At 34.7% G+C, this 144,179-nt stretch overlaps 5 protein-coding genes across 5 annotated transcripts; 4 read left to right on the forward strand and 1 right to left on the reverse strand.

The window, feature by feature from the left end:
- The first annotated feature begins 27,485 nt into the window (after positions 1-27,485).
- On the forward strand, positions 27,486-27,916 carry LOC149963251 (uncharacterized). Its single transcript, XM_090165577.1, has 2 exons — positions 27,486-27,640; positions 27,700-27,916. The coding sequence occupies exons 1-2, from the start codon at positions 27,486-27,488 to the stop codon at positions 27,914-27,916; spliced, it is 372 nt and encodes a 123-aa protein (XP_090021703.1).
- A 305-nt stretch (positions 27,917-28,221) lies between these two features.
- On the reverse strand, positions 28,222-29,093 carry LOC149963252 (uncharacterized). Its single transcript, XM_090170526.1, has 3 exons — positions 28,746-29,093; positions 28,539-28,687; positions 28,222-28,483 (listed from the first exon to the last, which is right to left on the reverse strand). Exons 1-3 carry the CDS (start codon positions 28,754-28,756, stop codon positions 28,317-28,319), a joined length of 327 nt encoding a protein of 108 aa, XP_090026652.1. The 5' UTR covers positions 28,757-29,093; the 3' UTR covers positions 28,222-28,316.
- Positions 29,094-37,969: 8,876 nt separating this feature from the next.
- On the forward strand, positions 37,970-45,991 carry LOC149963253 (ionotropic receptor 25a-like). The gene is made up of 8 exons (XM_090165592.1): positions 37,970-37,976; positions 38,084-38,215; positions 38,891-39,193; positions 41,002-41,177; positions 41,384-41,437; positions 43,001-43,123; positions 43,534-43,713; positions 45,842-45,991. Exons 1-8 carry the CDS (start codon positions 37,970-37,972, stop codon positions 45,989-45,991), a joined length of 1,125 nt encoding a protein of 374 aa, XP_090021718.1.
- Positions 45,992-46,386: 395 nt separating this feature from the next.
- On the forward strand, positions 46,387-75,502 carry LOC149963254 (ionotropic receptor coreceptor Ir25a-like). The gene is made up of 9 exons (XM_090170527.1): positions 46,387-46,476; positions 54,473-54,682; positions 56,539-56,738; positions 57,365-57,504; positions 63,838-64,087; positions 67,422-67,618; positions 68,320-68,452; positions 70,855-70,982; positions 75,288-75,502. Exons 1-9 carry the CDS (start codon positions 46,453-46,455, stop codon positions 75,452-75,454), a joined length of 1,449 nt encoding a protein of 482 aa, XP_090026653.1. The 5' UTR covers positions 46,387-46,452; the 3' UTR covers positions 75,455-75,502.
- A 14,729-nt stretch (positions 75,503-90,231) lies between these two features.
- LOC149963255 (uncharacterized) lies at positions 90,232-90,892 on the forward strand. Its single transcript, XM_090165604.1, has 2 exons — positions 90,232-90,575; positions 90,637-90,892. The coding sequence occupies exons 1-2, from the start codon at positions 90,232-90,234 to the stop codon at positions 90,890-90,892; spliced, it is 600 nt and encodes a 199-aa protein (XP_090021730.1).
- The last annotated feature ends 53,287 nt before the right edge of the window (positions 90,893-144,179 follow it).

Consider the following 144,179-nt stretch of genomic DNA (forward strand, 5'->3'; position numbering starts at 1 on the left):
CTCCAATATAGGACAGTAAGCGTCCTGTATTTCGTAGGAATGGCCTCTGTCGTAGAACACCTCCTATATGAAAACGGTGCCTACGCGCCTACGGCGCGCCCGGCTAACCTAACCGTTAAAAAATATTCTTTCTGACCCCTAGGAAACATGCAGTGCAATTAAAAAGGTGCATTTTTGGTGGAAGGCACTAAATTTAAATAGCAGCCAATATACTGTCCTCAGTGGTACAGCTAAGAAGCTATGCTTCGCTTGTCGACCGAAGATTTATTCCCAACAAAATAATTCAACAACCGATATGTTAACTTCAAACAACTTTAAATTATTCGTATGGACAGCGCGACCGGTAATTAAAAATACACCAGCAGCACAGTTGGATGGTAAACAAGGTTACGTTAAAAATAAACTACCTGAAAAAATCTTATTTCAAGGAAAATTGCTTAATATAGACTATTCAGGTCGTGAGAAGCCGCGGAATCGAAAAACCTGCGCAAATGGAAAACAGCCCCATTGGGAAACCGCGCAAATGGAAAATCTCCGCAAGTGGTAAACCACGCAAATGAGAAACCTGCGCAAATGAGAAACCTGCGCAAATGAAAAACCGCGCAAATGAAAAACCTGCGCAAATGATAAACCGCGCAAATGGAAAATATCTGCGCAAGTGGAAAACTGCGCTTACGGAAAAAGCGCAAATGAAAAACGCGCTAATGGAAAACTGCGGAAATGGGATACTGCGCAAATGAAAACTGCGCAAATGGAAAACCGCGAAATTGCATTTGCGGAAATGGGAACTGCGCTAATGGGAACTGCGCAATTGGCCCATTACCGTGTCAACTGGGACATATTTCGAATTTTGTGTTTGGTTTACTTCATAAGTTAGAAATGTCCAAAACTCAAAAATATGTGTGATATGGCTTTTAAAACTAGTATTTAGTTATGATAATTAACTTCAAAATATTTATGCGATTTACATCACTGCCGACTTTCAACATTTCCTACCCTACGAAACCATACTAGTTTTTGGTAAGAAAAATAGAGCCTTTTAATTACAACCGAATGCTCAAGCCAATGATATCTATAAAGTTAAGTTATCAAATATCCCACCTTTCACAGTTTTAATTTATATTTTAATTGGGCCTATCAATTTTTGAAACTATCAATTAAAATGGTCTTCTCTAATTTACCTATTAATAATATAACGTTTTGCAACAATACCAAAAATATATATTTTTTTTAGTTTTGTCTAACAGCAAGCCAACTTTTTTTACATAACAGCTGTCAAGAGTCAAAGTTATGAAATTGGTTTAGAATTTACTACTCTGACAATGTTTTACTGTCATATTCTATAAATAATTTAACATCTAAGTATTTCAATTTTAATATGAAAATGATTTAATTAAAAAGGTTCAATTATAGTTTTCAGTTTCCATGGCGTCACGTTGCGGAGCACACGAGAAGCTCTCAAACTGCTGGATTTTCGTCACGTAAGTTTTTAATTTTAAAAATTGTCTGCTTAAAATCCGGCAGTTTGAGCTTCTCGCGTTGACTGCGAAGCTTCTATTAGTTAACTGAAAAGGCTAATTAGAAGTTGTTTTATTCTTTGTGCATAGCTTTCCATTTCTTTTTCCATTTTTGATGACTATAACAAGTCTCTGCGAAGTATACCAATGAAGAAAAAATTTACTTGGACCGAGTTTGTTATGTCAATAATGTTTGATATTTACCAGAAAGATCTCAAGCTTAGTAAGAGACTCGTTTAGGTTAGATTTATGGACGAACAAGAAAAAGATTTAGGGGGGGGGGTGACTAAAGAAACTTTCATAATTTTCTGGAATAAATGCCAAAAAAGTTATTTCAATGGATATGAGGTCAAAGTACCGAATATCCAAACTCATTGTGCAAATGATATCGATGTTTCTATCTATCATTGGGCTTATTTTATGCAGTTGCGTAAACAAAAACATTATCCCATTTCATTCGCCCTTCAACATTATCGTCAGCTCTTAAAGGAAGATTTTTTGAAATTCCTGATTCTTGGTGAGACAAGATAAGTTGTTGAAGCTTTAATCTCTAATACCTTTTCAGATAAACAACTTTCTGATCCCATGGATATTTTTGAACATCACGAAATAAACTATCTTTCCCAAAAAAGAGACATTCAGACATCGGCTAGTCAATATTGCTCAAAAGCATTTAATTATGAACCCTATGTACCTAAAGAGCACCATCATCTCAGCTATGAAAACTGCATTTCATGTGTTTCATCTCCCGCTTCGCTCTTCAGCTGATAAAGTTGCTGAATTGTTTTCGACTGAAACTCTTTCTGGAGAGTTAAAGAAAATGAAGAAAATGCGTTACAACAAAAAATTTATGTTAAAGAACTAACACCTTGTTTAATTTATGCATATCATATTTTTCATGTATAATATAACAGATGTTAGAAAACATGTTATAAATAAAACTAAAAGTTTAAAAAAAATGCATTAGATTGCACAATAAAAGTTTTAACTAAGATTTGTGTGTAGTTGCCATTTACTTAACAAGCTACTATTACTGTCAACATAATATATGTTTATCATCATCAACATTTAAAATTCCCTAAGATTCAAGATAGTAGAAAATGAGTGAAAGTGGTTAGTACAAGCATCAAACCCATCCATAACCTTTCAATACGTTGGCTATGGACACTTCTTCCAAAAATGTTACTCAGTCTATTCTCTCCTCTTGTTTGAAACATAATTTATCTAACTAGTGTGCTTTCTCCTCCCCTGTCACATCTCACACGGCTGGGGATTCTAAATCTTTCAACAGCTTTTGAGAAAAAACTCAAAACTGTTTCCACAGTGTATTTTGTTACGCACCTATCAGCTCCTCCATAAATAACAAAAGCAGTAAGAAAAATGAGAGAATGAGGACCGGGGTATCAGTTCCCATAGGGTATCGTGGGGTTTTACTTATTCTACGCTGTATGAGAGAAAAAGGACCGGAGGTGTATCACGGGGCATCGTTGGGTATCGAAATGAGAGAATGAAGACCGATAAGTTTTGTGGGGTTACAGCAACATAAACGGGTTTTCTTTCTATTGAGAATATAATGAGGTTACAGTTGACAGAAACCTATCCAATCAGACTAAAACCACCCGGATTTAGCCAGATAAAGCCCCGTAAAATCCACGTACGTGGTAAAAGGTTTCTGCCTCAAATGGACTTTCAAGGGATAGTTGAAGTCAGTTTAAAATACGTCATTCAGTCACCGTTCGTCGCATTTACAAAGTTTCACTCTAATGGAATTTAAGTGTCGTTTTTTGAACCGACTTCTGACCTCTCACACCTCCCTTGAAAGTCCCTCCAATATATATTAATAATATTTCAATGGAAAATTTGTTTGAAATTTTATTTCATTGCAACCGTTTTGAAATCTTTATGTATAACCTTGAGATTATTGTCAATTTTTACGAATTTTCTCCAACTTTTCATAATTAAGTTGTTTACGCATTATGATCCAAACTAGCCCATAAGTTGATAATATATTTCTTGGCTAGCCAAGTTTCCAACAGGGCCGTATTTAGGCATGGGCAAATGTAACCTCTATAGCTGTTAAAGCGGGACATGTTGAGTGTAGGAAACGCAATTCCAAAACTTTTCCCTTAGTTGGAACCCTTTCTGTTTGAGTGCTAATACACAGGTTATGGTGGCACTTGAACACATGTTCGGAAAACTTGCAGGAGGGTAGATGTAGCCGTATTGTTCACAAACTACTCTAATACAAATTTCCCTTACACGATTTGAAGGATAAGTTTACCTGTATAATATTCGTCATAAAAGACCAAATTACAGACAATACACCACAAAGAAATATATAATTTGATTGGAACATAAAACGGGTCGGATAAAACCAATAATTACCGTATATAACCCAATTAATTAACTTGGGTCTGGACACGTTTCAAAAAATCCAGATTTAAAAACACTAGTATCCATTAAAATTAGTTGTTTTTTATATTATCGCACAAATTTTAATTTTAAATTATTTCATCGATAACCATTTATTTATGATTTCAAAAATATTTACATCTAAAATATCGAATGTTGGAATTTTTTACTTTCAAAATAACATTTTTACATCTAACATTCGGTGTACTTGTTGAATATAGAAACTTACCCATACCTACCTAACGATGGTAGTGCTTGTTTCTGTTATGCTGTTGTGGTAACAACAATATAATCGTTATTCAAAACTCTAAATAATAAAGACGATAAACTGGTAATAAGTTTAATGGTTATTCATGGGTTTATAACAATGACATGACGCGACTGTTTGAGTTTAATGAAGCATAAAGGGTGACCGAGTCGCCGAAACAGTTGTTCACAGTCGGAGCTACCATTGCAACTGATTACAAAAAGGGGGTGATAGGATACAGAGCGTGTGAAGCCCCCGAAGCTTCAAGGTCCAGGTCAAAGACTAAGAAATTTAGGAAGTTGACCATGGGTCCCGCATTAGAACGACATATACACGCCTGCAGAAGAGCAGCGTAGATGGGTTACCACCCTAAAACTTTCTACCATTTCTCCGAATCGTCCATGGCCCTAATCACCCAAAAAAATCTGCGGGGTACAGAAAATGAGTTCGTTTATGGGGTAAAATTTAAAAGGTCAAAGGATAACAATTCATATTAAAGAAAGGAAGTAAACTTTATAAGAAAATTTGTCAATCAGTAATGTATTTACCAAATAAATGCATAATTCGATTAAATTAAGCAAACGATAAAAATAGTGTGGTTAATTTTCCGGAAAACAGGTCTTGGTCATTTTCCGGAAAATTTTCCGACTTACAACACTAGAGAGAAAAAAATATTGTTGAAGATTCAACACATGGGTCTTTACCTTCTGTCAGAGCACTGCGCCCAAACCCCAATGGAGATACCCTCTTTTTCTTAAACAAATCGGGATAATTCTAATAGTTCCAATTAATAAAAGATCAAGTGAGTTTCTATTAAAGTGTTGGTTGCACGAAATTTTAGCTATGGCTAGTTAATGATTCATTAGAAAGAGCAAACATTTTATAGCAAGTACTAAAAATTTCATCAAAATTGGTTAAGTGGTCTTTGAATTATTATAAAAATGGTCGAAATGGTGGAAATTGAGTTTTTCGGCAAATTTCCAGACTTCTAAAATTCTTCTCGTCCAAAAATACTAAGCTCATCATTGGCGAATTGTCTGTAATACATTTCTTTACATCTGGGATTAAAAGCAGGTTGATATAACACCCAGGAAAAAGTCCTACGCAGTAGTAATTGAAATAGGCAAAAACAAGCAAAAACGATACACAAGCAACAACGATATGAAACCTTCCTTGTAACGACGGGTCGCGCGCGCGTAATTTTTTATTTTTATTTCGATAATAAGCCTAAAATTATGATTAAAAACCTCTGGTTTGAAAACTTCTACAAGTAAACAGAATCCCTCCACTTCAGTTCCTTCTATTTGCCCCAAATTGCTCGTGCTACGGAGGAGATAAATTCGCCGAAATTTTTAGGATTTTGGGGAGCGAAAAAGGTCAGTTTCGGACTCAAAGTTAATAAACTTAGGCTTGGAAATTTGTTTCGACAATGACATTTTTGGAAAGAGAACGTCCTGGGCTTCCAAACAAGCCCGCATTCATTCGTTTTAATTACTATCGATTTTTCGTGCAACCAACACTTAAAGTTATATCGTACGACAATGTAAGTCATAATTCATAAGTGCAACCTAAGATAGCCAAAAGTATCGAATTAGATAGCTACGACTGGATAACCCCTTCGGAAAACACTGACGAAAACTCATAAAATAATTTTATAAAAAATTTCAAGAAAATATTTTAAATTTAAGTTTATATTGCCAAAACGCAAATTTGGCCGTACAAAAATTTTTTTTTTTTTTAGAAGCTCGTTATGAGCCATTGTGACGGGTGGGACAATACAGTCCGCTCGTCCATTTGATTAATCAGGTGCGAGATATGTGTTACGGCCACGCCAACGGTGGGATACTTAGGGATAGGCTTGGGACACCCGTGGCGGAAGTATGACAACCACCCGTTGTGGGATTAGTGGTCGTCCTCACACGGCCTTCCACAAACTCTGCCTCCCGGACGCCTGGGATTACAGGAGTGAGCCACTTCTCCCGGCTACAAAAATTATTTCTTTTTATAATCGTAAAATTAATGTCAAACTTTTGTTAAATTTATAAAAAAAAATCCATTGCGTACTTCTTGGACAATTTCCCAAATTTTGACAATTAATGAAATAATGAAAATAACTGTCAATTATTAATTCTTACACAATGCAATTTTGATGTTGCCTACAAAGGCAGCGCATTTACATTTGAATGATATCGAAATCGCTTAGCTTTGTTTGTTTTAAAGCCTTAGCCAATAGCCTAGAAAATAAAGTTTACTGAACCAACCCATCACCCTTACTGTTTTCTAAACAAATAATTTCATTTTCTCGCGTCTTACCATCTCCCAAACGTTGGAAATATTAGGAAAACGACGTACGCATTATAAACTAATTAGCATGATGGACTAATCAGAATTTATATATTCTATTTTTAACTTGTGGCAAATAAATTTTTCATACATATTTATTAAAGGGGAACGGCCAAGCTTTTCCAAATATGGCCTTATTTCCGTATCAAAAGATTAACAAGACGTTCAATATACTAACACGTACCTTTTTTTGTCTTGAAAAAATAGCTTTTGGCCCAAAAGGTTGAAATGAAAAATAACGCCAAGTGTTTGGGTTTGAATTTTCGCCGCCATCTTAGAGGCTGCCGCCTGCGCCCCTAACCCCATATGAGCGATTTGCGAACTATCCTAACTTTTAAAATCGCGCAATTTAGGCTTAGGTCTCTTATAACTGAAACGCGCCGCGCGTGAAAAACATATTTTTTGCGTCTTCAGCAGCGCGCGCTTTTACGTTGTTTTTCTGTCTCACCGATTTCTCACCTGGTGTCGCGGCGGACGCGCGCTTTTGGAATTCCCGAAATTTCTTTATTTTATTAAAAATTAACCACTCAATATTTTTTGAAACGGTTTTCGCCACAAAATGTACTTTTTAATGGGCTATAGGGCTATCTAACTGGTTAAAGCTTGACCATTCCCCTTTAAAATGGTCAGCGTCCTCAAATTATCCCATAGTACGTTGCTTTCTTAGCACATACACAATGTTTGCCGTGCTCTCACTTGGTGTAATTGCTTTGCTTAATCAATTTTTCTCTGAATTTTTATTTAAAATAAATAACAAACTTTGCACCCTTTAAAATTTAGAAGCAAATTATTCGTTTTATAAATATAAAAATACAACCCTGATCAGATGATACTTTTAAATCCTGCTGTGTGGGTTTTTTCGGTCATTTTAAAGGTAAATAATAACGATATTTTAGTCGAAGAGGTAAAAAACACCAAAACCGTTTGGGGAAACTAAAATATATGTATTTACTAAATACATTGCATTTGCTATTGAGATCGACAAATAGTAAACAAACACTTTGTAATAATTGTGAGTCTTTAGTGCTGATTGCTGGTGCTTAGTCTTAGCGTCGTGATTGGTCTTCTAGAGCGTGATCAATAACCCCAGCTAAGACTAATATTCAATGTGTAGAAAAATAAAGTACTTCATCGCCAATTTGTTTATTTTCGAAGAGAGATGTCAGCGAGTCTGATGGTTATTCACCTTTGCCTTTTGACGGACCGTGAGAGCATCGTTCATATTACGGGTTGGATAGTGTGCTTCAGAATGATTCCGGCTATTGCCAGGGACGTTTTTATCTGATGGCTCAAAATTATTGAAGTGGGGGGTGGCAAATTTATTTTTGGAGTTGACGCGATATTTCATCAGAAAATACGTCCTTGTGTTTCCTGCACAGCACCTCAGTTTTCTTTTAAAAATCTAAGATTAATGGTTAGGGAATTTTTTGATAAATCAAAGAGGAATGGTTTGGGAATTCTTTGGAAAATCTAAGATAAATGCGTTGAGAGTTCATTGGAAAACATTTAAAAAATGGTTTGGGATATCTTTGGAAAATCATTAATAAAATGGTTTGGAAATTCTTTGAAAAATCTTTAAGAAAATGGTTTGGAAATTCTTTGAAAAATCTTTAGGAAAATGGTTTGGTTATTATTAAAAATGTATCTTTAAATATTCTTTAGAAACTCTAAAAGTGCCTAAATTCCCATTATTATCCAAGGGAATTTCTCAAGAAGTTCTTAGAAATTTGTTTAGAAATCTTAATAACTTTTTTTCCAATCGTAAAAATTAAATTAAGAAATCTTAAAATAAATATTCCTAAATATCCCGTAGCTATTTTAATTAAGGCTCCCCTTCGGCTTTCTAAACAGTTTTTAAGAAATTTATCCCATAGTTAGAGCGATTTTTATTTTTTAATTGTTTTTTTTTAATGTTGTTGGAAAAAAACATTTTTTCTTTTGAGATACGCTTAACCTAAAGGATATTTTGTTTCCATCACTACGAAAACCGTATTTTAGGCCGTGCTAACTTGTTTTATTTCAGTCAAACAAAAACCACTTCTTGAACGAAGTTTCATAAAGTTTAATTAAGATTATATAATTTGATAAGCAAATGATTCGGTTGGAAAAGGTTAACTTTCCATCTTTTTTAAATAGTTTTTATTGTTACTCTAATATTAACTTTGTAAGCTAATCCCCAATTTTTACCTATACTACTATTTAAGTGTATGAGTTTTTCTTATTAGCGATACACAATACAGAGAAATGTAATATGATTAGAAGCTTAAGGTTGCTTGATTTTTAATATTTTTAAGGCACCATTAAAAGATACAAGCTACGTCTGAAAGCCTGAATTCTACTTTTACGGAAATGAAGAATATATTTCATACAATAGTAATATGCTTTATTTGACGCAGAGTTCCTCAAAAATTGCACCGATTAAACATTGATCCAATAAAGATAAGGGTTTAATCAAATTCTGATTCAGTCTGAAATGTTAATAAACATATAACTTAAAATTAAGTAAAAATACTAATGAAAATAACACTTAGTTTTAAAGTAAATATTAATTTACATTGCAGACTGAATCAGAATTGAATTTAAACTTTATCCATGTTTGATCTGTGCATATTTTTGAGGAAATGTTGGTCAAATATGGCTTATTAATTTTATATCAAATATATTGTACATTTTCCGTAAATGTATAACTCGTGTTTTCAAACGTAGCTTTAAAATATTATAATCAGAAATGACCCTTAAGTATTTAATCAAAATGTGTTTAACTCTAGTGTGTTTCACTAACAAAACACTTTCATAGTTATATATGTTAAAATTGATGCCTTGCATAAAAACGTTAAGATAATAGAACAATAGAAATAATTTAAAACGGAAGATATAACTTTTCCAACCGCATCATGATATAATCTAAATTAAAATATATTGTTCTAAAAGAGGTTTTTTGGCTGAATTTAAAACCAGTACGCACTACTTAAAATACTGTTTTCGTAGTGTCAAAAATAAAATGTCTGTAATGTATGTCTGTTCGCTAGGTTAAGTCTTCCTCAGAAGAAAAAATGCTTTTTGCCATCAAAAATCAAACAAAGTAACTAAGAAATGACCGAAAACATCACAGAACACTTTTTAAGGATATCATCAGATCCAGTATGTATTTTCAGTCGCATCCTGTCATTCTTATAAACCCAAGAACAACCATTACACTAATTATCACTTTATCGTCTTTATTATTTCTAACGCGTTCTTATTTAGTAGCGAACCCACATACACCCTCATACAGACCTTTAGAGTTTTGAATAAAGTTTTAGCTTGTTCTTACCACAACAGCATGACAGAAACAAACACTTACGTCGTTAGGGAGATTTATGTACATTTCTATATTCAACAATTACACCGAATTTTAAATGTAAAAATGTATTTCTAAAAGTAACAATTGCTAACTTAAATGAAAATATTTTTTAAATAACAAAAAAATGTTTAACGACGGAATAATTTATGATTAAAAATGAAATTCCCAAATAACAAAATAGGTGCAATAATATCAAAAAAACAATTATTTTTAATGGATACTAGTGTTTTTAAAACCAAAAAATAGCATACTCGCTCCGAATTGATTATTCCTGAACTGATTAAGAAACTTTTACATTTAAATCGTAGAAGTATTTTATTTTAAACTTGGGAGGACCAGAATTTTTTTTCTTTCGTGTTAAGCCCCATTTGATTTTTCCAGTTTTGAACCAAATCATTTATATTTATTTCTTTAAACATGTTTAAGACCGCTTTCGAAGGTACTCATTTAAAAAAGTTTTTAAACTAAAAAGCTCACTTAATTGTAAATCTAAAAAGTAGAGATATTTCTATGAAATTCCCGTCCTTTTACAAAACATTGTATTAAACGGTATTTTAACAATAATTTTATTGTAAAGTTCCAGGATGATCAAATTATGTGAGAACAACAGAGGGGATCAAAATGGGGGGAGAAATTACAATTCCTCAAGAAGGTTGGTTTTGAAAACCACCACACTCATTTTCACCAAAATTCGGTGGTTTTAATTAAATAGTGTTTCACCCCTATTTAAATTCAAACTATTATTTTATAAAACGGTGCTTTCGTTAGAATTCTAGCATACCTTCCAGCTTTTTAACTTTCAGTTACGTTTTCCGAGTGCTTATTTAATTTTAGTCAAATAGTTTTAACGTGTCAATATTTGCTATGGCCTACTTAAAAGTCAAACCTAAATTTCGTTAACGATTGTGTTTTAAAATACAATTTGTTTAAGAATAGCAAAGGGATATCGCATCGAAATTTACAAATATGAAATCATTTGCATATAGTCTCTGAATAATCTCTTTTTCCAATTAATGAGACATTGTTAAAATTATTGATATGCTTCAAATGAAATCCGTTTTAAGCAGTAATACAGATCTCTCAGGGCAATCATAAGTTCCTACAATCTGTCACGTATGTCCGGTTTAAAATAAGAGAGATTTGATAAATACCTACAGACATAAATAATCTGATATAGGTCAAGATATTTTATTATACTAATTGTTAATCAGCAAAAATCATAATTGTATCATTGTTAAGGACATTTGAACTGACTTAATAGAAACTTCTTCTTTTCAATCAATTCAAAACTAGCGTCGGGTAATCTCTAAATATAATGCCCTAATTTCCTAATACAAAAACCATACAATATCGGTATTTGTCTCCTTAAATAATAAACGATTCATTTCTTAATTTGACTTTGATTTTGAAAAATGCAACTGTACGAATGTAGTTCTATCATCCAAGATTAAATAGATCTTTAAGATTAAATTGTTAAATTTAAAAACGTACTAAAGAATATATATTTTTTTCAAATGAAGACAATAGAAGATTTCGTTGTAAGCCAAGTTTTGACGAATAACATAAAGAGTTATTATTATGAAACTAGTGTTTTGTTTGCCTACATTCTTTTGAATTAAGGCAACACGACGTAAGTAAGAATTTATTTCGCATATCGTGCTGTATTATTAGAATCAAATTAATAATTGAGGATGCCACCATGTCCTTCATGCCACACGGTCCTACAGCTCCCTCAACTTACTGGCGTTTTACTTTACTACTATTAAACTTTAATTAATATTATTTAAAACTTTGCACTTTCACTTATTACCATTTCTACTTAAAACTTAAACATTAGCATTTTCTGTTTTATACGAACTCTACATCAAAATTGTCTCTAATATTTACCTAAATAATCTGGCCCAAATCTAAAATTAAAATAATAATATTATTTTATTCAGTAATCATAACCATACATATGGAAAAGGCCAAGTCGTTCGCGACTTCCAGCTTATTGGTTCAGATTTTTAAATAAAATTTTTATAATGATTAGTTTGAACAAAAAAATTAAAACCAGTTAAATAATGTTAAATAAAAATAAATGAACAAGTTCTTATTAGCTGAATTATAAAATAAAGCAGTAAGACTCTTCGTAACAATATAATAATTTAGCGATTAATTTGAAAATTTCTATTTGCTCGTTTTTTTTAATATTTCAATCTGATATCTGAAGGTTCCTTAAAATCTTTGAAGATATTTGGTGCTCTGATTTGAATGCAATTAAGCTTTAATATTTCCTGTTTACTTAAACACATTAATTAAAGAGGATTAAGCCAAGATTTTCCTTATTTAACTGACTGATTACTTAGAGTTTAGAAACTAACTAGACTTAAAAAGCAATAAAAAGTTGCTGAATTTGTATAGTTCTTTTCTTAAAATGGTTTTAAGCCGTTAAACCTTTGTTTCTACAATTTAAAATAAACTATTTATTTTTCTGAATTTCTTTTCGAACAGTAAAATATACATATAAAATATATTGGTTGAGTTAATAACCTTTTTAATTAATGATTCACTTAAGCGCAATTAGATTAGTGATCTTTAATTGTTTTATGTGATATATCTAAACTCACATCAAAAGTCAAAATTTTAGCCAGAGATTGCAACAGTAGACCGGTTTCGCCCTTTTGGGGCTCATCAGTATTGTGCAGGAACTCTGGTTTTACTCGGAGATCTGCCGATATCAATTAAACTAATAAACATTCAGAGTGCTCTATCGGCAGATCTGCGAGTAAAGCCAGAGTTCCTACACAGTACTGATGAGCCCCGAAAGGGCGAAACCGGTCTACTGTTGGAATCTCTGGCTAAAATTTTGACTTTTCATATAATTATCTTAACGTTGAAATTCAACGGAAGCCCGAGCGTAAAAGATGTCTGCTGAATAGCGACCGGAATGCAATAATCGGTGAAGAATTTCATTATAAATTGCAATGGACTGCTCACATATAGGGCACTCTGAATGTTAAACTAAACTCACCATAATTTTAATTTAAAAATGTTCGAGAAATTTAGTTACTAGGGAAAATTGTTAACTTAAAGGAACTTTAAAATACATCAGTTGGTCGCCGTTCATTGCGTTTACTCTGATGACGTTTCAGTGACGTTTTTTGAATCGAATTCCGACCCCTCACACCTCCCTAGAAAATCCCTTTAATGTTAAAATCAGTGTAAATGGTTTCTAAAGCAGTTGTATTAGAAATAATTTAAACATCAAAAACATATAATCTTAAATGTTGATACTAGTAATCAGAAACACTGGCCTCGTAATAACTTTAAAATTAATTCTTCATCCCCCCACAACACATTCGCTATCATTATTAAGTCGACACTTAATTTCCCAAAAGTTAGCTTAGATTTACTTCCATATCACTCCGTAATCGCGGTAGAAGGATAGATTCCAAATTTATTAAACAATTCTGTTTTTGAATTTAAAATCAACGCTAACTATGCATTGTAGTTAAAATTTGGATTAAGTTAATTAAGTATGACGAAGTAGAAGTTAATCTTCGCGAGAGAAAATTACCAGTTGAAAAAATAATTCAATGGAACTTAGCGACTGCAGTGAAAAATGGGGTAAGAGAATTTTAGAATAAAAAGTGGGTCCTACAATGTATAATCATAAAGGTGTTTTGGATAAGTCTGTCATGAATTATAGCCTTTATAGGGCGTGTTCTAAGGCTTAAACTGAACCAAATAATATCCAAGCCAAACAGTTAAAAAAATTACAGTTTTCGTGATATACGACACTTTAAATAACTGTTCAGAAAACGTTAAAATATATCAAAATTTACTTAGAGCAACGAGTCGAATATTGGCTTTGCTTTTTTTGAAAATTAAAATAACCATTTAAAAACCTAAAAAATAAACTGAAAATTAAGGTTAATCTGGTAAAAAAATGGTTTTACCCAAGCGGGAACGAATTGATTTGCTTATATCATTACATTTTAACGTCGACTTCCAACGAGATGGCGAATAAAATATGTTTTTTTTTTAAATTGACTATAATCCTAAGAGAGGAAAAGTGTTATTTTACTTCATTGGCTCTTTACTCGTCTCTTTAACGCCATTTGTTCGATGGAAATGAACCCAACTTTTTCTCGGAAATTTTTTAAACCACAAAGTATTTTAACAAAATAATAAGTCAAATTGTCAGGTCTAATTAAGTGGTTGCCAGTTATGCTGCACGTTTAAACTAAACTGTTTTAAATGTAATTGCACACTGGCCACGTTTGAGATTTCTTGGTCAACTTGGTTAAGAGCTTGAACCTTATAAGGAAATGATATAGATGACATTGATGCTTACAAAGTGTTCCCCAGACCATATACGCGATGGACAGCCGACTTGCCTCATGTTTGTTTGAAGATTGATATCGAAAACAGTAAGTACTTGTTTCTGAATATCAATTAGAATATCTTCTTCTCTTTCTCGAGATTTTGCTTGTTGAATTCTCTTACTTATCTTAGGCATTTGTAAACAGCACTGAAACTTTACCGCCAAATGTTTGCGGTAAATGTGCGTTGTAAAATCATCAAAGGTCGGTGAAGCATTCCCCCACGCTCGTCCATACATAAGCTGCATATTAGCGTTCTTAGAATTAGTCAATTCAAAACGTCATCCATTGCTATTGTCAATTGACTTATAAACAAAATATGTAATTTATTAAATTAGCACGATTATTTACATTTCTAAATATTGTTTGTTAAAAATTAGGGTTCACACTCCAAAACGAAAAAATAAATACAAATAAATGTCTAAAACCTGCTTTCATATACAAAAAAGCTGAGACGCAAAGCGGAACTGGAGAAATTTATTATATTGATTATATTTTTTTAATAAATATGTTTTTATCGAAAATGTTTTAGTTTAACAAATTCGTTGTGTTCAATTTAATGACAAACTAACCACTTTTGATTTTGTTTAATTAAAACATTGATTATTATTATTTGTTATAATTTCGTTTTTTTATCTAGATGCCATATCTCGAAAAGGTTTTTTAGTTCAGATTCACACAGAGGATAAAAACTTTAAATATTGACAGACTTATCCCAAACACCGTGTATTTTAATCAAAAACGAGGTTTTCAGCAAAAGGAAATGTTATTGTTTTTTTTAAGATCCTTGACGTAAATAACCTTTTTATCTAATCGTAACTTGAGGGCTAGGACACTTGGTGTTTTTCGTTCCAAAAGGTTTAGATTTCTACCTAACGGGGCCTTATAAATCAGCCTGTTGCGCCTATGCCTCAAATAGTGACTTTTGTTTTCTAGTGCCACACATCGTTGAAGATTGATTTATAATAAAGTTCCATATACTTTCAGTGAATGATTTAACGAAAACAAACATTCCTAGGATATTAATAGGCACTTGGCTACTCGGCACATCAATGTTTATAATTTGGTACTCGAGTAATTTGAAGGAAGAATTCATTATTTCAAATTCTGTCTACATTGAGGACGAACGTGACCTTGCAAGACATACAGAAATATTTCCGATAATACTTAAAAACTCAAAAGTGGATTTCAGCTTAGATGTACGTTATTCGTTGGAATTGAAATTTCACTATAGCTAATATCATGGTCAAAAATCTTAAACGAATCTGTCTTAGAATTTTATCGCTAGAGTAGGTGTTTTTGAAAATAAGAAACGGTGTCCCTGGTTGGTTCTTAACAATTAATGCCCACTTCGAATAAATTTTTGTTTTTCTGAGACTAATAAGAGTTTGTTCAATTTTTTCTGGCTACACGCTTAACTTATTTTTAAATATATTAATAAAAGCATTCTGTTAAGCGAAAATATTCCTGGAACCACTATCATTGAGGGCAAAGAGAGTCATGTAGTAGCTTCACTTTATGAAAATATTTATAGTAGGCGAGGATGGAACATAATTTGGGTAAAAATGGGCTTTGGAAATTCTACCCATAGGTCGCTAGTTTGACTTCTGCTTGAGCTACTGAGCTTCAGGGTGGTTTTAAATTAAAGGTTGCGTTACAGTTTATTCGAATTCCTCACGCGCAATATAAAAAATTAAATTTTGTTTACCTTTTAGTTGGTGTTTCGTTTTTTTTTTCAGAACTTTTCTTCAAAATGGAACAAGCCATTCTTGGAAAAATAGATCTTTATTTGCTGGTAGTGTATGCAGTGGGTTTTAACTAATGAGTCAGTAAGGACATGGTGAATTGGTTCAGTGTATCAAAGATCTTAAGCTATCAACCAGCGTTTATACCAATTTATTTTCCGAGCAGAATATCCACGGTTTTAGAATTGGTAGTTTTTGAACGCTAGGTGGTAGATGATAAGTTTCAATAAGTAAGTTGTAGAGCATACTGTGACGTCAGAGTTCGTTTACATGTTATTTATTAACAATTCAATATGTACACGGGAATAGCTAGGCGTGACTCTACGGCGGTTCAAGTAACGACTCCGTCGGCGGCGGCTACTCGGCTGCTTGATCGGCGGGTGGCAGAATCCTCTCTCCGTTTGCGGATCTGGATGGTTGAACTGTGTTTCTTTGGGGGACGTTAAAATACTCTAAAACCTTTAATGGAGTTGGTAAAGTCAAAATCATACATTTTGTCACTGAAATAATAGGTCATGAAAAATAACAAGTTGGTATTACCCAAATGTTTTTACGCCTCATGTTATTGTAATGATTGTCTGTGAAAAATGAACATGTTTTGAGCCAAATCATTGTTTTACTTTTACAAATAAAGTGTTAGAACAAGTGCAATTATTATAATAAGGAATTAAAGAAAGTTTTTTACAAATGCGGTTCAATAAGGCCACCGTCCGCAATGAAGCATATTCAGGAACGAACCAAGGACCATATCTGAAGTAACGAGTTGGAACGCTGCAATGATTTTCTGGCGCAAGTCGTCTTCACTAGTGACTGTCATCTTGTATACTTCCTCCTTGATGAATCCCTACCGAAAAGGTTCAGTGTTGTCAAATCTTGTTACCTAGGAAGCCATTGCACTGGACCATTCTTCCCAATCCAACGCTCAGGGAGCTCGGTGTTGAGGTATTGCACCACATGTCGTTCCTGGTGACGAGGTGCACCGTCATGCAAGAACCAAGGGTGTGGCAGAACGACTAAAGGGACATCTTCCAATGAAATAAGGACACTCCAGACATAATATTTTGACAAGTCCAAATCGAAGCATGCCATTCTTATACTTTGTTCAAGGGTAAGCGACAATGTAGGCGATGACCGTGTCTTCCATGACGTCCAAGTCCGCGGAATCTGGGATTCGTATTGCCGTCTCCTTCGAAGTCAGCAACAGCTCGGACAATAGTGTGGTGATTTGGTTGACTGTCAGGATATAACATTTGAAACAACCGACTTGTTAAACGTGCGTTTCGATGACCATCACCGTAGTATAACTAAACCATCCACGAGTATAACGATTCATACTTTTTTTCACCGGACTACGTAGAGATAATGTTTTTCAAATAAAAGCGGTGGCACTTTAAATACTAAAATGAACCCACATTTTAAACGAATCAGAAGTGCAAAAAAAGCTTTCGGAAATTCAGTTGGCATAAAATAGACATTTTGTAGATCCTAAAATCTACTTTTTCTTGTTTAATAAAAAACACCAACTTTTTGTCCATAGAAAACAAACGTGTACGGGGTCCTACTGTAATTCCTTATAAAATTTCACTTGTTCTAACACTTAATTTGTAAAGGTAAAACAATGATTTCGCTCAAAACATGTTCATTTTTCACATACAATCATTACAATAACATGAGGCGTAGTTCAAAAACTACAAATTCTAAAACCGTGAAAAATTTTACGATTTTTCTGAAATTCACATTTCTAGAAGGTATAGTTTTTGAGAAAAATGTCTGGGCCGATCAAATGAAGAACCTTGTATAAGTATTTTTAATAAAATAACAGATTTAACTATAAAAATTCTAAAACCTAATAATAAAATTAGAGTTAGAAAATTATTTATTAGAAAAGCCAGGCTTTCATCGTCAAAATGCAAGCCAACCATAACCACGTGATAGCTTTTTTCGTTAAAAATCGAGCTCTCCTATTGGTCGGTGACTTTGGTATAAAAATTGGGAAAAATAACAGCGTCGCCGATTAACAGGAATCGCTAAAACGTTTCTGCACCGCGATATCGATTGCGAGGATCGCAAAATAAACAGCTCGCTAAATCTGAATCGCTAAATTGCATTCCTTTTAAAATTAACAGGAATCGCAAAACGTCTCTGCACCAGGCCCTAGCTCTACCGAAATTAGATAATCATTAAGGCTCAAGTAATTAGACGACTTTTATTCCAAAATCGGGCTAGTATTCTATTTATATTTGATAATAATTACGGCTTAATTGGACGACTTTTATTCCAAATTAGGGCTAATTTTTACGAAACTTGTACGAAGGTTCAGCAATTGTTGTCTGATTTAAACCGAAAGAGCTGTTGAATTCCCAAATTAGACGACCTTTGTACTAAAAGAGTATGGAACATCGTGCATTTTGGTCCAAATATTTAAACAATTTAAGAATATTTTCTGTCAAATTATAGTTAAATAATACGCTGCAAATGGAGAACAATTTTTTCTAAATGGTTAAGTATTTAAACAATTGCGCGAATGTTTGGCTTTATTTTTCCAAATTTTCCACCAACTTTGCAACTAAGTTTGATCAATTTTGGAAATTTATTTTACAAGTATTAGTGGAATATACCATCAAAATTGGGCCAATATATTTCAAACAATGGCCGAATATCCTTCCAAAATGGAAAAAAATGATCCAAATTTGTAGGCGTAAAACATTTCAGAAATGAACTAAACATGGTGCATTCTCAGAGTCAACGATTTTGAAGGCATTTTGTCCAATTTTGCCCAAATGTTTCTAAGAGGGTGGTTACTAATGCTAATAACAACGATCCCTAATTTATCCGCAACGTTTTGTTAATAGATGAATATCATTTTCAAGATATGAACCCTTCAATCATCAAAATAAGTTTTCACAGCGTAAAAGTGGTTTTTATGTTATACCTTAGGTTAGTATCCTCGATTTTAGGCATCAAAATAATCACCTTTGGCAGGACGAAAACCTGCACTATGTATGTCCACACTATCACCAATTGAAGTTTGAAAGCTTAAATCTATGGGTTAAACTCGTGGGAAATCGCATTGCAAAACTGTAGACACTCAGAAATAATAAATAATTATAAGCAACTTACGTTAGGCCCTTTTCTTAGTAGCCCGTTTTTGATCGCGGAGTATTTGGCTCGCTTTCCAACGGTATTGGAAACAAGTTCCGATATCGTGATTGGTGCTCTTAGAAGTCATATGGAGAAATCTGATTCACCTTTTTTGCAAAGCGCGCACAAAAAAGTTTGTTAAGACGGGGCTTCTCGAAAAACACATGGTTTTAATATTTACTAGCTGAGAAGCGTGGCTTCCGGCCGTGCTTTCAGCTAGTTGAGTAAATTGGGGTTTTGAAAACTAGAACAAAATGGACTTTGCTTTAAATATGCAAATTAAATAATTTTTAAATAATAAATCGGCATTTTTAAAATTGAAAACGTTTAATAGTGCAAAATATCATATCTTGTAATATTAACATATGTTTGATTTCTTTGATTACTATAAGATGTAAGTATGATAAAGCGTTTTTGTACACAATATTTTTAGGTTATCCGTTTGGAGTAAGTATGCACAGGTTATTTGCAGCTCTAACTCTTGAGCACGCCACATAAAGCATGGGTTTCCCACAGTTTTAAATGACTGTCCTTGCGCTTTATTAATTGTCATTGCGAAGCTAAAATTGATTGGAAATTGCAGGTGTTTAAAATCAAATGGCATATCGGTTGGTATTATGGGTATGCGTGGAATGAATACGGCCCGGGCAGAGGTGTCTTCGTGACACAGATAGATAGGGGAGGGGGTGCGCTGAGAAAAGAGAACGAACGGAAGCGAAAAGGGTCGAAGGTCGTGCCATGGAGCAGCTAAGTGAGGCAATTAGAGCCAGAGAGATAAACTCCCGATTCTCTGGCTCTTAATACCCGCGTCTCTTGACAGCGTGAGGTCAGGGGTTTCGGTCTTGCGGTTACCGGTTATTGGTCCCGTGGTCAAAAACTACGAGGGTCAGCAATCTCAAGTCGCTCCTATAACTTGACGGCCGGGGCCACAATGCCACCGGCCAAATTTGAACTGCAAAATGAAGAATTTGATGAAAACTATCAACTTCAAAAAGAAGAATGTGATGAAAACTATTTTCTTTAACTGATCAAGATAACCGTGACGAAAATATCGCGTTGGATATCTCTACGCCTATGATTATATTAGTGGACGAGGAGGTGAAAAATACTGGTTGTATATTTTAGCAAAAAATCCAGACTGTCAAGGAATTAACAAATAATGAACTTTATAAATAAAACTTTTTTGGCGGATGAACCAAATTCTGTTTTTTTTTTTTATATTTAAAAGCAAATTAAAAACACTCAATCGTTTCCTCTAGAGAAGTGCAAATGAAATTGAAAACATTAAGTTTTAATTTAAATACGTTTGAATTTCATATAGTTTCGGACATTAAAATACCATCTCGTCATCAATGGTAACGGGGAAGACGCACTATCCAGGTTAGCCGTAGTTGGTCTTGTATCATGTTCCCTTCGTCCGACAAGGGTGCTTGGTGAATGGTGTGAAGTAATTATTAGGTGTGCTTGCATAAAAGCAAGTGCTCTTGCTATGTCGTCATCAGTCACCGAATTTCGCTTTGAAATCGGTCAATTTTTTCAAATTAGGGTACCCAAAAACATTCCCGCGGGAAATGGTTATAATTTGTTAAATTTTATCTTTCACATTTGGTTAAGAAAGATGGTATATCTATTTTCAACCATGGTTTCTTTTTTAGTAGCAATGATAAAAACGCATTAAATAAAAAATTAAATTTCTAAATTATTTTTATTACAAAACTTACGTTCGTGAAAGGTGCTACCATAAGCCCTTAAATTAAACTGAAATAAGTTCTTAAAAAATTGTTTCTCATAAAATGATAAAATTACCATTTTACATTTCGAGATAAAATTCCACCAAATATCAGAAACAAAATATTTTCGAAAAACTTAAACATAGTAACGATAGTTGCTGCCTGGCGCTAAAGTCAAACATTATACAGGGTGTTTATTTGCTCGGAAAAGTGATTTTTTTCAAAAACTATGTTTTCTAGGAAAATGAAATTTTAACTGTACATTAAACGTGCCAGGCGACACTTTCTACCAAAATTGCATCTAAATCAAAAAATATTTTCACGTTTTTAAAAATTTAAATTTTAACCGCTAGGTGCTATAAGAAAATTGTAGAACGTAACCGAAAACGTACAAATAGCGTTAACGCGAAAAAAATAGACTTATTTTTCACTGAAAAAATACAACTTGAAAAAGTGACAAGTTGGGAAAGCTAAAATAACTTTTTTGAATTCCATTGGGAGAGTAGTATAACTTTATGAAAGTCAGAAATTTGTTAATCTGGTGTTTAATGCAATAAACACCGCTGGAAAATCGAGGAGACAATGGCGAAGAAGGTATTACACGATTTAATTTCGTAGGATGAAAAATGCGAATCTATTGAAAAAACAAAGAGACATTTTATTTATCTACTTACACACAAAATTTATAAGTACGTTCCAAAAATACCACCTCAAGTAGAAGTCGGCTTGAATCATTTTCGGGGTTACTTCCCGGCAAGCGCTTACAATTCGTTGACGCAGCTCTTCAAGGGTCTCAACCGGAGTGGCGTACACCTTGTCCTTGACGAAGCCCCAACGAAAGAAATCCAACGGAGTCAGATCGGGCGACCTTGCTGGCCAGTGTACGGGACCGTTTCTCCCTATCCATCGTTGTGGAAATTCGTTGTTGTGGTAATCTCTCACGGCTTTGTGGTAATGAGGCGGAGCACCGTCTTGCTGAAACCACAGTCTTGCTCGTTGCGCCAACGTCAGTACGTCAAGTTGTTGTTCTAGCTCATTTCTCAAGAACTCTAAATAACTCTGGCCATATAGATTTTGCGGTAAGAATACTTAACCAATTAACCGGTTTCCAACAAGACCAATCCAAACATTCAAGCGCCCAAATTGAAATTGGTGACGGTGTTCATATCCCCAGTGTGGATTTGTATCTTCCCAAACATGATTATTTTGTTGATTCTAAGCGCCGTCTCTTGCAAACGAGGATTCATCCGAGAATAGCATGTTGCGGAGGAATTGTCGATCGTCGTGCACGGAATTTAGCAGCCAGTTGCAAAAATCCAGCCGTTATTGAGCGTCTCCATCTCGTAAACCGTGGTGAAGCGTTGCTCTGTAAGGATGGTACTTATTCCTATGTAAAATTTCCCAAATGTGAGTTTTACTGCAAGCCAAATACTTACACGCCGCGGCACAACTACTGAATCCAAATCCCGCTGACCAGGCCCATGAAATCGAGGTTGTACGATACCATACTGGTGAAAGTCATTTACAGCTCGCCTTACAGTAGTTTGGGGTGGTCTTCTATCTGGATGTCGTTGCTCAAAGATCTCACTCACTCGTCGTAGGTTTCTTCCACCTTTCGCGTAGTAATTGGCCACTAGTACGATCAGATCTGGAATATTGAGTCATGAATTTTAAGGTTGATTACGACAATAAGGTTACACAGTATGTATTACAGTTATTTAAATACTAAATAAATTTAGGGTTTTTACTGAACTTTAAACCTGTGGTCTTTTTATCTTCTCACCTATCAGGGTTAAAATAGGTTTCGAATACGACTAGATGCAAACACAGGCCTATTAGATTAAAAAACTTATAGGAAAAGTCAATAGCTAAATGAGCCAGATTGTGGTTTCAAAAAGAGTGCCACGCCTCATGACCCCCGAAATGTGAAATACTGTATTTCAAAACGATGAATAGGGTGAAACGGTTCGGCCATTGGCCAGCAAGGTCGCCAGATCTTACGTAATTTAAATCGCCATTACTAATTTAATTAATTAATTTTATTTCTTGGTTATTGTCTCCTCGATTTTTCATCGGTGTTTATTGCATTAAACACCAGATTAAGAAATTTCTGCTTTCATAAAGTTACACTACTCTCCCAATGGAATTCAAAAAAAGTTATTTTAGCTTGCCCAACTTGTCACTTTTTCAAGTCGTATTTTTTCAGTGAAAAAGACGTCTATTTGGGTCGCGACAACGCTATTTGTACGTTTTCGGTGACGCTCTACAATTTTCTCATTGACAATTTTCTTGTAGCACCTAGCGGCTAAAATTTAAATTTTCAAAAAACGTGCAAATATTTTTCGATTTAGATGCAATTTTGGTAGAAAGTGTCCTCCTGTATGTATAATGTACAGTTCAAATTTCAACTTTCTAGAAAACATAGTTTTGGGAAACAAAATTCCGTTTTTCGAGCAAACAAACACCCTTTATATTTGTCAAGTATTCTAGTGATATATACGAAATTAAAAAATGATAACCAACGAAATCATTTCTAATAGCCCTTTAAGCTAAATAACTCCGAAGAAAGAAGTTTGAAACGAAACACTAATTACTTTGAAACGTTCGCGTTTTTAATTTCCGTCTAATAATCAATGGACACTCTACTGGGGTCACGTTTTCGTATTTCAAAGACAACAAGGGCTAATTTCCATTTCGAATGCTTTTATAAATGGTTATTTTGGAAACTTTTATTCTGTTTTTCCTGATCAAGTGAACTTTACATACCTTTTAATTAAATGTCGAGGCGAGTCGGCCGCTTTTAGGGCCGCAGTGCGTTGAAATGTAATGAATTCGGAGACAGCTCGCTATACTGCGTCGTTTTCAGATCGAAACTGCGCAACACGACGAACCAAACAAATAGAAGCTACTCAATCGAGCATTTTCAAAGCTTAAAGGTAGGATTTTTGTTGATTTTTCAAACAATTTCTTAGGATCAGTAAACATAAAAGTAGATTTTTTGTACAATATTTTTGGGTCAGTTAACATTATAGAGTTATTAATTTGTTTGTTTAACTATTATTTAAAATTTGGCTTAAACTTTTGTCATTTGGAATAAATTTTATTCGATGGACTTATCATATGGATTTTGCCATTATATCGATTAAGTGATTTCCGTAGATTTCGTCGATACGTACTCGTCACGAGAATGGCGTACAGCGATTAGGCAGAGTGATCAAGCCCATCGATTTAATATCATAATATGAACGAATTGCGAATAAGAGATAATTTATAATTAATGACTTCATTAAATAAGCGCTTGTTTGATGTAGTCTCACTTTAAGACAGCAGATAAGTTTGAAGGTGTCATCCTTTCTCCGTTAATGATTTTTTTAAATTGCCTTAAATTATAGGTATCCATATTAATTCGATATTATATAATACTTTAATTAAATGTTTTTATAAGGACCCTAAATATGAAATACGTTATGTTACGTAAAATATTTCAAAAAATCGAAATATTGTTTTATGAAGCAGCATCAAAGCTTATAGAAACTAACGCCAGATGATGCTTAATTTATTTATGTTCTCCACGTTTCGAAAAAATTAAAGAATTAAAAAATGAGTTTGGTTGAATGTAATGGCTCTTTTTATAAATTCAGTTACGCTGGCTGAAACTGTTTTTAAGTTGATCTTACGTCGCAATGCCCTAGCTTTATTAAAATAGTTTTGACTAGCGCGGTTTTCATGCACACGTGAAAATTCGATGTTTCTCAAGCCCTAAGCGCGCGTTCCTAATATTACTGAAGATAAAGTTGTGAGGAAGTAGCTACAATCAAACAAGCGGCGTAGACAAAGACAAGGGGGGGGGGGTTCAGGTCCAACCCCCCCCCCTTGCACCTTCCTTCAACTGTACTAAATTTAAACCCCCTTCTCAACCCCCCTCTTAACATTCACATACTTCGACCCCCCCTTGGCGAATTTCTCGCTACGCAACTGAAACAAGAAGGTCACGTTAATTTATAAACACACCTATAGATGTAAGATGTAAAGTTCAAAAATATAGAGTAATATGCTTGTCAAGAATATCATAAGAAGTCGAAGTATTTTATTAAATATCTATATTTAAAAGTGATTTTTTTTTAATTTTATAGTTCAAATAATATCGCGCAGGTTTTAAATTGTTTATTTGGGGGTCAGCAAGCAAAATTTATTATATTTAAATGTCTTGGAACTCAATTATATTTACAAAAATCAATTACGCGTACAAATTAGCTGACTTAAATAGTTTTGAAACAACCGCAAGAAATTATTTTTCAAATTGATATTAATCACCGGGATATGGCCTTTTTACGTTTCATTCAACATTATTTTAAACCTTTTATGTAGTTGAAAATAGCTTCTGGCGCGCGATAACATTAAATTTAATTCGAACGACCAAATATTGGCATTTATAATTAAAGTTGCGCAAATATTTGTTTTTATAAAGAAATATCATAATGTATCACTGCACCTCTATAAGCCATAAATGGCATATATTGCGTCAAAAATATACCGCACATATGAGATGATCTATTGCCCATTACTTAACCACCATGTTAATTATATTATTTGATATATTCACAAAATTTTAAAATAAATAAAAAACGATGAAACTCTAAAGCGTTAAAGGTTATTTTTCTATTATTTGTTTGTTAAAAATAAGAGTTATATAAGCTATCGGCTGACGAAGGGCAGTCATCAGAAACTAAGACACCTGGACTACAATGCCAACGCTATACTTCCGATTTCAGAGTGTCCGCTACAAAACACCACCAAGTGGAGAAAATCCGCAATATTAACGCCCAAACACACACTTTTTTGACCCCCTCCTTTAGGAGCCGAACGTTTCGCGCTCTACCTCTGCAAAAGCGCCAAGCAAACCAGTTTTTTTCGCACGAATTTTCATGGGGACGACAGTTGCCGCTAAATGAGGATTGTGGCGTTGGTTTAGTTGCGACACTAGCCTTACAACACCGCCTATCTTCATTCCAGTCCAGGTGTAAATGGTCTTAGTAAGAAAGCTCTTTTAAATAGCTATATTAAATTTCGGTGCAATAGTAGTATTCAAGAATATTTTAACTTTCATCATGAATAAAATGGACCAGGGTAAAAATTACATATTTGATCAACTATTTTATCATTTCTGATATCAAGATTAAAAAAGGATCTTGTAAATGGCGATAGTTACTTTAAAAATAAATGGCATAGTATGATAGAAGATTATTTTTCTTTAACAGTATTGATTCTGCTTTAATAAGGCCAATATTTTTTATTTTCCTTTACGAAAAATGTGAATTAATGCTGATCTATATCCAGAAATGTGGAGGTGAAATAAAATTAAGTTAAAAATATTCACCAAGTGACAGTATTATTTTAATATAATGAAGTTAATCATGGTTTTAAAGAAACATTTGATTTAGACTAAGTTGTTAATTAACTAGGGTTCTCTTAAAAAGCGATTATCTAAAACCACCTTAGCCAGGGGTCGAATTCCAGGGTTAGAAAGCTTTATTTTTCCCAACCTATCCTTGGGTAAATACTTTATGATATTTTAAAATTGGTTTACTTAATTTTAAATTTCTAACGTGTATAACAAAAACATCGGGTTTGTCTACACTTGGTGAACCTTTAGGTGCAATGCATTTTTGCAAAATAATTGGAAAAATATATTTACATAAAATGAATAGCAATTAATGAACAGTGAAGATGTTCTAATTTTATTAGCGCGCGTAATAATATCGTTTTTGATATAATCACATAAATTATCATAACAGTTTTGTTATATATAGTCTTTTCGCTAAATTACTCGAAACGATCTGCATGTACTGCAAAAAATTAACGTAATTTCCAATGTACATTTCTAAGTTAGAAAAGCTGGTTTCCGACTAATTGCAACAAACGACAGAAAAGTAGAAAAACGGTTCAAAATTCACAAATAGCATGGTTGTCGGGCGAGGCTACATCTTTTTCATTCTAATGAAATTGGGTTCGTTCAGAGATAACGTAACAGTACAAAACAATGAAAAGTTTATGCAAGCGTTAATAAAGCTACCGGGAGAAGTGGTCACTCAAAATAACGTTACATATCATTGTTTTACAACGGAAATTTATTTATCATCTATTTTGATTTGAAATCGCAATTAAGTACTGGTTTTTCTCCTTATAATAAGGTGAAAATTAAATACAATTCAGAAATTTAGATTTCATTAAAGGGATAATGCAAAGCCGAACCAACCTATTTTTTATCGATTCGCATACCTAAAACTTGTACAAAAATCATACTCACCCTAAAAATGGTTTGAAATTAAATTTAAATTAATTTTTAACTTCGAGAAAATCGGGCCTTGGCACTTCCGATGGCCTCTCAACTGTATTTGCCGCGCATCCGACGCGTCGTCTGAAATAAGGTCCCCGACCAATCAAAGCGAGGAGAACCCTTTAATCCAACATCCAATGATTTATCTCTTTTCGCACGTAATCGCTCGAAGCTTCCGGGAAAAAATCAATCGATTCAAGAGCTCGCTAAGCCTCGGTCGTTCCTAGTTCGTTGTTTGTAATATTTATTACGTTATAAATTTTGTGAGGAGTTAAATATCTCTTTAGTTTAAACCTAGATACTATGGAGGATCAAAACTTAGGCGCTCAACCATATTTGTTTGAACCGAGATTGGCTCAATATCAACCAATTAATGCTAACAATGATAGTGATAGTGAAAACGAAGCATTAGATGTAGGCCTAAATCTTAATAATGAACGAATTGGCAATACGAACTGGTAAGTACTCTTATCTAAACTCTAATAATAACTTTTAATAATAATGTAAAATTAAATAGGTGTCATTGTAACAATTGCAAAGAAATGCCAACAGTTATCGAAAGTTTATGTTGCCAAGAGGTTCGCCAAATAAGAGAAAAGGTTTTTGGTCATTCCTGCATTCAAACGTATCAGAGATTCATCAAAAATTGTACTGATATTGATGTGTTAGAAATTCACTACAGAATGTACGTCCAGAACACAAATGATAGGAATGACTTTAATATCCACGAGTAAGTTAAAAGGGTGCAGGATACATGTTTCTGTGCATGAAATTGATCATTTTGTGAATTCTATAGAAAATATCGGTATGCTGCTTATCGAAATTATATATACGTTGTGCATGGAAAAATGGGAAGGCATCGTAGGACACCCATACCAAGTTGTGTGGTATCGAAGATAAGTGAGTTGTTCCCAGCGGAATCTGAAGAGTATACGGGATTTAAATACCCAAGATTTTAAGATGTTTGATATATAAATAATTGACTATATTGTTTTTGTTAAAATAATTTATTAATTAAATCAGCTGTATTTTATGGAAATGTTCGTTTCATTGCATCAGTTGTATTATTTAAAAATATTTCTTCTACTGGTAGTAAAAGGGCCCCCGATAGGTGTTAATCTAGCACTGAATTTATCAATCAAATCGGCTTTGTTTCTTTGCTAGGATGATGCTCTTATCTACCCCTTCTGAATACTTTGACGCTAGCGTTTCAGCTGTACAAGCAGAAGCCATTAACTTAACCCCTATGGGAGTTTCCAAGGCTTTTTCATATGCCATTTGTAATAATTTTTCCACATACTCTAAAAAAAAATAATTTAAAAGTTTCACAAAAATATTTTCTAATTTACCACTCACCGTAAGTGTTTTCCTCAAGAATAGCTTTTACAGTTGGTTCTCCAGCTTTGGCTTTTGGATATGCCAAGTAATACTCTTCTTCACCTTGTTGGTTTATTTGTTTCGCTTTCTGTCCATTTTCATTAAAATGAAGGGCCGCTAAACATGTTCTAGAAGAACGCAATGATGTAAATATTAAATAGAAGCAATTGCCTATTTGAACTATACCTGGAGACCATAGAATCTTTGTGAAAATGAATCCTCTTTGGCGTAAAAGAATTTAGTACAGAATGAAACACTTCTAATGTAAAAGTTTGATACTTTTGTGAGAGCTGGGCTACTGCGGCCAAAGTGTGAGGGGCGTGAATTATTGGTGAAATTTTTTCGTAAACAACGGACTCTATTCAATTTAAAAAAAAGTTATTTCAACTGATTTGGTTTAAAAGAATTCTTCGCATTTTCCTTTTACGTTCTCAGATTGATCTTTGAGTGCTCGATTTCCAATTTCAGCGAGTCTGCGATCTCCGAGTGAACCAAAGGATAACGTTATAAGTACTTCACCAGTAGCGTAGCCAGGATTTGGTTTCGGGGAGGGCACACAATGAAAAAAAGTAAAACAAAAAATAAAATAATTGTGCATACAACCATACGTTTCGGGGGGCGCGTGCCCTCTGTGCCCCCCCTGGCTACGACACTGTACTTCACCTCTGTGTAACCAAAATCGCTCTTCTTCCTTGGAAATCTCATCATGGAGGCAATTCGGAAAGGCTTTGCTGTGACCCTGGTGTATGTTGCATATGTGGTTTAGCAATGATGTCCATTTTCCGATACGTTCTTCTTTAGTGGTTGATGAGCGAGCTACCCAATATAAGTAATTAATAATGGATTGCATCCAAACTTCGAGATCTTCACAACCCTTTGTGTTAGCTACAGCTCTTAATTTTTTCTTTATATCTAAAAATTTTAAGAAAATCAGTAACTAAATTATTGACAGAGTTGGCACATTTTTTCCAGGGTTGAAAAAAACAATGGTTTTTCACAAGAAAAGACTGGATGACAAATTTTAAGCTGTTTTTTCCACTTAGTTTTTCCTGGTAAAAAGTGGGACGTAAAAATGAACTTTTCCTTGGTTTTTTCACTTCCAATGGCCAAAATTGAAAAAAAAATTAATTTAAATTAATTAGAGTAACAAAAACAAACTTTTTCTCAAAGAGATGAACTAATTGATTTTGATTGGAAATTTGGAATATAGTAGCTGTTTTATTATCTACTAAGCCTATATTTAAATCTGAATACATCAGTAACAATTTAATTATTTTAAAGTCATATCAAATCTTAATATCCCTTAATTGTTTTTCTCCAATTTTTCTCGTTTTTTCCTCTTTTCCAACCCTGATTATTGAACAATTATATCCTACTTTTAGCTACATGCCAGTTGTCGAATTCGTGGTTTATTTCTGGATGTTTTTTCCTCAAATGAGCTGTGATTGCGATATGACGGTCAGATACGAGAGTACCAATTTTTACTCCTTTATCATAGAAAAATTTTAAGCCTCTAATAAGGCCTTCCATTTCCATTTGATTAGATGATTTAACTTCAGTTGACTGTCAAATTTTAAGTTTAAAATTAGTTTAAAGAGGTTTTTAGTTAAAATATTTATTTAAATTACCTGCACAAGCTCGAAATGTATTATTTTTTGGATTCTCCCGTCATAAAGTTGTACAGTCCGTATTTAGCTGAGTAACCTAAATGAATAAATGTAATAATATTTTTCTGAAAATTTACATAAAGCGCAGTTAAAATTATTTAAATTAAAATGAAATTTCACCGGGACTATCTGCTCTGCTATCTCCACACACATTTAGGGGTGAAGCTTTCATTTCATTCAAAAGTTTATCCTGTTCGCTTAACCAAAGCTAAAATATATATGTCCAAATATTAAAGAAAACCGAAATGTAAAGCAAAAACAAAATGATTATACTTTTTCTATTACTGGATGAAACATCCTTTGGTAGTAGAAATACATCCGTGGGCCAAAGCATCAAAGTTTGAACTGTTTACAAACCAGCAAAAATTTTGTGGGTAAAACTTCGGAAAAATACATGCAAGCGGCAAGCAAATAGTTCCCCCAAGAGGTTGACCAAACTGTGGGTGGCTTTGCCATTTAAAAATATGACCTTTGGTACATTCTGTAGTAACACACAAACAAGAGCCAATAACTCTACGTTTAATGTCTATGACAGGGCTATTATGGAAAGTTTTACAGATTCTTAAGAGAGTCAAGAGACATGATGAGAAAACAATAAATTTATCCTCCAGATGGGGCTCAAGTCTAGATGGAAAAGTCTCCCTACAAATAAAAAGGATTGTTAAAAACCAAATCAAGTCAATAATAATTAAACCATACTCGTCTGATTCAAATTCCTCGCTTTCTGGGCTAACAATAGTTTCACTACTAGGTTCGTATGTGACTTCACTAGGGTGGTCCTCGCTTTTAGCTGATTCAGTTTCATGACTAAAATTAATTGCCTTTGGTGTTGGCTCTTCCACCGAATCTTCATACTCAGATTCAGAATCGGTGTCATAAGACGTTGTTCCACTTGCAACAATTGGGGAAGAAAACATCAATGGAGAAGCGAAAGGCTCTTTAATTCCTAGATCTATAATGCAATTTTAAAAATAGTTTTAAAATTTACATACACTGTATTTTTTACTCTTACCAACAGGTCGCACAAGAGTTCCTTTAGATTTTGTTTTACTTAGTGAAACAGAGGTTTGTACACTCTTGGATGAAATACTTCTCTAAAATAATTAAATTTTTTAATCCTTAACTTTTGAATAGGAGTAAAAAAAAATTATCTAACTCTAGATGCATAAGAATGAAATGTCAAAGCTTGGGCTGAATCCACAGGCTTGCAAGAACTGGTGTCCCCAGCTTCGTGAGAACGGGTGTCCCCAGCTTCGTGAGAACAGGTGTCCCCAGCTTCGTGAGAACGGGTGTTCCCAGCTTTGTGAGAGCTGATGTCCCCAGCTTCGTGAGAACAGGTGTCCCCAGCTTCGTGAGAAGAGGTGTCTGAAACTGATGTTGCTAATGGCGGAAGGGCAGAAACAGTAGCAACGCTTGTTTCTCCAGAATCGACACTGGGCCCACTTAATCTTAATCTTTTAGGTTGAGTTAAATCAAATACATTAGGTACTACTCCAGATTTAAGATGTTGTTTTACACCGTTGCTATCGCAGTTATAACAATTATCAGAGAAATGATTGGAGCATACAGCTAAACTAGAGGTCGGTATCCAGTCTTCCGATCGTCCAAGAATTCTTATCCATTTGATTCTAAGTTTAGGATCCTTCGGGAAGTAATGGAATTTAATGTCTTTCCCTTTTGTATTTTAGCGAGTATTATCACAGTTGAAAGCTGCACATTTACAATCTCCAGGCATCTTTCTTAACCTAAAATAAACATTATTATATTTTTATCAAAGATAATTTACGATTATTTCAAATATTCTTACCGAAATATTTCCAAAAACAATCAACACTACACCTTAGTACTGACCAGGTGTTTAGAGAATACTGATAGTCCTCACGAAATGGCTGGGTTTATTATTATAAGATATATTTAACCACTCACGAAATTGTTAGTTTTATCATGGACACTGTATCTCTAACCGGACGGGAAAAGCTGTAGCTTCCACCATACAAAATCACCTGCCGCCGCCACCGTCTCTCTGTAAAGGGGGGGGGGGGGGTTCAAGAATCTTTAAAGTTTCGGGGCTGTCAAGGCCATATAATTCGTCACGTGGTCGAAAAAACGTTCTTTATCGTTTGAATACGACACCTGGCGAAATAAATTCAAATTATTCTGAGAATTATGGGAAATCGAATTTTCCCAACAATTCTTTGAAATTTTTTTCAGAAATATCGTCTGCTTAGGAAGTTAGGAATAGTTTTTTTAAATCGTTCCTGCATTATCTTCGTAATTTAAAGGGTTATTTAATGATAATGAAAAAGTTGAATACTTTAAACAGGTAAGCAATTTATTCCTAAACTATTCTTTATAGTTTTCGAACATAAAATTATACAAAATATTAAATTTTTATAGTTAAAGTTAGGCCTAAGGTGGTGCATTGGGTATTAGCCTAGCCTAGCTGATTATTATTTAAGCCAAGGTGGTAATGTGAGGAATAGAAATCTCTTTTACATATTTCAAACATGGAAAACCAAAACAAGTAAGTTGCATTTACAGTGTAAACAGAGTCTATAGTGGATAGACTGTGGTGTAAATATAGTTACCGTTGCTATTGCTATGTAGTTTTTAATATGACAATGTTTTTATTTGTAGATTAGTGGTTACGCTGAATGACTTATTAGTGGCGTTGGAAACCTTAAATTGCATCTCAAGATTTATTAATTGTTTACATTTATTCGTTAATTCATTTAAGGTGTCTTCGTTATTTTTTTCTAGGGTTGAAGACTTCTCTTTAAGCTCCTTATTTTCAAATATCAACTGGTTAATCAGAGCATCCTTTTCATTAATAATTGATGAGTAATGGTATTTTATTATACACGAATGTTCACAGTGGCTGATGGTAAACTCATTCTTCATGCTCATTTGTGGTACTGGTAACGTACTTTCCTCGTTGTTAATAACAACATCTGCTCTTAGCGACAACGTTTCATCCGGAGGAAGAACCAGATAGTTATAACCTAACCGTACTGTGAATAAAAACAAGGTAAAAATGTTATAATTTGTTATAAATAAATAAATAAATAATTATAAGTTAATTTCCAACCTTTGAAAGGCTTTAAAACAATATGTTCAAAAGATTTCCAAGAAAAGTAACAAGGGAGAAGATCATTGTAACGTTTGACTCCAGCTGGGTTGAAATGGTATCTGCAGATTTTGCTAGTTGCTGAAGGAATCCAGTTTCAAAATTTGCTTTTGAACTTGTGCATGGTTTAGAAATCATGAGGAGCTGATTGAATCCTACTAATCCATTCCTCTTTCAAAGTCTTGTCCCTTGGAAACAAATGAAAGCTAGCTTTACTCTTGTAGCTGTTTTTCCCACAACCGATAACACAACATCTTGTTCCTCCCCTTTTGGGAGTTTCTGAAGAACTGTAAATAATATACTATCATTAAAAATTGAACATTCAATAAAATAGGCGAAATTATTTATTATAAATTACCGGTTTTGTCTCTCGATCTCGTTTGAAAATCGTATTTTACACCTAAACTTACTAAGCCTTACCGATAACTTAAGTAGCAGACGATTTATACAGTCCTAGCAAAGCAGACAGAAATCGCGAAAATGTTGATACCCATAATACCTAGCGAATCCCCAGTAGATGGCGCATTTCAAACGATAAAGAAATAAGGTTTACATTCTTTCGAATGACCTTGACGGCCCTGCAAATCGAGTACGGCCGACTATTTCAGCTAATACGAAGTAGGCCGCAAACGGACAGTGAGGGGGTACCTCTTTTAGGCTGCTTTTCCCGTCCGGTTAGAGATACAGTGTCCATGGTTTTATAACACAAGTATATTTATAAAATAAAAGCGAATAAAAATGCTTGAAAATCTCCTACAATATATTAAATAATACAAACAGCGAACTAGGAACGACCGAGGCTTAGCGAGCTCTAGAATCGATTGATTTTTTCCCGGAAGCTTCGAGCGATTACGTGCGAAAAGAGATAAATCATTGGATGTTGGATTAAAGGGTGCTCCTCGCTTTGATTGGTCGGGGACCTTATTTCAGACGACGCGTCGGATGCGCGGCAAATACAGTTGAGAGGCCATCGGAAGCGCCAAGGCCTGATTTTCGCGAAGTTAAAAATTAATTTAAATTTAATTTCAAACCATTTTTTAAGGTGAGTATGATTTTTGTACAAGTTTTAGGTATGCGAATCGATAAAAAATAGGCTGGTTCGGCTTTGCATTATCTCTTTAAAGAATTATAAGATTCCCGGTGTTATAATTATAAAAGGAGTTGTAATATTAACTACGTACATTTACTACATGTATAGGGGTCTTAGTTATTGTTTTAATATACGAGATCAAGGCTACTTCTGTCCGTGATTTCCAGACCCGATGATAAAATCTGAAATCACCTCTGTTATGGTGCGAACTCTAATAACATCTACGATAACAATCTTTATGTGTATTAGCGAAACAAATTTAATATACGAAATAAAAATTTTAAAATGTAGATTTATCGAAGTGATTATAAATATATTTAAAATTGTCAATGGAAAGGCACCACTTTAACATACTGAACTTTTGCGAGACCATAAAAGCATTATTTATTTAAATTAGGCACACCATTCAAAAGTTATCACCCCTTATAGTTACCGAAAACCATAGCAATAACGTCTGTCCATTAAAGAATTACTCTGCATCAACTTTTTCGATTTAAAAAAAAATCGCTTTATCGCTTTGGATTTTCATCTGATCGGCAAAGATTTACAAATCTTAAGCCTGGAGTTAAAATTGATGTTTTTCACCAACTGCTAAATTGATATTGAGTTTTGCTAAATTACTTAACGATATTTTAATTTAATCTATCTGCAATTAATTTTTAGGCCAAGGTTCATGAACGCGTGTCGAACTAAGTTTCAAACATTTGTTTCCTTCCCCTTCGTTATCCCCTTTTGAAGCGACTTTCCAGAATCTTTTAGTTTCGATAGCGAGTACAATTCAGGGTTGAAGTTTTCAAAACCGCAAGGTCAGGAGAGCGAGCTTTGACTTTTTGTTGAGGACTTTTGAGGGGGAGGAATCAAATATCTTAACACATTTTCGAGAATAATGTAAACGTAAATATGTTTTATTTATATATTCAATAACTTACTAACAAAGTCATTTATAAAAATGCAATAGCCATATCCAAGTGTTTGAAAAAACACAGAGAAATGGACAGTTTTAAATTGATATCTCACAAATGTTGGTTGATGATAAAAGTAGATTAAATATTGGAATTTTTAAATTTTTATAATTTCTACGTATTTTATGTAGTTCTATTTTTAGCGATTCGGGTATCTGTTTTAAAGGTCAAATATCTTATTCACGTTATTTATTTTTCTTTAAGGATTAAAAATGAAGTTTCTTTAAAGCGTTAGAAGAATCAAAATGCATTTGAAGTGGATTTTTACAAATTTTTGTTTGTTTTGTATTAGTGCAGTGAATGTTCGTGCAGCTACACTCAATATTCGTAAGTATCTATTGATATATAAACATACATATATACAGGGTCTTTTTTTTTGCTCGGAAAAGTGTTTTTTTTTCAAAAACTATTTATAGTACCGATTTCAAATTTGGAAGGTCAATTCTCTATACCGGGGGACATCAGTTTGAGAAATTTGAGCGTTTTCGGTAATGTTTTTCACCAATTTTGAAAAATTATTTTTCGACCACTAGGCGCGAGATAAAAAGTTTCTATTATAAAGTTGTAGGCCGTCATCGAAAACCCTTAAAAATTGTTCACTCGACGAAAAACAATTTATTTATCAGTGAAAATTCGAGCTTGAAAAATTTACAAGTTGGTGAAGCCAAATTACGATTGTTTGAAACGATAATTGAAACCGAATTACCTAATCCAGTTGAAACTTTGGTTAAAAAAACGACCGGATTTAAAAAACACGAGGCTATAGGTCAATCCTAAACATGCATTGGGTATTTAAAGGAAAACTTTGGGAGATTATTATCAGTGTTTGATAATATTTCGAACAATGCCTCGTTATTCAGTAGCTGAGCGTACCGAGATAGTTGCCATTTACTATGGAGAAGCAGCGCAAAACCTTAGAAGAGTGACTGAAATCTTCGCAGAAAGACATCCAAATGGAGCACCATCTGTAAATACAGTAAGACGAGCAATTCACGATTTCAATCAATTTGGTAACTTGCAACCTAGGTTTCGCGGATTGGGTCAACCGGATTTAGACTTCGAGAACTATGTACTCGCGTTCTTTGTGGCATATCCTCGTCACAGTTGCGCTAACGCCGCTGCTAATTTGGGTTGTTCTGCAAATCGTGTGTGGAAAATTCTTCGTAAGAATCGCTATCACCCATACAGAGCTACGCTCCACCAAGGACTAATTGACGGAGACCATCAAAGACGTTATGAATTTAGCAACTGGTTACTAAATGCTGTCCAAGAAGATAGACAATTTTTGCGCCATGTTTTGTTCTCCGACGAAGCGTCATTTTCTAGAGATGGGCCCTTTAATCATCAAAACAGCCATCTTTGGTCTGACATCAACCCACATTGGGGTTTTGAATATCATCACCAGGTTCAATTTGAACGGGTCAATGTTTGGGTTGGACTTGTTGGAAACCGTTTGATTGGTCCCTTTTTCCTGCCGACGAACCTCAACGGCCAAAGGTATTTACATTTTCTACAGAACGAACTGAGTGACGCAATCGACGACCTTCCATTGGCTGAAAGACGTCAGTTGTGGTTTCAGCAAGATGGCGCCCCTCCGCATTTTTCCCGGCAAGTAACTGAGCACCTCAACAACGAGTTTCCTGAAAGGTGGATAGGGAGAAATGGTCCAGTGCATTGGCCAGCAAGGTCACCTGACCTAACACCGCTGGATTATTTTCTCTGGGGATTCGTTAAAGCAAAGGTATACGCCACGCCCATTGAAACTAGGGAGGAACTCATTAGACGAATAATCAGTGCTTGCCGAGACGTCACACCAGAAATGGTAGAGAAAGCGTTTGAGAACTTAATTGTCCGCGCACAAACCTGTGTTGCAGCCAATGGTGATATTATTGAAAATGTTTTGTAAAAATTTATGTGAATAAAATATCTGCATTTAAAAACCAAACGTGTACATTTTTTCAAGTGTGAAAACTCTACTACGTTTGTATTAGACTTGTTCCCTTTTCAATTATCGTTTCAAACAATCGTAATTTGGCTTCACCAACTTGTAAATTTTTCAAGCTCGAATTTTCACTGATAAATAAGTTGTTTTTCGTCGAGTGAACAATTTTTAAGGGTTTTCGATGACGGCCTACAACTTTATAATAGAAATTTTTTTATCTCGCACCTAGTGGTCGAAAAATAATTTTTCAAAATTGGTGAAAAACATTACCGAAAACGCTCAAATTTCTCAAACTGATGTCCCCCGGTATAGAGAATTGACCTTCCAAATTTGAAATCGGTACTATAAATAGTTTTTGAAAAAAAACACTTTTCCGAGCAAAAAAAAAAGACCCTGTGTATATATATATATATATATATATATATATAAATATAAAGTTAATAACACCACTCCTAAACGAAAGAGAAACCATTGACTTAAAAGGGCGACGTTGGCCAAAGTCATGGTGCTGCAATAATCATAAACAATGATCTCGCCAAATTACTTTATTTTTTTATGCGCAAAGGTACTAAGAAATATACGCGAGAAGAATCAGAACAATGGGAAGTGCAACAGTTGCACAATGAACAGTTATTTTCCACGTTTTTGGAAATAAGAAATCATTTTCTCTCTTAAAATATGATTTGTTTATCGACAAGTATAAAATAATATTATGGTTTGTTTTAAAATCTTTCAGTTTTGATTACTGAGAAATATGATTCACTCCCCAAAGTGGCCATCCGAATGGGACTGGAAGCTGTGAAAATGGGTGAACACAAATATAACCTTGAAGTGGTGGACATTGACCCAATGCTCAATGAAGCCAAACGTATGTTTTATATTTATAAGAGAACGCAACTTGTCTAGGGTGTTAGGCCTACCCACTTAACATGGGAGCGGCCTATCTTACCCTTACACACGCAACTTCAACCAGATATATGTCTGTAAAGTTTTCTTGTCTTTTAATTGTAAATATTTCTATTGGTAGCATTTCTAATCTTGCTGTTCTTGTAAAATACAATCACACTTTATAAGCCTTGATTTTTTTGGTATAGAAAATAACACACAAAATAATAAAAATAAATTCTGTTGGTATTCTTCAGTGAGGAAAAGTCTTTATTTAATTTCACAACTGCACATAAGCTCATGAGATAAAAAACACCATTAAATTTTAGAAAAATATAATATCAATTTTCGTTCTAATTAAAAAGTTATTCTTAGATGAAAATTTAAAAAAATGATAACTAAGGTAGCAAAATTTCATGTTTTTAGATGAATTTTAACAATTATCTCGGAATATTCATTGTATTTTATTAGAAAATAATTACCATTAGTTTCTTCAGATATTTTCTTTGAGTTTGTTAAATAATATTTAGTAATATTGGCACGATATATACATCCGAGTTATGTAATGAATACTCTACAACAGTCTATGCAGTAGTTATTTAATCTTTTCTTTGGGTTGCTCCAACAGTGTATTGTTGTTTTTAATTTATTTATATAGTTTGCGAAGAGCTTATCAAAAATATGAAAAATTTCACTTTGGCCATTGACGTCACGAAGCAAGGGGAAGCTTTCGAAGGCCGAGTGGGTGAAGACGCAAAGACCATTCTGAGGAAAATGGGGATACCAACAATCAGCGTAACGCCGACTTACTCACCGTGGCCAGGAGCGCCATTATCGGAAGTTGAAGAGCAATACCTGATCAAGATATTGCCTCCGGAGATCACCATCACCCAAGTGGTCAAAAGCGTCGCTGACCTTATCGCGATGCCAAAGTTCGCGGTCGTCTACGATGACACCTTCGGTAAGTTGATCATTGCTTATCACTTAGTCACACATTAAGTTATAAGTTTCTTACTATCAAACCGGCGCTTTAAATGAGCTTAAAAGTAAATTACTTTAAATTAAATTCGAGATTTTACTTTTGATATTAGTTCTTCATCCATTATTTACTAGAGATCCAGCTACAGCATTTCACTTGCTGTTGGCATAAAATATTAATATTTTCATATTAACATAAACGACAACTTAAAAATATTTGCTATTAAAATAGGTTATCCTAAAATTTTAAATGAAAAAATAATTAATTTTTTTTTGATTGAGTATGTTGATTTCAATAAAAAAATTATCTTATTCACGTTCTACACAAAAAATTTAAGATTAATATCTATTGACTGACTACGTTAGGAATCTTCTGAGTTGACCCGACGTTGATTTTAAAACTAGATTATGAACTAAAGGTCAAACCTCGTTAAAGTTACACTTACAGTTAAGCTTAAAACCACGTTGAACACTCGGTTTCCACACTTGGGGCGATTTTCTTTGCTTATATAATCTCGCAAAAAGAGCGGAAAACGTAAAATCCGTTTAAAAAAATTTGTTTTTCGCTTGTGAGTTTTCACTGGGTGAAACGAATGTTTTTTTAATTTCGAATACGGAACCGGAACAGAACTGACTCGTGTTAAAATTTGTTTTTCGCTTGTGAGTTTTCACTGGGTGAAACGAATGTTTTTTTAATTTCGAATACGGAACCGGAACAGAACTGACTCGTGTTAAAATTTGTTTTTCGCTTTTGAGTTTTCACTGGGTGAAACGAATGTTTTTTTAATTTCGAATACGGAACCGGAACAGAACTGACTCGTGTTAAAATTTGTTTTTCGCTTTTGAGTTTTCACTGGGTGAAACGAATGTTTTTTTAATTTCGAATACGGAACCGGAACAGAACTGACTCGTGTTAAAAAATAAATAAAAAGGATCTCGTCTGTAAACAAACATGGAGGACGACGTAGTTGTCGAAGTTATTATTACCCTTAAAGTTTACTTATTGTAACGAAGTTGAGAAAGAACCAACACATTAGACATTTTAACATTGTTGCGATAGATTTCATCCTATTGTCTTTCATGATTACATCTTTGTAGCTCGAGTTTTTCTTATCTCAAAGATATGGGTATTTTCTAATCTCTTCTACAATAGCTTCAGAATGAATTTTTGTCATTTTAACTTAATACACTGCAGAGTGCAGACCGCTGATGATGCACTATATCAGATCGAAGAGCTAAGCCTATAGGTCTTATTCTTATTTCGAAATTTCAAGATGGCGACTTGAAAAATGTAAACACACGCGCCCCCTCGGTTTCCTAAATCACGAGACTAAAAGACTGGCTATGATTGGTCTATGTCTACGGGGAAAAAACCGCACCAAAATATATATCGCAAAAATATAAATAGGACCCGCGAAGCAAAAACACGAATTTTGCCAAAATAACAGGAAAGGTTTTTCTTTTCCGCAAAGAAATACGAAAATCGCACAAAATCGCCCAGTGAAAACCGGGTGTTAGCCGGTTAAATTACTAGTTTTGACCAATATGAATTCGAGAAACTCATCATGATAACTAGTTTCAAGTAAAAGTGTGAACGCGGCTTTTGTTTATTGAAATATTAAAATTAATATACTGAATCCATGTCAATTCAGGTAAAGTGTTGTAAAGCCGACGCTTTGAAAAAAGCCAATGGTTAAAACTAAACGATTTTAAAAAAGAACGTTCTCTAGTTCATAAAAGTTTACAAATGCAATACAAATTTTTATCGAACTCGATGTTTCTTTCCGACAGCACTCAAAGCCAAAGCAGGGCTGCTCTTTGACAACATACGGACTGGTATCGCGATGGAACAAATAAATATAGAAGCCAAAGACTTTGACAAGAAGATGAACAAACTAAGCGAATCCGATATCGGCAACTTTTTCATCTTCGGTTCGAGCAAAACCTTAAAGCAAGTCTTTGAAACGGTGGGTTCAATATGTTTGAAACACCTCCCGTCGAAAGAAATAGCAAATTAAACCCAAAAACGTAAATTTAAAGACATATCGAAGCATGAGTTAGGGCTATGGTGGTGCCTTGTGTATTAGCCTAGCTGGTTATAATAATAATTGTTATTATTATGTAAACGATTTCTTGTGTAATAAGGTGTTTTAAAAATGTTTTTATATTTCAGGCTTTTAAAAAAAACATGTTTAAACCTCAATTTTCTTGGTTTGCTATAACAAAGGTAAGCTATTTCTTAGGCTTAACAGTAGTTTTAAGGGCATGCAGAAATAGACCCGTAGTTTACAAATCTTTAATGTTGCAGCGTTATCTAGTCATTTTTAAACTGATGCCCTTTATGGATGACGTTATATCACAACGTAACGTTATGCCATACAAGACATTTTAATTACTTCTACACTCCTCTACGGTCCACCAACACGTTTTATAGAACGGTCTAAAAGCGTTTTCCACTGCTTTAGTGCTCCGAACAAAAAAAATGTATTCCATTGGGTCAAAAAGAGGGACTCCGAAAAGGGAGACACGTCTTCCATTGACCCTTTTGCCCCTCGGGGAGTGCTCCGAGCTGCCTTAGCTCTTCGGACGAAGGCACCAAAAATGTGCACGTTATAGAAGCTTTAAAAATGGCCACAAATGAAATGAGAGCTCCGTTTCTGATAAAGTGTGCTCCTTTAAAGTTTTGTATTCCATTGGGAGGGTCCGACTACGAATCCACCAAGAAACACCGAGGTACGGTGATGACGTAAGAAGCAAAATCAGAGGATTCTCCGAGGAAGTTCCGAGCAATCCCAATGGAAAACGCTATAAGCCTCTTTCTTAATAACGTATCGAAATAGACCTTTCCATAAAATGTTCGTTACGGTAAGAGGGGGAAGGTAAACTGTTTTTGCAAGGATTCTTGAGCACGGTATGTCGTCTGCTAAGTAGTTACAAAACGGATTAAAATTAATCCAAGTTATATTGTTAAATTTGTTATATCAAATGTTTAAAGTATAAAAGTATTTCGTTTACTTAACTAGTCATTAGATTAGAGGAGTAAAAACGCGAACAAGTAAAGAGACCAATAAGTAGGGGAGAAAACTAAGCTTTAATGGGGAAAAATATGCGGTACTTCGGCCGATAGGCCTTCAAGGCGAAAAACTTAAATACGACGTATTAAAGTTTTTCGCCTTGAAGGCCTATCGGCCGAAGTACCGCATATTTTTCCCCATTAAAGCTTAGTTTTCTCCCCTACTTATTGGTCTCTTTACTTGTTCGCGTTTTTACTCCTCACTCTCTAGACCATTGGTGGTTCTCGTGTTTTTGCTCTAGCCATTAGAGAAGAGGATTTAAATATTTAAAATAACTAAAAAAAATTGTACGGTTTTGATAATGTTAAACAGTTTATAGCCTTGTGAACTAAGGCTTAACATTTCATTGACGGTCACAGTAGTGTATCATGTAAAAACTATTTTTTATCATAAAATACTAGCTAATAACAATACAATATTCTCACAGAGTTGATATGTATTGCAATAATAACTCATTTAATTAGTATCGAAAATAAATTAAAATTAGTTTGAACTCCGATGTCACTAAGCCTAGCCCGAGCTCTGTGTAAAATGTTTGGGGAAATCTTACCGGAAAGTACAAAAAGTACAGCCAACTGATGGTTTAGTTTTAGTGAAATTGGTGGTGTGTGTGACGAAGAAAAAACAGTGAAAGCACGTAGAAATATTTTAAGGAAAGGCCTTTTACTTTCTGTTCTCTTATCGCCAAAATATAAACCTTGGTTTTCTTTGTGAAGGATGATTCCGGCGTCGTATGCGATGTTTGCCAAGACAACAGCATAGTTTTCATTAAACCGAGTGTGGTCAATAGTGCAGAGGCTGCCCTATTTGCTAACGCTGCGATTCCCGTTGACGGTAAAGTAAGTATTTATAAAAAGTGGGCATTTCCCTTATCATTTGAAATAAACACTTTCCCGTCATGACGAATTTTTTTGGTACAACGGAAACCTAAGGTCATTTGGAAATTCAAATACAAATATTCAGATGTACTGTTGTAATTTTGTACGGTTCTAACATTTAAATTTCGTCACTGCGTCGCTCGTACCTTTGAATTCCAATTTCAAACTTTTCAGTTTCAATGGACATGAAGCCACAAGTTTTGGAAATTATTTAGTTTTAGATTCATATTATGACGGAAACTACAAAGTTTTTTAAATCAATGGTTAATTTCCAAAATTAATTTGGTTTAAACGACTGTCTGTGTAACAATTTGTCGTTGTATTTCAGACACGTACGATAAATTAAATATTTTTTTTTGAAAATATGATAGGTTGAGAGCGCTTTTTTCTTCGACCTAATACGACTGGTAGCTCAAATAACGTTGGACAATCTGGGCAAAACTGAAGAGTGGCCCGAGGAGTTGACTTACCCGGAATCGTGTGGAACTGGCCTCGCGGAAGAAGCAAAGGTGCAAAGAGCAGGAGTCAAACTTCGCTCAGCTCTAGAAAAGGTATGCAAGATACATTTTAACTTGTTAAAGTATTAAACAGCTTACACTCCAACAAAATGCGTTAGCAATAATCGAAAGAAAGGGAAAAGATGACCGTTGTAAGAGAAATTGCAAATGTTTAACTCTAATTTTGCACGCAACGAAAACTTTGAACACCTAGAAGCGAATAGATCCTTTGGACTTAGGGTATAATTTTTATGTTTAGAAAATTAATATGAAATTTAAGCACGTTTTAATCATTTCAATTACAACTAAATAATTTCAATTACGATTAAATCATTTAAATTACGACTAAATAATTTCAATTACGATTAAATCATTTCAATTACGATTAAATCATTTCAATTACGATTAAATCATTTCAATTACGATTACATCATTTCAATTACCATTACATCATTTCAATTACCATTACATAATTTCAATTACCATTACATCATTTCAATTACCATTACATCATTTCAATTACGAATACATCATTACAATTACGAATACATAATTTCAATTACGATTAAATCATTTCAATTACGAATACATCATTTCAATTACCATTACATCATTTCAATTACGAATACATAATTTCAATTACGATTACATCATTTCAATTACGATTACAACATTTCAATAACGAATACATAATTGCAATTACAATTACATCATTTCAATTACGATTACATCATTTCAATTACCATTACATCATTTCAATTACCATTACATCATTTCAATTACGAATACATAATTTCAATTACCATTACAACATTTCAATTACGAATACATAATTTCAATTACAATTATATCATTTCAATTACGATTACATCATATCAATTACCATTACATCATTTCAATTACGAATACATAATTTCAATTACCATTACATCATTTCAATTACGAATACATAATTTCAATTACGATTACATCATTTCAATTACCATTACATCATTTCATTTACGATTACATCATTTCAATTACCATTACATCATTTCAATTACGAATACATCATTTCAATTACCATTACATCATTTCAATTACGAATACACCATTTCAATTACGAATACACCATTTCAATTACCATTACATCATTTCATTTACGATTACATCATTTCAATTACCATTACATCATTTCAATTACGAATACATAATTTCAATTACGAATACATCCATTTCAATTACGAATACATCCATTTCAATTACCATTACATCATTTCAATTACGATTACATCATTTCAATTACGATTACATCATTTCAATTACCATTACATCATTTCAATTATCATTACATCATTTCAATTACGAATACATCATTTCAATTACGAATACATAATTTCAATTACAATTAAATCATTTCAATTACAATTAAATCATTTCAATTACGAATACATAATTTCAATTACGATTACATCATTTCAATTACGATTAAATCATTTCAATTACCATTACATCATTTCAATTACGATTAAATCATTCCCATTAAGAATACATCATTTCAATTACGATAAAATCATTTCAATAACGAATGAATCATTTCAATTACGAATACATAATTTCAATTACGATTACATCACTTCAATTACGAATACATAATTTCAATAACGATTAAATCATTTCAATTACGATAAAATCATTTCAATTACGATAACATCATTTAATTTCGATTAAATAATTTCAATTACAATAACATCATTTAATTTCGATTAAATAATTTCAATTACGATTACAAAAGTTTAATTATTATTCATTATAAATTTATTTTACTTCATTTTTTTTCAATCACGTTTTGATCATTTCAATTACATTTAAATCCAATTAATGGTGGTTTTTCTAATTAATTATGATATAATCAATTTCAATTATACTTAAATACAATCAATGTTGATTTTTTTAATCATGACTTAATCAATTGAATCTAGATTTAACTATTTCATTTTAATTTTATAGAACCTTTTGACTAGTGACGATGGTGACTTTCCCCTTGAATATAAACTTAATCCCTTTTCTAATTGGTTAACAAAACCGACTAAAAATACATATCAGAAGATTAAAGCACCATTTGGCTTATTTAGAGGTCAAACTTTGTAGTTTTTCAATTTAAAATTGAACCCAAAATTACACTAAAAACATTATTTTTCAGAAGGAAAGTTTAAAAGGTGCCTATGGTGATTTTAAGATCAAAAGTGACAGTAAGACCAGAACCATTTCTTACCAGTCTTTAAAACTGGACATTTTCAAGGCAACCCTGGGAAACCAGAAGACAATCGGGTCAGATAAAGTAAATATTTAAAAAAAAAAGTTTTATATGTATTGTCTAAGAATATTATTTATACTTTTCCTGATATTTTTATTTCTATTTTCACACATGCGAAGAAAATGTTTAAAAAATATGTTAAAACGGTTTTAATGCTTTTGAGCTTCCTATTTCCAAGATGACGCTCAAAGCTTAATTAGATATACCAATATATTGATCCCCTAAAATCAAATCCATATTTTGGAATTGGTTCAAGGTTACGCCCTTTTTATATTAAAATGAACTGACACGAATATTTTTTTGAGGGTTTGTTTTCATACCAGTACAACCATTGATTTAAATATTAATATTATGGATATATGGGTCATTCACCTAAAAAGCTTAATCTTCGATCATTTAATTAGGCCGATGTTTCTTGGCAATACAAACCCGATGTTCCTGGAAAACAGGCATTAACTGGTGCTACAGATGCAATATCGAACCACAAAGCCGTAACGATGTTAAGAATTACCACTATAGTCGTAAGTAAAACAATTATATTTTCACAATTTCCTGTTTACTAGAAAATGTTCTTATAAAATAGTTAAAATAAGGTGTCACGGTTCATATTTAAATTTTAATAAAGCAAGTTACATAGATTCTAATCTACGAATGGCCAGGCAAAACAATACATCATCTAATTTATTTTCGGAGTTACGAGGTTATGCAGTACTGCCTTCGTGTTGTCAGTAGAACGTTTTTGAGGCCAACGTTTCCGCCAAAGGTCACTTTTCATAAGCTACAAGATGTGATAGTTCATCTGCCTTATAACATTATTGTTGAAATTAACAAGTTGGCAAGCCAAAATATATCTCTCCTCGGAAGAGTTTTTAATTTTCATTGAAGCGTAACTGTATCCGTGGTTCTGCGGTAGAACGCTCACCTGTCGTGCAAGAGGGCTCGGGTTGGAATCCCGGCTGATTAAAAAATTATACTACACCCAATGACAAAAAGAGGGCGCTTTAGGAAAAACCTTTTCCCTGATTCTAAGAAACTGCGTACGCAGTGATTACCCTTTGCCCCGAAAATGCGAACGCGTTCGCAGTCCTGACAGACAGACAGACCCACAGACAGACACGGTGGTGGTATAACCCCTCCTAGGGTACAAAGTCCCCTCGGAGAGGTAAAAAGACGAAAAATTAAGAGTAAAACGAGTCTATCTGTACTTTTGTCCGATTAGTTTATTGCGTCATCGTGTATTTTCCTTTACTATAAAAGAAAGAAGTCAACTAATATGCCACCTATAGCTTTCATACAAGCAGGCAACCCATCTTTATATCCTTTAATCCTAAGAAGTTGGTCAATTCTAACATTTTCGGAATTTGGTTTGCTCAAAGACCTCAATTTTAAAATTCGAGCCACCATTACGGGCCCTTCCTTTAAAACTTGTAGGCCCCTTCTCAACGGTGTCATCCAGTCTGTTTCTCAATGTTAAAAAAGGAAAAGCTGCCGTCATAAACGGTTATGAATTTAATAAAATTAGAGAGGTTAAGCAAAGCGCTCTAGAACTTTTAACAACAACTTCGGGAGTACAGAAATATTCCTGGAAATCGGATAAGCGCGCTAACAGTTCTCTGGCTAACGCTAATTAAGTGCGTTTGCAAACGAATTTTAACAATTTGCACTCCTTTCGCTAACACAGGGCACAAGAAGAATTAAAAACGTCGTTTGAACAATACTAAAACAGGCATTATATTTTGGTGTGAAAATTGTCGAACTACAATAGTTTCTTCGTGTGTCCGGGTTTACCGAAAATATATATCTTTGTATACTCGTTCGTATTTGTCCAAATTCGTCTTTATTATACAAGGTCTAAGCGTATTTCAATTCAAAGAAGTATTTACGCTTTCAAATCAATTTTATTTTAAGTTTCAAATAATACATATTACAAGGTGGTAAGGGGCTAAGTCAGTAAGCAACTTGTGCCCCACCGCGACAATCAAAGATAAATTTTATAATGAAGGGTTACAAAATCTCTAAAAATATATATAACTAGAGTATAAGCAATTAAATAAAACAATAACCAAAGGGTAAGAAAAAACCAAAATAATAATTTATTCTAGTAGCTGAAAATTCTCTTTTTAATTTCGGATTTTTAAAAGATAGAATAAAAGTTAGTTTTTTCGAGGTTTTACATTTCGGCGTTATTAAATGATAGTAATTACGGGTGACAGAAGTCTTTAAATTTTTTATAAAGTTAAAACTTAATCCAGGGTACAAATTTATTTCATTAAAAATGACGATGAGGCAATTAAAATGAAAAATTTGGTAGACTGACGTTATGTTATTTTTGAAGAAAGCGTCTTTTGTATAAGCTAGAAACGGCAGATTAAAACCCGACCTATTAGCTTTCTTTTGGAGCCTATGAATTCTGACTAAATTATTCCTGGAGGTATTTCCATAGAGTGTGATTCCATATGACAGGGTTGAGTTAAATAGAGCGTAATGTAAGTCTAACAAGTGTCTGGGGATATGTAAGCGGTTATAGTAGATGGCGCCACTCACACGCCAGAGTTTTACACACGTGGTCCACCTGCGTATTAAAGGTAAGCTGGCTATCCAGTCAAACTCCCAGGTACTTATAAGAACAGACTCTCCTTATTACCACATTGTGTATACTTACATTAAGGTCAGCTAGATGGTTACTTTGCCTAGATTGTGAAAAATGATAAATTCAGTTTTATCTATATTAAGAGTCAACTCATTAATGGACTGCCAGGAGTGAATAGAGGCTAAAAGAGAATATATACGAGCTATAAGGGAATTAATACAACATCCACATTTCAAGAGAATCGCGTCATCAGCGAAGAGGAATAGATCATCTTCGGGGGTTGCCTGGATCAGATCTTTCAGATAACAGTTATCTGACCCCCGGGGAACACCCACGGTCCATATTTTGGGAGCTGAAACAGAGTTGTTAACTTTAGTACTTCACGATCTGCTTGGAAGGCCTCTGATACGCAAACGATGGAGTTTTTTAATAAGTCTTGTATGAGGGACCGAGTCAAATGCTTTCCTCGGGTCAAGAAAGACTCCGATGGCCATATTGCTTGAGTCTAATGCCGAAATGATTTTGTTATAGACAGTCGTTAGAGCATTAATGGTACCCCTTGATAGTCTGACAGTAATTTATTTTTTTCACAGAAATCCAGGAGCCTTATATAAAATGCCTTATCAAATATTTTAGCGATAAAAGATAACAATGAAGGACATTGGTCTGCAATTTTTAGGTTCGGAGGGATCACCTTTTCTATAGGAAATATTAACGTACGTTTTCGTTTTTCGGGGTAAAAGAGAGGCAAATTAAGAATAGTAAAGGGGATATTAACATATTGGCTGCAAATTTAATGGCTTTGGGGTTAAGATCATCCAAACCGGGGGCAGAAGTAGGTAATTTCTTAATTATATTTTGAAGTCTATTTCATCTTAAGGGAAAAGTACCATCGAGCTTCGATTAGCGGTTACTTGAGAGACATCCTCGCCGATTTGTGAAATACGAATTAAGTGTGTTACATTCCAAGGGAATAGCCGAAGTTTGTTTTTGGTGTTTCGATTTCGAAGGTCATTCATCGTTCTCCATTTTTTTTGGGGATTAGTTGCCTCACGTAGCTTATTCATAAAATTAGCATTTCTCGCGTTTCTTTTACTATTATGACACACATTTCGATGTTTTCTATTAAAGCGATTAAACGGGTTATTATATTCTTTTAATACAAGATTTCCAAGCGGTCATAAGCTAAGTTAACATCAGAAATAATATATAATTCTACCCAGGAGATATTAACGAGACCGGTGGCATATTTTTCAAGGTTTTTATTACTAAAGCAACGTGTAGAGAAGGCGCTAGGAATAGGTATTTGCAAACCTGTTTTGACTAAAATTGGGTAATGATCGGATTTACTTATAGAGGACAGGTTTTGATATGATAGTCCATTTTTAAATGACATAATCTATACACGATTTCGAATTACCCTGCACTCTGGTAACCTCCGCAATTCCCATTTTAAGGTTTTAACTTGTAAATACGACAATTAAAGTGACTCTACACAGGGACTTTTTGTTAGAACATTTATGTTTAAGTCACCCAGGATTAACTCGGGCGTTTTAGGAGTGTCGAGTGTGGAGGCTATGTTATCACTATGAGCCAAGAAAGAGTCTATATTCGTTTTGTGTGGGCGGTATATGACCGATACTGATAGATTTAGATCCGAGATATTTATAGCCATGACAATATCTTGATTAAAAAATATAGATCAATAAACGGGAAAACCTTAAGGTATTTTTTATAATAGAATCCAACTCCTCCGTCAAACGATCACCAGTTCCATAGTAGGTATAATTAGGGATATATTTTATTAAATCATTTCTGAACCATATTTTGGTGAGGGCTATTATGTCTGGCTCAATGTCCAAGGTTAATAATTCATATATTAGATTGCCATGATTACAGTTATTGCTTTTAATGTTAGCGTTAATTATATTCATAGTGAAATTAATCGAGTAAAATTAAGGATTTAGCAAAATACTTTTTAATGACTTCTTTAGATAAGTCGTCATACATAAAATTGGTACCTTCAAATTGGACGACAAAGCTAGAGAACAAATTTCCTGTGCCGTTTGTTTTATGTTTATTAAATTGTCGCGGGTGAAAGCGAGCGGTTCCTTGACGGGGGGTGAAGTCAGAACTTATGAATATATTACACCCTTTTAATTTGTACGCGTTTTTTAAGATTTCGTTTTTCGCAGTAGCGTTATCTAGTTTTAATACAATTCTTCGGGATGTGTGAGCTTCAGAAATCACTCCTCGCTTATAAACTTGATAGGGGTTGATAGTCCCTGTCCACCCTAGTAGCTCCATTAAGATATTACTAACTTCATGTGCAAGAGAACTACGCTCTTCTCCCGGTTTTTCCGGGATACCAATTATTGTAAGGTTATTACGTCTGCTTTCAAGTTCAAGGTGGTCATTTTAGTTTTTAGCTTAAGGATAATTCTATCTTAGGATTCCACATTAAAATTAACTGTTTCAACCAAGGAGAGCTAGTTTGAGCTTTCATTTCTTCTATGTCAGTTTTATATGATTCGAGACTATTGAGTACGCTGCTAGATAAATAAAAAGATGCCATAAATATATCTCGATTTAATGAGTTCCTAAATTATCATTATCAGAATTTTATTTTAATTTTAACACTTTAAATACAGGGTGGCCCAATTTGCTCTGACCAGGCATTTTTCTCAACAACTATTTGAGAAATAGTCTTGAAACTTCCAGGGTGTGAGAATTGCGTTGGGAACGTTTCAAATTGTAAATTTGAAGACAATCGAATAACTTTCCCCTTTTTTTCAAAATTTATTTTTTGACCGATAGGTGGTAGGAAAAACTTTTCAATGAGAAAGTTGAAGAGCCTACCTGGAAACCTACAAATAGCGTTGGTTGCCGGGAGTAGTGGCTCACTCCTGTAATCCCAAGCGTCTGGCAGGCAGAGTTTGTGGATGGCCGTGTGAGGACGACCACCAATCCCCCAACGTGTGGTCGGAATACTTCCGCCGCGGGTGTCCCCACGTATCCCCCCGTTGGCGCGGCCGTTACACATATCTCGCCCTGATTAATCAGGTGGACGAGAGGACTGAACTGTCCCACACGTTACAATCGAATAAAAAAATTAAAAATAGCGTCGGTTTGATCGAAATAGACCTATTTTATTCTTAGATAATGAGGTCAGAAAAAAATAGGTTGGCCATAGCAGGCCAAAGGGTTGTATAACAAATGAGAGAACGATAAACAAGTTCTATCCAATCAAACAAAAGCATTTTAGTCACTTCTAACGAAGTAAAGTTTGAGACATTACAAGAATGGTTCAATAATTCCTCCGTCTGCCGCGATACATGTTTCAGCGCGATGAAGTATACATCGGAATGCACGATGGATCATGTGGGCGTGATCAACTTAAAGGCATCGATGATAGGCTGAAGTAATTCGGCAACGCTCGTAACAGGCGTCGCATAGACATGAGCTTTAATGAAACACCACAGGAAGAAGTCCATCGGTGTGAGGTCATGCGACTTAGCAGGCCATTGGACGGATCCATTGCGGCCTATCCATCGATGTTCGAATTCAGCGGAAAGGTAGTCTACCACTGCTCTAGGTTGATGTGGAGGTGCACCGTCGTGCTGGAACCATAGTCGTCTGTAGTTGGCTGAAGGAATGTCTTCTAATGCGCCCGCGACGACATTCTGTAACAAAGCTAAGTAGCTCTTCCCATTTAGACGGTGTGGCAAAAAAAGGACCGATGACTCGATCTCCGACCAGACCCGCCCACACGTTGTTGTTGGTGGTGGTTAGGAAATCCTCATCGTGGATTCACATCACTCCAAGTGTAATTGTTTTGGTGATTAAACGGCCCGTCTCTCCCGAACGAACATTCATCGGACCCCAAAAGAAAGTAAAAAAATTCCAGTGATTTGCGCTCCATATTGCACAACCAGTTACAAAATTCAAACCTACGAACCATATCCCCGTCATTAAAAGCTCGATGAACGCTTAGTTTTGCCCGATAAGGATAGAAAATATGCGCGTCGAGGATTCTCCAAATGCGGGCTCTGGGAACACCCAACTCTACGTTTGCACCTCGAGTGCTTGCATGAGGATATGCCGAGATGAACGCTAAAACGAGCCCTTCTTTGACGACCAGCTCCTCGGTATCTTGGCTTGACATCACCATGGTTCCGGAAATCTCAAACAGCGCTGAGAACAGTGTTGTGACTGGGAAATCTGTCTGGAAACCGCATTCTGAAAAGTTGACATACCCTACGAGCGTTTTGATGGGCTTCACCATAAAATAATTCAACCATGAAAGCGCGATGTTCAGCAGAATACACAGGCATTGCGAACATGCAACACTAAGACTGATCGTTATTGCGGGTTAATTTGGTTTAAATACTAAATGAAACTTTGTAAAAATCAACTTTGAAAAAACATGTTTTGTTGATTTACTAGGTCTAATTAGACCAGTTTATCGTTCTCTCATTTTTAAAACAACACTTGGGCTTGCTATGGCCAACCTGTGTTTTTTTCTGACCTAATTATCTAGGGATGAAATAGGTAGATTTTGATCAAACCAACGCTATTTGTAGGTTTTCATTGGAAAGTTTTTCCTACCACCTATCAGTCAAAAAATAAATTTTGAAAAAAACGGAAAAGTTATTTGAAACGTACCCAACGCAATTCTCATACCCTGAAAGTTTCAAGATTATATCTCAAATAGTTGTTGAGAAAAATGCCTGGTCAGAGCAAATTGGGCTGTATATTACGATGTGCCCACGTTAGCTCGACAGAAAATATGGCGTCGTATTAAAGTCGACTCCAAAGTAACACGGCCAACTTTTAGTTCTTTAGTTCTTTTATTGCTCAACAAGAGGTCTAAGACCCATCACGTTCGCGAGAGATCAAAGTTGGCCGTGAAAGTACAAACGGGAAAAGAAAAACGTTAAACTTTGAACGTGTTTCACGACGTTGTTGTTCAAACTTCTAGAGTGCTCTGCTTAAACTCTCATTTATCAAGTTTTATTTATTTAGATTATATCACATCGAAACCAATTTGGATTTCAAAATTATTTGAACAAAGAATTCGGTACCGAACCATGAAATAACCAACTAAGTAATCTCAACATCTAAAAAACTTATGACGTGACTATTTAAAGATTGAATTTCACTAACATAAAATCTATTACAAATTATTAATATATGTAAGAAACGATTTCCCATAGACTCGCATGTTATTGACTTTTAAATCAAATATATCGGATAGTAAATACAATTTCTAAATCCATGCCTAACTATCGCCAACATTTCATTCAAATTAATTAACAATTGTAACTTAGTAAATAACTAACAAGCCAACGAACATTATACCATTTGAGTCGTTGATTAGGACGCTTCGCTAAAAAAAACCATTATTGGAAATAAACCCCTGGAAGATAACAAGGATGGGGTGTTGTGTAACAGTGCGCTTTTTTTAAAGTTTTCGTTCTTCTCTATGTTGTATATATTTGTATTTAAGGAAGAATGAAAATAATACTACCATTCCAGCAATCACTATTGGAAGGAAAAACCTTAAGAGGGACACTTTTGTTCGTGGTTAACGTGGTGTACAACAAAATTAAATCTCAAAGAAAATTTTCTTTTATAATTTTGGTATCGTGATTGATGCCCAGAACTATATCATACAACGACTCAAGCAGTACGCGTTTGAGGCATTATTGGGTAGCATTGGGTACCAATTATTTGTAACTTGTATAGAGCTATCATGTATACTTTGTATTTTCGCCGGAGAAACGCTTCTAAACTTTATAACTTCAATATCGTTCACAACCAATCGTTCTGTAAGGTGTTGATTTTTATTGAATTATTATCGAGCAAGTTATAATTGGGTAGTCAGTATGTGTTGTATATAACGTGTTTAATCATTTTCGTTTAAGGATAAGCCTTTCGTTTACAAGATTCAAAACCCCGATGGAAGTGTCAAATGGGACGGATTTTGCATTGATCTCCTCGAGTTAATTAAACAGAATAGTGCTCTGAAGTTTGAATACCGGATTTTCGAAAGTGCAGGCATGGATCACGGCGCGTACAAAAGTGATGCTCCACCACTGAAGTGGAGCGGGCTCATTGGGGACATCGTCTCTGGAGTACGCATGCCTTTAATCAAACTCAAAAATTAATTATTTAAGTTTTATTTTTTTATTTGGGATATATTAGAATCTATTTCAATTTTTTTGCAATTTGAATAAACCAGGATATCTTTACTACCACTAGTAAATGTTTATTATCTCGCCCATAAATGACACTCACTTAAAGTGTGCGAGTTTTCCCTATGCTGAGTGACGGAATTAGGGGTCATTTTTGTAGTCCCTGTTTCGTGAGAGGCCCAAAAATATGAGTTTCTTTAAAGGACCCCGCACACCGTCTATGGGAAAATGGCTTTCGGCCAATATTCATGAAATTTGGATATGTTTTCCTCCTGATCATGCTGAACAAAAGTGTCAATAGGCCCAAAGTCGCCAAATCAATATCTTGGCCGCTACTGACCCTCAAAGATCGAAATAACCATAGTAATTCTCTAAATATGGTTTTTCTAATAAACTTTTTGTAGAAGTGAATGATTTGAAGAAAATAAGCTCATTTAGTAACAACGACATTGATGTTATTGTACTCTGCTTGCTATCCAGATTCATTAGCTGCCTGTCACCTCTTCTGTACTAGAAATCAGGTATAAGTTGCCATTCGCGTGTTTCATGCGGGTAGGGTTCTACAGTCGAGACTGGCCTGATTGATATTCTCTTCCCATAGACCATGTGCGGGGTTCTTTCATTGAACAAATAACGATTTTCTATATTTTGCTTCTTTAATATTGGCTCGTGTTTTGCTCTTGTCTCACATTTGTGACATTTACTAGTTTTTTCATTGTTTAACAAATATTTGAAATATTAACGTTGATGTGGTGTCCGGTGACCAAAATGTTTCTTATATATATTCGACTGATAACGATGGATTTGAAAGCCATCAAGCTCCCAAGTTAGTTTTTGTGTTTTGTGAGTAATGCGATCTACGGCAGAAAAACTGTAATAAAAGTGTAACTTGAAAATTCTACAAACAGTTATTTTGCATTTTAGAAAGATTTGTAAAAATATGCATCCAAAATTTCTATAACAGATTTACCTTTTTAAAATTATTTTCGGTTGCAAAGCATTGCCTGACAAATATCATAGTTAAATGTTAAATATTATCCTTTGTTCTTTAAGACAAAGTTTGTGCCTAAACAAGTTCCAATACAATTAATCATTATTTTGTAAGATAAAGGAAGATAATATATTTTCTTAAAAGGTATTCCGATCTTTTGATACTTTATAATAATGAATAGCGCGTTAAAAATCGCAGTGTTTTTGTAAAAGCCTCAACTTTTGAGCCATATATTGCATGAATCCCGTTCATCCAAGGGTCCTAAATGCTATTTATGCAAAAAGATATAAGCTTCATTCTAAGATTGACATCAAAGTGATCAGTAAGAAAGAAATCGTGTAAGCTGAATTTTTAATGATTATCTCCACTATTTATAAGATGGTGGAAATTGAACTAAGGCGAAATGTGGGTGACTTCAATAGGTTAATAAACTCATTAGGATATGTAAAATAATACGTTTGACTTCCATAGAGATATTTCCTTTACCGCAATGCTTTAAAAGTCTAAAACACTTAGATCGAAACATAACAACTAAGAAGAGCTACAATATTGAGGTCTATTAGGGGTGATTATCTACTTATTTATAATATTCCTCCTATTAAACAGTCTTTGGCGACCCTTATGGTATAAATTTTTTTGAATTATAAATTAGATTTCTTGGGACGGAAGCTTTAAAGCTTATACTGATCGTATTATATTTATTACTAGTTTAAAACTTACCCCCATTAAAATATTATTATGACTTGATAACTATTTATGCGAAATTGTTTTAGCAATACCACTAACTATAGTTATTAACTTCCAGCGAGCAGATTTAGCTTTGGCTCCAATGGCGGTGATGGCTGAAAGAGAGAGTGCCGTCGACTTTACCATTCCTATTTACGATATGGTGGGAATCTCAATTTTAATGAAAAGGATATCCAAGGAATCATCTTTTTTTAAGTTTTTAACCGTGCTTGAAGCGAACGTCTGGGGCTGCATTCTGGCTGCGTATTTTTTCACAAGGTTCGTAACGTACTTTTCCTTATAACCCAGCGTTAAGTAACAAGTCTTTACAATTTTTTATAAAATTAAAATGATAAAATCCAGGGTAACAATAATCTTGAAAATACTACTTAAAGGCTTGTGGTCGTCAGAAATGCAAAAGCAATATATATATTTTAGTTTTTCCTTTTAATTTGGAACGTAGCAACGTAAAAATGTTACTTTTGCATATTAAGGTAAAAGTACTGTAAATACGGACGCAAACAAGAACTGAAAAGTTTGGAGTTTTCCGCCGTAAATTGTTCAACCCTCATCGATAGCCAATATTCAATAGTCAGTTACTATTGAATTTACACGAAATATTCAATTTGCGGTGGGATTTCTAATGAAAGAAAATAGTTTCGTTTTTATGTTAGTGTCAGGACATAAATTGTTAATTAATATTTCCTTTTTGGTTTCACAATAGAGTAAATTCACTTCGTAGCGTAGGCTAGGCCACCATTTTGTGCGGGCTTTTTCTCTTTGCAAAAAGCATGAATGACGTCCTTTCATCTGAGACTGAAATCACTGAATGCAATTCCGTTACGTTTAACGTCCATGGTGTCTGTATTTTTTTACTAATATTATTATGAAAAATATTTTCGCAGCTTTCTGCTGTTTCTTTTTGATCGTCTGAGCCCGTACAGTTTCCACAACAACCAAGAGAAGTTCAAGGACGACGACGAAACCCGCGACTTCAGCTTGAAAGAGTCTCTTTGGTTTTGCATCACTTCTTTGACTCCACAAGGTAGAATAAAAACTTCGTATTGGCTTCATTGACCATGTAACTTGTCCATCGGTTTTTCACTTAAGATATTTCTTTTCATTTAAATTTATAAATTTTTAAATTTAAACAAGATTGGTGTAGTGTCATCAGAGATCGAGTTGTATTTAAAACACTGAGATTAGCCCTAGATAAATCAAAATAATATTGTGTTTTTGAAGAGGGGGTTTTCAGAGAACTAATTTAAATAAACCAAATTTCTTCACGCACAGTCAAAATCTCGTAACAGAAGCCTCCGTTAATTACTTGCCAAATATACATGTATTAAAATTTACAATATCACCGCAAAGCACCTTAACAGCGTGAAAACAAAACCCTCGGAAGAATTTGCCTAAAAGTAAATAAAACCAACGTAACCACATTAATGAAAATGTATCACACATTTAAAGCCGATAACAAAACACGTAAAATAAATTACAAAGTTACGAGTTAAGGAAGCAAAACAAAACAAGAAGCAACAAGTTGGCAAGCTTGTCAAAATATGTATCTCCTCGGAAGAATTTGCCTAGAATAAATAAAACCAACGTAACCACATTAATGAAAATGTATCACACATTTAAAGCCGATAAGAAAACACTTAAAATAAATTACAAAGTTACGAGTTAAGTAAGCAAAACAAAACAAGAAGCAACAAGTTGGCAAGCTTGCCAAAATATACCTCTCCTTGGAAGAATTTGCCTCAAAATAAATAAAACCAACGTAACCCCATTAATGAAAATGTATCACACATTTAAAGCCGATAAGAAAACACGTAAATGAAATTATGAAGTTACGAGATAAGTAAGCAAAACAAAACAAGAAGCAAAAACCTTACCAATATCAAAGCACATAAAGCCACTTGACTAAACGCCAGCTCGTATATCAATAAACGTTAAACCAACGCCACCACATTAAGAAAACTTGTAAATAAATAAATTACAAAAACTAACTTAGTGGAACATCCACGGGTTCTACCCTTTAACCATCTTATCTCTGCTGACTGCGCTAAAACAATATTTGACCTTTAAAATTTCATACGTAAAAAAATGTAGACTTTAAAAAGTATTAATATACTCTTCCGCTAAGCTGAGTTTATAATTTTCAATGAAGTGTAACATGTATCGGTGGTTCTGTGGCAGAACGTCTGCCTGTCATACAGGAGGACTCTGGTTTGAGTTTCGCTCGATGCAATCGCAATTTGATACTAAGACGAATACCGTGAACAATTGGTGGAAACTCTGCCATTTGGACGTTGAGACGTTTACCGTAACTCTCAGCACTCGGTCCGTCCCATAAGTCAATAAGAAGAAGTTGGAGAGAAAATATCCATACATACATACATACAAACCAACTCATCACCCACAACCGCCATAACACAAACTCAAAACCCACACTACACATAAACATTACAATAACAAACTTTCCAATAAAACAGAATTTAAATCGTCGCGACCGTGAGAGTTAGCGGTATTTTATTATTTTTCGTTAAAGAAACGCGGCATGTTTAGAAAAAGGAAGATTATAAAAAAAATGGTATATTTAATTAAAAAGGGACTGAGCAGTTTCATTTCGTTTTGGTAAGAACAAATTGAAATTTAAAACTTGCTGCCCGAAACCTATTTAGAATTTTCGATTTTAGCCCTTGAGTTGAAAAAGTTGGCCACCCCTGGGAGGCTATTCTGTAATTTTCATTTGGATCTAGTCTGTCCAAATCATTTGGAATTTGGACAGTTGGCACCCCAAATGACAAAAATGCTTATTCTGTAAGTCTAAATCCCAAATCATTTGGCTCGAAGCAAGCCAAATGATTTAGCCATACAAGTAGCTGGCCAAATGGGGGTTATTTCTAATTTAGGTAGTTTACCCCCCTGATTTTCACTCACGTTTCCTTCCTTTTTGGTCGCCATTGATTCCGTGTAGAAGGGGGTTCTTTTTCGCTGCGATTTTGATATTTTTCGTGGTATTTTACAACTTTGAATTTTTGATATTACTTCAAGTAAGTTTAAAGCTTTATTGCGAGGCAAAATTTATATTTTATAAACTTTAAACTACTTCTTAAATTGGGATTCTTTTTTGGTGGTGGGATATACTAAGCCTTTGCTTTTTCGTTTAAAATGGCTGCTTTGTTTTTCCGACTTGAGCTTTTTCGTTTGATGTATGAATATCGTGATTGCGTTGAACGTCGCGATCTACGAATTCGAAGGGTTTATAGAGATGTAAATCAAGTGTGGGAGTTAGATGACCTTCGTTTCCGAAGAAATTTTCGCTTAACGCGTGAAAAGGCCTAAGACCGAGCCTCTACAAGGAAATAGAACCACCGCTTTGCCAGTAGATTTGAAGGTAAGAAATATCACAAATCTATTTTAAATAATACGAATAGAATTACACGTTCTTTTTCAAGGTGCTTATCGCTTTGAGGTTTTATTCGAAAGGGTCATACCAACTGGATGTAGGCAAAAACCTTTTTCTTGGAGTCAGCCAACCTAGTGTAAGCCGTTGTCTTAGAGACGTTACAAAGGCTTTCAACCGGCATCTAGTACCATTGTACATACGTTTCCTGTGACTGAAGTGCACGAGGCTGCCGTTAAATTGAGGTAGCAAGAAGAGTGCAACTTTCCCGGAACAATTGGAGCGATAGATTGTACACATGTAGCAATCGTGCCACCGGCGAACATTGACCCAGACTTTACGGAGAACCTATTTGGCAACCGCAAGTCGTATCATTCTTTGAATGTTCGGCTGGTAAAGTATATAAATAATTATTTGCACTACCAAGAAAAATGTATTAATAAGTTCTTCTCTTAGGTGTGCGATAACGATTTGATTATTCTTTCAGCAAATGCAAAGTATCCCGGTTCATCCCATGATTCCTTCATCTACCAGAGTTCACAAGTGTCAACTCACTTAGAAGAATCTTACTACAATGGGACATTAAATGATTCTTGGCTAATTGGTTTAACTCGGAAAACTATTTTGCATATATCTAATTTCAATACTTAACGATATTTTTATTTTTGTATTAGAAAGTGGCTATTCATTAACTCCGTGGCTAATGGTTCCAATAATAGGTGCTGAAAAAGGAACCCCGGAGTTCCATTTTATGGAGGCTTTTTTCAAAGCTCGATGCGCCATTGAAAGATGTAACTGATGTAATGGGTGCTTAAAGCAACACTTTCGTTGCTTGTTGAAAGCTAGGGCTCTCCATTACCATCCCGAATTTGCAGCAGAAATTATCATGGCATGTTGAATTTTGCACAGCATGTGCGTGTTAAATGGCTTTGGTGAAGATGTCAGGGAAGAAGAAGACGATGATGTGCCATTCGCCGCTGATGACCGCCCACATCCACACATTCCACCACCACGTAATGGAAATTGGAATCCCTTTGGACCAAGGTTGAGGAAAAGAGTGGTTCGTCGCTTTCGTTAAGCTGAGGGTCAGTAGAAAAACGGCCCTTTTAAGGGCCATTAGACAGTTAGATATCATCACAATAAAGAGTTTCCCTTTAATGTGTATTTCATAGTCGGATACCCTGCGACTAAGAGCTTATTTAAAATTGGGAAACTCTATTTTGGAGGTATTACTATTTATTGTCTAATGACACTTGAAGTTGCGATTTATTCTCTAAAATAGACAAATATCGTTGAAAATTTGCGGAGTATGTTGCCTTCTCGTGGCAAGTGTTGAAAACTTGCTTTTACAAGGCCAAAACATGCACGCTTTCTTTACTCTCAAAGATAAACTTAAAATATATTTTGGACCTTATTTACTACCTTTTCTTGTGAATTTTCATTTGTACTTTTTTAATTTTGATTTTTTAAATATAGTACCTATTGAATTTATTTCTTTGTTTTAAATTCAACCTATTCATAATTAACTAGGGTTTAAAATTTTATAAGCATTTCAATAAAAACATGTTTTTTATATAAAAGTAATCAACTAGGCTATTACCCAAGGCACCATCTTAGGCCTAAGTAATTTAGTGACTTTTAGTGCTTTTATCGTTGGCGGCCGGGTTACAATGTGTAGGAGGGTGGTGGCAAGCTCTAGGGCGGTGCGATTAGTGGTTTTAAGCAATCGAGTCGGTTAAAAAGGAGTATAAAGTAGCTTTCAATGCTGAAAAATATTCCTTAATTTTAAATGAACCACAGTTTCCACAACTTTGTAGGTACCGTTTTATTGCTCCCAAAAAGTTGTAAAAACCACTCTTTGAAATTATTAATAATAATCGGGTACTCTGTAATTGAGGAGTATTCTCCAATTACTTATTCAAGGTCAAGTTTGATGATGTTCGTGGGGATATAACTAGCAAACTTAACGCTGAAGAAGTAGCTTAGAGTTTTCACCCAGTGACATATAAATATTCATCATCCCCCCCCCCAATTCATTACAACCACTAATTTTGCGTTTTTCATGTATACTATTGCCAGTTGCTTTCAGTGCTTAATTACCATATTTTTAAATTTGTACCTTGTTATTTCTAAGTGTATTTTTACCGATGTACTGATAGAAGTCCAGTTGTGGCTTATATATCCATTAAATAAATAAGATTTACACGATAAATTTTGCTTTAAAATTATATGAGTAATAATATATATATTGTAGGAAAGCGTGTATGTTTCGGCCTTGCACAAGCAAGTTTTCAACACTTGCTACGAGAAGGCAACATACTCCGCACATGTTGAACGAAATTAGTCTATTTACGAATATAAATCGCCAGTTCAGTGCCATTAGACAGTAAATACCTCGAAAATAGAGAGTTTACAAATTTTTAATAAGCTAGTCATCACAGGGTATCCGACAATTAAGTCTTCATGCGTGACGATTTATTTTGATGATATCTAACTGTCTAATGGCCCTTAAAAGGGTCGTTTGTCTTCACTCAACCTATTTCTTCGATAAAGGTTGGCTATTTTTTCGAAAGCCACAGCCATGCTGTGAACGGGTTAAATCTTCAAAGGATGTAGCAATTTTGTCCAGCGCTATTTTTATGCCACCAATCTCATCATTTTGCGTCTTTTGGGAAGCATCAAATGAATCTGATGCTCTTTCGTAGGAGGTCCTCCTGTTTGCAGCCTTATTGGCTTTTCTCGCTTCAGTTTATTCTATGAATTTGTGAAAGGTTACTGTAAATGGTTTTGCCAAAATAATTATTTAAAAATTACTTTTTGCAGATTTAACGACTGTCTGCGAAATGTTCCCAACAAGGTCTTCATTTTCGCTGGACCCCATTGGCTCTTCAACAACCATGGATTGTTCCACCTCAACCTCAAAACAAGCATCCAATTGGATATAAGACGGTGCTGGCTCCTCCCGCGGTGGGATACTAATTGTTGATGTTGGTGCAACGGGCGTCCCAAATCCCGTTTCAACCACTGAACCAAGTCCAGTCACGGGCCCTTTCCTAATAACGGAAAGAAACCTTTCTTACAAATCCGTTAAAGGCTCGGATTGTGGTCCAACACCAGTTTTTTCCTTTAAGGCCTTTGATGCCTTAGCTCGAATGTTCGAAAGCCATGCTGAAAACGACTAGCGAAGCAAATAGTTAATTTCATCGAAATTATCGCTAAAATTTTATTTCAATTGAAACTTACCTTCCATTTTTCAACAGCTTTGGATGGTCCCAAGCCACAACTATTGAGCTGACCGGTCAATTGAATCCACATTGCATCATATTTTGCCTTCGTGAAATTCATGTTGAATTTCATGTGCACAAAATTAGTATTTGCTTCTTAAAACTCAATGTAAATAAGCTGTTGCTTTGAATGTACTTTAACACCCATTGTACTATTCAGTAAAGTAAAATAAATAATTCTAAATACAAAATTTTCTCAAGACCTCTAAAAATATCACTAGCTTTGAAGGGTACAAGCCTAAGAATAGAATTTTCTATTATGAGTATTGTTGTGGAATAATGCGAAGTTCTTGGAAATAAATTCTTTGACAGTGTGGAAAACCACATTTCGATTGGGAAAACCCTTTTGAAAAACCCGCCAAATGAAAAAACCAATAAAAAAGAACGTTTCAAAAAACACATGACTTAGTGTGAGCGGAAATGACGTTTATTTAGATTTGGAAAGGGAAATCGAGCGATCCAAATGAAGATGTGGATTTGGGTTAGAGAATACGGTTTTTCGCGCCCTTTCCAAATGAAGCCGATCCAAATCATTTAGATTTGGAATTGTCTAAACGATTTGGATTGTTTACAGAATTGCCTACCTGGTCTAGGTTGTTGTTACTCCTTCGATATTTTCTGGGTGCTCTACTATTCGGAAATTTTATGCCTTTAAAGCTTTGATTAAAGATTTTTTTTTAAAAAGGTGGCGGAGAGGCGCCAAGAAATCTGTCAGGTCGTCTGGTGGCTGCCACCTGGTGGCTGTTTGGGTTCATTATCATTGCCTCTTACACAGCTAATTTAGCCGCTTTTCTGACCGTCTCGAGATTGGAGTCAACCATCGAAAATTTGGAAGATTTGTCGCGTCAGTACAAGATAAAATACGCTGCTGTTAAAGATACGCCTCCGTACATGTATTTTCAAAGAATGGCTGAAATTGAAGAACGTTTTTACGAGTATGTTAAAAAAAACATTTTTATTTTTAAAATTTTATTTAGATCAATTAAAACCTTCAGTACCTACTTTTATACACAGGGTGTTAGGGCGCGATCTTTGGGTACTTATTAGTTAAAAATATCCGATGAACATGGGTCCTACAGTGTTTTATTCCGTAGACATAGGCCCCAAAAAGTACCAAATTGTTTGTATTATATACTTATATGTTTTTTATTAGTGAAATGATCGACCTATTAAAAAGTACGAAAAATTCCTGGTAGACGTTTTAGATAAAAAATCTAATGGGTTTTAATCTGTAAATCGGGTCAGCTGATTTGAGTCCCGATTTTAGGCATTACCTGGAAACTAGGTTCCCCTTGAGGTGGATTGCGTGGCCGACCATATCTCCACATAAAACTTGTGCAAATTTTCCCTGAATTTATTTAAACAAGGAAACAAAAATTAATTTTTGTTTTATGAATCGTGTGTAGGTGCTGGTTTGCTCAGATTGTTTATTGTTAGTAGTTATTTTAGTTTAAATAGTGTAATTTAATATTTTTAACAATATCTTTGGAAATACTACTGAAATTAAATACTATTATAAATAATTATAAGTGAAAAATACAGCAATTTCAAAATTCTTAGTTCTTTTTTTTTGTAAAAAGATGGCGTTGGGAGCCCAAAATGAATTAAAATGACAAGATAATGAATTCGAGGAATTTAAGTAATATTTTTCGAGCAATTTAAGTAATATTATTCGAGGAATTTTAGTAAAATAAATTATTTGATATAAAAAAGCAGATAAAATTTTCAAACTGAAAGTAAAATTAAAATGAAAAATTTTAATGAAAAATATTTGCGGGAGCGAGAAACGAACGCACGCCCATAAGTTTCAATGCGCGATTAGTTAACCAAAAAGCGTTCAAAAAGCAAAATACGTATATATACAAAAGCATCCAAGTCTTAACGATGAATTGAGAACGAAATAGCCAGAAATAACAAAATTACAATTACATACAGGTGAAACACTAATCATTTTATTGCACAAACTCAATTTGCAACTAGATCTTGTATTATTTATAAATTATCTTTAAAATTGACTAGAAATTAAACCCGTTTTGCCTGAATGCTCGTATTTTCTCGACGTCGTTCGGCCATATTTTTACATATCATTTCTAGCCGGGAAGCCGAAAAACGCATGCGCGCAGTCGTGAAACGAATTTACTTCAACCTGTTTGGCCACATCAATTTGCCGTTGTATAGCGCTCTTGATGATCTACACAACGCAGACGAAGAGGAATTTCCCCCGCTTGGCTACGTTTTTTCGCGTTCCGAATCATACCCGATCACACACACACACACATGGACTACACCAGCCTATAATGTCTCGTATAGGCCTACTTAAGTGCACGATTCATAAAAATGAGAGTTTAAGGATCATAGACAAAGCATAATTGAAGTTTGTGAGGCAAATTAAAACACGGCTCAAGATTTTGTCAGTTCTTGCGGCATTCGTTTGAAGGATTTAAGCTTGTATTCTAATCGGTGGTGGTCATTTTGAACAATTCTCCCAATTGTTTTTAATTTTAATTGTATCTTAATATCTAATTAATAGATAACAAAAGAATGTTGGGCAAAAATAATTTTTTGGAACGGTATCCATACATTTGGGGGTGGGGTTTACTAAATTCCATATTTAACAAAGCTTATTTTTAACAACCCACTCATCAACATTTGATACTTGTTAATAACTGGATCATTTCACCAATAATACAAAATGATTATTGAATACAAATATTTTGGTTCAGGGCAAAATATCGTTCGGTACGTTTTGGGGGACCATATCACTGAAACGGAGCACTGTTCATTAGAAATGTGCACTTATTAGGACCTAAAGAACATTGCTTTGTGTTTATGACGTACTTTTCCGAAATACCTCTTTTTGGAATATTTTTCTAATAATTTAGATAATTCCTCAAAATGTCTCAAGAATTAACCAATAGCTCATTCTTAAATAAAATGTCGACTAATACATTTTTAAAAGAGTTAATTCTTTAGGCGCACGCGCTTTTGCCATATAAGTAGATTGTGGCTCACGCGATTTCGCATGCATTGAAAATGAAAAAAGAACCCTCTAAACCACACGACCGAAAGTAACCAAATCCTGGGACCACCGATCTTTTTCAGAATCGCCTATTCATTTTCAAACTATTTTTTTTTCAAAGTTAACTGGCAATAGTATAAAAAGTAACACACCTCAGAGTTAGTTTTGTTTAAGCAGTTTAAAAAATATTAGGGATTTACTTAAGATATTAAGGCTTCTTGTAAATAAAATGATTTGTTTGAAATATTTAGTTCAAACAAATTTAAAGATAAACGTTCGCTGCAAAATATTACCTTTTGTCATAATTTTTTAGAGTTTTTTTTTACCTAAGAAACACGCTGAATTTTACATTTAATACCATTAAGCATAAGTTGATAATAAACATAAGTCAGCAAACCACGTGCCAACACGGCACTGAGACTCAATTCTTTTTCCCATTCTGTTATTAACGATTGGAATAAACTTCCGCAGTCTATTGTTTTAATAAAGGACCATCATAAATTCCGCTCATCTGTAACTGATCACTTTATTGTCACCCCGTAATTCCTACACTGAGCTGTTCTGTCCCCTTAAATATTCTTGCCTTTTCAACGGTATAAAGGGGTTTTCCCCTGAGATCTTCGGTTTCCCCTTCCATAAAACTTGTGGAGGTTAACGGTAATAGTGAGTGTAGGGAGCTGTTGGCTCGCGTGGCTTGCAGGACTTGCCACCACCCTCCTACGCATTGTAACCCGGTCACCTGAACTAATGGCTTTAAAAGTCGCTCGATGACTTAGGCCTAGGGTGGTGCCTTGGGTATTAGCTTAGCTGATTATGATTGTGTCAATGTTGTTTTGTATTATTATTAATATTATTTCTTTTGTACTCTGTATATTCGCTTCATGCGAGTGTTTTTTTCTGTAAGTGCCTGCTCAAAAGCCGTTTCGGCTTGGTAGGCCAAGTTCCTATTAGTGAAATAAATAAATTGCTAAAAAATTACACTTCACCCAATGCAAATTTTTTAATGATAGTCTGTTTCGCCAATGACAAAGTAAACCATTACGTTTCGACGGATCAAGCCTCGCTTTCACTCTTAAATTATTTATTTTGAGGAGCCTCGTGAAAGTGGTTCATAAGCCCCAAGATAAATAAACGGACGATAAAACCTACTTCTTTCGGAACCCCTATTATCACGGATAAACGTTATTTCGAAACTTTGTTCTTCATTTTGCCAATGGTGAGCAAAATGTGTAGATTTTTTCTTTTTTCAGAATATGGAAGAACATGTCTTTGGACGACACGCTGAATGAAACCGAACGTGCAAAACTGGCCGTTTGGGATTATCCCGTTTCAGACAAGTACACGAAGATCTGGTGGACGATGAAAGAATCATCTCACTACAGCACATTCGAAGTCGGACTGGAGAAAACTTTGCAATCAGCTAAAGATAGTGGTCACGCCATGTTAGGTACGACTTTTATTATATTTACTTTACTTTTCTTTATTCATCAAATGTACAAATGTCGACGATAATTAAATATCGAACGTTTAAGGTGTAAATTAGTACAAAAGAACAGCTGTCTAAAACCTCAAACTTAGAAACGTTAACATTTCCGGAAATCTATTCAGAAACAATAAAGGAAACACAAAGTTGTTTTATATTTTATTACAAAATCGACATAAGACCCAAAAGTGTGTCAGTTTGGTATAATGTTTAATGAGAGTTTGTCGCGAAGTAAAAAGAGGGAGTGGGAGAGGGGGTGGAAAATACGTCATCAAAATTTTAAATTTTATCCACTCCAGTGCCACCGAGTGGGGCGTTTTAGAACTAGTAGTACTATTCCAACTAGTAGTTTATGTAGTCTATTGTGAGACTAGCTCTCAGTAAATATTTTGACGGGCGCGAAGGTATGTCACTTTTGTTTATAATAATAATAATTATAATATTTATAATAAAAATGATTTCTGTCGTTTAAAATTCTTCCGCATTGCCATCTCAACAATTTGACTTTTGGCACCTGAATATTGCTAATTTAAAATTGTACCATAAAGCCTGTTGTTGTTTGGTTTGGAACACGTGATGTTATCGCTTAATGACTTGGGCCTTGGGTATTAGCCTAAATTATTATTATAATTATTGACTTTTTTCACGTTTGTCTTTCGACACAGCGGAATCAACTAAAGTGAAGTACGCCACGATGGAAAACTGCGAATTCCGGCAAGTGGGGCCTGATTTCAGTCGTAAACCTGTAGCCCTGGCCCTCGCCAAAGGATCCATCCTTCGTGAACCATTTTCCGCAGTGTAAGATCAGCTTAATATATAATATCTTGCAAACGAACCATTCAACTTTCAGAAAGTGAAAGTTTTCTTGGTTTTTAGTTTTTTTTCTTGTTTTTCATATTATTTTAAATAATTTTTTACTATAGACTAGAAACGTCGGCTAGATAATTATCTTTGTACAGCGAAGATTCAATGCCCTCAACTTTCTATACCAATGGTAAAAGAGTTAATAAGTTACTTTATTTTGCTGAATGGCATAAAAACAGGAGTAGTGCACTTAAAACGCAACGCAAGTGCCGGGCATAGAAAAATATTTGTCGGTGGGAGATTATTCCTAGGAAAGAAATGAATTTGAGAATTCCCTTACTCCAAATATTTGAAAAATTGCAGCCGGACTGAGGTTTTGTATAAAACTATATTAAGTGTTACAACGTTAAAAGTTCCCATCCTTTGGTTGTGTTTTAGTTAATATTTATGAACTTGAATGGCTCAGGAATCTAAATGAGCGTTTTTTTTTCAACTGATTATTTTGACTCTAATTCATTTTCAAGCTAATTAAGTTTTAAGCAAATTTAAAATCTTTATAATTGGAATCGAATGTAATATGAGTAGCAAGTTTATATATTAATAGATTTTATTTTATATATTTAACATTTAGTAAGAATTGAAATGATTTGATATTTAAATGATACGAATCTTTGCTAGAGCATTAGTCAAACCTATGGTTTTTCGACAAATTATCTAGCGTTAAACGTTTGGTTGAATGTTTTATAGTTCAAAGTTAGTCGAAGTTTGTTGTTCGGTTTTGGTTTTATTTTAATAAAATGAGTTAGAGTCAGGGTGTCTCGCAAATAATTATAATTTTTAAGAGTAGATATATTTATTTTTCTGTCTATAAAACTAGTCTGGAGAGATACGTTTTGGTGGAATTAGTTTAGTCGATGATCGAAAGAAGGCCCAGATTTGTTAGAAATGAGCTATAAAATCTAAGTTGGTTACATATACAAAGAGTAAATTCGTTTTCTTTTGTAAGTTCTAAAAGTATTATCTCAAATAATAATTATGATAAATTAATGCGCGTAGGGTCAGTTAAAAATTAGGTATCTGCCTATTAGCGCAGTTCCCGTTAGCGCAGTTCCCATTTGTGCGGGTTCTCAAAAGCGTGGTTCACAAAAGCGCGGTTTCCCAATAGCGCGGTTTCCCAATAGCGTGGTTTCCCAATAGCGCGGTTTCGATTATTACGTATATGTTTATAAAAATTAATGAAAATAAACCAAAGGAAATTTAAATGAGATTCCAACCACCCATGCTCTCGAGGTAAAGCGTCCGAGTGCTGTTTAGGAAATCCGAGTTCGAATCTCCGTTGGGGAAAGTAAGATCAAAAATATATTTCGATAATTTCGATTAATTATCCAAATTTCAGTGTATATAACTTGGAATATGGAATGACTAGGTTAGGTTAGGTTATTTTTGTTAGTAAAATAAGGGATTAAACTTGAACATTTTTGACTCTTTGTTTTTTAATGGGAAACTGTGGCGGTGGAAAACCACTTGAGGCCCCACGCTTTCGGGAAAGTGCGCAAACGGGAAACCGCGCAATTGGGAACTGCGCAAACGGGAAACCGCGCTTTTTGGAAACCGCGCAATTGGGAACTGCGCAAACGGGAAACCGCGCTTTTTGGAAACCGCGCAATTGGGAACTGCGCAAACGGGAAACCGCGCTTATTGGGAACTGCGCAAACGGGAAACCGCGAAATTGGGAACTGCGCAAATGAGAACCGCGCTTTTTGGAAACCGCGCAATTGGGAACTGCGCAAATGGGAACTGCGCTAGTGGGCATAAACCAAAAATTATACCTAGTAGAACTCAATACAACTTAAAATTAATAATGACATGAACGAGCAGCTCATTACGAGATTTCAGGTTAGTAAGCTGAGCCAAAAAATAATAGGGATAAGAATTGACAAAGCTCCGCCAAGGTTTAACTATATGTAGAAAGACTGAACCTCAGGGGTTATGCCTGCTCCTCAAATCTGGGAAATGGGTAACTTAGTGTTTTTTGACTGCTACCAATAATTAATTTGCCAAAATATTAAAAATTTTCAGAAATCTCATATTATATTTCACTTTATTTAATTTTAATTTTTATTAAATATATATTATATGAATTTTTTTTTCACTTTTAAGTGCTTATTGCAAATACTTAAATTAGAAAGGTCGAATATGTCAAATGAATTCCGGGTTATTGACATTCAAACGAAAGAGCAACAACAATTTTATATTACGAATAAACCTTTTCGATAATAGTAATTAATACGAAATATTTTCTTTAAATCGAGTCGTAAACATTTTGAGATGCCGATTAAAACTAGTCGTTAAATCGATTTTCGAAGTAATAAAATTTAAGTACTGTGTTTTTATAGCATTCTTCAACTGATGAACCAAAGAACATTGGAACAACTAAAAGACAAATGGTGGAATTTTAACCCGTATCAGAAGCAATGCTTCCATTACGTTAAAAGAGACGACGGAATTGAATTTGACAACATCGGTAAGGCTTTCTCGTAAATTTATTTTTCACCAATCAGCTTCCATTCATATTTAAAAAAAAAATATATATTTTGCATAATGCTCGAAGTGAAATGTATCTTCGGTATTTAAAGGTTAGTTTTCGCAATACATATTGCTAATATGTCATGCCAAAGAGACTTAACACTAATCCAATATAAAGTAATGGCTCATATAATAACTAATATTTATAAAAATAAAATTGGATTTTAAATGATTTTTTTAAATACTTATTTGAGCATGTTTTGTAATTTGTATTTAGAAATGTTTATAATTCCGCACGAATTTGAATTTTTCTTTTCAACTTTTAGTTCCTCTACTTCGTTAAAATATTTAGTGTGACCCTTTTGGTTGTCGATATTTCATGTTTACTTCCGATGACTATCTCATTTTTTAAAATAATTAATAAATTAAAACCACATATATTAAAACACATTTTTTACGGTCCTTGTTAACTGTCTCGATATTTAACATTGACTCCGACACAGTACCATTCTAAACAACGGTATGAAATGGAATCTATTGTGCGACGATTAAAACGAAATTCGTAGGCGAGAGCCGAATGTCTTGCCGTATGCTTATCAAGCTTATTGTATAAGATTAGAGCCCTTAACTGGCCAAGTGGTGTTATAACTGGTGGCTTTACCAGGGTGCCAGGGTCCGGAACTTATAACCCACAAGGGCGGGGGTGCACTAACAAGGAGACGACCCGAGGTGTAACACACCGATTTGGTTCAAACTCGGGGGTTTGGTAGACCTTCATGTAACTTGAAACACCCTAAAGGGAAATGTCTCCATAGGCAACCGTTTTGCCATGGCAACCAAAAATGTTTTTGGCAACAGAAAATGGCAATTTTCCCATAGAAAATAACATGGGAATCTGACCAATATTAAGGGTACCCCCCTGTAAAAAATTTTAATTTTTGAAAATGCTAAAAATAGAAAATATAAATAAGAAAATAATGAAAAAGTTCGAAGTTGATTAAAATCTTTACAGGGGTACCCTTACATTTGGTCAGATTCCCATGTTATATTCAATAGGAAAATTTCCATTTTGTATTGTCAAAAATATTTTTGGTTGCCATGGCAAAACGGTTGCCTATGGAGACATTTCCCTTTAGGGTGTTTCAAGTTACATGAAGTTCTACCAAACCCCCAAGTTTGAACCAAATCGGTGTGTTACACCTCGGGTCGTCTCCTTGTATGAGATGTTACCTTTTATCAAGTGATTCTACTCCTCTCTCCGACTTCGATCAGCTAAGGACCAGGAAATAGACTTCTGCTCAGTCTAGAGGAGGTGTCCCAGTATTGCTGGTGCTCTAGTGGGCTTTGTTTTCATCTGTGCCGTGGTGAGTCTCCGAATGAGACGCTGCGGCGCTTGATTTTCCACCTTTTGGACTTCAGTGATTGATTGAACTTGCATGAAATAGTGTGAAATTCACTATTTAACACGATAATCTTAATCCACAACACGGGGAATACATACAAGTTGAAGAAGTATTTGAAACCAACATTATGTTATGAAGAGCTTTGAAGCCCAGACACATGAAGAGGGGCACTTAATGTTTAACAAGGAAGCCGGAAAAATCAATCTGGACATGTTCGAAATAAAATTGGTCCTAAAACGAAGAAGCTGAGGTCAAAGACGACCTGAAATTACTTAGAATAGGACGGACTGCCAGAAGACGAAAGTCTTCGTATGATAAGGTATATAATGGGTTAGCTAAGTTGAAACCTTCAATGGAAAATAGTTAAATGATGTGGTGAGAATTTTTGGAGGTTGTAAATTGCCTTCTTAATTATACAGAATAAATGTTTAAAAGACGAAAACCTTTTTTTAAATTTCATTGTAATTGGAATTCAGTTTTTCTATTGACGTTGAAATGGGAAGCGGCAAATCGTAACCCGAAATCACCCCAGCGATGTGGGGAGTGATCGAACATTACCGTGTATTTCGGAACGCTGGAAGGCTTGCGTCTGAGGTTTGAGTGTCAGCAGGAAAGTTCTGTAGCATTACATGGTTGTTGGTCAACCAACCGAGCTATGGACGTTTGCTTAGGCGTTAATATGAGATGACCTTTAATATAAGATGATTGATGTTTCCTGTGCACTGATAATCACGTTTTGATCAAATTCATTTGAATACGAATTAAATCTTGAACTGTGTACTCATATTAAGTTTTAAGAATTTCAAAATTATAATTTCTTGATATCCCTATCTATCCTTAAAAAAATAGATTAAAGCCATGTTTTGAATCATACATGGGCCAAATGGCTACCCTCCACCCATTCCAAGCAAAGTTTTGCCCTCCGTTTTATTACCTCCAACCTCCGGAGGGAAAGATGCAGATTAAAGAGTGAGAGGGTCGATTGAAAACGTTCCCGACCACGGACGAAGGGAGAGAGGGCACAGTACAAACCCTTCAGTGGGCAAAAGGGTATAGGATAGACGCCAGTACCTTCAATCCCAGTGCAAGATATAGATAATGATGTTGAGTGCAAACCTGGTCTTTGGTGGTTAGGAGGGCAAAAGTCAGGAAGGGGAACTTTTGACCGGGAGGGTGGAAAACAAAGCTGTGGGGGATGTAGAGGAAGAAAGAGCAATCCTTCATTCCAAAAAAAAGAACAAGCAGTTAACGTAAGCGTGCATGATATTCTCGATTCGTATATGAACCTTTGCCTTTATTATTTAATCCTTAAAACGTTCTACAACACAAAACCATATTTAGGAAGTATGTATATTAGTTTGGTAGGAAATATCAGACTTTTGCATTTCGTATTTAAAAATTTGCACAATAACTTTATATTCCGACTTTTCAAAGATGAAGAACGATTACAAAAACGTATTTACCTGTGTTATTTCACAATTTAAACAAATAGTTCTGCTACATTGACATCTTTAACTCGGGTGGGCACCATAGCGTATAATTTTAAGTACAAAAATATTTATTTAAAAAATATAAACTGTAAAAGGTAAAAAATCATAAGGTCTAAAATTAATTAAGTAAAAAATTACAATATATAAATCATTTAGCTCGTCAGTCACAAAATATAATTTTTACTTCGTAAAAATAAAATATAAAATCATAAAGTATTAAACTAATTTCAATATTGATAACACAAACATTTTACTTGAGAATATCAGATAAATTTTATTGGTAGAAGTTGGTTTTTAATGGAAATAGATGGAAGTCATTCAAAGGCAAACAGTTGGCTTGCGAATTTTAGTTTATAACGATTTGGGATATAAGAGAAATTGTGGCTCCTGTAAAACAAGTAGGTCAACTGCAAGATCGGAACGAGGTTTAATTACAGAAGAAATTACTTTGCGGTGCGCAATGTGTCTTAAACATGAATGATCAACAAGGTTCCTCCGGTGTGGTCAGTTTTAAATTTGCCAGTCATGCTCTGACCCTATTTTAAACACCTCTAAAAACGTATTATCCGTAGCATGTAGACTTTTTACTAATTTTAAATAAAAACAAAAAAGTCTACAAATTTTTTTTATACTTTGTAGCTGAATGCTTAGAAAGGTTGAAACTTTATAAAAATGTGAAAAATATTTTATACCTTATAACTGAAAGCCCAAAAACTTTTATAAGTTATGACTTTTACTTAAATTATTTGATTATTTTGAATTTCTTATTTTTATTGTTAAACGTTATGATTAATAGATGAAGAAAGTGGTTTATAACTTCTGAAATTAAACGCTTTGATAAACCCTTTAACCGCACTTTTATTTCTAAGCTTTGTCGAGTTAACTGTATTTAAGAAGTAAAAATAACTTTATCATTAAAATGCAATTGAACTTAACCTTCAATTATCACTGTTGCAAGCAGCAAGCCTCCAGATAACAAAGGTTTATGTATAACACGCTTGTGTGCAGCTGCACTATACGAATTCTTTTCATTTAAATCGGTATCAGAAATCAAGTTGGACACAATTTAGTGTATCAACGGAGTGCACACTTTTACTTCCGAGGGTCGACGGGTACGTAAGCTTTTTCATTTTAACCTGAAAATATATGTGGTTTCCTAAAACTCGCATCTTCTGACGCGATTGACTCTCTTGGTGGTGACGTTTTTCTCCCCCTCTGCTGGTAGGGAAAGTTTGACCGGGATGCCCGCCGATTGTCCTATCATTATACAGATGTAGAGCTAAGTACCTTCTTTGGTTCACTAGCAGCGCACTTTTATCCGTTTATTGCCAACTGAAAATTAATTTGTAATTTAATAAGCCTATGAAAGATTATCCTTTGTTTAATCCATTAATTTATTTTTATTTTCAGGTGGAATTTTTTTGGTGACGGGCGTTGGAGTTGGAATGGCTCTGGTTTCTCTAATTTTGGAATTCATTTACTTTAAGACTAAAACATCTACGTCAAAAGTCGTAAAAGTTGTTAACTTGGATCAATCAAATCAGCGTTTTACCAAGATGGATGGATCAAAACGATAAACGAATATTTAGGAAGAAGCACCATTTGCACCTTTTCAAATATTTCAATTAAGTAATGGATTGGTAGGAGAGGATTGTTACAATGGCGATTCCGGTTAAGATTGACACGGACAGTAGTTTATTTCCAACTCAAAATGAAAGTATTTTTACACTGTAGAAATATATCAGTCCATATAGATAACAAGATTCCCACTGTTTATATAGAAAACTATTGGAGTTCTTTCTTCTTTAATATCGGTCAAAGTTTTTCGATGAAGGGTTTTTTTTTCAATCTGAAAAGAAGCGTTACAAAATGACTATAATTTGAAAATATCAAATTATGTATAATTTGAAAATATCAAATTATGTATAAATAAGTAAAACAAATAGCATTTTATTTTTAATTCGAACCAATGTATGTTGGTAAATTTAATAATGTTCAAGTGATCAAACGTTGTCCTAAAACAAATCGAGTTTCATTTGATCGAACCAGAACCGTCCCTTGGGTAGTGCGAGCGGGGCAGTGGCCCAGGGCGCCAAAGTTTTAGGGGCGCAAAATCTAAGATTTTCATTTAAATTGGATATTGAAAAATTAAAAAATTCTACCTAAGGTTCTGGGGGCACCATTTTTTTTTGCCCAAGGCGCCATTTGAGCTAGGTACGGCTCTGGATCGAACCTACTGTTCCTCACTTAACCTTTCCTAATATGATCTTATTTGAAATGGAACCGAAACCTAACTTATAATATCTAATTGTTATCTTGAATCTTAACTTTAATTAATCATAGCATAAAATGTTAACCTTTTTTAATCTAATCCATAATAATAAATTTCAACATACCTTAATAACCAAACTTATAGTTTTGTACTTGCTATGTAATTGATAACGATTTTCAACTATGAAATAAGAATCACTTTTTTTAAGAAATTTCTTTGGTACAAGTAACTTTTCATATAAATAATAATCATAAAAATAATAATAATAATAATATTTGTTTCGCAAAGAAACAAACTTTGCAGGCAACCACAGAGGCAAAGCCTATACGTGGTGGTTACCGGGACACCCACAAACAAATAAATTAGATTTTCAGAACGCAAAAAAAGTTAAATAAATAAAATCAAAATCAAAAATGATTAAATTAAACATAAGAGAGAGAAAATTAAGAATTTTGTGAAAGCCAAATGCCAAAAAGAAATTACGTTTTGCTTTCGGTGGGAGTGTGAAAGTAAATATTTCTGATATTCCTCTTACTCACTTTAAATAGTTAAAATTATTTCGCGTAGTTTACTAAGGATGACTTATATTAAGCAGCACATATTCATGGCTTTTCATAAATTACCCATGAAGTTGTCTTAAGTGATTCACAATTTGGGTAGGTTTGATATTTCTAAAGATGCATTTTACAGAATATTTAAGAACTCATTGAAAACCAGAATCGTCAATTTGGACATTTGTTAAATGATTTTTAAGAAAGGTTTCTCAAATAATATTAATCATAATTTTTTCTTAAAATATCTTTAAAATTTATAATCTAAAAACTTATTACAAATATCTAAAAAAAATGTCTGTTTCAATCTACTAGAATATTTATTCTGAAAAATATCAAAGCATACCTAATATTTATACACCAATTAACAATGTTATTAACAGACAATAAATTGACCCTGTATGGTTAGTAACTTAACCAAAAACGGAATGATTGCGAAAGGTAGCATTAAACATGGTACAAATAAGTGTTAATGGCTATATAGATATAAACTTATATGAATATAAAACCGTTGTCATTACAATGTCTAGCAAGCGGAGAACAATCTCCCTGCGACATTGCGTTGTTCAAACTTAAAAAAGAGACCCATTTATGATAACATTGTTAAATATTAACTTGCACAATATAAGATATTTGTCATTAAAATATCATTTACTCAATTGGATTTTTTTTTAGTTAAGAAAGCATAATACTATTTTCATATAGAAGTAAGAGGTGCATTTTTAATTCCAGAAGTCGCATCAGTCTTCGGAATTAAGGCCCTATGCAAAATCTAAAATGCAAGGTGTATTGCGCAATTAGAGCCATTGCTGTCTCGCTTGTTTCCGCGGTGATTAAGTGAGACGAGAAAACCTCTTATTTTTCCAAAGATTTCATCGTTTTTAATCGCTAGTATAGCTCAAGTTAAACAAGGTTTTAAGGAAAATATTTAATAAAACCATATTAAAAATAAAGAATTTATTCATATTTTCACGATACGAATCAATGAAAAATAATTTTACAAAATAAAAAGTTTATTTTTCGATCTTTCAAGATAAACACTCATCAAGCAAATTGAAAATAAAAACGAGTAAATTATGTTGCTACATAATTTTTCGCTTAACCATACAACAACTTATCCTGCCTCACGGTGGAACAAATACCAATAAACATGTATGAACTTTAAATAAAGTTTTGAGTAAAATTACAATACCACTACACCATGGCCGCTACAACATCTTTTTGCTCAAGTACCATCACAATCCAGTCGTTCCAAAACAAGAAAAAGGGAAAGAAATCCAACAGTATTGAGGTTTCATCCTTTTTGGCTCAATAGATTTTTCAGGAATTCTGGCATCCCTCGGTTTTTTGCCGAGTACCAAGAAGCAAGTACAATTTAAAAAAATGGCGACATTCGATATAGAGCTACCTTTTGGTTAAAAGCTACTCTACTTACTCGACTAGAATTTTGAAAACTCTCAGTATTCCTACGGCGTCCTCAACACCGTCACCAAGGCAGACTTAACCTTCTCAACACAAGCCTTCCTTATCATCATATTATAAAAATTGATAAAAATTGACGAAAAAAATCAAAATTAATCACATTTTGATCAATTTGAACCAAATGGGTGAAAATAAACCGATATGGCTTAAATCGGGAAAAATGTGAGATAAAAATAAAATAAAAATACAACCATTGAAAAAAATATTTCAAAATTGATTAAAATAATTTCTTTTCAAAATTGAAAAAATATATAAACTTGAAAAAATATTGATCAAAAACCGTAGTTTCGATCAAAATTCATAGGAATTGATGGGCTTTGTGTAAAATTGGAGTAATGTATAGATAAATTGCGATTTTTTGAAAAACAAAGCATTTATTTTGGTCAATTTGATCAAACTGGACCAAAATTGGAAAACAATAGATTTAAATTAGCCCAATTTTAAAGTTTTGTAAAAATTATATAAAAATAAACTAAATTCAACCAACCACCTCAAAATTGTTTGAAACATTTTTTTTCAAAATTGAAAAATGTTAATATCACTGAAAAAAATTATCAAAATCAAAAGTTTCGATCCAAAACGATCAAAATTGATAGGAATTGATGGAAATTTATTTATATAGAAAAATAGCTTTTTAATTATTTTCCAAATTTGTTAAATAATAGATCAAAATTAGCAAAAAGTATAAAAAATTAAAAATAAGTAGTTTTGATCAAAAACCCCATTAATTTCCAATCTATATCCGTAGTTGTTTTGGTTCTAATAGTTCTAAAATATTATTTACTTGATAAATAATAAATAAAAAAATAAATGAAATTCAATAAAAATTATTTATATCATATAAAATTGCGTAAATACCTTTTAAGAATTAAATATTTGGATTAAATTGGGTAAACTTTTGGAAATAAGTTATTTGTAATAAAATTGGGTAAAAAATTATTTATATCAAATCAAATTGGATTAATTTCATTAAATTGGGTAAAATAAAGAAATTACGCTAAACCTGACCCAAATTGGGAGAAAATAAAAAAAATACTAAAATTGGGTCAAATAAAGAGATTTCGCTAAAAATGACCCAAAATGACAGCGATTTTGGGCCTTTATAGATCATTTTGCATGCCTACAATTAAATACGGATGAAAGCGAACAAATTTGGGTGAAACCAATAAATATTTGTTATTTCAAGTAAAATTGGGAAAAAATTTTAATTATTTCAAATTAAATTAGGTGAACGCGTAAATTTTTAAATTATACTTGAGTAAACTATCGAATAAGTTACTTTTAATTAAATTCACAATTGATAATAAAAATCATGTTGGAATGGAAATGACGAACTAATTTCTTTCTTATATTTGCATTGTTGAAAGTATTTTTCTTGTACATATTTCTATTTACATAATAAAAGATAGTACTGTATATAAATATGTTTGTGTAAATATAACGTACTTAAAAAGGTAAAATATGAGAAAACAAATGATTCGAAAAACCGGCAAACGTTTAATAACAACGAAGAAAACAATTTTGTATTACACTGTTTCTTAAAATAATCAACAATAATAACAATACTAATAATTTAAATATTTTGCTAATTTTGATTTATTATTATTCAAATTTGGAAAATAATTTAAAAAAAAGCAATTTTTCTATATAAATAAATTGCCATCAATTCCTATCAATTTTGATAGTTTTGGATCGAAACTATTGATTTTGATAATTGTTTTCAGTGTTATTAACATTTTTCAATTTTGAAAAAAAAAAATTTCAAACAATTTTGAGATAAATGGTCGAATTAAGTTTATTTTAATATAATTTATACAAAACTTTAAAATTGGGCTAATTTAGATCTATTATTTTCCAATTTTGGTCAAGTTTTATCAAATTGATCAAAATAAATATTTTGTTTTTCAAAAAATCGTAATTTATCTATACATAAATCCAATTTTACACAACTTATAAATTTCCTACAATTCCTATGAATTTTGATCGAAACTACTGTTTTTGATCAATATTTTTTGCAATTTTATATATTTTTTCAAATTTTAGCCATTTTCACCCATTTGGTTCAAATTGATCAAAATGTGATCAATTTTGATTTTTTTCGTCAATTTTAATAAATTTTTTATAATTTTGGTATTTCAAAATGTTTTCAGTTTCTTAAAATGTTTCACATAGAGTGATGGATTTGTATACCCCCGTACCATAGATAAATACATAAAATAACATGTGATTTTCAATGGGAAAATTTCCATTTTATGTTGTCAAAATATTTTTCGTTGCCATGGCAAAACCGTTGCCCATTGAATAAAATCCCTTAAGGATTTTTCAAGTTACATGAAGGTCTACCAATCCCCCGAGTTGGAACAAAATCGGAGTGTAACACCTCGGGTCGTCTCCTTGTCAGTGCGGGCGTAGAATATAAACGGGTACCAATGCAAATGTTACAATAAAATGAAGCCTGGTTCACACGATGCGATTTTGTCGCATGCGATTTTCCTTCCACCGTGCGTTCGGTTAACCAAATAATCGCAGATGTTTAAAGAAACAATATTTACACATCACATTCTGTAGATAAAATCAAATTAATCAATATTGGGCCTATTATTATTATATTATGGTATAATATTTCATTATTGTTCATATTTGTCTACCTTTTTTGTACCAATTCAAATGGATAAGAATGGACACATAAACATCTGAATTTTTAGTAAATACTGTTTCTCCCATAATCTCAAAAATAATACGTTAATGCGGGATACAATTACACCTGCTGAACATTTGGCGCTCACTCTTAGTTTTTTGCCAATGGTAAGTTCATTATAATTTTTAATAAAAGGATTAAAGCTACGGACGTATTTTCAAAATTTTCTCAAAAACCCGTTTTTCGAAGAATGTTTCGGATATCCAGGTGTTTCCGATTTCATAAACCCCCCAAGAAACTGTGGAAAATCCTCTTTTCGCACGTGAAAATAGATTTTTGACGCGCTGAAGAAACTAAGAAATTTTCCGAAAGAACGCTACCTGTTTACTCCCCCTTTTTGTACTAATGAGGTTAGCAGTCGCATGCGATAAAATAGGTTCATACCTATTTTTGGTTGCAGCCGCATGCGACTTGAAAAAACTATTTCACACGACGCGATTTTCGAATTTTTGTCGCATGTGACAAAATCGCATCCTTTGAACCGGGCTTAAAGTTGCGACAACGGATTCCCTGTTTTTACTGAAAACCTTTTTGGTTTAATAAGTTTCTTAAAAATGTAAGTAGCTGCATTATTTTTCCCTCAGATTCAAATTTTGAAAAAATCAGTGGGAGCCTGCAGTGGTAGCTCTTTAAAGCGATACTTTTATAGGAACATTAAAACTTAAACATATTTATCAAAAACGTTTGATAATATGCTTTTAACAAGATTAAAGACTTATGCATCATAAAAACAGTTAAAAACAAATAACGTTTGCGGATATGAAACCAAACCTGCTGGATTACAAAAAAAATTATCTAATCCTTTTAAAAATTCGGAATGAATATGGAAATTTAATCAGAGCAATGTGGATACGTTAAATGTTTTTAAAAAAATTTAATATGTTCTTAAGGAAATAAGAACAACGCTATATTAAAGTTTGAACCCAAAGCTATAAAATTTGCCTAATTAGCGTTTAAATTGATATACTTATTTGACGCGCAATGTCGGATACTTTATATAAGCGTTCAAAGCTGTACAAAGTGTGCTCTCAGTGTGTTGTGACTTAGCATGGTTGAGTATTTATCTACCAGTCACACTTTTTTAGTGTATATTCATGATTGAGTTTTAATTGGTCCATTTTTTCAAGTAAGTTTTGTAGGACATTCGGTTCGTCATATAGGGACTTGAAATATTTTACTTATAGGCCTTTGTTTTAAATAAAATTGTAAGATTGGTTTTGAATTTAGTTCTAATCCAAAACCTGAATCTAACACTTCTTAAAAAGTATCCTAACACATAATTTTCAACGTTATTTCCCCAAAGATAACGAGAGAGGAAATTCCTAAACCAATGTACCAGATTTGAAAAACCTGGTGAAGATAGTCCAGGAACAACGCCTGCACTTCTATACTGTCTTCTTCAGCCAGATACTTTCTCGATGCGAATGAAGACATTCTGTTTCGTGGTTCGATCTGGACAGTTTCCATTAATCTTATCATGCTGGAAATAACAATAAAAAAATAAAATTTTGAGTTACACGTACGAACAATGTAAGTAACTGATAATAATATCTTAGCAAGGCCTTTCTAAGCAGTTTATAGTTCAACTTATTTATGACAAGGTTGGAAATATTCTGAATGCGATTCTTTATTAAAACTCTAAAACTATCCAACAATTGTTTGAAGCTAGTTTGAAGTTGTTTAAATCTTCCTCTTAATTTAGGCACACACAAAAAAGTTCAGGTTTATTTGGTCCCGGGTCAAAAGGGTATCATTACAAAGGCTGGTTTATATGGTCCTGAACCCGTGGTCTCCGATCTACTATAGCTTTGTTAGAGGCCTTGTCTCCAAGTATTTGACTAACTACATGTATCCATTTAAGCTTTGGCATAAGACGGATTGCTCAAAGACTTTGCTAAAGAATATATCCCTGACCCATTAAGGAATAGATGGAAAGAGTTAATTACTTTCATATTTTAATGTAAGGCCGGTAACTTAAAGGTTAACAACCATTTACAATATATTGTTGTCTGGATAACCTAATATGTAGGGCCTGTTTGACTGAGAAGAATAACTTCTAACATGTTCTTAGACGAATTATATTCTACGCAACCCAACGGATTTTGCACCATAAATTGGAAACATTTCGTTTATTTAATGTCTAGGCCAAACGGATTCTCCCTTTCATGTCAGAGATTCGACTCTTTTTGTCTTAGGTTGGGGGTTACACAATCGATCTTAAGTCGAAGTGCGTAGCTAAGCTTTACATTTCAATAAAGTAGAATAGAACAGACGAAATAATTTTCTATTGAAAAAATATAAATTATAATTATTATCAGCTAGGCTAGTACCTAAGGCAACTAGCGACTTTTTATGCCTTTAACAGGTGGCCGGTTTACCATGTGTAGGAAGGTGGTGGCAAGCCCTTCATGCCACGATAGCCAACAGCTCCTTACACTCACTTTTACCGTTAACCTTTACAAGGGGAATTCAGAGAACACTGGGATAAACCCCTTTAAGCCGTGGGGAGAGGTCTTGCAAACTCAACGCAGAAGGAGTGGTTCCGAGTTTTCCCTGAGTACCACAACTTGGAATAGAACCCGGCTCCTCTTGCTGCGAGGTGATGAAAAATTTAAGAAACGTTCCTACAGGTAATTTATGTGGTCAAGAATGGCGAAAGGAGTTCCTCGGCTAAGAAAAATGTGCGCTGTGCCCCATTCGTATCCTTCCGAACCAACATGCAGAGTTCTTCTTAAGACTGGCAGACCAAGGAAAAACTGGTTAATTGTTGGGATGACCCGCGCGTCGCTTATGAAAAATGCCAGATTTCCCATCAAAAAACCATCCTTAACTTCCCAGATACTGTCGGCGTAACCTCCAATGTCTTCGATTCTAAGAAGCAGATCGTCATATATATTTCCTTTATTTTCCTAAAAGGTTAAAAAATACTTTAATATATACAATTGTATCTACCTTCAGATTTTATTAAACTGAAAAGAAATTAAAATTGTCATTAAATCAGCAACTATAGACAAAATTGCCCTTACTTGAACTTGAAGAAAGAACGACGTCGGGATTATGACGTAAGGTTTTAAATCTTTTCTGGCCAAAAGGTCTTCAATTGAATTTACAAAGGCATGTCTTACTATAAGAAGATCACCTTTCAAATTTCCGCTGTAGGCATTCATCAAAACCAATATTGCTAAACTCCAGGGACCCAGAATAAACATAGTTACCGTTTTGACATTGGATGTGCGTAATGCTGAAATAAGAAGTAGAACAATTCACTATTAGTAAGATTAGGAATGAAATAAAAGTAATAATAATTTTATTAGATCTTCATCATAAATCACTAATTAAAGTTCACAAGATAAGAAAACGTGTATGGGTAACTACGCCCTAAGGAAGGTGTATTGGTTGGTTACATTAAATGGTATAAGACGAAACATTCTGGGGTTGCTCGATAATAACATGGGACTGCCAAAATTGGTCTAAACACATTCAAATCCAAAGCTTTTTAAAATGGCGGCCACCCAATATTTTAAACGTGGAACATCTCTGGTTCACTTAGGGGGACCGAAATGTTTAATATCTCGATTGAAAGCTATTTTAGTGCGCAATTCGTTTATGTAATATAACTTGCAAGACTTAGCAGGTTTGAAAACCAGGCCATTTTAAATGTACTCCAATATTCAAATCCCAATTACATATTTAAATAATATTTTTTCAATACAAGAAAGATTTGTATTTCAATCAGAATATTTGCTGAGAAGAATTGAACTAGTGGGATTTTGTAATTTTTATTTAGATCTGAAAAAAATTTAATTGACACGCGCTTAATTAACGATAAATTGGTGTTCTTATTGTTTCGATTGCTATCAACAAAGCTTGAATGAAAGCCAAAGCTTTGTTGTGTTGAGGAAAAAAAAATTATTTTGTAAATAGGATTTTATAATGACTGAAAATATCCTACAAATACTAAAAATGGGTGAGTTTTTAAACAAATGAAGTTTTATGGCATAAAATATAGTGCATTAAAGGATAGGACACCTAGATCCGATGAAGTGAATCGAAGATAATGAGTTTTTAAACTATCAGAGGTTACTGTGTTTTTAAACTATCAGAGGCCTAATATCTTGAAATGGCCGTTTTGAAAAAACCGGTATTTAACGAAACTCAAAAATTTGGGTACCTAAACGTTTTACCTGGTACCTCTTGCTAACGCTGAAAACCTTCTTTTTTTGGCATCTGGCCCATGGAACTAATCTGAAGATTCTATGCGATTAAGCTACGTTTGCACAGTTGCACTTTTACATGTAAACAATTAAACATATTTTATATTAACCTAACCAGTTTAGTCTTCTTTACAGAAATAATCTTAAAATATATTTTTTATCATATAGCAATATTTCTATATTTTTTGGTGCAGCTTTTGATAAATATTGGATATTTAATTTTAGCATCATCTAAGCCAAAAATCACTTTAAAAAAAGGATCAGAACCATAGTAGCAGCTGGCACAAAAATCCTTGAGCTATACCTTCTTGACTAGGGTCTTTCGATACCTTCAACGCTAAATTATCCTGCCTAGTACGGCAATTCATCACTGTCTCACCATCGATGTGTAGTTTCTGGAAAGCGTACAGTATCTTAAGTACACTCTGTTTGAAAAGTCTTCGACAGCTGAAATTTTTGCCCTCTTTTTAATTCTGCTAAAAAACTATAATAGATAGTTCGATGAAACCAATTGCAACTTTTATTTATTTTCCAATACCTTTCGTTATTTATTGGTTTCGTCCGCCAAAAATTAATAGTTTGGCGGGAACCGTCAAAACTCATTTGTGACAACTTTTTAAATATTGGTTCTACGGCACTGACTCGTGCGTTTTTGAATTCACAATGGTCGATTCATATTTAGAAAGTGGAAAAATTATCCCTCTACAACCAACGGTTGAGAAGTTATAGCGTTTCCAAACCTTCCTCGAAACTAGGAAACACCTAAAATTCATCAAGCGATTATAAATAACGCAACTTCGATGACAATTTGGAAACGCGATAACTTCTCAACCGTTGGTTGTAGAGGGATAATTTTTCCACTTTCTAAATATGAACCGACCATTGTGAATTCAAAAACGCACGAGTCAGTGCCGTAGAACCAATATTTAAAAAGTTGTCACAAATGAGTTTTGACGGTTCCCGCCAAACTATTAATTTTTGGCGGACGAAACCAATAAATAACGAAAGATATTGGAAAATAAATAAAAGTTGCAATTGGTTTCATCGAGCTATCTATTATAGTTTTCTAGCAGAATTAAAAAGAGGGCAAAAATTTCAGCTGTCGAAGACTTTTCAAACAGAGTGTACTGTCTCACCCATGGATGGACTGGAGGATCAACCACGTAAGTCCGCCGCCTAAACTATAGAGGAGAAGGGAAAAAGCCACACCTCCCGAAGGAACAAAGCTCGCCTGGGTAAAGAAGGAGAGGACCGCTGACCCGAGGAGGAAATTCTTGCCAATAGACGACCCAAGGTGATAATCACCGATTTTGTTCAAAGTCCGGTATAATGTACACCTCCACGTAACTTGAAAAACCTGCAAGGGAAAAGTTGCGACGGGCCTTCGTTTTGCTATGGCAACCGAAAACGTTTTTGACAACATGATTTGGAATTATTTCCATTGAAAATATCATGGGAATCTGAAGGACTTTAAGGGTCCCCCAATTGACCAAATTGCATTTAAATTTGATTAAATTTAATTTTTAAAATCAATTTAATTTTTTTAACGTTTTTGAAATTTTTAAAATTTTTAATTTTTTAAAAGGTTTCACAGGGGGTGACACTCAAAATCCTTCAGATTCCCATGTTATTTTCAATGGAAAAATCCCAAATCATCTTGTCAAAAACGTTTTCGGTTGCCATGGCCACGGCCAACTTCGATCACGCGTACCGCGCTTTAGCGGCCCCGTCAATCGCCTGAATTTACCGTTAATATATTTTCCCACCAGGCTTTCGCTACGACCAAAATTTAACGTTAGTCAGATAGGAATAATCAACAAAAAACAATTATTTTTAAATAAATTTTGAAAAACATTGAATTAAACCGAATGTAGGTTAATATTTAACTAATAGTATAATATTTTTTTCATGATTCAAATTTTTTAACGGTGTTTATAAATTATAAAAGAGTTAAACACAAACCAAGAACATCCTCTAGATGCTGCCGGCAACATAGTATTATTGTTTAATACTTTAAACACATGAAAATAAATAAATAAAACAAAAAGTGAAAAAAAGATCACTGTAACTTCAGGGTAAATATATTATTTTAACATTTTTTTATTAAATAATATTAAGTTAAAATATATTATAAGCGCAATAAATTATAATTTTAGGTTTCAACAAGTATTAAGCTTTCATCTTTTTAAACCTAGAATAATATTGTATATTTAGAAAGGGCCGGTTTGTAATTTTATCTGAGTGAAAATTTTTCCATAATAAAGGTACAAACCTGAACAGAAATCATCCTCCTTGAAGCTGAAGACCATCTATCTCTTACCTATTTAGTTCCAAAGATGTACCTTCTTTTATCTTCAATTATATTAGTTTTTAGATATATATACTATTAATAAAGATTTGTTATTATTAAAGATTTATAAATTTTAAGAGATACATTAATTTACGCGTTCTAATATGGCACCTTTTTCTTCATTTAATATTTATAAGGTAATATTTTTTTTAAATTATGAATTATACATAAATATATTGCGAAAAGATAGTTTAACTTACTATACCATGATTTTTCTAAATAGGAAAGTGGAAAACCGAAGAAAAAACATTTTTCCGCGATTTCGCTTGTATTCCCCGCCTATGGCGATAGTAGGTTTTTGGTCGTGTGTAGCGCCCCTATCGGGATTATTCATACACGCAAATTAACATTAGATGCGAGGCGATTTACGGGGCTGCTAAAGCGCGGTACGCGTGATCGAAGTTGGCCGTGCCATGGCCAAACGAAAGGCCATCGCAACTTTTCCCTTGCAGGTTTTTCAAGTTACATCGAGGTGTACACTATACCCGAGTTTGAACCAAATCGGTGATTAACACCTTGGGTCGTCTCCTTTGTAAGTGTATTTCACCTTGAATAGAAACAAGACGGTGAAGTCCTTAGAGCGTTATTAATCATTCCATCTCGTTTTTAAAAAGTTCGAAGCCACTTTTCTCAACAATCCACTCTGAAACCAGGAACTTCCAAGATTTAGCTCCTGCAAAGCGAAGCTATTCGTTATACTCTGACGTTGTGTGTGTTCTGTCTTTTGACTAGGATTTATCGTTTGAGTTTCCCTTAACACAAATCTCTTTTTTGACGCTACACCGTTACATTTATGGAATAAGAAATCCTCACATGTATCATAACTATTAGGTGTTATAACTACGAATATGATTTTTTTTTGTTCCTCAAACAGTTACCTCTGAAAAGTTTCAAAAAGTAAAGTACCTATATTTAAAGACAGATTATAATCAGAATTTTTTAAATATTACTCAACTATTTTGGAGAAGACTAGAGATGAAATACCAAATATTATGAAAAAACCTTCCAAATAGTTCCAAGTTACTGTGAAACATTTTCAGAACAATCGAGAGAAAAATAGCTTCAATACTAGCTGCAAACCAGACCCATTCGTTTAAGCCAAGGAGATTGTATTTTTCGCCTTACAAATTTTGTTTTATCAACCATGCTAATAATCCTGAAAGAGCCACTCTCGCAAGTCGCTGACAGAGTCACACGTTCCGAAGCTGCGGAGCCTCCCATCACTGCCAACATAGCATCCGAGAGCTCGAAACAAAACATTTACAATTAAGATAGTGATTACGTTTTGCCTTAATATATTTAGACTGTTTCCCCGTTCCTCCTATAACAAAATAGGAGTATGGGAGCCATTGAGAGGATCCTACACAAAACATATTTTAAGTAAATTTATTAACGCTTTTGTGGATAATTTTAAAACTTTATTGGTTAATTTTATAAATGCTTTAAAAATTTTAATTTGTTAGGTGTTTGAATGTGAATAATATGTAAAAACTAAATGTTCCAACAGACCTTACACACTAAATTCCCATTAACAAAGTTATTCATTTCGGGTACATACCAGTCACTTTAAGCCATATTGTCTTTAAAAGTGGCGTCGACAATTTTTTCGTCAAAAGATTGCTGTTTCCATGTAAGTAAATTTAGTTCACGGGCATTTTTTTTTAATAAGTGACTTCGCGGAATTTACTTTTAATAGTTATTTAAATTAGTTAAGGGTTTCGTCATGTTTCTAAATTGTTAAGCCAAGTGGCGCCACGTCCTTTGACTAAGAATATCATTCTCCCTTCTTCATCTAAATAGACAGCTTCGGCAAGAGCAATCTACAGGAATGAAGAAATCGTTGTAAGGGTTCTTTTAGACTCTGGAAATCATCGAACCCTTTTTTTGGTAGACGTATCTTAGAAACTGACCCTACCTTGTTTGGGTCAAAAAAAGGTGAACATAAAAACATTTGGAGCTAATGTCAGCATTGTTGAACGCCGAAGAGTTCAGTTTGAACTGGGAAATTTAAATAATTCCGAGACAATAACGATAAACGCCTTGGAGACGCCGAAGATATCTGGAAGTATTCTGAATCTGCCTGGTCAAGACATCATTGTATTCGCAAAGAGAAAATGTCTAAACCTGGCGGATGTTCGACCCGAAGTATCGAAGTCACCTCTGGAGATCTCGCTACTCGTGGGAACTGATTTATACTGGAAGATAGTACAGGGAAAAATTGAGCGTTTCAGTCCGTCACTCATGATCATGGAAACTCGACTTGGCTGATGGTCTCTACTTGGATCGTCTCAACCAAGAGCTATTCATGGCGAAGAGAATGCGGTCTACAACATCTCAGTCCATTCGGCATATATCCAAAACTCAGAAGAAGAGGAAGATCTGATATCCAAAAATCTACAGGCCTGTTAGGATTTGTACACTTTAGGAATCGTTGAGAAGAATAGCGAAAAATCAGACATCCAAGAGTTCCTAAAGGAGGGTTTCGAATCAAAGATCAAGTTCAATGGACAACTCTATTCGGTTGGTCCAGGGCCAGACTGGCTAGAAGTTGGCCCCACCGGCTATGCAATCGTGTTGGCCTCATTTCCCATTAATGCCAAATTTTCCCACTTTGGCCCCCAATTTGAGTTGGCCCCGATCTGACCGGCGATCACCGGTAAGGCACCCGGGCCAGTCCGGGACTGGGTTGGTCTACCTTGGAAGAAAGATGTCATACTGAAGGAGAATAACTACAATGTTGCGCTTCGAAGATTTCAACACCAACTCAAGTAATTCCGCAAAGACCCAATGCTGTTTGGCACATACAACGAAGTCGTAGATTCTCATCTTTCTAACGGCATTGCAGAATTGGCTCCGATAAAGGAGAGGCCCGGAAAAACGTTCTACCTTCCACATCGAGAGGTAATTAAATCAGAGCGTTCAACAACGAAGGTTCGAGTCGTGTTTGATGCTTCGTCTCACGCCTTTGATTCACCATCATTCAACGACTGTTTACATTCTGAACCAACCCGGAACGTGGATTTATTGGGTCTTCTCCTCAAATTCAGGAAGTACAACATCGTCTTTACTGCAGATGTGGAGAAAGCCTTTCTCCGGGTGGAACTAAACGAAGAAGATCGAGACGTAACCAGGTTTCTCTGGGTGAAGACTCGATCTGAGAATGGCTAGAGTCCTGTTTGGTATCAATGCAAGTCCCTCCCTCCTGGCTCAAACGATTGGTCATCACATGGAGAAATTCAAGGACGAATATCCGAAGGCCCAAGATTTGCTGTCAAACTCCTTATACGTCGAAGACGTGCTTGGTGGAGCTAAAGATGAACAAGAAGCTCTGGACATCGCCATTGAAGCCAAAATCTCCTTGGAGAAAGCCAGATTTCCTTTACGGAAATTCCAATCGAATTCTGAATTGCTCACTAGACAGTTATGCGGCTTACTTGACACCAACTAAATTCTGAAAAGCTTAAAACACGAAGATGTTTCCTTGAAAGTCCTTGGTCTAGCATGGCAGCCAAGCCATGACGTATTTCTTTTCGATGTCTCAGCCCTTCTAGAATTTCTATATCAACGAAAGGACACGAAAAGATTTATCTTACAAGCATCCTCACGAGTATTTGATCCGATTGGGTTCCTGAGGCCATTCACAATTCGAATCAAAAGCCTTTTTCAAGAACTGTGGCAACGTACCAAGCATTGGGTAGATAGTATACCCGATGACCTGAAGATCCGTTGAGAAGCCTGGTGTTTGGAGCTGCCACCATTATCAGAACTCAAGATCCCCAAGGCCTATGGGATGAATGAAACAATTCTCAAGTTGGAACTCCATTGCATTACGGATTCCAGTGAACGGGCATATGGACCAGCTATCTACCGTCGTACAGTCAAGCCGAACAATCAATTTACAGTTTCACTGGTGTCTTCCAAGTGTCGAGTAGCTCCATTGAAAAAAATTAACCATTCCTCGGCTCGAACTCATGGGAGTACTTCGAAGCTGAAAAACCATCGTTATATTTCTGGACTGATTCAACAATCGTTTTATCCTGGATCAAAATCGTCACGAAGATGTGGAAAACATTTATAAGCAATCGAACAAGTCAAATTAAACAAGCGTACAATCCGAAGCTGTGGAGTCATGCAAATTATTTATTTTCAATTGACGTGGAAGTCAATGGCTCGGCTGAAAAATATCCACCTGCTAAGAATATGGCCCGGGTTCAATTCCTGGCCACGACGGTATTTTAAAGTAAAATAATTAATTTTAATTTAATTTATAAATATTAATAAAATTAAAGAATAAATTGACGTTAATAAGTTTAAAAAAGCGTAAACGAACTTGGACTTTCTCCAAATCTGTTTGTCTAAATATCGTTGTACGTATTTTCAACATTCTGACGTAGCTTTGCTTACCTGATTCTCTACCGCTATTTGGGAATTCCAAACATCTTGATCACTTACAGCGGTTATATTATTCTCTATCAGTAATCGTTTTACTTCTCTCGGGTGCAGAAGAGTTACACTGTAAAAAAACGTTCATCACGGATGAAAAAAGCAGGTACTAAAAATCCCGTTGATAAATAATTTAACGTTTAACTAAAAATTTTGACGAACGTATAATTAAACGTTATTAGTGAGAGCGCATGGTTACAAAATATACCCGAATTGTTCGATATTGGTATACAGCTCTGAAAATTGATATACACGTGCCGTGAACTATACTCTCGACTACCTAAATTTTATTTTTCAAAAAAACCTGCTGGAAAAACTTTTATAAGGAAAAACGCTCTTGTTGCCGAGGACGCGCGCATCTTAGTTTAAATTGTTTTTAAAAAATAATATCTAAGTTGCAACCTCATATGGAACCACATCGAGGTATTTTTTTACTTGACGTTTTTAACGATTTTTAGTTTTTCTACATAGTGAAAAATGGCATATCAGGTTTTAAGTAGCACTGTGACAGGTATTACCATAAAAAAATGCATAACTTTACCACCTTTACCACGCGAGCTACATGCGATTTACCATTTTTTATTCCTAAAGTTGCGGCGATGCGGTGCAACTTAAATTAGAATATTTTAAAAACACATATAATCTAAGATGCGCGCACCCTCGACAATAAGGGGGTTTTTTGCTTACAAAAGTTTTTCCTATTAAATTAAGGTAGTCGAGAATATAGTTCAAGGCACGTGTATATAAATTTTCAGAGCTGTATACCAATTTCGAACAATTTATCACCATGCGCTCTCACTATATCGTTTCATCAAGAAATTTTATAAATCCTTCCGGAAAATAACCATGTCAAAACGATCAGCTACTATCATGATTGAATTCCCCCACTCCGGCACGAGAGAGAAAAGATAAAGCTTCATCGGTGTGCGCTTGTATCACGTCGTAAGAGTCTAGTTTTACGGAACCATTGAATTCCGAGCGGATTTCAGATTTTAACAGAAGCAGCACTAAATTTCGTCTCTTCGGAGTCAATCTTCGTTAGTATCAACATGGCCAACTTTGATCACGCGCTGTTCGCGCTACAGCGGCCAACACATTCGTCGAAATTGCGCGAGCAAGGATTTTCCTCCTATAAACTGTTCTATAACGTGTAGGAGTTCAGCGCCACGCTCGGTTTTTATATTGTCTTCAATGTAAAAGCTATTCTAAAAATTATAATCCGCTAGGGGCGCTCACGTCATACACATCTTTTGCTCATAGGTTAACACAGAAACGTCAACGAATGAGATGGCCGCTGTAGCGCGAGAGATCAAAGTTGGCCATGGTATCAATAAATTAATTTTCGGTTTCCTTAATATTTATGAAATATACAAGCTAAGCTGCTTAAAAAGAAAATGACCACTTTTTCAAAATAAAGAAGTCTCAGAAATAAAACCACTTTAACTATTAAATCGTTTAAAAGCCACGGGTGGAGTTTTAAAAGTAATTTAATGCGGTTTTTTTAGTAGATGTTTAATTGACAACGCATATTTTGTCTTTACAAATACTCAAATATTTGATATAATTTAAATATTAGAGAATATTTAACAAAACATTTACCGTTCACGCAATGAACCGAAAACGATTGATTTTTCTCGAAATTAGCCAAACGAAATTTCTGCTGTAATCAATTAAAACCCAAGTTAAAAAAGGTGGATATCCCCAGTGATGGTGATGCAATTTAGGGGCAATATTTCGTTGTACATCTTGACCAAATTTACATTTTAAATTTTGTATGACTGATTAATCCCGAATTCATATTTAAATTATGTACGAAAGAAAAATCGTCTTTTGTTATAGAAAAAAGAGTTTCCAACTTTTATAAAATCAGCTACGCTAATACCAAAGGCACCACCTTAGGCCCAAGTCATCTTGCGACTTTTAATGGCTTTAAACATGTGGCCGGGTTACAATGCGTAGGAGGGTGGTGGCTGTAATGTCCCGTATATTTTATATAATATACGTTTGAATTACGCGCACTCTTAAAAAATAACGCGAGATACCACGAGCGCGTGTTGAGAAATTATGTAGCGGTAGTCTTTATTAAATATTTAAACTAAACGGACGTTTTATTTCAAACCGCTAAAATCTAATTAAGCCTAACGTATAGAAAACATGAAAGTGGCAAGCCCTTCATGCCACGCGAGCCAACAGCTCACTACACTAACTATTACCGTTAACCTCTAATACTAATGTTTAGCAACAGAGGTTCACACCTGATATGAAATTGAAAAAGGCATCATTACACTAAAGCTAACCTTCGATACGACTTACTTTATATATTTACTTATAGTTGCGAAGACAAAATTTCCAATGGTGTCTATTTTGAAGTAGTAAGGTAAGTACTTGCTTATACCGACCCCCTGTTTAAAAAAAAACAGATTTCAAATTAGACTTATACATCTTTTGTTTTTTTATATTTTAACAAATTACATCATACATATTTTAATTGAAATAAAACTTAATATTGTGCGCCATTTTTTTCACTTCTTTAAAAAATGTCAATAAAAGGAATTCCATATTGAGGCCAACCAGCAATTGCTATACGCGTCAACCTATTTTTAAACTACTAATTAAGTTTAATAAACTTCTATGTTTTAGGTCATAACGTGAAAGATGTATAATTTAAATAACTATTTATATTTCCTTAATTAGAAAATCGTGGCATAAATAATCTGTTTATGTGCATTTTCGAAAATCCACATTCGAAAGTTCCGTTCAGAGTGAATATTGAAAAATCAGGGATTAATTATTAGCACTACTAACTTCTTGCCTTTATCGTTTCTGAATTTAAGCCCGTGAAAATTTATTTGCAAAATGTGCCTATTACTTTAGCGGGGAAACCATTTATTATTTGCAAAATTTAAACTTATAAAAATATAGACAAATATGTCGTAAATGATTATTTACCTTTAAAACTATAACTTAATAAAAACTATGCGAATGAAATTTGTAATGGTGGAAATCCTGGTATTGCAGCGGAGCAGCCGACATTCCACAAAAAGTACTTAGTGGGTAATTTGGTGAACTATCTACCAAACGTTTTACATGTAAATTCATTGGACTTAATAAACCAGCCATAAAAACAATTGTTTTTTAAATGCCATTTAAAACTTTTTTTAATTTTTATATTAAGGTGCCGATATTTTATTTGTTCATTTTTCAATATTGTAATGTGGGGTGGCGAAGTGGTTAGCACTTTCACCTCGCAGCAAGAGGCGCCGGGTTCGGTTCCAGCAAGTCGCACTGGGTGAAAACTCGGAACAACTCCTTCGGCGTAGAGTTTGCAAGTTCTCTCCCCACTGGTAAAAGGGGTTTTCCCCCGAGATCTCCTTTCCATAAAAACTTACTGAGGTTAACAAATCATAGTTAGTGTAGGGAGCTGTTTGCTCGCGTGGCATGAAGTGCTTGCCACCACCCTCCTAGGCATTGTAACCCGGTCACCTGAATTATGGGCTTTAAAAGTCGCTTGAAGACTTAGTACTAAGGTGGTGGTATTAGCAAGGACGATTAAAGAGGGAATGGAAATATAATGTTAAGACTTTTGCCCCGCGAGAAGCGCCTGCCACCAGCTGTTGCCTGGCCAAAACGTTTTAGGCGCATGCGCGAATAAGGAAGTTCTTTCTCACGTGACTTCCTCCTTGAACAAACCGTCAGTGGGTTGAATTTTTATCCCAGATCGCCTAGCAGAGGCTTAAGTTTAATTTCAACAATGGTTGGGAAAAATTGTTGTTTCAAAGGTTTTTCAAACGACTCAAGATTTAGCGACAAAAAATACATGAAAGGTGTGAAGATACCCGCCTATATTATTTTCCTTTTAATTTATTTTTAATTTAAGGTTCGCGATCTTTGGGAGAGATCTTATTTTATTCTATAGCACCGACTGAAAAATGTTGTAGATACTTATTTTATTATAAGGGTGAGACTATTTGCACGGAAAACTTATTTTATTTTATTTTGTTAATTATTCCTGGGACCGTATTCTGCGGAGCCCAAAAATCAACTGAAGAGGAAAACCTCAACGGCCCCTCTTCAAAATACAGATTTCACAAGGTAGTGAAAGGGTTAACCAATCACTGCCCTCGTAGCCAAAGTTTAAGAGGGAACACTAGCAACGGACGGTCCGGCGTGGGGATGACGTGGCCGAAGGAATGTGGCCGAAAAGAACCCGTCCAAAAGATAATCCTTTTTCCCGACCGCTCGTCGCCAGCGTATTCTCTTTACAATAGATTGTCAACGGTTTTTCGGATAATTACATTTAGAAATATTTATTTTTATTAAGCAAAGGGGTATTTTAGATTTTATATTGGTATTATTTAATTATTTAATTTACATTTTAGTTGAACGAGAATTACACTTTTATATTTACATTTTTATTATTACACAGATATACAAGAAATAATAAGTTGGAAATAAGAGTGTTCACAGGTGTATTCTTTCTCAACTTTCAAAAACCCCATTGGAGAAATGTAAACGTTGGATCGCAGCCTATGCTCGGCCTGAATTTGTTAACCTTGAAAAGATAACCAAAAATAGGTACATGTATTTCAATTTAGATGTTTTGGCGTTAACGTCATTATTTAACTAATTTTTGTTTTTAAATTTATACACCACGTAGATTTGTTTGTTCAATTCATTTTTCTGGGGGTGCTGGACCTACTGAAAATCATCCCAATCCGTTACCCTATCATTCTGTCTGCATTGATGATACACACTAAACTTGTAGCAGAGGAAAAAGTTATAAATATACCTGATCAAGTTAAAGAAGAATATATTTTTAAGTCTAAACATGTTACAACTGAAAAAGAGCCATTCTCTAGTGAAATCATCGAATGTTCAATCGTTAATAACCTTGATTTAGAGATAAGTAGTGAAAATTTTATTGGAATGTTAGTTGAAGAATGCACATCAGTAGCTATTAACCACAAGGCTCAAGAACTGACCAGTGTTAGTTATATTTCAACTGAAAAAGGAACGGTTACAGAGATTGGTGGCGCAGAATATCATGACAGTGCTTTTGAAATTCAATATTCGGTTTTAACTTAAACGGAAGACTTTTTAAGATATTATATTAAATATCAGTTTTATTTTTTGTATTCTGGACTGTATATCCAAATGAAAAATCTGATTTAAGTTTTTGTAAGATGGGAACGCAACACGTTTATGCTGTAGAAGTAAAAGATTTAAGTCATTTAAACTACAAAAATTTATATTTATGGCAGAGTACCAAATATTGACCAAGCATTTTTGCCAATGGAAAAGTCTCAAAACAAAATGACCTCCTAAACTAGTTAGATTTTGTTGGTTCATTTAAATTGTGCACTGGTTGTGGGGATGAAGTCTTGGGAATGAATTTTGAAGGAAATTTTGGATTTTTAAACTCTTCTACGAAATTTTTACATTAAGAAAAAAGCAAGTTTCTTTTCAAAAGTGAAAATTTTTTCCGATGTCTTAGTTGCAAGATACTACAAAAAAAAACAATTGAGAAAGGCTAAGTTGTTCTTTGAAATTTTTGTCGAGAACGGAAATCAAAAAAGTATTAACCAAAAAAGTGAAAAAATCACATTTTTTAAGCAAGCAAGTACAACGTCTAAAATTAAATTTAAATAAAAATATGATAAAACTGAGGATAACCCGTGATGGAGATAATACATTCTTTGGTAACATCATAAGCTATGATCCATTTTGTTGAAAAAATCATTTCTTACGCTTTTTGATGAAATAACAATTGAAGCTACTGGCACGAAACAAAAAAGACCCAAAAAAATGGCTTTCTCCTATAATTAATTGGTGTCTCTATCTTCGTTCAAAACCTGTTTCGTCTTACGATAAATTTCGCGAAACATTACCACTTCCTACTGGGAGAACACTTTCATCTTACTCTTCAGTTTTTACATGTCAAAGTGGTTTTACAAATAAAAACCATCTTGGAAATGAAAGAAAAAAATCGCTTTAGATACAGCTGTTGAGCATCAGAAATATTTTTCCATAATTCTGGATGAAATGAAAATAAAAGAAGACTTGTTATACAAATCTAGTACTGGTGAAATAGTAGGGTATTGTACCTCAAGTGATTCTGGAAATATGTTCAAAAAAGCTGAAGGTAGTAAAATGGGGCAAAATTCCAATTCTGATCAAGACCTACCCATTGCAACTCACGTCATGTCATTAATGGTTCGAGGTTTATGTACAAATTTTAAACACTCATTAGCTTATTTTCCCTGCCACGAGATGAAAGTGGAAGAGTTTTTAATGATAGTACAAGAGGCAATTGAAGTTCTAGAATGCAATAGATTCAAAGTTCTAACTATTGTATGCGATAAATCAGCTATCAATCAAAAACTCATTAAGCTCAGCACCGATCCGGATCCTACTACAAATGTGCACTATAAAGCCAAAATATATACGCCATGCCTGAAGAAAACCGCCATATTTATTATATCTCTGACCCACTTCATCTTATAAAAACTGTAACAAATTGTTTTTACAATAGCGGTTCACATAAAAAAATCCCGACTTTTATTGAAAAACAAAAATATATTATGGGCTCATGTAGCAGAAACATAAAAAAAAAGATTGTACAACTCACCTTCGTCTCTGCCCAACACTCACTGATAACCACATAAATATTACCCCACCATTGGCGATCTAAAATATCTTCAAAATCAAGGAGCACCATTTGTATTGACTGAAAAATTTAATCAAGACCCGTTGGAGAGATATTTTGGGAAACACAGAAGGTCCGCTGGCTGTAATGAAAACACGGATTTGCTAACTTTTTCTTTTAGTGAAAGGAAGTTCAAAATAATGCGCGCTATTGTAAGCAAACCAAGTAATGGTAATACTAGTAAGTGTAAATATAAAGCGCAGTAGCTTTATCAAATAAAGATCTTTAATTTGTGGTATTACACTGACGACGTGAGTCCGTTATTTGTGATATGTAAAGTTAAAAATTACTTTTTTATCACTTCTAAAAGTTAGACTTGTTTAAATCTTTTTCTTTTAAACCTTTTCGTATCCCACTTTTTTCAATCATAGCATCTGTTTGTACCTTATTTAATTTTCTTTTGAGAAACTCTTTCATTGAATTTCCGCGACAATTTAAAAATGTATCAAACATAAATTTCTTCCCTTTTTCCTTGTCCGCTTCTCTTTCTTCACCCCAAATACAATCCCATATATGTACTAAGTTTTAATTTTTAAGAAATTATCGGCTAATTTTTTCTTGTTGTTGTTATTGGCCATGATAGGTCAATCAAAATAACATGCCACTTCTTTATCCAGGGAAGATTCAAAACATTTAGTCCTCCTCTATTGAGACTTTTAGTCCAACTTTAATAGTTTTCTCACAGTTTTTCAGTTTCACAACTTTCACTTACACAGTTTGGATGCTAAATTGGTGCATTGTACTTTTTAAAAACCTTAAGCAGAATGTACCCTCCAATGTGATGTTTCACTTCATAGTTTTTAAATTTCCGCTGTGCTTCAGTTAGACAAGAAAATTCTTTTCTAACAGTTTTTTTTGGTTGATATCGACGGTTTCCGATTAACCCAATTGATTAAGAATAAAAATATTTGATCTTTGTTTTCAAAGGCGGAAAATCCATCAACAGTTTCAAAACAAATTTGGTTTCATTTTGTAGGTCAGGCTTTTTTCGGAGTCTTCTTGAATGTAGAAGAAAATGAGATGGCCCTTTTATGTTTAATGTGTTTAATAATGTGCATATTTCAACGAATTCTCTGCTTAGTTCTAAAACTCTTGCATTTTCTTTTAAATTTGTTAATACAATTTTTATCTTCATTTCCGGATCATTGACTAGAATAAAGTTGGTCATTGCCATAGACCCATTGGCAAATACTTCTTGGTTGTGTTTGACAAAAAATACTTCGTTGAAATCTAAAAATGAAAAGCCAATGAAATCAATTTCAAACATAAGATTTGCGAATTTGAAATATTTCTAACCTCTGTCATTAAAAATTTTATGTGTGTAAATATTAGTTTTGAGACGACAGTCTTTCGAAGGAGATATTTGTTTGGTCGTATTTTCTTTAATGGACAAATCCAGAGGCTTCAGAGCTTTGTTTTTGGCATTTCATTAACCTAGGTTGACTATACATTAGAGATACTGTAAACATTATTATAAAATGTATGTATTCACTTACACTATTTTGAAATGGAAAGGGATCACATTTGATACCTGAACCTCCCAATACCACAGGGAAATGTACTGAGCATATATAGTCATTTTTCTTTACTTTATGAGGCAGCCACTTCTTGCATTTGTCATAATTTGATTTTGGTTTTGGAAAACAAATAATAACCACATCTCTCATATGGAGTTGTCCTAAATCTTTTGAGTGACTCTTGCACCCTTTATAAATACATTTTTTATAATTAACCATTTTTTTAAATTAACCTAATTTATAAGGAAGTTAAACAGATCTTCCATTATTTTAGCTAAATCTAAGGCCGAGGCTAATCCCGCTCGCAAGATCTTTCTTGCAGACTGCAGTGACGTCAATCTTCCATGGTGACGTACCTTTGAACATGCGCAGAGTCTTTTTACGCCAGGCGTATACCGGTAGAGGTAGGCTCATTTCGACTCTCCCTATACAGATTTCCATTCACTCTCTTTAATCTTCCTTGTTATTAGCCTAGCTGATTATTAAGTTTTTTCAGGATTTTATAAGCAACTAGCTTTAATACCCGGCTTCGCCCGGGGCCTTAGTTTTAACGAATTGGGTCTGATTTGTACGTAAAAAATGTAAGCGCTGTAGCAAAAACGCAACACGCGTAGCAAAAACGGTATCAAACACGCAACACGCATAGCAAAAATGCAACACACGTAACACGCGTAGCAAGAATTCCTGAACTACTAAAAAATCCAAACTTAACCTCCCCTTGTACAGACGCAAGGAACTCAAGATAGGAGATAAGGAAATTAAAGGGTCGGCGTGGGAGATAGGGGGAGCCACAATCGCCATGCCCGGTAGACGGGATAAATAGATAAGGGAAGCATAGAGGCGAAAGTCCAAAATCGAGTAAAATAAAATGGAACTATGAGTAAAATTGAATTAGATTAATAACCATGTCAGGTATTTGGAATTAGGCTAGTTTAATGGAAATTAGGCCCTGAACATTGAGTTAAAATTTCAAAGCTCTAGAGCTAACCGTTGTCATGTTTTAAGGAACATGACATACAAATAAATAAATAAATAGGAGGACAAACTTTTAAGACTTATAGTTATATATTTCTATAATTCTTTGGGTTAAAAATCCCCTGTATTATCACGATTTTTAGATCGAGAGTAAAGAAAAGTGTAAATTTCCACTTACTGGTGGACAAGCCAATTTCAAATAGTAGTCGCTATAGTTCTTCGACTCCAAGTTTAGCATCTTCAGCAAATTTTTACTCTATTTTCGACAGTTCTTTTTTGTACTTTGATAATGAAACACACAAAACGAGCAAAATGATACCAAAAATTGCACATTTTCCGTAATATATAATTAAGTATTGGTTTTAATATTATTGATCTCGAGAAACCCTCATGTGGGTTCGGTTAAGTTTCTACCGTGAAATTTACAAATGACATTTTTAGTGGTTTTTACGCCTTTTTTTGTTAGTTTCAACTTGTGGTTCATTAAGACTTAGAGCTGCAAAGCATTAATCTTCAAAACAAATACATTAACTTCAATCACTAATCTGTTCATTAATTACTTTTCTTTCATATAAACAGCAAGTCATTAAAAGTTTGTCGTTAACACACAAAGAATATAGCAAGAAGCGCCTGTTTTCTAAAACTACTCCATGAGTTTTATTCATAAAGCATTATAAATGTATGTTGATGGAAAATCAACGATTTTAAGGCGTGTTTATAAGTGAGCGTGAAAACTTTTCTCGAAACGCCTCTGACATTGGCCTTTGCTCAATAGAGTTCGTTTGCAATCTCGTTTGTGGTGCTGGCATCAGAGGCGTACAACGGGTATAAGGCGCCTGGTTAAAATTTTTCAAAATGGCGACCCATTAATACAAAAAAATATAAATAGCTTTGAGATTTAAAAGATAGGAGTGGTTTTGGCACTCCCTACATGATAGACAATGTACTTCATGAACTCGGGTCGGTACGTCTCGGCCCGTCATCTTGGATTTATAATTGCATATGTAACTGCAGCATACGGGTATACATTTACGGCTGTCCCTTAATAGGAATTAGAAAATATCTGACTATCACGCGAGAGGGATGACAGCACTGGGGTGATTTTGGTGGTACAAGCTAAAATAGCTCATAGACGCAGGCGCGAAAATTTCGAAAATAAAATGGTTTGAAAATTTCGCTCTCAAAGTACATATCTTAATGTAGTTTATTTTACATCTAAATTTGTTGCACCTGAGCTTTCACTATCATCAGTTTCTCGATCATCAAAGTAACAAAAATACTAAAACTAAGTTAAATACAATATTCAATTCTTTTTTACCGAAAGATTCGCTATCGGAACTTGAAATAGGATTCCTTTTGGGGTTTGGGGCGTTTAGAATTCCTAACGCATCATATGTGTTTCAACAATTCATATTAAATTGTCATCATTTAATTTAACCTAGATATTAAATAACGTTAAACGATGGAAAGAAACTTAAGTAAATATAATTATCCAACTTACCCAGATATAATAGTTACTATAAATAATGCGAATACTTATAATTCAGAAAGACCAACGACACGCACGAGAAACCATTGCCAACACGTGATTTGTACCACCTCACAACGAGTTGTAATTTTTCTCCTATAGATGGTGGTTGATCGCGCTGTGAATAATTTATGACGCTAAAATCTGTAGTGATATATCCAGTAAGCGTTATCTTATATTATTAATCCAAGCTGATATATTCTGGTCACGTGAAGCTAGTTTATAGTTCCCTGAAAAATTATGTTGACGAAAGAAAACATACCGGTTTTTTTACTTCTCACGATAAAATTATATAGGGAACCGAATTATAATTTTTTGTATTTACAGTTTGGTTTTTCGTATTATATTCTTAAGTTCAATATTTGTTTTAGTCTGACTTTCTTCGAAATGAAATTCCCAAAATAGGTTAATTGCGCCCCTTGATCGCAAAAGTCAGGAAGCGGGCTACCCAAAGTGGTTTCCCCTCTAGCGAAGGTCCAGTTTGGGGTTCCTCTACCTCTTTGTATTTCACACCCCCTTTTTTTAAATCCATACAATTCACACGATTGCATTTTTCTCTAATAAATTGTAAAGCACCTTAACGATTGTATTAAAGTGATATTTCGTATTTTAAAAATGTTCAACATACCTAAATTAACTGCTTTCGATCACAGCTTGTGGCACTGGGTGAAAACTCGAAACAATTATTTTTTGCATTGAGTTGGCAAGTTCTCTCCCCACTTTTAAAAGGGGTTTTCCCACGAGCTCTTTAATGTCCCTTTCCATAAAAACTTTCTGAGGTTAAACAATCATAGTTAATGTTGGGAGCATTTGGCTCGCGTGGCTTAAAGGGCTCGCCACCACCCTCATACGCCTTGTAACCTGGCCACCTGAATTAATGGCTTATAAAGTCACTTGATGACTTAGCCTAAGTCGATGCTTTGAGTATTAGCCCAGCTGATTATTATTATTTTATTATTAAGTCATTAATCATATCACAAAAATCTATAATGTTTAGTTTTATCAGAGACTGCCTAGGTTTTTAATTTGTTTTGAGTGATTGTAGATCGAAGTTCGTTTTTAATCCCGAAAATGATCTTTCGCCTGTACAATTAGTAACCATTAAGCTTCAGAACAATCTAAAAATAGATTCTTTATTTGGGAAAGCTGTCTAAACTGTCTCCTAGAATATTATATGATACATACCCTGGGCTTTTTTTACATATAGGTGGAAGTAAAATAGTTCATCAACGAGAGGTAGATCAACATCTTTGGGATAATCATGCATTAACATCTCAACGTCATTGTGAATCTTATCCTTGGTTGCCTGCAGGTTTTCCAAAAACAATATCAGCTACATTATTGTATATGGCTACTCTTTAAGTCAAGTTCGCTTCAACAGCGTCAATGACAGGGAAACATTATTTTTCTCTAAACTGGTCTCTTGGCTAAAGTTCGTCTATGGCTTCAGATGCTTTCCCATCGATGCTTTGTTATTTCCGTATTCTGTCTTGTAATCTATATCTGGTAGTGTACCTTTTCAATTTATTGTTCAATTTAAGCAACGTACTGCTGTAGAGAAGTACACATGTACTAAGGGCCGTAGCAAGAGAAAATGGCGCCAGGGGCGAGCTGCAATTTTGGCGCCCCCTAATATAATAATATGGACCAATTTTGGTGCCCCTATACCCTATCGCGGGCAGGGTGCCCGGGGTGGCTGCCTTGGCCGCCCAGCCCTAGCTACGGCCCTGCATGTACTTAATTGAATTTGCGTACTTTGAAGTGTATTGTTTACTTTGTGCAATTGATCTAACAGTTGTGTCCAAAGGCCAAGTATAAAAACGAATTCAAATCCTTTAAATTTCTGCCAAAGATTTTGCACCTGTCACATTATATCTCCTTTTTCAGTTTAATTTCGAAAATCTTTCGTAAACGGCTGCAGTAGCTTTGGCATGAGCATCCCATCTGTTTCAGATAATTGTTTAAGAACTTTTAACTCAGTAGGCAAAACATTTTTAAGACTGCCTATCACTTGGTTAAAGCAAAAACCCATGCAACTGAATCGAGGCAAGAGTCAACATGATCAGCCAATCTTTCTAAGTTTAGGGAATGTTCAGCCCATGGAGGAAATTAATCAAACGGGTTTCTTTCCAAAATAGTTTGTTGAACGCCTTTAAATTTACCGGCCATATTGCCGACATTAGGATATGATTATCCTTTTCATTTATTGAAAACTATTTCAAGTTCATCGAAGTAGTCGAGTATCATCGCCGCCATACTTTCAACTGATTTACGTTTAAGTTTCAAGAAACAAAGAAAGCGTTCAACCGAAAATCCATCACTAACAGGTACACTCTGTTTAAAAAGTCTTCGACAGGTGAAATTTTGGCCCACTTTTTAATTCTGCTAGAAAACTATAATAGATTGATCGATAAAACCAATTGCAACTATTATTTAATTTCCAATATCTTTCGTTATTTATTGGTTTCGTCCGCCAAAAATTAATAGTTTGGCGGGAACCGTCAAAACTCATTTTTGACCAATTTTTAAATATTGGTTCTACTGCACTGACTCGCGCGTTTTTGAATTCACAATGGTCGGTTCATATTTAGAAAGAGGAAAAATTATCCCTCTTTAACCAAGGAGGATATATAGAGGGAGTCGCGGTGGAAATTTGGATAGCTTCCAAGTTATAAACCAGCATAGCGGGTCCACGACGCGCATCATGATTACCTTGGTTACGCGCATCTATTGTCGATTTCCGTTTACCTAGCTATGACGCTCTGCTTATGAATGGTGTTTTTTTAACCTTCCCAAAGCCTAAAACTTAATTAGAATTGTGATAACATTGGATACGAGCATGTGGTCGACCAGATTTAACGCCGGAATTAATTAAGAAAATGGATTACGTTTGTTCAAGACATTTTGTTTAGCGGAACTGGACCAACGAAATCGCACCCCATTCCTTTGTCAAACTTTGGTATAAAAAAACTTGCCTGTTAGTTTATATATTTATCCAGTATAATGCAACTTTTCTGCTTTGTTTTAACTTTGTAACAAATTGCTACTATTCTTAGACTACAGAAGAAGTGGCTTTGGATTTATCCATAACCAAAGTGCCAGATAATGATGATAATTTAACCAAACCAAAGAGGTCTGAAAAACCAAAATTATATTTTGCGCAAAACTTTAAGTCAACTGGTATAATTATAAATAATTTAAAATTAAGCTTTACTACTTTGCTATAATAAGTATTACTGTTATTAAGATTTTGATTAAACGTTCTTTACCGAACATGGGTCGGACTTAGCTGAAGCTGCGTGTGGTTCTAGATGATGAAGATTAAAAAACAGTTACGGTGATAAACCAACTAGTCAAAAACCCAAAAGCGATTACAGTTAGCCCAGATTTTATAAGAATTTTGGCAACCTTAAATGAAAAACACATAAAAGATAACTGTGCTTTTCAAATTTACGCTAGCATCTTAAGGGGGGACAAGACACTACGAAGATTGAAGCGCTAAATATGTTTCATTCTTTTGAAGGTTTTAATAAGCTAGAGAAATTTGATCAATAATTATTAATAAATGACTGGTTAAAATGTTACCTAGAAGAAACTCTAGTGGAATGGGTTAGTTTAAGGCCAAATGTAGCTAGTCCACAATTGTTTCCAACTAGAATTTTTTCAAGCAATCTATTTTAATTGACAATAAAACTTGAAAAGAAAAAATCAAAGAAAAGCTAGGGGAGGCTGAAGTTGTTAGTGCATGGAATTTATTATGGGGTGAAGATAATGAAAATGGCAAAGCAAAAGCTTTAAAAATTATATGTGATACATTTGCTAACTGTAGAGGGGTGGCATAAAGAAGCTTTAATCAGCGTAAACGTAGCGAATTAAAAAGACTTAATTGTGCACACCGCAAGGGGACGCGTCAAGCAATGAAAACTAATTGTTGAGATGAAAGTTACTTTTACTTATGAAAGGGTTATCCTCAATGATGTCAGAGAAAATATTTTCATCTTGTTCAGGCAGTCTTTTCTTTATTCGGCGGATCGCCTTTTCTAGATTTTGTATCAAACGCTGATTCTTTTTTTTTTCGTTTTTTATTTTCTTTAGCATACTCCATAATAACCCGTATTTTTTTTGCTGTCATATTTCGCACTTGGACTTGAAGTTTTTTATTTGAAACTCCCTCTCGCCTTTTTATTTTTATGTATAGTATTTTTCTTAATTTCTGACATTTCTGACATCTGCTTGATTTTACTTTACTTAAGTATAAATGATAACATTCTGTGGAATGTATCGAGTTGGTATATCGGTTTTGAACACTATTTTTGGTCTTAAAAAGTTGTTATTTCATGTATGCAATGCCATGACATAACGAAAATGAATCGAGTTAATTTTTAACCATCAGTTACTCTTCAAAATTGTTTATCGTCTTGAAATACTTACCGAACTGCCAGATATCATTACTTTCATTAATTAGAATTATGATATTTCAAAATTTTTATTTAATGATAAGACACGATACTTCATGACTGGTTATAATAAAATGTTTATTTTACAATATATAAAATAAAAACATTTAAAAGCGGACAAGCTTTCGAACCGTAGTTCCTCGTCAGGTCCCAAAAATCCTTCTGATTACATCTTACAATCTTGTTAAAATTTCTAAATTTTTTTTTCATAAAAAACCGACATACATTTTTAATTTTACTTTTTTAACAAATTTTTTACTAGTCTTACTGTTTAATTTTAAAATCTCCCCAATTTTTTATGTCTAATGATCCTCTATCTAAATTTATCTTCCCTCTATTTTTAATGTACACTGATTCTTACATTTGAACCAGAAAAAGATGGATACTTACCATTTTTAGACCTAAAATTATTCAGAAAAAAACGAAAAAATTTTATCAGAATTTTATCAAAAACCTACCCATGCCAAAAAATGTGACATTTCAATTCAGTTCACCCCCCATAATATTAAAGTAGTCATTATAAAGACGTTAAAATTCAAAATAGAACAGACAAGTGACAATCCATTAAAAGACAAAAAAAGTTAACAAAACAACTATAAGATTGTAATTATCAAAAAAATTAATAACAGATATATTCAACGCTAATATAATAAAAAATGACCCAGAAATAGAAAAGAGAAATTGATTAGTTTATAAAGAAAAGCCTAAATTAGTGTTACCTTATTTGAAGGCAAAACGCCAGTTAAAACAACACAATGTCATTCTAATAAATAATAATTATAAAAATCTAGGCTCGAAGCCTAAAATAGAAAATTAAACAGGTATTGTTTATCAAACACTATGTGATTGTATATGTAGGACAAACGAAAAGAAAATTTAAAAAACGTCAAAAAGAACATAAAGATAAAATAAAAAACAGAGTCTTGAAAATGGAATAGCATGCCATTTAAAAAATAACTCTAACCACATAATTGAATGGGAAAAATCAAAAATATTGAAACGCGAAAATAATTGGTTAAAAAGAAATTTTAAAGAATCAGTGTACATTAAAAATAGAGGGAAGATAAATTTAGATAGAGGACCATTAGACATAAAAAATTGGGGAGATTTTAAAATTAAACAGTAAGATTAGTAAAAAATTTATTAAAAAAATTAAATTAAAAATGTATGTCGGTTTTTTATATGTAAAAAAATTGTAGAAATTTGAACAAGATTGTAAAATGTAACCAGAAGGATTTTTGGGACCTGACGAGGAACTACGGTTCGAAAGCTTGTCCGTTTTTAAATGTTTTTGTTTTAAATATTGTAAAATAAACATTTTATTATAACCAGTCATGAAGTATCGTGTCTTATCATTAAATAAAATATCTTAAAAATAACCACGACTAAAAGTCTTAAAATTAATAATTAGAATTAGGCTTTAACTTTAACTTCAAATTGAGAGATTAAAGGAATTTCTCCAGTTATTGTAGTTTTTTGAAGAATTAAGTTGCAATGCTCGTAATTTTTAATTGGACACCACAGGAGGGGATTTTAGGTATTTCTCATTTGGAATTCTAAAAATTTTAAGTAAATAAAATCCAAACTTTCAACTTTCTTCATAATATGACTATTGTTGATGTTAAATATGTTAACACAATCCGCGTTTGGCATTTGACACGATTTACTTTCATTTAATTCACTCGGCTTTGAATCGTGTAATTCCTTTATCTCACAATTGTTAGTTATATGGGTAACTTCATCTTTAACATTGTTGGAATTATCCAAAGCACCTGCAATTTGTTCATTCTGGAAATATTAACCCACGTTAACAAAAAATAATTTAAAATTAAAAAGAAATAATTTAAACCTAATTAAGAAAACTTACCAAAGCTTTTGGCTGTTGGTGAAATATTTTCGGGTCAGGATGCAGTTCAGTGGGGCTATGACCACCCATAAAATGCTCATTACAAACAAAGTGATGCCTCTTATACTTTCAACCGTTAAATCACTTCTCCCACAAGCCTCGATCCATCTTAAACACTTATTGAAATTGGTTTTTGGTTTGGGAAAAGGTTAAAAAGTCGCTCCTTTCACGACAGTTGAATCCAAATATTTAGAATCATTTCTACACCCCGAGTAATAACAATTCTTCCGAACCATTTTACTATTGTTTAACTTTATAGTTTAAAACGTTTTAGCCTCTGCCTGTAGGGGGATGAATCGAACTTCGCCAGCTGACTGAGCTGTGGGATATGACTAGATGCGTGCCAAGCACCCGCTCTCATTAGGGGGAAAAGATCTGTTAGGGGGGAAGCTAGGTTTGATATTCGGGAAGTTCGTTTCTATAGGAAAACTCGTTCTCCACGACTCCCTCTATACATCCTTCTAGCTACAACCAACGGTTGATAAGTTATCGCATTTGCAAATTTTCGTCAAAATTACGAAACACCTAAAATGCATCAAGTGATTATTAATAACGCCACTTCGACAGAAATCCAACAACATGGAAAATATATTTAATTAAAGGCCGGTTTAAAAAAAAAAACAAATTCCTAGGACAACTTGGCAGGTGGTTTTAAGAATATCCTTTTTTATACGCTAAAGCTTTTAAAAAGCTATTTGCGTTATAAATTGTTTATAATAATTGCTACCACAATTTTAAACCAGCCTTTAATTAAATATATGTTGTTGGATCGCTGTCGAAGTTGCGTTTTCGTAATCGCTTGATGCATTTTAGGTGTATCCTAGTTTCGACGAAAGTTTGTAAACGCGATAACTTCTCAACCGTTGGTTGTAGAGGGAAAATTTGTCGACTTTCTAAATATGAACTGACCATTGTGAATTCAAAAACGCGCGAGCAGGGGCAGCTGAAGGGCCGGGCAACTGCCCGGGGCGCCGGTTTGAGAGGGGCGCCGAAATTGAGTTGCACGCCTTTTTGGTTTACCAAGAATTGGATTTGTTTATAAAAAATTTTATGAAAGCATAACATAATTAGAAAAATCTTTCGCTAATTAGAAATACAAATCGTTTTCCCAACAAAAATGTCCACCGTCGATGAAAGTTTTTTCGCTACTATTTACTTTACAATAGTAAATAAACCATAAAATTGCAGTGGATAGTACATCTTAGAGACGACGTTGTCTCCAATGTCATTGATGTAGATGATGAAGAGGAGATGTCCCAGGACCGAGCCCTGTGGAACCCCAGAGGATGCTGGGAGCCAATCAGAAGTGGCACAGGGCAGAACAACCCGAAATTCCCTATTTTCAAGGTAAACAGAGAGCCATTTTAGCGTGCGACCCCGGACCCCATAATAGTGGAGCTTTGCGGAAGTCAAGGACACGGCCAGCCTGCTCAAGGCCAGAGGTCCAATCCTCGACGCAGCATAGGAGCTGGGTTTCGGTGCTGAAGTCACTCCTGAAGCCGTGCTGAAACGGGTTCATCAGATTGTGCTGGGTGAAATGCGTAGAAATGGCAGATGCACAGACATGCTCATCGGCTTTCAGAACTTGGGACAGGAGAGCAATTGGGTGGTACTCAGTAGGATCGGATTTACCTCCAGGCTCCACCCTTGGGTATCGGCGTGACGTTTGCCCGACTCCAATCACACGGAATAGCACCGGCGTCATATGACAGCTGGAAGATGGTCGTAAGCGGAGCCGCTAATGCATCGGCGCACTGGCTCAATACAATTGACTGTATGCCATCAGGGCCAGGGACTTTATGCGGTTTGACTTTGGTCAACAGCTGGTGTATTCCTTTGACTGAGAAGATGATGTGCAAGAGGCGCCAAGGGCGGAACTACGGCCACATCATACGCCGGAAAAGTACGTCGGAAGGTAGACGCCACGAGATTGACTTTGTCTACTGCTGTGGTGAACGTCGTTCCAGAGCTGGAGAGATCGGGAACTCCCGCTGACTTCGCCTTCTTGGAGACTAGCTGGTAGAATATTTTCCTGTGGGTTGTGATATCCGACGCTACTTTGTCAACATGATGGGTGCGCGCAGCTCGGAGTTCAAATTTGACCAAAGCACGATGCCGACTGAAGGGTTGTACATTGGCAGCAGAAGGGTACTTCCAGGATCGGTTGTACGTACGCTTTGTGATGCGCATCAGTCATCTGAGGGAAGAGCCTACCCACGGGAGATTATGCCTGGAGGATAGGTGCTTTGTGGGAACATGATCCGTCAACACTTGCCTGACGGCCGAGGTGAAAGCCCTCCACATCTCTTCAGTAGAAGTGGCATCGGGGAGGTGGATATCAGAGAGCATAGACGCGAAGTCAGCCTTGTTGAAGTCAGGAACCGATCTAGGAGGATTAATGGGTAGGGGCGAATATTGAGCAGGATAAAATCATGGTCACTGATGCCCGGAAGATGGGAGACAGTTTCAAGAATTTTGTCATCGGAAACCAGAACCGGATCAATGATGTTGAAAGCTGAATCACGTACCCTGGTGGGCTCAGTGACACGTTAGTTGAGGTGAGAGGCCAAGAGAGTATGTAGAAAGCTCGTTGCCACGGACGAGGAACTTGTCTGCATAACCCAGTCAATACTGGGAAAGTTAAAGTCGCCGGTGATGATGAGATCGGTCTTCCCCCCGGTAAGACGTCCAAGTAGGGAATTAAGTCTCTTAGTGTACGTGAGGGTGGCCGACGGTGGCTGATAAATGTAGCAGAGACGGAGACATGAGGAGCCGAAAAAAATCCCGAAAAATAGTGTTTTAATTAAATTGTTAAGGCAATTAATGTGAGGAATAAAAGTATTAAGTTTACTAAGAACAACCCTGGAGTTAAAAATCTTTAACTCAAGGGTTCTTTGTAAACTTAATTCTTTTATTTCACATATATTAACCGTGATACTATTCAGTACAGGGGCGTATTAACCATTAGACATAGTAGGCACGTGCCTAGGGCACCATTTTTCTAGGGGCGCTAAAACTCTGATAAAGCACCACGGTTGAAGTATTTGACTTGTCCCTACTTAGCTGACCAACCCGTTCTACAATGCCCAGGGGCGAAAAACACTTCTGTGCCTAAAGGCGACGAAAGGGTTAATCCGCCTCTGATTCACTATAGACATTATAATTAATGTACTTAAGGTATACTAGTCTTGCCACCTTACGTAGTGTAAAATGACCATGTACCATAAAGTATTTAAAAGGTGATGAAAGGGATTATTTATTGTTATGAAAACAGTAAATTTATAACATCGACAATTCGACATGGTAATGTTTTTTACGGGGGGGGAGGGTCGTTTAATTTAGTTTCAAAGTATGAGGGGCGCCAAAAATCTCCCTTGCCTGGGTGAAAAAATATTCTTGAGCCGGCCCTGCGCGCGAGTCAGTGCCATATAACCAATATTTAAAAAGTTGTCAATTATAAGTTTTGATGGTTCCCGCCAAACTATTAATTTTTGGTGGACGAAACCGATAAATAACGAAAGATATTGGAAAATAAATAATTGTTGCAATTGGTTTCATCGATCTATCTATTATAGTTTTCTAGCAGAATTAAAAAGAGGGCGACAATTTCCCCATTCGAAGACTTTTTAAACCGAGTGTACGGCTCTAACAATAACAGTTAGTTGATCGACATGAGGAACATCAAGAAATGAATCCAATGAAATACTGAGAATAGATTTTATAATATCGTTATCCGTCATCTGCAGCTCTTGACATATGTTTTTCAGATAGGTACGATGAGTGATCAGAGCATTTATTCAATATTGGTGTATGTGAGAACACAGAAATGGATCAAATTATGCAATTAATTCGAGAAATCGAAGAAAGTGACAATTTTATGGTTAACAATTTTTTTCAGTATCTCCACTAAATGACAAGCCTCGTTCTACCAAAACGGAAAATACAGCGATAACACGCTGAAATACGTGCCTCCAGTAGTTCTGTTCTGCTTTTATTTGTTCCTCGTATGTTGATATGACCACTTGACCACGCGTTCTTGTTAAAAAGTAGAGCATTGAATTCATATTGTTTTTGAATTGTTGTGGTGGGAGAATATACTAGGCAATCTATACTGTACGTTTCTCCTTTTACTAAAATCGATTGAAATAAACTCTTTGGCCTAATCAGATTTTTGAAACGCTTATTTCAGGAATTGATTTTCAATGCTTTAGACGCAGTGCTTTCACATGCGGGGAATTTTTCCTTTTTCCGGAAATTTTCAACCTTCAAAAACTTTACAAGGGAATAATGCAATAAAGAGGGAAAACGGGAAAAGCGAGGGAAAACGGGAAAAGCGAGGGAAAACGGCCTTTTGCGGAGGAAAATGAGGGAAGAAAGGGAATTTTTAGCTTTTCTGATACCCTGGCCTGTTTTAGTCTACTGTAATTGCATATTTAGTCCATGGATAATTGGATATGTTATGAGTCACTGATATAAAAAACATTTTTAATACGTTCCTAAAATGCTGGTAATTTTGACAATAATGAAAGCCACGATCTAAATATCCATATGCTTTTGCAAAATTATTCAAATGTAAGTAATTTTGTAATAAGACCTTAAATTTGGATTCATTTTCAAAATTAATCTGGATATCTATATAAATTAGTATTAGGAGTCAGGGATAAAAAAATGGTAATTTCTATGTAAAACACGCGAAAAACGGGATTTTTCATTTAAACAAATTATTGCAAGAGGGAAATTTTAGATATCAAATGTGGAAGCCCTGTATAAACGTCTCCTATGTTGTCGTAACTGGATCCTGCAGTTTCGTGTTTCAAACTACCACTCGCAAAATGCTATAACTTTAATCAATATGCTGTTTTATATGTTTAATAAAAATTTCGTATAAATACATATGAAATTAAACGGTTATAGGATATTGCAACGTTCTTAATGAATAAAACGGACATGTACTAAATTCTATCTATCAAAGTCTGCACTTATTATTTTAAACTTCTGGTTTAAAGTAGAATTAAACATCAGTATTTAATTTGGCATGCATCATGAAAAACTGAAGATCCTCACAAGTCAAGTACGCGCTCGTAGTAAAAAAGAGTTACATTAAAATGGCCACATTTCTTTCTAGAAAGGCCTGATATAATGTGTGCAGTAGCCTGTTTGAATTGTTAAAGGGACTTTCAAGAAAGACCTAGTCGAATTGAAATAAGTCATTCAGTCGTAACTTGGGCTTCACAAAGAAACGGCAGCTGAATAAAGTATTTTAAATTGGCTAGAGGGTCTCTTGAAAGTCTCTTTAATAAAATAAAATTAATGGCTTATCTTTTCTAAGCTAAAGGACAAGACGCATGGCTCTCCTTGCACTTGCAAGCTCTCTCTATAGGTAGAGAATATCATCTGTTTATTGTTTAAATAGAGGCTATAGCTGCACCCAAATTTGCTGTTAACTTTAATAACATTCTTGATTAAATTGATTGCAAATTTGTTTTATTGATGACTCTTTTACTAGTATAGTTTCTATAATGAGTTTCAGCAATTCAAATGCTGTAATTTTACACGTTATCCTTTACAATTTAAAATTTTCTTAGTTTACTGTTACAGTTTCAAGGCTCAAATTTAAGCAAAGGGTTTTAAAATATATAAAAGATGAGGAAAATCGATGGAAATTATTTTAGAAATATAGTTTAGTTTTAAAGATATTCCAAAAAATAACTCTGAAATTCTAAAACATTTCCAATAGCTGTGGCTTCATAGCTCCTAACTACACTCCCTTAAATCAAGCTTCCAACTGCTTTGATAAAAGCATTTTTTATATAGCTGTCCCATTGCTCTGCCTCACAGGGCATATTTTGCCTAAAATTTATAATTTAAAAAATAAATAGGTTTTATTTTTAAATATATTTTGAACCGACATTTTAATATCATTAAATTTAATTTAATATATTGAATATTATTTGAAATATTTTACTTAACATTGTGAAATAATGATAATTGGTTCCTTCAAATTGAGTTTCAATTTCCCATTAGGATTTAGATAACAAGATATAGGTTTATAACTGGTTCTAGTGAGCACGTGAAATATATGCTAATTTTGGTAAAACTTTCAATCAAAAACAGACCTTTGGTGAGATAGTGTATTATGCTACCATGTTTTTCATTGATTCAAAGATAGTGTTTATGGGAAGCATATCATGATTTGTGAACAGCTTTTAATCGTTAACTTTTATCTCAAACATGTATCAAGAGTTTTCCAACTCTGCTGAGCTTTCAAATCGAAAACCAACCACGTGTAATTTATATTCACCAAGGCAACGTGTAATATAAAGCCACCAATGCAACGTGTAATTTATAGCCACCAATGCAACGTGTAATTTATAGCCACAAATGCAACGTGTAATTTATAGCCACAAGGCAATATAAATAGAACGGGGTACAGTACATTGACATTGTAAATGAAAATAGCCACTAAGGCAATTAATATGAATATATATTTCTAACGCACTTCATGTAAGTAAGCACATTTATCAACAGTACTAGAATGGTAGATCTTCAGCCCTGTTCTGGCTGTACTACCTTACAACAGTATGGCTCGTACACTACTGATCCTTAAATACCAATAAGTTCAGTCTACTCACTCTTTAAGCTTTTGAATAATTAAGAGGTCTTTACATAGAGGATTAAGTTTGAATGCCCAAAACGTTTATTGTTATGAAAAATTATTCAAATATTTACCAAACTTCATTACAGTAATTAAAATTCCCAAAATTATTTACACAATGCTAGATCTTTACACCCTAATCAAAATTCAATTATGTATGTTTTTTACAAAGCCGTATGGCTATCTATGTACTGCACACCAACGCTGATACATTAATATTAATTGTAATACTACGTGACAACTATTGTTGACAGTAAGAATAACGCCGCTAGGCATCCACAATACTGAATCTTGGGCATGAAAAGTGCTTAGTTGAAAATAGTCTTAATTTTTTAGCTACCCGACTATGGAAAGAGATAATAAATACGCTGCGCTTTAGGAAATGTGAAAGTCGCTATACTTCTAGCGTTAGCGAACCGTGCAGTTTTTCCGATTTCATTCCCCCCAACTAAAAATGTTGAAAATCAAAAATGGGAACAAAAGGCGTTGGCACCCATTACTTGTCTCATGGTGCTTGTGAGTGTACAAGAAGTCACCAGCCTTGAACAACGTTTTAGATAGTGGGAGCGGTTCCTGGGGACAAACGGCACTTCGTATTAGAATTGTGCCACTTCGTACACTTGTTCCCTAGACTTATTAGAGCGATTTGAGTCGCAGAGCCGGAAGTTCCGTCCATTAGGATTTGAAATGACACCAATTTTCAAAATGGCGCCCAAATTTAGGGATTATTTTTTCCGAAACCAATTATGACGTCTGGGGTGTCGTTTTCGGGGTTCCCGAGGGTTAGGATATCGAAATAATATCAAAAATGACTTTTAGTGCTAAAAGCATGCTAAAAGTTTTATATTTAGGCCAATTTTACTATATTTTTCAAGTCTTGAAAGATTTAAAAGTTTTGATAGATTTTCGTAGTTGGTATGTCGTTTCCGTGGTTATTTCGGGCTAGGATGACGAAATCGACCTCGATATAGACTTGTTATGCGATTTTAAGTGTGCAGAAGAGGATTTTGAAGAAAAAGGCTGTGACAAAGGAAATAAATAAACTTAAGTTATTATTTATTCAAACGTATAAGTATGAGAAAAATATCTAGATATTTTATTCATCACCAAGGAACGTTTCGTCATCTGTAAGGTCATCTGTAGAAGTCAAGCTGAAAAAAAAGAACTTAAATAGTTTCGGCTTAAAAAAAATAAACTGCGACAGTTCCGTTTCAACCTAATGTGAATTAAATTTCAAGGTAAAACTACTTACCTCTGACTTTTGCAGTGTCCTCTGCAGTTAGTACACTGTAGAGTGCATGGAAGGCTGTTGCGTAAACATAAAAATCTCATGGTCTCACAGGTGGACTTGCAGCCGCATTTCCCTAGAACTGGAAACTCTTTCCATATTTGTGCCTCTTTGGTCCAGTTCGGCTGCCAGCCCACCCCCATGCTGAGGGATCAGTGGGACGATCAGTTGTAGAAATAGATCGGCCACACACATTTACTGCGTGGTGAGCAGCTAGCAGAGCATGCTGCCGTAATGCAGAGGGTGTAGGAGGAAGGAACTGCACAAGTTTGTTTTTCGTGGAAAACAAATCTTTTCGCACGTAAGTAGTGCATTTTTTTCGTCTTATGGGGTCATACAACACCGCAGTAAATTCTTTCGAACTTTGCATTGTTTCATCCGTAATTTCTGTCTACGGATTGGAGAGTTCAAAAAAAGCTTGTGTCACGTTCGGGCATTTCACTCAGGTAATAAATTCCTTCTTTTTACCAATAGAATTTTAAAAGGACGTTGTGTCAAAGCCTGTGTAACAATGGACGCCGCGTAGGGCTTGTGAGTTTTCTCCTCTAATTGCTAATGCAATCAAGTGAGTTGCTTTGTATTGTAGCGCGGGTGTCGAATGTTGGAGATCTCAACCTAGGGACAATCGACTTAAGCGAACCCCTAAGGTACCCGTCTACAATTAATAATAATGACTGAATACGCCCGGGACTACTCGCGTAACGTGATATGGTGGGGTTAGCGAGGGTCCTCAGTATTAAATTGGTGTCTAGGAGAAATTTGTTATTAAACGTATCAAGCCAGTTGTTAGATTGCCAAACACTAATTGATTTAATTTAAACTCAATATCCTAACCAAACATTTAAGCTAACTTAAAACTACCTAAACACTAATTAAACTAAATGAAATATTATCAAACTAAGCAACTGGCCAGTGCTCGCGGCATTAACGAAATGTAAAATCTAGGTTGCAACCATTACTTAACAAAGTTCATCCCGAAATGTTCAGTTGAACTGCGGAAACTTTATCGAAGTGGCAGAGTCCGGTTGGAGCCGTGGAAGAATCTGAGCGACGTTGTTGACGTTTCGGAACAGCGGAACACAGAATTTATGTTGGTGGCGATGGTATCTCGTACAATATGTTGAATGTAACCGCTGGATGGTTGGGCATAACGAATTGGCCAATATAGATTGTTCCTGTCCTTATCTTGAAGTCAACACGTTTACAGCTCGAAGGTTAAACAAAACACGACTTTAACGTCCAAAATTAGTTGAAATATCAATTATTTTGCTCCGATCATAAAATGGAGTCCTTTTCAAATCAAAATCCGAACCGTTACTATTTCTTTTTTCTAGCTCGCGTCCGAGCGCGCGTTATTAAAAAAACTCGCGTTATTTATCTCGCGTATTATTTTCCAACTCTTGAATTTTGAGAATAAATATAAACGTAAAAAATGTATAATACATGTAAGCATATTTTAACACAATAAATAATTTATAATATATATAATGTATAAGAAATATAAATGACTATCAAACAACTGGTCTTAGACACGTCGGCATATCAATAAGGGGTCAAAGGGGCGCTGTGATCTCCTCGCTATCCCACAAAAACAAAGATCTCCCGGTAAAAGGACGGGCCCTTCCCTTACCTGGGGTAAAACACCAACAACCGAATCACCCAATCACCAAAATATTCGACCAGCAATTATTTTGGGGGAAAGGGGATGGTATATTTCTTATTAATTTGATATTTCGCATTACAATTCCCCCCCTACTTAAGTCGAACGTCCCCGTGAGACCACTTTTTTAACAGTGATGGATAAACAAAAAAAAAATAAAGTTAAAAAAAAAAATATGAGCTCAAATGAAATAACTACAAATCTTCTGGTGCACCATTTTAACAGGCCTTTAGAAACTACAACAAACCAAAAAAAAAATACCAGGCACACTATCGTCGGACTCTTCCAGTTTGTGGGTCTCGTTGACGAAGGTTGTGAACACCATAACTTGCCGGGGAGCTAGTAACTACAGGGGCATCGACATTTCCATCTATATCTGAATCCCTTAAAATACAATCCGTTCGCTGTACATGTGGTTTTAACTGGCGTATATTATGGGTCCCTTTCAAAAGTTTTCCCTTACCGTCCGCTAACCTATATGTCCATTTGGACAACTTCGCGGCCACCCTTAAATTTCAATAAATGATTACTCTGATCTTTCCAATAAAAACTACTCAACTCGTGGTCTACGACCATGCCGGTATGCCTTAAAATATCTTTCCCCAAAATACAAGTGTAGGGAATATTTGGGCAGTAGACTGCCTCAAATTTTACCAGCTTTCTAGGCAAACCAAAATTGATGGTTACTGCCCCATCAGTGGGTAAAAGGGTTCCATCGGGTTCCCCGAATTAGTTGTTACCGATTGTGACGATAAAGAGGGCATACTGATGCTGAGATTAGCCAAGGATGGGACAATTTGATTCACACCAATCGGTGGAATTGCTTGACTCTGATTTGCAACCGTTGATGCCAATGGTGACGGATTTTGGTTCGTGGGAGATTGAAATGCACTTGTTGGTGCCAAGGGCAAAGTTAGATTACTAACTGAAGATAGTGCCAGTTGCGCTTGCGACGCCGAAGTTACAGTAGGCATTGTTGAAGGGAAAGTAATAGTACCCGTGGTAGGTGCGGAAGAAGTTGGAGGCGCTAAGGGCGGCCTTGCATTTTGGAGTTGGGTTAATGCGTTTTGAAGCTGCTGCTGCTGTGTCGCTAAAGCTTGCAATTGCGCTAAAATATTGGTCAATACGTCAGGTGGGACGTTAACTCCACTACCACCAGCAATACTCGGAGACAGGGGGTTAGTATAACCTATGCCCGAGGTAGCAACATTACTTGCGGCTGGAGATAGCGTTGGGATAGGTGCGATGACCTGATTGGCGGAACCACTACTTGTATTCATCGTACAAGGTATTAAGCTAGCGGGATTCGCGGATACGGGAGTTTTCGACGCGTCTCTATTTGCGCTTCGCTTTTGGTAACGAGCTTCTCTTTGTCGTTTGCAATATTCAAGGTAAGTGGGACTGTAATCACCACTCATAAAGCTATATAAATCTTACCAATAAAATATGGAAATGCAGATAATTGGTTAGGGACTCTAAATCAAATCTAGCTAACTTTCTGGAATAGCCGACGAATTTAAAATAATAAAAAAAAAACCACACACACACACCTATTACGTATAGGGAATAGCAAAAATATCATTGCGTTGTCAACCAGAGAGAAATGATAGATTTTGATAAAAGCTACCAACTAACAATTGACTACCAAATTATAAGAGGAAACTAAATTACTCTTCCATTAAACATAAAAGATCCCGGACGGGCCCCCAAATTGTAGCGCGGGTGTCGAATGTTGGAGATCTCAACCTAGGGACAATCGACTTAAGCGAACCCCTAAGGTACCCGTCTACAATTAATAATAATGACTGAATACGCCCGGGACTACTCGCGTAACGTGATATGGTGGGGTTAGCGAGGGTCCTCAGTATTAAATTGGTGTCTAGGAGAAATTTGTTATTAAACGTATCAAGCCAGTTGTTAGATTGCCAAACACTAATTGATTTAATTTAAACTCAATATCCTAACCAAACATTTAAGCTAACTTAAAACTACCTAAACACTAATTAAACTAAATGAAATATTATCAAACTAAGCAACTGGCCAGTGCTCGCGGCATTAACGAAATGTAAAATCTAGGTTGCAACCATTACTTAACAAAGTTCATCCCGAAATGTTCAGTTGAACTGCGGAAACTTTATCGAAGTGGCAGAGTCCGGTTGGAGCCGTGGAAGAATCTAAGCGACGTTGTTGACGTTTCGGAACAGCGGAACACAGAATTTATGTTGGTGGCGATGGTATCTCGTACAATATGTTGAATGTAACCGCTGGATGGTTGGGCATAACGAATTGGCCAATATAGATTGTTCCTGTCCTTATCTTGAAGTCAACACGTTTACAGCTCGAAGGTTAAACAAAACACGACTTTAACGTCCAAAATTAGTTGAAATATCAATTATTTTGCTCCGATCATAAAATGGAGTCCTTTTCAAATCAAAATCCGAACCGTTACTATTTCTTTTTTTAGCTCGCGTCCGAGCGCGCGTTATTAAAAAAACTCGCGTTATTTATCTCGCGTATTATTTTCCAACTCTTCAATTTTGAGAATAAATATAAACGTAAAAAATGTATAATACATGTAAGCATATTTTAACACAATAAATAATTTATAATATATATAATGTATAAGAAATATAAATGACTATCAAACAACTGGTCTTAGACACGTCGGCATATCAATAAGGGTTCAAAGGGGCGCTATGATCTCCTCGCTATCCCACAAAAACAAAGATCTCCCGGTAAAAGGACGGGCCCTTCCCTTACCTGGGTTAAAACACTAACAACCGAATCACCCAATCACCAAAATATTCGACCAGCAATTATTTTGGGGGAAAGGGGATGGTATATTTCTTATAAATTTGATATTTCGCATTACAGTATCAACGCTTTTCACCGGTACCTGAGAGCATCCAAAGTTCTTGCAGTCCGAGTGCTTTCAGAAAAAAGAAGAACAAAATACATAAGACAAGAACGTCAGTATCTGAAGACTCGCTGAGGATATACTTGGCTCCATGCTCTACCATGTCTTAAGCATGTAGGATAATTCACCCATCCACCTCTTCTTGCGTGCATTTATGTCCATCCAGTGAGGTAAGAGAATGATTTGATGCCATGATCGTTTTACCCCAATTTGTGACTACCATCGCAATTGAAAAATCAGAAATAAAGTTGTCAGCGAGGTACTCAAAAAGTGCGGTCTTGTTTTCAGAGTTTCAGAGGAAGTCTGCGCAGTCACGAGGGACTTCACTTTTAGGTTGAACCTTTCGTCGAAGACCACACCCTCGATCTTCACGAGTCAAGTTCTTCAAGCTATCGGGCCAGTAGGTATCCCAAACCAAATCATCGCGCACTGCCCTTGTAGTAGTGACTCGCCGAGAAAGGTTTACCTACAAGTCAAGTTTAAAGTATTCTTCAAAAGTTTTGCCAATGCGTGGCCTGAAATTCTGTATTAACGCCGGTCCGTCAAATATAATGCCATCAAAAGATTCTCGGGCTCTTGGCACCGGTTCTACCAATGTTTCCAATTTTTCAGACAGTTCGGCTTTCTTTCCAGTTCTGAGTTTCCCAATCAAAGACGATGAAGGAGGGCATTCCTGATTTTCGTAAAGGCAAAAGTGATCGAGGTCTAGTTCTCTCTCTTTAGCGGTAGCCGTTCATTAAGAATCGAGCTAGAGATCCTTTTGGGAAAAATTATACTGTATTTCATAGACAAGGTATTTTTCTTATGGTATAGCAATGCAGTTAGTCTTTATCGAGGTCATTTTCGTCATCCTAGTCCCAAATATCCTCAGAAACGACTCCACAACTACGAAAATCTGTCAAAACTTTCAAATCCCTCAAGACTTAAATGATATTGTAGAGTCAGCCTAAATATGAAAACTCTAGCATGATTTTGGCATTGAAAGTCATTTTTAATATTATTTTTGACATTCTATCCCATTTTGAAAATTGGCGCCAATTCAACTTCCGGCTCTACGACTCAAATCGTTCTAGGGAACAAGTGTACGAAGTGGAACAATTCTAATACCAAGTGCCGAATTATTCCAGTATTTGCCACGAACCGCTCCTACTAAGAGGAATCTGGAGTTTTGCGTTAGAAATTGGTAATAAACCTGCTTTCGACCCAGAAGTATTCCGAAAAATGGAGGATGATGTCAAGAAGATTCGCCAAGATGACCTTCATGACTACTTTTGCCTGGTTTTGGATGTAATAAAAATTCAGGAAGATCTGGTGTTACCGTCAGGAAAGTGGCGAAATTATGGGCTTCATACGCCCTTAAAATATACAATTAAAAAATCTGCAAGGATAAACCATAAGCATCCTATGTACTTCAAATTATATTGAGAGGCTTGCCTTCTGGGAACTAATTTCGCTTCGCCTATTACCCAACCAATTCTTAAACCAAAGAAAAATTAGACAGCCTGGTCTGGGAAGTAATTCGTAAACTTGAACTCTTCGGTTTTAAAATTATCAGCGATGGGGCTGCTACAAACAGGAAATGTTTGAAAATGAATGCTACTACAGCCACGTACAAATGTAAAAACCCATTCTCTGGTACTTTGGAAGGGGGATTATATTTTTGTTTGATGTGCCCCATCTAATCAAAACAGTAGGAAATTGCTTGGGAAATAGCACCAAAGACCGTAGAATGGAAATTCATGGTGAAAAGCTTTCGTGGCACATTATTAAAAACAGAGAATGACCGGGAACTTTAATAAGTTGTATAAGTTAACAGATGACCATATTTCACTAAGGAATCGTATGAATGTGAAATATGCAACGCAAGTTTTATCGCAAAATGTTGCTAAAGGAAATTTTATTCGAACTAATAGAAAAAAAGCTAGTTACTGTTTTTAAATTTTTTACTTTCAGTGGCTTAAAGAATAATTTTTGACGTATCTAGATAAGTGAGAAAATAATGCTCTATCACAACCAATTAAGCTAACAGATCAGAAATTTTTTCGGTTGAAAAAGATCGAATTTGTGTTTTCACTTAGTACCATTTTGCTAGATATAGGAGCAAAGTTTGTGTTAACTAACCATTTTCACCAGCTAGGATCCCCTCCAGCAACTATTCTGAAGGCATCGTCAAGAATGCATGGCTGGTTTAAAATCCAACTTAAGGAATAGCATTAAACTCAAGAGGTTAGATGATGGAAAAATAGAAAATTACAGGTGGGAACACAACTTAAAATTTAACTGAAACTTAGATATAAATAAAATTGGTACTTTTTAGCATTACAGACAAGCATTTGGCATCATATCATTAAATTGTATTGCCTCATGGTTTCTTCCTTAATTTTTAGTTTCTTTTTTTTTCCGAATTTTTTCCTGGCCATTTGTTTAACTCTTTCATTCATTTTGAAGGTATTCTTTAAAAATAAGTCCATGACAGCATTTGAAGATTCCACATTTACTCCAGCATTCAAAGACATGTGTTTCCCTTTATACTGCAGAGAAGCATCTGCAGAAATCGCTTCAGTCGCCCTTACTTTTTTTTGTTTTTCACGTATACCTGACCGTAGAAAATTCCAGCGTATAAGAAGGAAAAGTTCCATTGCATTTGTTGTAGGGTATTTTAACGTACCCGTATCTTGTAATTGACTTCATTTACTAAACTCAACAGGAATATTTGCTTGATTTGTTCGCAAAGAACGCTTCCCAATTTATTGTAGTCGGCGTTTTTTATAGTTAAGCCATTTATTTAGAATAAACCCAATGACATAGTATAAATTGTCATGGTCTTCAACATTTGGCTCAATGTTTTTAATTCCCATTTTAGTTTCTTCCACAGTTGAAAAGTTCTGGTAGTAGGCAATTAATACCAAAAACCATTTCAGGTTTCGAAAATGTTGCACTCTTAAATAAATGAAAATAATGAAAACAGTTATTACCGAAATGGTATTAGTCATCTCAGCATGAATGTATCTAGCTATGAATATCTTGCTCTACGATTTGGCCCTTCTAATATGTCGATTTAGTGTGTTAGCTCATCCCTCTATTTCTGCCACGTAACTGACCTCGTCCGTAGCTAATCTTTTTGAGAGGTTTGACGGGTTATTTCCATTGCATATTCGTAGCTAGATACATTCATGATATTAGACATATTTTGGTAAGTTCTAAATTTATTTCCAAATTCAATGAAGTTATTGTTTTCTTGAAGCTTGTATACATTTTATCATGAATCGTTTCTGCGAACAAGAACTACTGGTTCTTCGAATCTTCATAGATTTCACCATTTCACACATTCAATAGTTTTCTCATCACAGGGAAAGCCTAGAAGTTTCCCTACAAGAGTAGTTCTCTTGGTCCAAGTGGTCTCAAACAAACGTTGATACCTTTTTATTAAAATTCAAAATAAGATAAGTAAATTTAATTTTAAGATCAACTACAGTACCCTTTGTTTTTCAATGGATTTTTATATAAGTTATTTTTTAATGTAATAGTCTAATAATATTCCTAAGCGTTGGAAATCCATAATTACTCGTTATTAACCCGTCACATTATTTTGAACGGATACTCACAGATACGAATCCGATAGTAATGCTTATGCTGGCTTATGAACATTGTGGAATGCTGGTAGTTTTGGCAATTCAAAAAAAATGGTCTAAATCACTTTCCCCACTATTTTCATCTAAAACATCTTGGTGGGCACTATTGCTACCCTCATCTTCGTCGAAACAAAATAAAGTAATATTAAAAAAATATTCTTAGTTAAAATACACACTTAAACCTTGGCCAAATATTGAATTACTCAATGAATAAAACACTGACCTGAGAATGACAACTGAATTGAACTAAAATTGGAAACTCTATGTTCATCTATGCCTAATGTTTCGTACGTTAAAGACGAAAATTTCATATTAACTAATAAAATATTATTTTATAACAGCTGTGAGCATCGAAGCCACGTGAATCAACCACGCCGAGTTATTGGCCCCTGGGTATAAAAAAATAAAAACGAAACCCGGTTTGCACCACTCTACTAGGTAGGGTTTGGTCATTGAATTTTCGAGTTTTTTCGCTAGTGAAACATCCTTTAGTTAATTAAAAAATTACTTGAGTGTTGTTTCTAATATTTGAAATAATTATTTTCGTTATTTAAGATCCAATAGTGAATAATTGTTATTGGCTTAAGGGACCCCCTGCAAATCTTGGTTTAAAAATCAGTCTATCACAATTTAGAGTTAAATCTATATCAGAATGCTTAAAAGTCTGCTAAGCGTAGCTTAATATAAATTATTAAGGACTTTTAAACAATTTATTTTTTCGCGAAAAAAAGCACAAGTACGTTTATATTTGGAGCCGCGTTTAAAGTATTAAAATTACTTAATAACGTTTTAAAATAATCAAATTAACAATTTCAGTCCTGTTTCCCTCAATGGTTTAGTGAAGCTTATAGTTTTTGTATGACTTAGGGTTGAAATTATAAATACGAACTATCTTGCGCAATTTTAATCAAGATCATTTAGTTTATTTACCTTTGGTCACACACACTGGTGTTTTTTTTAACACAGGCCTTGTTTGTATTAAATTAGGCTTCCTACGTCAGCTTCTCGCTAACCGTTAGAATGCTTTATGTAATTGAATAGGATAGACGTAACCTACGTACTAAACGCGTACGTTAAGTTTAGAGTGTTTCATATTATTAATGATTGTGAAGCCTGGAAATTGTCGGCTTATATCTAAACTATGTACGAGAGTTACACTATAAAATACTTTTTATTAATTATATATATATATATATATATATCTATATCTATATATTTACCAAATATTACAAGGCATGGCAACTAAACTTTCTCTAGAAGAGAGAATACAAAAGATATGACTGGTTAGGTCGGAGTCTGTAAACCAAGAGCGTTAATCCATTGTCCCGACGTCCCTTATATAGCGGGCCCCTCGGATGACGCTACTGGTCTCCAACCTAATTGGCTGGAGAAGAAAGCCCGCCAAGAAATATTTGCGGACTCACTGTGGTGCAATAGTAAGCGTCACCGGTAACTTTACCCCGCTCTTAACCTTTCGGGTCAGAGGTCGCCACTTTCAGAGAATTCCAAAGGTGGACGACGCGAGTGAGGATGAGTCATTCCTACCTTCCCGAGCAGCGTTGGCCCAAAACAACGAGATAACTCTCTGAAGTAAAGGGAACAAGTTGGCAAGCCAAAATATACCTCTCCTCGGAAGAATTGTCCCTAGTGGTATTAATTTATCGAGATAACCCTTAAACATATATCTCCGCAATTTAGAGTTATTTGTTAAAAATATTAACCCATTTCTATCCCGCCCGGTATAAAATTTTAATTATAATTAAAATAATTGAGACGAAACGACCAATTTTAATTTATTCAGAATATCATAAGTTAAGTAGTTACAACAGTAAGTTAGACGTACTATAACAATGCACAATTGAATTAAACCCTTTTACAGAACAAGTTTATCAGTTAAATATAATACGAAGCAAATTTTAATGAAAGAAATATCTACAGAGGCTTTTTGGAATTACTCGCTTACGAAATACTTGCCGCATCTTTAACGCTCATTTTATTTCAACACTCGCCCTTGATGAAGATACCGTAGATATCTGGTAGTGGACGACTCGTTCACTTCCTGTTGACGTTGTGACGCATACCACATGAAAAAGACCAATGCCGTCCAATTTCCAATATCATATAATGACTCGCACACCCAAGAAATCATTGACTGCGTTAGAAATCGTAGATATCCAAATATCCACACCAAATGTATTTACAAGAAGCAAAAACCTTACCATCAACAAAGCACAGAGAGCCACTTGACTAACCGCCAGCTCTTAAAGCAATTAACGTTAAATTATCTCCTTTGAATTAACAGAACTATATATAGGTCGTTAAGAAAGTGGACCACCCACAGGGTCTACCCTTTAACCCTCTAATCTCGGCTGACTGCGCTAAAACAAGATTTAACCTTTAAAAAATACCAGATTAGGCCTTCATAAATTCATTAATAAAAAAAGACTTTATTACCTATTATGCTTACGATGCCTGTCTTAATTTCAGTGAATCTAAGCAGCTAACGGTGGTTCTGTGGTAGAGCGCTCGACTGCCAAGCCGAATGGTCTGGGTTCGAAACCTGGGTGGCGCATTTGTTTTTAATCAATAGAGAAACGCTAAATTAGAATTTCTTCGATGCAATAATTTCAATTTCAATTCTATTTCAATTAAACCAAAATTTCCTACTATATTAAATACGCTTCCGATAAAGCTGAAGGTCTAATTTTCAATAAGGCGTAACAAGTGTCGGTGGTTCTGTGGTAGAACGTCCGCCTGTCAATCAGGAGGTCTCGGGTTCAAATCCCGCCCGATGCGATCGCAAATTGATACTAAGACGAATACCGTGTACAACTGGTGGAAACCCTGCCATTGGACGTTGAGAGGTAGCATTACACTCAGCACTCGGTCCGTCCCAAAGTCATTAAGAAGAAGTTGGAGAGAAAACGCCCATATAAACACAACAGTCTCAACATGCACAACCATCAGAACACAAACACAACAAATTCAACACTCACAACCTACGCATAAACATTACAAAAACGTAATACACCAAACCGTCACGACGGTGAGCGAAAAAACACCATCGAAACCAAACCGCAAATGCATCCGTTAACGCTCACCGTCACACGGTGGTTTTGCCAACCCTTTGAGAAACTGCGTACGCAGTGATTACACTTTGCACCGAAAATGCGAACGCGTTCGCAGTCCTGACAGACAGACAGACCCACCCACAGACCCACACACAGACCCACACACAGACCCACCCACAGACCCACCCACAGACCCACCCACAGACCCACAGACAGACACGGTCGTTGTATAACCCCTCCTAGGGGACTTTGTCCCCTCGGAGAGGTAAAAACTGTTAGGGACAAAGCCCGCATTTGTGGATGCAAATGCGGGCTTTACAGGGTTGAAATTAAGATTTTGCGCTAACTTGCGCGATTTAAATCTAGGAACATATTTAATTTATTTCCGGTCAAACTTATTCCCTGTTTTTAAATAATACAGTTCTTGTTTTTTATTCGTTTTGGGGTTTGTACGTTATAGGGTTCTCGCTAGCCGTTAAAGAGGATATGAAACTAAATAGGACAGATGTATCCCACGTATTAAACACTTTCGTGTAGTTTATAGATTTACATTCCATTAAAGATTAAAATTAAGAATACCAGCTAGCTTGTGCGATTTTACTCTAGGGCACTATTTAATTTACTTTGGGTCACACACACTGCTAGTTTTTATAAACCCAGGCCTAGTTTATTATTTATTTTGGGTTTTTACTTCATAAAGTTCTTGCTAGCCGTTTAAAGTTGTAAAATTAATAAATAACATTTCAATTTCTTTAAATGATCAATTTAGGTCGTCTTCAACTGAATGGTATTGTGTAGTTAAATTAATTAGAGCAACTGTTAATATCAAAAAATTTTCGATTTCAAAACGTTTCACTTCATAAGAAACAGACCTTGATTCGAAGGGGAATTTTTTATACGTATTTCATTTGAAAATGGAAAATTAACGATTTTTCGATGTTATTTTAATGAAGATTTCTGAGTATTGAAATATTCATTTCTGGTACTTTACGTCTTCAGGTTTTAAATTAAATTTGGTATCAAGGCCCCCTTGTTATTTTGGCTTTTTTATTTTCCATAGATATTTCTTAGTTTTTAAATATAAATTTCTGGTTTGTTAGGAATATGTGGTCTAAAAACTCTAAATTTATATAGCAGCTAATCAGGAAAGGAGAGCGAATATTCTATGTCCACTGTTTAAGTTCTGAGAGTAGGGGATTTGCCACGCCATTTAAAAAAAAGCATAGTGAATATCCCGTAGAAAGACGCAATGAGCTAAATAAGCTTTTATCGGATAGTAAGGAGAATGGAGAAATCACGGAAAATAGTAATTAGAAAAATATATGGTTTTTATTTATTTTTGCGATCTCCTATAAAATCCTTTTGTTTTTTAAGTTTAAAATTTTTACAGTACTATTCTAATCCTTTTTATAATTTTAGCTATTTTGGTTGTTCAAAAATATGTCAGTGTAGTTGTAAAAGGCGCGAAGCCTACGGAAGCGAAATCTAATGAGAGCCCCAAAGGGACTGACTACATTGATGAGGAGTTTCAAGAACTGAATGAGCCTTGCAAAGTTGACACGCAGAAGAGATTGAGGAAACAAATGAGCTTTGCACTGTTGAACAGGCTTGTACTATCTTACGATGTATTAATAAATGAAACTTCTTGATTCGGTTAGCTTAAGAAATTTATTGCGTTCCATTACAAATGTTAGGCCCGAACTCTCCTTTTTTCTACTTTTTAAAAACCCAGCGCGTGTTCCGTGTCCTTCGCGCGTGTCCTATATTTTGAATTTTAAAACCAGAGGATATTACATTTCTCCCCAGGTTACACAAAGAAAATAAGAATTCTTGTTGTCCGTTGATGAGATGAATGTCCGTTGATGTGATGAATGTCCGTTGATGTGATGAATGTCCGTTGATGTGATGAATGTCCGTTGATGTGATGAATGTCCGTTGATGAGATGAATGTCCGTTGATGAGATGAATGTCCGTTGATGCGATTTGTTAATCTTCGGTGTGCGTAGGTTTGAGATATCAGCCTGAATGTTAGCAATGTTGGTGTTAGTGTCCAAATCCTCTTCAAGAGCGCTAATTCTCCCCGACAGGTTTTTTTTTATTTTGATTCCATGATCGGCGCTTGCTTTTCAGCCAATTCGTATGATTTGGCAAGAGTAAACAAATCGTCGAGAGTCAGGGTTGGATCTCGCAAAGCTTTTCGGCGTAGAGCTTTAGACGTGAAAGTGCGTATTATATGGCGGGAAATCTTAATATTAACATCAGCGAAACCACAACTAATGGACAGAGTTCGTAGGCGTTTCTGTATCCTGTTGAGTAGCTTGTTGGAATTTGTGGATTTCAAAAACGGTGGTAGTTCCTGGTAGAAAGTAATTGTTCATAACTTGTAGCGCAACGGTGTATACATCTTGTTGACCTACTGGATCTGGTATAACGAGCGTTTCAAATATTTCATGCACCTCTTCGCCGCCGTAGAAGAGTAACAGCGATTTCTTCCGGGTGGGGTCCACGACTCCAAGGACCGAGATAGGTGTTTCGAATCTTTTGGTCCATCGAGGAGCAAGAGATTCACGGGATTCCCGAACAGAAAATGAAGGGAAAATAGGGAGAGTCGCCATTGTCGAGAAATAAGGCAGTGGAATTCGATATCTCCGTCACCAACATGTGGTGTCTTACGATGTATTATAAATGAAACTTCTTGATTCGGTTAGCTTAAGAAATTTATTGCGTTCCGTTACAAATGTTAGGCCTGAACTCTCCTTTTTTCTTTTTAAAAACCCAGCGTGTGTCCTTCGCGCGTGTCCTTCGCGCGTGTCCTTCGCGCGTGTCCTTCGCGCGTGTCCTTCGCGCGTGTCCTTCGCGCGTGTCCTTCGCGCGTGTCCTTCGCGCGTGTCCTTCGCGCGTGGGAAAACCAGAGGATATTACAAGGCTGACGAGATGAAGAAGAACTTTTGCGCAGTAGGCAAAAAAGGAGGAGCATCATTTTGAAATTTTCAGGAAAGAGGCAAAGTTCATATTTTAATATCCCCCAAGACTTTATTCCTCACCATATTTGGCTTATAACTTTATTTTATTTTGATTCATTAGCGAGTTCCGAGGATGAAATCAGCACTCCTCAAACAAAGAGAATTAATCTGCAATTTGTTGAGTCGGATTCAAAAATTGAAGAGGAAAAGATCGCTGCCCCAGCTTCCGCAGTTCCTGAATCATATGGTTGTGACCTAGCGCCTATTCTTATATCCAGTAGATGGCATTGTGACAAAGGACTGCGAGCTGAGATGCAAAGAAGGTGCCTTTATAACTCATTTGATAATGAGCAGCCTCTCCTGAAAGCGTTCTCTATTTAGATTTATTTTTAAAAATATTGTCGGTTTAATTTTAGAAAGTTTTTCTTACCTGATATATTTTGATTATTCACATATGCTCGGAACATTTGCATTCGGCATTTAGCCAAAACGCTAAATTTTTGGACGAACTTATCGAAAATAAAGATGGTAAAAGTCAATATTTCATTGAAATCAAGGACTGCTATGTACGTTGAGATCTTAAGAGTTGTAGACCTAAATTTACTTGCAGCTTCAAGCAAAAAGTGTCAAAAAGATTTCGGCGGCTCTTAAGCGCTTTCTCGTGTTCTTGAGAGTGCACACCAATATTGCACACACGGTTAATATAGTTAAATCTTAGAATAAAATAAGCATAATTTGAATTTATTAATCAAAATCTGTTTAAACAGACGTGTTTTAAAAATATGGGCAACATTTGGAAGAGAGTTACCTTAAAGCGTGGACGAGGCAAACCCTTTTTTTTAGTCGATTGTGACATGTGGGACAATTCAGTCCTCTCGTCCATTTGATTAAACAAGGCGAGATATGTGTAACGGCCACGCCAACGGGGGGATACGTGGGGACAGGGGTGTGGACACCCGTGGCGGAAGTATTCCGACCACCCTTTGGGGGATTGGTGGTCTTCCTCAAACGGCCATCCACAAACTCTGCCACCCAGACGAGGAAAACCTCACAGAAACGGTTCGAGATTGGATTGATCAATGAAGTTCCCTCAATTATTTACACCCCTGAGTTTAAATAAAGGTATTAAAGAGGCACTAAAAATGTCCGATAGAGAGTTCAATGTTGAAGCGTTCTGCTTGTTCAGAGGGTACGTTCGGCTTGTCTATACCATTTTCGTAATTATTCAATTTTTTTTATTTCGAATGTATCTTAGTAAATAAATCTAAATTTGATATTTATTTTACAGATATATTCTTTAATATAAATTTCGTTAAACAATTGGCTTTTAAGTTATCTCTATGCGTATTCCGCATTGGTAAATGGGCAAGGGTCCCGAGTACCTAAACATTTGACTTTCAACGAGTTGGAGTTAGGGTCATGCAGCAATGACGAAAAAGATGACCGTCATTTTATTGTGAATGTAAAAGAACAAAAAACATTCAAAACGACTTATGGCAAATTGGCCATCGATTGTGATGTGAAAATCATTTTCGATGAGTAAGAAATGTTTCAATATCTTACGCCATTTGGAAAAGAATGACAATTACCAAAAAGGTTTAGGGTTTTTCGTAACCATGGTCGTAAATGCAATTAAAAACGCAGCAAATCAGATTGACAGGTAAGAATTGATTTTTTGCTTAAAATAATAGTTTGTTTAGTAAATAATTGCCTACTGAAATCTAAGACTCCAAGAAAGCCTCAAATTACTTAAGTTTAGTGTTACAGTTTGTAGAAAGGCAATCCAAAGGGCAATGATCAACAAGGCCCATAAAAAGCAAAACCTTGTTAGTGGGTTCTTTGCCCATTTTAATTCCACAGCCAATCGCTACTCTCGGCACAGCAGGTTCCAGTCTTGCATTTTTAATAACAAGGTGATAAATATTTATGCATTTTCAAACGGGGCTTTAGTCTCTTAAATTTAAATTAAAAATCAGATTTATAGTTCCCTCAAATCAACTTTCTGCGAACCCTATTATTTCGTTTCCGTCAGACCCCTATCGGATCGTTCCCTTAGACCCGTATCGTACATTTTTCCTAATCCCTAACGTTCCGTTGACGTATGACCCCTACCCCAAGGTATCGTTTCACTCAAACCACATAAATATTTCTGAATAAATATAGATTTCGTATTAAAGTTTCGGTTAATTCTTTGTTTATTGAGTTTAATTTTAGATCTTTATCAGATGTTAAAAGAAAAGAAACAACAAAAGATAACTCTATTAGCAATGATCTGCCACGTTTATCAGCCGGCCATAACGAACCAGAATGTACTTCCGAACCAGGGTAAGTTTAACTAAACAATATTATACTTTCAAATTATTTTTTACGAAATAACTTTTTCGTGATTCAGAGAAAACCGATGGTTCCACCTCTTCCAGAACAAATTATTTTCACTATGTATTTATAATAAAGAATTTGGTTAGTTATATTTATTTTTTGTTTTAAACGATGAAAAATACAAGAATGTAAGAAAAGAGCCCTCGTTCATTGTTGCGTAAAGCCCTCGCCGAATTTTCCCTTGAAAGAAAATTGTTAGAACGAAATCAAAGACAGAGTTCACCTTAATTTCAGTGGTTAAAGGTTTAAAAAGCCTAAGGGACCTCTGGTACTCAAACCAATGAGAGCAACGGGCCCTGGAAATGGCAAACATGCAAGTATTTCTGGATTTCTTAGTATTCTAACTATAGGCTCCTTAAAAGACCTTACCATACGTAAAAATGATTCTTAGACATTTTATAACACATCGAAATGTTTGCGAGCAACGTCCGTAAAGTTTATTTTTTGAGCTTTGAAAGCACAATTTTTTCTGAGTGAAATAATACACTTTTTCTATTTAAAAATACAAGTACAGGAAAACTTCTACATCGATGGTGGAAGTTTCTCAGCTTTTTAAAAACAGAATTGGTAGCAGAATGGAACCGCTCAAAAAGGTCTAGATGTTTGGGAGAAAATTGTAAGAAAAACCTTAAAATAACAACTTTTTCAAATTTAAAAACTAAATACACTTTATCTCAAAGAATTATACTCAGAAGAACCACAAAAGACATTGAAGAGGAAAATGACAGCAACATCTGCCAAGGAATTAGCACTGGCCTCACTACGAGACAAACCAAGTCAAAGGTACTGGGCGTATTCACAACTCGTCCTTTTGAACCAGGTAACAACCAACTTTTAACCTATATTTTTGCGAAAAAAGGAAATCCCGATCCTATCAAAAAGTTTCAACTGGGTTTTTATTTATCTTAAGGATAATTTATCTGCGAATGTGGTGGAGAAAAAATTAGCAAGGGGGAGGGAGATATACGGTTGAAAATAAAATACATGGGTTCTTTCTTTAGGAGAAAGATGTAACATATTGTTTTTATTAGCCTTGTCTAAATATTGATAACGAACGGGTAAATAAACAACTAGCGGTATAAGCGCATATATAAAAACTTGTATACTAATATTGAATACAGAATGACTTAATAAAGACTGAGTTAAACCTGCTCCATGCGTCTCAATGAACTTCACAACAGAAAAATGCTATTTCGACTTTTTGAAAGACAATCAAGGCCAAGGCTTAGTAGTTTCGGATTGCACTTTTTATTTCAATAATAACAAGTACAAATTTAAAGAACTCCAAAGTACCACCTACATGTATAGCGATCTGAGTGAAATAAGCCATAGTAATACTACCTGTCAACTAGGAGTAACAAACACAACACCCCACACAAGGAGAACGCAACTCGTCAAAAGTCGTGGATTTTCTTGTGAACAGTTTTCATGGGCTAGACGCTTTAGCGCCTGTTGCCGTCGGAAGGGGAAAATTCCGAAATTGTCTTCCCCCCCGACCGTAAAACGTAAGCGTAAACGCTCGTCCAATGAAATTCGTACACAACACTGCATAAGCTTGTTTAAAGGCTAGCTTCGTTCTCCTTGTGTTTGTTGCTCTTAGCTGTCAAGAACTTTCAGTGACATAATAAGAATCTATTAGGCTATTTATGTTTAAAATAAGCTTGAATTAAAGTGTTAATAGGTGGACACGGATTGTGTAGGCTGTTTCGTCCCGCTAAAAAAGATTCCGAAACTGTTTATGAAGTTCTCGCACGATCACTACAAACCCCTGAAAGTAAGAATGGGAGGATCGGGTAGACAAAGAACGGATCCTAACGTCGCCGTGTAATCGCAATTAGTTTGGGTCTCTTTGATGTTGCTGGTAGACTTAGTCGTCATGTTTATCAAATTATCGAGCGAATATGATTTTGAATAAAGTGAGATGAGCTTATATACTGAGCTAAATTGGAATTTGTATATAGTTATTCCCCCTCCAGAAATTCACCATAAAATTGGTAACATAAAGACGTGTTAAAAGCATAAACATATTCAAGGTTTAAATGTTTAAAACCATAAATTCCACGGTATAATGAGTATTATCAGAAAAAATATTAATAAAATGACGGATAGTTCGATGTTAAAATTCTGTCATTGTTAGCAAAATCGAGCGAGCTTTCGAGCTGTGGCTCCTTCTCAAGCTGTTTGATATAATATAAATTTTTTCTATACATTTTCACTTTCAGTTCCTTATCACTTTTCAAAAATAAGAATTTCCCCCAATATTTTACATTAACTTTACTGGGTTCAATATTTAATCTACCATATTTTTAATTTAAGACATTTCTTCCTTTACAAATAAATTTAGATTTATGGCAAATTATTTTGTGCTTGGGATTCTCTGATAACTGAACAGGTAGTGTTTTTTGGGTATCTTTGTCTGAACCATAATTTTTATGCTTATAGATCCGCTGTTTTAGGGATCGTTGTGTGTGACCTTCGTATTTTTGTTCAATTGGCATGGAATTTCGTTAACTTTACCTGTTTATTTACTGGAGATAAAGGGGTTTCAATAAAAAATAATTTACAAAAATGTGAATTGAACGAAAACGATGAACGTATAAGTCTCGATGTAGTCAATCTTAATACGAAGGTACCAATTAAAGAAGCCTGAAAATTTTAAAAAACAAGATTAGAAAATGATAGCTCACTAAAAGAGGGAACATTATTGGCAATGTTTTCATGGAGGTAGGAAATTTCTGTTTGCTGTAAACAGAATTCCGAAATCCGTGCTACATTGCATGAAAACGCTTTCTCTAACATGGACAATGGACCCGTATTTTGTCAGTTAATGCTATTTTTCTAAGAATGAAAACTCACGAACACGTGTTTTATATGCTGGGTTTTTTTAGTTGGGGTTCTTTATTGAACGGCACGAAACCAGAACATCTCGTTTTGATCCATTCTTCACGGAATTTCCCAAACAATTCCTGGAATAAACTAGAAAGGGATTTTCGGTTACATTATTTATTGCAACCTATCGAATAAATTGCGATAGAAATGGAGCTAGAGCTGTTTTAAACCCGATACTCGTATTCATTTTCGGACGTCAGAGCCCAATAGATTTTCCGGAAATCGAAGCTGGTATAAAAATTCTTAACAGTAGTTTTTTGGGTAGGCCTAAACCCGTGCCAAGGTTGAAAGTGGACGTCATGAAAACGGCGATTAAGAGTATTAGCGATTAAGGAAAAAATTTTAACTTTAGAAGAACTAAATTAAATTGCCAATAGCTTTGATAAAAATATTCAATTAACAAATGAAATAGAAAATTATAGAATTTCACAATAATTAGATATAAAAATAACCCGCAAAACACCAAATTTAAATGTCAAATGTATCAAAAGCCAACACACGTGAAAACATCCCATAATGAAAAATTGAAAATAGGCATTTTTAAAAGTGTTAAATTTAAAAATTGTCAGACGAACCCGTTAAGGATAAAATGATATATGCAAAACAATAAGAATTGTGTGGTTACCCCAAAAAATTAACTCAACATATTTTTGACGCAAAAATTGTTGAAAATATAAGAACTAGAAATGATGACGAAAAAGAATAATAAGTGTTTATCTCTCCCATATTTGAAAGGGATTTCAGAAGAAAAAACGAACAGGCAACTCAAAAATAAAAAATTAAATTATTAAATATACGATCAGGAACTTTAAATCAGATAGAAATAAAAGATAGACCAAAAATAGAACCTATAAACGAAACCGGTGTAGTTTACGAAATTCCATGTGAATCGAACCAAAAATGCGTAGGTCTAACACAACGATATCTAAAAAAGCGGATCTATGAACATAAAAAATATTTTCAGACAGAGATACCAATAAAGCAATCACTGCTCCCTTATCAGAGAATCCCAAGCACAAAATAATTTGGGATTAAGCTAAATTCACTTGAAAAGAAGAAGAATATGGTAGATTAAATATTGAACCCCGTAACGTAAATATAAAAAATTGGGAAAAATTATTATTATTAATATAAGTATTATTTTCCAGGGCATTTGTTATTTTCGTTTTACAACGTCTCAAGTAATTGTTTTACGCAAATATCATGGTTTTTAGTGTTTTGGAAAACTAAGGAAATTTTAGTTCAAAAATGGAAATTTCAAGGGTCGGAAAAGAAAATTCCATTTTCGCTACCTGGCATCAAAATTCCTTCATACATAACGGTACATTTGAGGTTAGCCGTCGCGCATTTTCAGGTGGTGCAGTTAAATGTATTTAAAATCAGAAGAAAACGGGAATTTTTTTTAAAATTAAATATCTCGATGTGGCTCCAAATCTGGTTTTAGGCAGTTCTACGACCCGTATCAACATACAAAAAAATCCCTGTCTTTACCACCTTTACCACCCGTGTAACACGCAATTTACCAATTTCAATCGTAAAGTTGCGGAGTTACGGTGCAACTTAGTATATTTTATTTTAAAAACAATACAAACGAAGATGTGCGCGTCGTCGGCAACCAGCGGGTAATTTGCTTATGAATTTTTTTTTAAATAAAAATTAGGTAGTCGAGAGTTTTCAGAGCTGAAAACCAATTCTGAACAAGTTTCCTTAAATTTATACTTTCTTGTTTCTTGTAGATCATTTATTTCCGTTAAATGTTATCGGTCAATATATATTTTTTTGTAAATGCTTTGTACATCGCAAACGTTTAAGAAATAAGGAATCCCGTATTCTTGCGTTTCTGCGGATAGCTCCACTTCGACTCCCTCTTTTGTTTCAACGATCTCTTTCGTACTCTCGCTCTACCGACGCGATGAGCGCGTTCAACGTACATTCCCGTCTACTCCCCGTTCATTCTCTATGGAGATTTTATTCCCCGTTCATTTTCTATAAGGATTTATCCACATGTAAGTTCTACGGAGGTTTAAATCCCCGTGTGTTTCAACTGTTATTTCGTAAAATTATTTCATTTCTCATTGAAATTTTTACATAAAACCATAATCAGCTAGGCTTGTAGCCAAGGCACCACTTTAGGCCAAGTCATGTAGTGACTTTTAATGCCTTAAGCAAGTGACCAGGTTTACAATGAGTAGGAGTGTGATGGCAAGCCCTTCACGCCACGCGAGCCAACAGCTCGCTACACTAACTATTACCGTTAACTTCTACAAGTTTTTTTTGGAAATGGGAAACCAAAGAACTCAAGGAAAAACTCCTTTAACCAGTGGGGAGAGAACTTGCAAACTCTACGCAGATTGAGTGGTTCCGAGTTTTCTGCCAGTGCCCCAAGCTGGGATCGAAAGCAGTTAATTTAGTTATTTTCAACATTTTTTAAATATGAAATGTCACTTTAATACAATCAATAAGGTGCTTAACAAGTTATTAGATAAATATGCAATATCAATTTTGTAAAGACTTATTTTATAAATTAAAATACAGAAAAAAACCAAAAGCGGACAGACGACACGTCGGCATTATATTCTCAAAGTGGTCGTATTTTCGCCAACTCCAGTCAAGAGGGTTCTAGGGGAACTATTTGGAGCTTGAAACTCGAGGAAAAAAGGGATAACTTAAAATACATTAACGAACTTCTAGTAGTTCTTATTTCAATTGCATCAACCCACCTTTGGTCTTTGTGACGGGGTACAGTGGAATATATATTTATATTGTGAGTGCAATGCGCAACTTCCCTCACGTGGATTCGCCCCCGAACTTCCAGAAGCGACCCGCTCGCCTTGGTGTTGAAACCATAAAATTTTCATCTTTAAGGCCATAACAATGTTAAAGATTTTCTGAAGTTGGTGACCCCAAATTGTCTCTCATTCATTGTTATTTCAATTTCAAGTCTTGACGATTATGAGGTTGATCTTCCATAGTCGATAGAATTAAGGTGGCATATGATGCCACGCCAAACACGACTCCACTAAGAAAAGCTGGATCCAAAACAGCACTCTTCAAGATTCTGAAATGCACTATGGCCGTTCGAAGCTTCCTGTGCAACAAACGTTCCACAATTCGCTTCTCTAGAGATCTAATTTTACCGAATCTCAAATGGAACGCGTTCATTAGAATAGAGTTGGAATTAGAAATTAGCGAGGCTGATAAGAGTAATACGAACGCGCTTGTGAATGAGATGACCGTTAATACCGTGGTAAAAGTATTGTAATCGTTGTCCTCCTGACTAAACTTTATTAGAGCGTAATAAAGATGGCCACTCCATTCACACAACCACAAGCACACAATGCATTGCAGTTGGGAATCCAACTTCTGCACGGTTTCAAAAACCTTCGTGTGCCGATTGTTAATTTCACCTTCATCTTGCTTATAATCGGACAAGTCTTCCCCCAATGTTGATATTTTTAGACGAAGTGCTTCCAAGGCGAAGGATAGGAGACAGAGAAACACAATACTCAAAATAAACGTCAAATAATTACTAATAAACGAATTTAGCATGGCCATGAAGTATCCAAATCGAATATGGTTCTTCAAGTATTTTAAATCGTACAAAAAGGTTTTAATATTAGATTTCGTAGCTTTTTCATTATCGGTTATTTTTGCAACGGAATATAGTACGACTTTCGTTACGCTACATATGATTACAAAAATATGATAAATTCTCAAGAACCACATTTTTTGCCATTCCTTAACGCTCATATTGGAGAGAATTGGCAAACACACCGAGATTAAACCGCCGTTCCACAAAGAGCAGTTCACCAAATACGCAATGTTCATCACTTTAAACGCTTTGACCAATACTTTGAAACAATCTGCCATGTTTCCCTGTTTGTAGCCGATGAAAACCGCGCTACAGACTCGATGGAGCGCGTAAACATTCACTATAATTACAGTCACCCAAGCGCGAGCACCTAACCTGTTTTTCACAATTCTGTCTAGTATTCCATGACATTCTAAATACTTCAGAACGAATTTGATAAAACGTGGCTCCATTTATACAAAATAAAACTGTATCTACTTCGTATATTTCAAATGTTGAATATCCAAACACCAAATCAGCTTTTGTTTAACTAGTAAAAACAAGTCGTTGTGGTTATATTGTTCAACTTCCGCGTAGACCAAATCGATATAACAATTTCAAGATATATTTTATTCATATCAAAGATTATTTTTGTGCTCGTAAGAATAGCAGACATTCACGACATTTGATACTTTTCTCGCGTGTTTCGAACCAATAAAGTTTTGTTGTGACATGGAAGGATATTTCTGAATTCGTCTAATTTAGAGTTTGCATTTCAGGGATCGAAATAAAAGTTGATTCTATGTATAATATTATTTAGGTTAACACATGAATTGTCACAGCAGTAGGACTCAGGATGTTACTCAGACATAGGGCAGATAATAATTTAAATCCAATAACATCTTTTTTACCACTAAAAAATAATGTTAATTGATGACGAAACCTAGCGGAATTTCGATGTAGCTCTGGTTAAGTGATTAAATGGTTTCAAAGGGAGAGACGGTACTGGGAGGAAAAAATCACCAAATAGTTGATAATTTGGCTTTATCGTTCATCAGATTCGAGAATCAATTTATTTATTTTTATAACATTTTTATATAAGACGCCTTTTGAAAACGTGATAACAATTTTTTAGACGACAGTCTACGCCAAGTCTACAAAAATTTGTGACATTCTAACTCTGAGATAAAATGAAATTAAAAATTTGAACAAACCAATTGGGCTCAGTTTTAGTAAAGAAGGACACATGGCGACCAAATTATATTTAGGTTAAAGCAATAATTTAATCTTTGTATAGTACGTGCGAAGTAAAAAGGTTCGATATTTTGGAAATGATTTTAAAAAACTAATGTTTGCATTATAATATTTTTATGAAATTCTAAAACTCCATATTGTTGCAACGAAAAACGATAATCTTCATGTTGATATTTCTAAGCGTGGATGCTAGTATATTATAAACTGCTTACGTCCTCAAGGTTGATATATTTTCTAAGCTTGGTTAAATACGCACCAACGTTTTCTAACAACAAAGAGTTGTACATAGAACGGTAATTCCGCGTCAAATGTTCCAATTTTCATGAAACGTTATTAATAGAGATAATGTGAGTGAGAAAGAAGTTTAAGCTCCCAATTAACCTTCGGTTCAAAACACGTTTAAAAAAAGCATGTTTAAGGGACAGTGATGGGCATTTTTAAAAATTTTGTGATAACTCTCACTCCACCTCATTCCCGTTTCTAAAATTTTAAACTCGAACTCATCTGCTCTCACCACCTTAAACTAACTTTTTATCTCATCTCCTCTCATTGAATTTCGCTAATTAATCTAAGCTCGCGCACACTCCCACTAGTTTTGTTGAAAAATCTGATCTCATCTCACGCTCTTTTCCGTTTATGGAAGTCATGAAATATCTCATTTCACTCTCCTCTTTCTGAAATGTATACTTTGTGAAACTCCTCTCAGGCTCCTCTCCTTTTGAAATTTTGCGTATCTCACCTATCCTCTCAGATTCTCACAGAGGTAGAGCAACGACCATCACTGGCCGGTAGCCACATTAGAATGATTTACTGTCTTTAACTTCTTTATAGCCTTCTAACGTCAGCGTATTATGTTACTGTACGTTTGAGCTTTGTTATTGGCCAAAGTTACATAATTATTTCCAGGAAGGTCATGTTTTTATATTTCCTTTGTTTTGGTTTTCTTACATCTAAACTCAAACTTACCTCCTCTCACCGCCGTAAACTAACTTTTGAGCTCATCTCCTCTCATCGCCTTTCACTAATTAAATTAACCTCTTTCACACTCCAAATACATTCTTTGAAAAGTCTCATTTCCACTCACTCTCCTCTCACTTAAATTCATAGCTTGGAAACTCATCTCATTGGAAGCTTAGCGCATCTAACCTCCTCTCAATTGCTCTCACTGATCTCACGGTGAGAGGAGAGTGCCCATCACTGCCAACGGACGACAATTTAAAATTTTGGTGTTAAAATAACTCGATACCCAAGTGAAATTAAAAGGGTAGGAAAAAGGTGTTAGAGAGTATTAGTGGGAAATTTCAACCAAAATATTTTAACAGGAATTTAGGTTTAAAAATTTAGAATTTTCCACAAATTTCGATTGGCGAGGTAAATCGATTGTGTTCTCCAAGATATATATAATCAGATTGTATAATTTAAATGGTTAACATACCCAATGAAGCCTAAAAAATAGGTTTTGTTTCAGAGTTGTACTTTTAAAGTTATAGCTATGTGAAAAGACTGATTTTGAGAAAATTAAAATTACTTACTCATCCATCTATCCATTTTGCATGTTATGTTGAATTAATCAACTGCCAAAATAAATAGAAACCAAATTATTTTTATTTTTCTAAACACCACTATAAATTTAAACAAAATAACAAATATAAAACAATATAAACAATAAATAGAAGATTTAATAGGAAGTGAAATTTAATGACTGTTGAAACCGATAATAAATAACGATAAATTAAAACTTTAAAATTGTAATTTGAAAAAATGTCTCTTATTTTAATTGTAAATCATACAGTGGATTATGCGTTTTTCTCATACTTTCTGTACAATTTTTAACTTTATGTAAAAAATATCTAACAACTGGCAAAATGTACCACAAATTTCATTTTTAAGTTATAAATTCATAATATTAACACGCATTATGATCACACTTAATATTGCGTAAGGCAAGTTGTCCGTTATAGGCCTACCTCAGTTTATTTTGATGTTTTAGTTGTGCATAAATTTATTGAATTTCATTTGACGATTTAGACCTGAGGTTTATTCGAATTTACATAAATATCCTCGCGATTAGGTTTGATTTGTGATTTGAAAACCGCGTTTAAGTGGACATTTCTCAACCACATTTTACTAATATTTTCTATATGCTTATCAATAAGATTTGCAACATTAACACAACTACGAAAAATGTAATCTTAGGAAACCTTGGAAATTACTGAAATCTTGTTTGGCTTGAAAATGATTTCTTATAATATAACGTGGCTCTCAAGTATTAAGTGTTGCTCTCACTTCACGGTTTAGGAAGTCTTGAGGAAAATCTATGAAGCCCAGTCTTACGACATAAGATGAGAATTATATTATTCTACATTTGATGTTGAAGGAAAATTACTAGTATTAAAAGGAACTGTATAAGCACGTGTCATGAATCAATGCGGAGCATTCTTTAGAATTTCAAAACGATTTAATGTTTAATTGTAACGTTATCTTTCTATCGAAAGTCTCAATTCCGTTTTAAGTTTTATATCGGTTGATAAGACTGTGAGACCCTGAATCTGACCTACAATATTTTTTACCTCGAGTTGTATATAAGTGATGTGGCAGCAAAAGAGCCGAGTTCAATCTCTGCTTGTGGCACTGGGTAAAAACTCACAACAACTCTCTCTGCATTTTGTTTCAAGTTTGCTGCCAACTGGTATTAAGGATTCTGTCCATGAAATCTTTTGTTATAATTTTCCATAAAAATTTGTAGAGGTTAACGCTTATAGTGAGGGCAATTAAGGATTTTAACTTATAAGCGTAGTTTAAAATATAGCATAAAGTATCGCCGCCTACTGGTCAAGTTTTTTAAAGAACTTTGTGAATTCCTTCTCCTGAGCTCGTCTTGGCTATCTCCGTTTTTTGGCGGAATTTTCAAATGGACCTCTTAG

This window comes from Leiobunum rupestre, chromosome 1 (assembly GCF_980474605.1).
Source record: "Leiobunum rupestre chromosome 1, qqLeiRupe1.1.hap1, whole genome shotgun sequence".
Taxonomy (NCBI): domain Eukaryota; kingdom Metazoa; phylum Arthropoda; class Arachnida; order Opiliones; family Sclerosomatidae; genus Leiobunum; species Leiobunum rupestre.

Coding starts and splice junctions, on each gene's coding strand:
- LOC149963255 (XM_090165604.1), top strand. CDS start 90,232: ATGCTGTTTGGCACATACAACGAAGTCGTAGATTCTCATCTTTCTAAC. Junction 90,576..90,636: donor GAAGATCGAGACGTAACCAG/GTTTCTCTGGGT, acceptor TATCAATGCAAG/TCCCTCCCTCCTGGCTCAAA.
- LOC149963253 (XM_090165592.1), top strand. Junction 41,178..41,383: donor TAAAGCAAGTCTTTGAAACG/GTGGGTTCAATA, acceptor TTTATATTTCAG/GCTTTTAAAAAAAACATGTT. Junction 41,438..43,000: donor CTTGGTTTGCTATAACAAAG/GTAAGCTATTTC, acceptor TTCTTTGTGAAG/GATGATTCCGGCGTCGTATG.
- LOC149963254 (XM_090170527.1), top strand. CDS start 46,453: ATGTTAAGAATTACCACTATAGTC. Junction 64,088..67,421: donor ATTGAAGAACGTTTTTACGA/GTATGTTAAAAA, acceptor TTCTTTTTTCAG/AATATGGAAGAACATGTCTT. Junction 70,983..75,287: donor AATTGAATTTGACAACATCG/GTAAGGCTTTCT, acceptor TTTTATTTTCAG/GTGGAATTTTTTTGGTGACG.
- LOC149963252 (XM_090170526.1), bottom strand. Junction 28,484..28,538: donor TCTTGAGGAAAACACTTACG/GTGAGTGGTAAA, acceptor ATTTTTTTTTAG/AGTATGTGGAAAAATTATTA.
- LOC149963251 (XM_090165577.1), top strand. CDS start 27,486: ATGGAGGATCAAAACTTAGGCGCTCAACCATATTTGTTTGAACCGAGA. Junction 27,641..27,699: donor CGAATTGGCAATACGAACTG/GTAAGTACTCTT, acceptor AAAATTAAATAG/GTGTCATTGTAACAATTGCA.